This window comes from the organism of the source record quoted next, unplaced genomic scaffold, assembly GCF_019419815.1.
Source record: "Pyrus x bretschneideri cultivar Hongxiangsu unplaced genomic scaffold, Pyrus_bretschneideri_v1 Contig11, whole genome shotgun sequence".
Classification (NCBI taxonomy): domain Eukaryota; kingdom Viridiplantae; phylum Streptophyta; class Magnoliopsida; order Rosales; family Rosaceae; genus Pyrus; species Pyrus x bretschneideri.
The window spans coordinates 3,785,996-3,911,452 of record NW_025999402.1 but is presented as its reverse complement, the minus strand read 5'-3'; the positions used below and the strand labels follow the sequence as shown (position 1 = coordinate 3,911,452).

The 125,457-nt window shown below is 35.9% G+C and overlaps 5 protein-coding genes, 1 long non-coding RNA gene and 1 pseudogene across 63 annotated transcripts; 3 read left to right on the top strand and 4 right to left on the bottom strand.

Annotated features, from left to right (window-relative positions):
* Positions 1-19,597: 19,597 nt before the first annotated feature.
* Positions 19,598-26,057, bottom strand: LOC103959556 (receptor-like protein 11). Its single transcript, XM_048577299.1, has 3 exons — positions 25,558-26,057; positions 19,760-22,141; positions 19,598-19,658 (listed from the first exon to the last, which is right to left on the bottom strand). The coding sequence occupies exons 1-3, from the start codon at positions 26,055-26,057 to the stop codon at positions 19,598-19,600; spliced, it is 2,943 nt and encodes a 980-aa protein (XP_048433256.1).
* Positions 26,058-27,054: 997 nt separating this feature from the next.
* On the top strand, positions 27,055-28,905 carry LOC108868520. Its single transcript, XR_007254938.1, has 5 exons — positions 27,055-27,279; positions 27,366-27,462; positions 27,854-27,947; positions 28,039-28,317; positions 28,776-28,905. It is a non-coding gene; the product is annotated as an uncharacterized LOC108868520 (long non-coding RNA).
* A 5,152-nt stretch (positions 28,906-34,057) lies between these two features.
* On the bottom strand, positions 34,058-37,775 carry LOC103959515 (receptor-like protein 7). Its single transcript, XM_048575206.1, has 2 exons — positions 37,031-37,775; positions 34,058-36,940 (listed from the first exon to the last, which is right to left on the bottom strand). The coding sequence occupies exons 1-2, from the start codon at positions 37,399-37,401 to the stop codon at positions 34,285-34,287; spliced, it is 3,027 nt and encodes a 1,008-aa protein (XP_048431163.1). The 5' UTR covers positions 37,402-37,775; the 3' UTR covers positions 34,058-34,284.
* Positions 37,776-48,041: 10,266 nt separating this feature from the next.
* Positions 48,042-72,362, top strand: LOC103959512 (replication protein A 70 kDa DNA-binding subunit B-like). Of its 9 annotated transcripts, none has more exons than XM_048575175.1 (17): positions 48,046-48,308; positions 49,641-49,707; positions 49,850-49,918; positions 54,763-54,821; positions 56,946-57,034; positions 57,993-58,081; positions 60,937-61,013; positions 66,503-66,650; positions 67,358-67,631; positions 67,738-67,837; positions 67,930-68,054; positions 68,125-68,206; positions 68,290-68,422; positions 68,580-68,737; positions 69,490-69,939; positions 71,648-71,800; positions 71,891-72,362. In XM_048575175.1, exons 8-17 carry the CDS (start codon positions 66,507-66,509, stop codon positions 71,937-71,939), a joined length of 1,668 nt encoding a protein of 555 aa, XP_048431132.1. In that variant the 5' UTR covers positions 48,046-48,308; positions 49,641-49,707; positions 49,850-49,918; positions 54,763-54,821; positions 56,946-57,034; positions 57,993-58,081; positions 60,937-61,013; positions 66,503-66,506; the 3' UTR covers positions 71,940-72,362. The 9 variants fall into 9 exon arrangements, with proteins under 9 accessions (XP_048431154.1, XP_048431132.1, XP_048431124.1 ...); XM_048575167.1 differs by having other exon boundaries at positions 57,988-58,081; XM_048575172.1 differs by having other exon boundaries at positions 56,941-57,034.
* Positions 72,363-80,456: 8,094 nt separating this feature from the next.
* On the bottom strand, positions 80,457-96,632 carry LOC103959510 (receptor-like protein 7). Of its 50 annotated transcripts, none has more exons than XM_048575143.1 (13): positions 96,153-96,632; positions 95,351-95,437; positions 94,425-94,506; positions 94,114-94,164; positions 93,688-93,738; positions 93,238-93,327; positions 92,325-93,083; positions 90,361-92,049; positions 89,839-89,958; positions 88,860-88,942; positions 86,624-86,687; positions 81,064-86,204; positions 80,457-80,772 (listed from the first exon to the last, which is right to left on the bottom strand). In XM_048575143.1, exon 12 carries the CDS (start codon positions 84,004-84,006, stop codon positions 81,109-81,111), a length of 2,898 nt encoding a protein of 965 aa, XP_048431100.1. In that variant the 5' UTR covers positions 84,007-86,204; positions 86,624-86,687; positions 88,860-88,942; positions 89,839-89,958; positions 90,361-92,049; positions 92,325-93,083; positions 93,238-93,327; positions 93,688-93,738; positions 94,114-94,164; positions 94,425-94,506; positions 95,351-95,437; positions 96,153-96,632; the 3' UTR covers positions 80,457-80,772; positions 81,064-81,108. The 50 variants fall into 50 exon arrangements, 47 of the variants coding, with proteins under 47 accessions (XP_048431100.1, XP_048431103.1, XP_048431106.1 ...); XM_048575146.1 differs by having other exon boundaries at positions 95,351-95,433; XM_048575149.1 differs by having other exon boundaries at positions 95,351-95,428.
* A 2,056-nt stretch (positions 96,633-98,688) lies between these two features.
* Positions 98,689-101,406, top strand: LOC103959507 (annotated as a pseudogene).
* Positions 101,407-101,743: 337 nt separating this feature from the next.
* Positions 101,744-120,497, bottom strand: LOC125473887 (leucine-rich repeat receptor protein kinase EMS1-like). Its single transcript, XM_048577298.1, has 10 exons — positions 120,208-120,497; positions 119,859-120,089; positions 119,056-119,363; positions 118,646-118,989; positions 118,171-118,372; positions 117,770-118,038; positions 117,320-117,506; positions 117,113-117,199; positions 116,755-116,867; positions 101,744-102,052 (listed from the first exon to the last, which is right to left on the bottom strand). The coding sequence occupies exons 1-10, from the start codon at positions 120,495-120,497 to the stop codon at positions 101,744-101,746; spliced, it is 2,340 nt and encodes a 779-aa protein (XP_048433255.1).
* Between the last annotated feature and the right edge of the window lie 4,960 nt (positions 120,498-125,457).

Genomic DNA, 125,457 nt, shown 5'->3' with positions numbered 1-125,457 from the left:
AAGGATCATCCAACAGTTTTCCCTCCAATTGCGTGAGAGCCAAATTTTGGTCTAAAGGAAACCTGGAAGGTTTTACTCCTAGAAAGCCGACATCATTCAGTATCTCCAGTGCATATTTACGTTGGCATAGAGTGATTCCATGCTTCGATCTTGCAACTTCGATTCCCAAGAAATACTTGAGCACTCCCAAGTCTTTCAGTTTAAAATGATAGGATAGAAATTGTTTGACTTTGTTAATCGCACATAAATCATTCCCTGCCAGTATGACATCGTCAACATAAACCAGTATAACAATGAATGTACCTTGATGCCGTCTAGTGAACAGCGAGTAATCAGACAAGGATTGTTGAAACCCAGCAGCCTTGAGAGCATTGGATAATTTGATGAACCATTGTCTCGAAGCTTGCTTTAGACCGTAGAGGGATTTATGCAACTTGCACACTCTAGTCTCCCCCTTGCGTCCGAAACCAGGAGGCAAAGACATGTAAACATCCTCTTCCAAGTCACCATGTAAAAAAGCATTGTTCACATCGAGCTGATGAAGGTGCCAGCCTTGCAAGGCTGCAACACTGAGAAGGACACGAACAGTAGTCAACTTAGCCACGGGAGCAAAAGTGTCACGGTAATCAATCCCTTCGACCTGATTGTATCCTTTGGCAACAAGACGGGCTTTGTACCGTTCGATGGCGCCATCGGGTTTGAGCTTCACCTTATAGACCCATTTGCAACCAATGGGGCGTTTGTCCGAAGGAAGATGCACAAGCGTCCAGGTATGATTGGCATGGAGGGCTGCAAGTTCATGTTGCATGGCAGCACGCCAATGAGGATCCTTGACAGCCTGGGAGTAGCTAGTAGGTTCCTTATGGAGGGTAAGAAGAGCAACAAAGGTTTTATAGAGAGGTGAGAGACGAGTATAGGATAAGTGAGAAGAAAGTGGATGAGGGGTACCTGAGAACGCACGAGCCACGTTCGTGGAAGATGATGTGGGAGCCGGCCGGGAAGGGAGAGACGCTTCGACGTGAAAATCCTGCAAAAGGGAAGAAGGCTTGGTGGGACGTGTGCTGCGTCGGGGTGGAGGTGGGGGCGGGGTGGGTGTATCGGGTAAAGGTGTATCGGGAGCAGCTAAAAGAAGGGGCCGAGGGGAAGAAGGTGGTGGATTAGAGGGAGAAGGGTCATCAGAGGATGGATCATTGGTAGTGTGAGTGGTTGTGAAGGAAGGTTCCATGTCAAATGAGAGCAAGGGCGCGGAAGGTGTGGTTTGAGGGGAGGGGGTAAGTGAGGTTTCTATCTGGGAGTAAGGAAATTGATCTTCAAAGAAAATCACATCCCGGGAGAGAAAGACCTTTTGAAGTTGAAGATCAAAAAGTTTATAGCCTTTTGTGCCATAAGGGTATCCTAGAAAAAGGCAACGACGAGCACGGGGATCAAACTTGGAGGGTTTGTGTGCATGAGTAGAGGCAAAGCAAAGACACCCAAAGACCCGTAAGTGAGAATATGTGGGGGGTTTATGAAACAGTTTTTCATATGGAGTTTGCCCATGAAGAAGTGGAGTGGGGGTTCTATTAATAAGATATGCGGAAGCAAGGATGGCATCCCCCCAAAATCTTTTAGGTAAGTGAGCTTGAAAAAGCAATGCACGAGCAACATTAAGTAAATGACGGTGCTTGCGTTCAGCGACACCATTTTGCTGGGGTGTGTGGACACAACTAGTTTGGTGAATAATGCCTTGGGAAGCATAAAATGCATCAAGTTTAAATTCGAGACCATTATCACTTCGAATCATTTTAACTTTAGTGTTAAATTGTGTGGCAACCATGTGAATGAATCGAATGATGAGGTCTTTGGTATCAGATTTATGTTTCATTAAATAGATCCATGTGCACCTAGTGTGATCGTCAACAATAGTAAGAAAGTACTTTGCACCAGAAAGAGAAGAAACTTGGTAACCACCCCAAATGTCAACATGAATTAATTCAAAACAAGAAGTAGCAGACATGGAACGTAAAGGAAAAGGCAACCTTGTTTGTTTAGCCAAGGGGCAAATTAAACATGGAGTGGTATCACATGGTTTATTGGAGGAAAAGGGAAATAACATGGTAACTTTAGGTGACGGATGACCAAGGCGTTGGTGCCAAAGGTTGGGAGGAATGATTTGGATGGCATTGCATGTTCCTTTCTTCGGTGTGTCGAGATAGTAGAGTCCCTCCCGTTCAATTCCCGTCCCAATCATCTTCCCCGAGCGTAGGTCCTGAAGGACACAAAAATTGTTTAAGAAAAGAGTAACAGCAAGAGAATTATGAGCCAATTGACTAATGGAAATTAAATTTAACGTGAATATTGGAACACAAAGAACATTGTCAAGGATAAAGTCAGGGGAAAAAATGACTCGGCCAACGTGAGTGACCGTGGCAAGGGATCCATTGGGTAATTCAACAGTGTGATTTTGAACAGGCCGGGAGGATGTAAGGGACTCGGGGCTGCAAACTATGTGATCTGAGGCACCACTATCCAGGATCCAAACATTGTGCTTGCCATGACGCATGAATGAGAAGGCCTTACCTGAGAGGTCTTCGTGACTGGAAGAATTACCAACATGGTTGGCAAAAGAGGATTTGTGTTGATGCAACATCTTGAGGATTTGCTTGCAATCGTCTGGAGAGAATGGGAAGTTGGAAGTCCCCTTGTTGGTCACGGCAACTTGATTGCCTTTGGCAGAATGGCTTGGTTCGCTGTCGATGGCTGCTTTCCTTTTGCGGCAGTACTCGTACGAGTGACCCTTCCAACCACAGAAAGTACATTTAATATGTGCTCGGCAGTTTTTGGTACTATGATTCGTCTTATTGCACTTGTCGCATCGTAAACCACCATCCTCATTTTTAGGTTCTCGGCTTCCACCCTTGACAGCAAATACAGCAGCCTCGGGTTGGGCAGTGCTTCTTCCACTTGAAACTTCGACTTGCCGCTCATGACGAAGAACGAGTGAGTAAGCCTTGTTGACGGTGGGCAAAGGCTCGAGAAGGAGGGTGTTGCTACGAACGGTAGAGTAAGATTCGTTCAAACCCATGAGGAACTTCATCGTCTTCTGTGTTTCAATGTAGGAGGTGATCTCCTTCTTTGTGTCACAACCACATGTGGGGATAGAGCATAACGCATCGCGTTCGTCCCAAAGACTTTTAAGTTTGGTGAAGTAGGAGCTCACGGTCATGGTGCCTTGGATGCAGTCGTGAATCTCGTTTTCAATGTGAAACAGTTGGACAATATTCACATGAGAAAATCTTTCGTGCAGATCAAGCCACATGTGCCGTGCATCCTGGCAGTGAATGACGCTCCCAGAAATTTCCTTGGACATGGAACCGAGCAACCATGTCTTCACCAGATTGTTGCATCGATTCCATTGTTGTAATTCTTCAAATTGGTCTTCACGGGGCTGTTTGATTGTTCCATCAACAAGCCCTAACTTGTTCTTGACCGTCAAGGCCATGGTCATGGATTGAACCCATGTACCATAGTTATCTTCCGCGAGAGGTTGAGGCACAAGAACCGCACCAGGTTGATCCGAGTGATGAAGAAAGAGTGGGTGATTAGGGTTTTCCCACTTTGGATGTGAAGTCATGCCTGAAGAGGTTGACTTTTCTGATTTGTCACCCATGGCTATGGTGGCTAGGGTTTGTGTTTGTTTCTTTGCTTTTTATTTGCCCAGAAACCGTTCACTCTGGTACCATCATAAGAAGCATGAATTGTAGGAATAATATTCATGTCTTGATATCGCCAAGACTTACAGCTTTATACAAAGTCTTACATTATTTGTTTCCTATTCTATCTCCTACAAATAAGGCTAATTGATAACCTAACAGGTAAGTAAACATAATATTGACAGATCAATCTGAGATTTCTTTCTTAACAGTGTCAAATGTGAGGTTGTTCTTCAATTGTAGCAGCAAAGATTGCTGATTGCCGGGACATTGGCCGTAGACGAGAAATACGTTGATGCTTATGGAAAAGTAGTAAAAGGGTATTAAAAAAAGCCATGAAAACAGAGGAATTTTCATCGGAAGCTCTTGCTGATATATGACAGAAAATGTAGGAAAAAGCTTAGGCTCAGGGTATTAGGAATATATTCAGCAGTCGTCACGGAGGAAACATCAACGTTCGTACTCATTTGTGCATAGATTTCCTTTTTGTTTTTCGTAATTTTACTTTTTTCATTGGCCACTAATTCGCAGTTAGATTGAGACAGATATTGTGGAAGAATGAGATTGCTACTGTATTAACTTTGTGGGGAAGGTTTCTACGAGACTTGTGGCTTGCTTGACTTGTCGACGTCGAAGTCCTTCCCCAATTTCCTAGTGGGGTTTACAATCTGCAACAAGTAGGGTCCTTATTCGATGTCGACATACTATTGATTAAGGTGCTGAAACAAGTAGGCAAGCGGAGAAGAGAGGGTGACATTTCCGCCCTACATCCGGGCTAAAACTTACATGTACACCGATCCTAATTGTCGCGTGAAGAGAGAGACTGATTCAGATACACGGGGAGTACAATTCCTAGTGCAAGAATTTTGTTTCATAAATAGTTTAGATAGCATTATGTAAAGCTCTTCAACTCACTTCATAGATGCCAAAGGCTCACTGCTAATCTAGAAAGAAGTGGAGATTCAACATGCTGTAAGTCACCGAAATACGAAGAAATTTCCCTGCTTAGCTAGTATTGATGCGGTGGCGGCTTTACATTGTATCAACGACTACGAAGTCTTAATCCGGAAAAATCAAAGCTAAAACAGAGTAAACGTTCATGATAACAAACAAACAGAAGAAAACAGACAAAAGGAGGAACCACGAAAGAAAGAAAGCTAAGAACCAAAGCCAAAGAGAAAACAGAGTCGAATGAAAGCTATATTGATTCAATGTCGCTTGCGTCGCCAATTTTGTTTAATTCTGTTTTTAGGTTGTGTTTTACGTGTCAAATTCCGTACTTCGAAAATTTAATCGCAAATATTTCGATCTTGAATAGGAAGAAGTGCGGCAAATTTTTCTTTTTTTTTTTGAAAAACTTGAATGGGTGTGGTGGCTTAATTTTGAGGAACATAGCAAGACCATTATATTTACGAATTATTTGACTTAGAAGTCTCCTCCCATCTATCCTGGAAAAATGAGAAGGAAGGAAAAAGGAAGTGGGGCTGCAAAGATTGCTATTTCCATTTCGATCATTTTTTTTTTGGAAAAATTTCCATTTCGATCTTTGTTGACTAATGTCACCATTGACTGACATGAGAGCCAAGTAGTAAAAATAGGATGATCACAAGAATCTCACACCCCACGTCCATAGGATTGGATAACTCATGAATTTCGAGGCATGTTGAAGATTTAGGCACTAGAAGGAAAAAATCATTCGTCCTTGCCCTCAACATATCTTGAATATAGAGCGTTACATAATCTAATCTACCAAACGAGCTCGTTATACAATCTAATCCATGATACGAACTCGTTATAAGATTGAGTTTAACCAAAAGTCAAGAAATTGTATCAACTCAGATAATTGATTCAGTAGCTTTTTAATATCGTGGAAAAATATCTCCACCAGACTTGTGGGTTGCTTGTTCAATTGATTTTGCAATTATTTCCCAATCTGTCAAGTGCGGCAGCATTGTTGCTTTCCCAATTTTCAGTTTGTGGTGACTGTTGACTATGGACTAAACTATAAAGAATATTAAAAAAAAAAAAAAAAAATTCTCGACAGTTTATGGAGAATTTTATTAATATTAAAAAAAGAGTACGCACATAAATCTAACTCCTCATAATACATGAAAAAAATAATAAAAAAATGGAAAACTAATGAAAAAGGCTTGAAAACTTTGAGTTTTAATGATAATGACAAAATAAAGGGTAAAGTGAATAATACCAGGATTTATTTTTTAGTGTAAAAATATGATTTTTCGTTAATATGAACAGTACCGAGAGCTTTTCGTTAAAATTCTCTAAAAAAAATACATGAATAGAAAGGGGGACATAAACCTTACCCCTTTAAAAACAAAATCAACAAAGATATAGGGAAAATAAGGGGACATGAAATCTAACCCCTCCCCCCTCTAAAGCTGAACCTAAAAGTTCAAACTTGCAAAACAGAACAAGCAACATCACAAGGTTAAGGAAAAAATCAAGAAAGTAAGACGAATATGTATGTCGAGATGCACATTAATTTGAGAAGTGGTAACCAAGAAAGCTAACATAAATATAGCCTGAAAACAAGGAAAACCCATATAATTTATATAAAATATATAGCATTGTATAATATCATATATATATATATATGTATATTCACTTAACTCATTACCTTGATTACAAAAATTGCATTTTGTGGAAAAGTCCAAAAGTTTTGAATCAAAATTAATGACAATTCAATGAGGCTTATGGGAGAGATCAAATATTAGCTAATATCATCAATGTATACATTATATTATAATGATGAATTACTATTTATTATATTATAATACGTCAATTGAACGAATATATATATTTTTGAAAAAAAAAACGAATATATTTTTTATTTTGACGAAGATGGATATAACTGTTAATCGATAAGGAATTTGTAACCCGGTAGGTATGGTTATAGATAATTCCCGATGATTAATTTTTGTGATTATGGAGATAGATGTAGCATTTTTGTCGGTCAAACCGGACTGTTGCCATTCCTACACGAAATCTATTGCTATTTAGATGAGTTGTGATGATTTCATTTAACTAGTAAGTCTGTTAGAACAAAGCATTAGCTTTTTTTTTAAAAAAAAAAAAAAAAAAAAAAAAAAAAAAAAAAAAAAAAAAAAAGAGGAAGCAGTGGAATAATTCTAGTCAGTCCAGACAATACTTGGGTACTGACTATTCAGTACCCAAAATACTGACCCAATGACATGGCCTAGTAATATTAAAACACATGTCATTTAAAACTCTTCGCGAATACTTGTTATCTTGTTAACCAAACACCCAACTTTATCTTCGACCCACATCCAAACACCCATCTTCTTCCTTGCTTCCATCCCAAACCAAGGCACCCCAACCGTTTTCTGTCAATCTCATTCCCACACCTCCTTCCTCAAGCTCTCCTCCGTCCATCTGATATGCACCAAATCTCAAATCTCCAACTCAACCTGCAAGCAGCACAACAATGGCGAAAGTTATGGAAAGAGATAGAGAAGAGAAGAGATATCTATCAATATTTTTCTTGAATATATTTTTCTCCATGATTGGTTACATATATTGTTTTTCCAACACTACAAGCCAGCTGGCATAACTAATCAAAAATACTTATTTAATAACTAAACTTGTGAATAAGATAATCACAACTATAACATTGCCCTTTCCTTCAATTAAACCTTGTCCTCAAGGTTGCAGCTTATTGAATTTTGAATGTCTATGTTTGTATTGTGTGAAATTATATGAAACCAATTACAAGGGCTCATATAAATGAGCAAGGAAAAGAAACGGAAGGAGCCGAAAAACAAGGAAAGCAAAACATAAAAAAAGAAAAAAAAAAAAAACAAAGCATGAAACATGGAAGCATAAAACATGGAAGGAAACATGGAAAAGTAAACATGGAAGGAAACATGGAAAAGTAAAAGTATGCTTTCTTCCAATACTCCCCCTCAAGCTGGATCAAGGGGATTAATTGATCCAAGCTTGAACAAAAGACGTTGAAAATCAGCAGAGGGTAATCCTTTTGTGAAAATATCCGCAAGTTGATCATGACTGCGCGTGTAGTGAGTGTCGATCACCTTGGACTGAACTTGATTTCTGACGTAGTGACAATCAACTTCAATATGTTTAGTTCGCTCATGGAATACAGGATTCGATGCAATGTGCATCGCGGCCTGATTATCACAGTGTAGGGACATGGGTTGTTGATGAGGAAAACCTAAAGTCAACAGAAGGCTTTTGAGCCAAATAAGTTCACAAGCAGTGGATGCCATAGCACGATACTCTGCCTCTGCACTAGAGCGTGCAACAACACTTTGTTTCTTGCTTTTCCAGGTAACTAGGTTGCCTCCCACAAACGTACAAAACCCAGTGGTAGACTTGCGATCGAGAGAATTGCCTGCCCAGTCAGCATCGGTATAGCCTGAGATTTGAGTGTGACTATTGTTGCGCATAAGAATTCCTCTACCAATGGAACCCTTAAGATAACGTAGCACACGATGAACAATCTTCAAATGATCCATGCTTGGAGAGTGCATAAACTGGCTAACAATGCTGACAGCATATGATATATCAGGACGTGTGATAGTCAGATAAATGAGTTTGCCAACCATTCTTTGATAGTAACTTAAATTGGGATCTGGATCACCGTGAGTTTTTAGCTTCAAGTTGCTATCCAAGGGGGTACGAGCAAACTTGCAATCTGTCATTTTTGCTTCGTGAAGAAGATCCATGACATACTTGCGTTGGTTGAGGAAGAAACCCTTGTGAGAGTGTGCCATCTCGATGCCCAGAAAGTATTTGAGAGTGCCAAGATCCTTGATAGCAAACTTGTTGTTGAGATACTGTTTAAGAGCATTAATCTCTGACATATTATCACATGTCACAATTAGATCATCAACATAAATGAGCACAACTAGTTTACCCACTAAGCTGGAACGAACAAATAGGGAAGAATCCGCAATACTTCGACAAAAACCAACCCTTTCCAGAACATGACTGAGTTTGGCATACCATGCACGTGGACTTTGCTTGAGACCATAAATGGATTTATGGAGTTTGCACACCATTTCTGGATTGTTTGATTGAGGATGACCTGGGGGTAGCTTCATGTAAACCTCTTCTTCAAGTTCACCATGCAGGAAAGCATTTTTAACATCCATTTGAAAGAGAGGCCATGCATTGTTAATTGCAACCGACAACAATACTCTAATAGTGTTCATTTTTGCCACCGGAGCAAATGTCTTTTTATAATCGACGCCATAGGTTTGTGTAAAACCTTGAGCAACCAAGCGAGCCTTATTCCTTTCGATTGTGCCATCTGAATGAAACTTAGTTTTGTACACCCAACGACTCCCTACTGCCTTCTTTCCTTTTGGAAGTTTCACTATAGTCCATGTGTTATTTTCATGGAGGGCTTGAAGCTCCTCTGCCATAGCATTTCTCCACTCACTGTAAAGATTGGCTTCTTGAAAACTTTGAGGTTCTCGAGCTTCATTAATGGCACTTAGGAATGTAGCAAAAGAAGATGAGACTTTGCTATAATCAATAACATCAGTCACGGGATACCTGGCAGTGTAGGTCACATAATCATGCAACTTGGATGGAAGTTTCCTCTCTCGTGCAGGATTGCGACGAACTGTAGGAGATTGAACTACAGGTATTTGAACAACATCATGGTTGGAAGGATCACTAGAGGGTGCAGTGTGAATCTCTGATGAGGAAGGGTTTTCATCTTCAAGATGTTCCACCGAGTGAAGGTTAACATCATCCGGCACATGATCACTAGGAGTGCATGTTGCATCTTCTCCGTTTGGATATGGAAAAGGAAATAAGTCCATCAAATGCTCCCCCTGTCTAGAGTAATCCAGTGATTGTGAAAAGTAAGGAACATGTTCTTCAAATTTAACATCCCTTGAAACAACCATTTTTCTAGTTGTTGAATTATAGCACTTGTAACCTTTTTGGGTAGATGAATAACCTAGAAAGACACATTTGGCAGCCCTTGGGTCTAGCTTGTCACGATTTTGAGTTTGAATGTGAACAAAGCATGTACACCCAAAGACTCTCAAATGGGAAAAGTTGATCTTTCTATTTTTCAAGACCTCATAAGGTGATTTAAAATTCAACACTTTACTAGGCAATCTATTGATGAGATATGCCGCAGTAAGGACTCCTTGAGACCAAAACTTCTTAGGCACATTCATGTGAAACATAAGAGCTCTAGTCTTCTCAAGTAGATCTATATTCTTCCTCTCGGCCACCCCATTTTGTTGAGGTGTTCCAACACAGCTTGTTTGGTGTAATATACCATGCGTGCTCAAGTAGTGTGACATGTTATGAGACATATATTCTGTGCTGTTATCTGATCGTAAAATATGAATTTTTGAAGCAAATTGGGTGGCCACAAGTCTATGAAAATCTTGAAAAACTTCCATCACTTCACTTTTAAATTTCAAAAGATACAACCAAGTAATCCTTGTGAAATCATCCACAAAAGTTACAAAATATTTGTATCCATCAAAAGACTCTATAGTTGGTCCCCAAACATCGGAATGCACAATTTCAAAATGGTGACTAGCCCTAGACAAAGAGGAAGTAAATGGTAATCTAGTAAACTTAGAAAAATGACAAACATCACAAGGACTTGTAACTTTGCACATATTTGGGAACAAGGTGGATAGAACTTTTTCAGAAGGATGTGCTAGACGTTGGTGCCAAAGTTGTTGTTCTTGAGCTAAGCTTGAAGTGACTTGAAAAACCTTGGGAACTTGAATATGCTTGGAAAGATAGTAGAGACCATTTAAGAAAAATCCTTCACCAATCGTCTTCTTGGTGACTACATCCTGAAAGATCACATTTTTGGGAGAGAAAATGGCAAGACAATTTAATGAGTTTGTGATCTTGCTAACAGATAAAAGTTGAAAAGGGAATGAGGGAACATAAAGAGCCTTAGACTCGACATCACTTGAGATCAAATGTATTTTTCCTTTTCCCACAACCATAGCATTTTTTCCATTGGCAACTGACACTTGGGATGGAATAGAAAATTTTTCAAATTTATGCAAGTTTGTAGACTTGTTAGTCATATGATCAGTGGCTCTAGAATCTATAATCCAATAATCATGCACATTACCAATGTTGAGAGCAGTTGAGAAGGAGTGTAATATACCTGGGATGTCCCTTTGTACCATGCCTTCATTTCCAACCAGGAAGCCAGCAAGATGTCCTAGTAGTGCAGTTTGATTGTTGTCACACTGATTTAGTGGTCCTTCACTATCTCCAAGACCTTGTTTCTTGTGAAGAAACATAGCAAACTCGTTGATCAGTGCAGCTGGATTAGTGGTGAACTTCAGTGCTCCATCAGAAGAAGTTGTGGCAACATGATTTGCCTTGTAAGAAGGGTTGTACGAGCCTTTCGAGACACCTTTGTTATCCCTAGGAAACTTTGGTTTTAACTCTGGATGAAGAATCCAGCATCGGTCTCTTGAGTGCCCACCAGCATCACAATGGCTACATTTTAAGCCAGTTTTCTTTCCTTTGTAGCCTCTCTCCTCACCAAGTTTTTGGTTAGAGAAGTAAGCCCTAGCTTCTGGTATATTTGCCTTCATGTCCAAGGTCATGACTTTCCTTCGAACCTCTTCTCTTTGAATTGTGGCACACACACTTGAAAAAGAAGGCAGATCGGGATTCATGAGGATATGGCTTCGAAGATCTTCGAATTCAGGGCTCAGGCTTGCTAGGAGTTGGAATATTTTGTCTTCCTCGGCTCTTTTAGTTAGCACAGCAGCGTCGATGGTGTGTGGTCGATACACATTCAGCTCGTTCCACATAGTGGTCAGCTTTCTAAGATGTTGCACAAATGGCTTCCCTTCCTGTTGCAAACCAGCAATGTCCTTCTTTAACTGAAACACTCTAGCCGCATTGTTCTGATTTCCATACATTTCCTTGAGATTTTTCCAAAGAGTCATGGAGGATTCAGCATAGCTAAAAATTTCTGCAATCTTACGATTCATGGAATTGAGTAGCCACGACATGACCAACTGATCTTTGCATAGCCAAGCATCATACTCCGGTGAGGTAGTCTCAGGCATTGGAATAGCACCATTAACATAACCAAGCTTTGATCGTCCTCCCAGAGCAAGAGAAACTGCTCTCTCCCATGGAAGATAGTTAAACTCATTTAGCAAGACAGAACTAAGACGTTGATTTGGGTTGATATCAATATCTGAGTGTGTTGATGGTGGAGTAGCATGAAAGCCGTCTCTTTCCAAATTTACTAAGCTTTCTTCAGCCATGATTGAAGGACAAGAAGCTCACAAATCTCTCAAGAGAACACCACAGAGACAGGCCGGTTAGGGTCACTGCTCTGATACCATATTGAATTTTGAATGTCTATGTTTGTATTGTGTGAAATTATATGAAACCAATTACAAGGGCTCATATAAATGAGCAAGGAAAAGAAACGGAAGGAGCCGAAAAACAAGGAAAGCAAAACATAAAAAAAGAAAAAAAAAAAAAACAAAGCATGAAACATGGAAGCATAAAACATGGAAGGAAACATGGAAAAGTAAACATGGAAGGAAACATGGAAAAGTAAAAGTATGCTTTCTTCCAGTACAGCTAGAACTTGAATTTTGGAAATCTTGCAGTGAACTCATTATAATCCTCCCAGGTTGATTCTTCAACGTCCCCTTGTCCTTCCAGTGAATAAGCAAGTGCACCCCAACAACATTGTTCTTCTTATACACCCTCCTCTGTAGCACACTCAAAGACTCTTGAACTTGTAACCCATCATCAGTGACCAATGGTAACAATGGCACTGGGTTAACATCAGGACCAATATATTTCTTCAAGCCACTGACATGGAAAACTGGGTGTATCTTAGAGGTCTCAAGGAGTTTTAACTTGTAGGCTACCTCTCCAACTTTTTCCAACACTTCAAAATGACCATAAAACTTAGGGTGCAGCTTGTGATAGACATAAGTTGTGAGTGAGTGCAGCTGGTAGGGAATGAGCTTCAAATAAACCAAATCTCCCACCTCAAAAGTTCTCTCACTTCTGTGTTTATCTGCTTGCACTTTCATCCTATTTTGCGCGATGACCAAATTAGTTTTAAGCACTTTCAACATTCTGTCTCTAGCAATCAAGCCTTGTTCTACACTCTCCAGTTTAGCCGAACCAAGTTCATAAGATGCAATGTGTGGAGGAGGGAAACCTTACACAATTTCAAATGGAGTGAACTTGGAGGCAGTGTGAAAGTAGGTGTTATAGCTCCATTCAGCCCACGGAAGCCATTGGAGCCACTTCTTGAGTTGAAAACTAGTAAAGCACCTCAAATAGGTTTCAAGGCACCTATTGACAACTTTATCGAACTAATGTATTCTGAAACTTTATTGAACTCGGCTTCTGTCGCTCTGAAGCTCGGCTTCTCTCACTCTGAATCCTTGCGTTCTTTTTCTCACAAGCTAACAACGAACCGGTAGAAGTTTCTTGGTGAAGAACCAATCAACAATAGAATTTTCTTCTGGTTTTGAGGTTGATTCGAAGAAAATTCTACCCAGAAAAGCTCCCGTTTCCTGGTAAGATTTGCGGCTTTCTCGATCTTGGGTTTTCTGTTGTTATCAGAACAATGTTGATATCATCTGGGGGTTTTATTTTGTTTGAATTTCTTTTTTGTGATTTTGGATTTACAAATGGATTTTGTGTTCAACTTTCCTTTTTTGTGATTTTGGGGATTTTGTTTGTAGAGCGTCCATCATCGTTGAAGATGCCTCTTCTCGAGTCTTGTGCTTCATTCCGTTTCTCTAATCCAAAAAATTGATCGCTGCTTCTCAAACTCTCTCTCTCTGTGTCTCGCACCGCCACCACCAGGCGCCGCAGCCGCTCAAAGGCTGGCTCTCCAAAGGTGGCGTTTTGTAAAACCCTCCCTACGCAAGGCAAGTAATTTCATGCCCAATTTGGAATTTAAATCTATTTACATTTTTAAATTGATTTTGGGTTACTGAAATCAGCTATGGAAAATCTGCCATTGTCTGAGAAAACTCAAGATTCCAGTATTCAAGTTTTGGGTTCTCTTCAGACTTCACAATTGTGAACTGGGCAGCCAGTGCAACTGGTTACAGAGCTTCCTGTGAGTTAAAGTTTTAAAATTTTGTTTAAATATTTTTAGAGTTTTTATCATTTTCGTTATCTCTGCTGATGTTTTGGATTTTTTTATTTATGATTTTTGTGCGATGATTAGGGTTGAAGAATTTGGTGATTAGGGTTGTAAGCAATCTAATTTGACTGTTGATAGCATTCGTTTTATTTTAGAACTCAAAGCCATCAACAACTTATTGGCCCTTGCAGTTGGATTAAAGCAAAACAAAAGTGTGAACATGATTGTAAAGAAGGTACAATTGTTTCTTATCCCGTTGTTTAGTTTCTTCTATCTTTGAATTCATTGGATTTAATTTCTCATTGTTATTCAATTTTGTAGGTCTTATCAAGTGCTTCTCGACCAGTTCACTGTTCACCCAAACGACTGCTACCACGAGTTCACCCGAATCTGATGAATCGCGCTGCACCACCAATAGGTAAGCAATTTATCCTACTCTAAATTTCAAATATTTCTTTTTAGGTCTGTACATGTGTGCATATGACAATTCATCTAAATGTTATACCTAATCCTTTGCATTTAGGAACATAAAATGGAAATTAGGTGAGGGTTTTCTTCTTCAAATGGGTTGATACTTTTGGCCTGAAAGTATTAAATGCCTTCTAGGGAATCTTGAACACGGTTTGGGCAAGTGATAGTTGTCTAACACTTGGAAGGCAGCTCTCTAAAATTTAAATTATATTTCAGAGTTTTCTTTTCTTCTAATTACATAAAATTGATATTGTCATGTAGCTATTTGTTTGTGCTTTGTTCTGATATATTGATTTCTTTTTTCTCAAATTTTTTGCTTCGTTTTGTATAATGCACAGAAAGAAGGGGGAACGCCTGAACTGGAGAAAGGTACAGTTAAGGCTGTTCAAGATCTTTATGACGTTGTGCACCATGACATCCTTTCTATGGACCTGAGGTCAGTTAAACATGTGTTATATGCGTATGGGTAGAGTTTCCATTGCTTGATTCTCCTCTACTTATATCACTTTATTGGCTGCCAATTTTAGGGAAAACTATGAGACATGGAAATTTTTGTCAAATGCAAGGACGGAAGGTCGTCTATTTGCAAAGTTAAAGTGGCCCAAGGACCCTAAGTTGGTATGTTTGAGCAGATTACCTGATCTCCTTAGTTGGGTTTAGATTTAATGCTCAGTATTATGTTGTGCTTCTGCTGCTTTGTAGTTATTGAGGATATGCAGAGAGTGCAAGTGAAAAGATTGTATTCACTGTGTTGACCCATTATTTATAACGAGAGATCCAAAAGGAAGGACAGGTTCAATCTCAAGGTCTGTGAGCTTTCAATTCTCATTTTTATTATTATTAATTTTGTTTGCTCTTTGAAATTTGAATGCATCAGTCTTTTAATTTTATTGGGATTAGTTTACCTGAAATGGGTTTTGGGTAATCATCTGTTATTTTCTGATTTGGTTACATTATGCGAGTCATTGCTTCTTTAGAAAAGATTAAGGAAGGTGAGCAATTTCAGAAAAAATGCGATTATCATTTTCTAAAGATCATGGCATTGCCCTTCCTGTATTTTTTGGTGGTTGTAAAATTATGACCTGACATGGAAGTGGGTTTTGACATTATTATTAATTTTTTTTTTTTACATCTATAGTGTCATGTTGGCATTATTGCTTACGTTTAAAAGCGAGTGTATTTTACATCTATCTAATGCCTTCAATTTTAATCTCTGCATTTTCAGTGTTCAGTAATGCCTTCAATTGTCCTCTGTTTTACATCTCAGTGATGACACAAAAGCTTCATAGAAAACATGTCAGCTTTTGACTCAAATTTTGACGGTGCCCCTATCATCTCTCTGAAAACCAAAGCAACCCCAAACAATTCCGGAATCATTTTTACGTGTCCCAAAATACGGTATATATATATATATATATATATATATCTTCATCTCAAATTTATTCATCTCACAAATGTTCATATCAAGTTCATGGTTTTTCACTGTTCGAAATTCCACACTACTTAATGTTTGATAACACTTTTATTTTCCTCTGTTTACTTTTTTATTAGTGATGTTGCAGCAAACGAAATATCAGACACAACTCTTACTCCAAAGGCTCCCGCCAGAAATGTATCAGATTCCCCAGCATTTCTGAAACCATATTTATGGCTGCAAAACAGAGTATGTATACCCTTTCATTGTTCTATATTTTTTGAATTATTAACCATCTATTAAACATAATCTTTTTATCCCCTTCGCTTAAAACTCAAATAGTTCACTAGATTTCTTTATCATAGTCAATTGGAAATGATGCAGTACTTTATTCAATTCAGATTCTTCATTTCAGTTGCTTGGTATGCATCTATGAGGATGTTAATTTTTTCATCAATGAATACTGATGAATTTTGCTGCATATCCTTCATATGTCGCATGCTTAACCCATACATTGTTCAACTACTCAATGCTATTCCTTTATGAATGGTTTAACTGATACCTCCTATTTAGTTGATGAAATAATCTACCAAAAAAAATAGGGAGTTCAATTCAGAACAAAAAATTCTGTTAACATTTTAGTTCGCTTTCTACAATTTCGACCATCTATATAGATCCTCCAATCTTTCATACCACATGCCTATATTAATCTGATTGATAAGTGCACAGTTCCTTTTTTAACTTCCAGTCCATTTGAAATATTCATTTTGCCGCTTTATTTTAACAGTTGCCATTTTTTCAAATTTGTATCAACAATTTGAAAATTTGTATCAACACTTTGAAAATTTGTATCAACACTTTTCAAATTTTAACAGTCCATTAGATTTCCATACTTTCTTTTTCTCTTTTGTTTTAAATTCTATCTCATTTTTCTAAAACCAAAATGCAAAACATAAATTTTTGGGCAGTCTGTCTTTAGGCACTTTACAGTACTGGTTCTGATCTCTTGATTGAAAACGCTGTGTGTATATTTGAACAACTTGGTAGAAAAGGTTACATAGACAAAAAAAGGCACCTCAACAACCGGATGAATAAGAATGAACAACTTCTGCTGTACCATTTGGCATATCCATAAACATCTATTCATTATCTTTCAACCATCTTTTGTACGTAAATAGGACAATTTCGTAAATCTTTTGTATGTAAATATTATATACATATGCATCTAGCATTCTCTTTTGTATGTAAATAGGATTATCTACCAAATCTTTTGCACATAAAATAGTATGTACATACAGATCAAGTATTTTTGTATGTAAATAGTGCTATACACAAAATTCCATACGGTTCAATTCCACAGCATCGCGTGGGCATCTCTTACTAGTATCTTACTAAGAACAAGATCAGCTCGTCGATTTGATCAGAAGGCTTCTTATATGCTAGGTATTGGAAATTTGAAACCAGAAAAGCCAGGGCTTTGATCAAGCCAAGCATAATGGCTATTGACCTTTGATCAAGCCAAGCATAATGGATAAATCAATAGTTTGCAGTGTAGGTACCTGGAAGATCTTCTCTTGCAAATCAAGAGTTACCAACCTTGTGAAGTACAAAATCTCAATCGGAACCTTCCCCTTGAAGCCAGCATTCATCAAGTTCAGACTACTCAAACCAGTTAGCTGCCCAAACTCGGATGGATCTGAGTGTAGTTGAAGTCATTGTAAGCCAAATTTAGGTCCTCGATATACTGCAGATGGAAAAGAGCATTTGATATGTGCACCTAAAATTGACTCGCTGCTTAAGTCAAGATGAGAAACACAACCATATTTGCAGGAGACACCTTCCCAAGAACAGTAATCTGAGCCATTATTCCACTGCACAATTTTTTTAGATTGTATAGGGTCAAATTCGAGGCTGTTGTTCAATTGCAACAACAATGATTGTTGATCGCTGGGATGACATTGCCTAGAGACCACAAATGTATGGAAGCTGAGTGAGGGAAATGAGCATCAGAAAGCGGAGGAGTTTTCATCGGAAGCTCTTACTGATATGGGACAGAAAACGTAGTACAGAGCTTAGGCTTAGGGTATTAGGAATATCTTCAGCAGTTGTCACAAATGAAAAATCAACGGTACGTAGTCATTTATGCATAGAGTTCCTTTTTCATTTTCGTAATTTTACTTGTTCATTGGCTACTAATTCGCATGCATTAATGTGTATAGTTGGATCGAGACTCTGATATTGTGGACAAATGAGATTGCATTAAGGGATTGACTTGTTTATCATTGTATTCCTCTTTGAGAGGCTAAGGAAAACTTTGGTAATGGTAAGTTAATGGTGGGTTTAACTTTGTGGAGAAGGTTTCTACGAGACTTGTTGCTTCCTCGACTTGTTGACGTCGAAGAGAGGGTGACATTTCGCCCCTACAACCGGGCTAAAACTTGCACGTACACCCCTCCTAACTCTCGCGTGAGGAGACATACTGATTCCGATACACAGGAGAATACACTTATAGTGCAAGAATTTTGTTTCTTAAATAGTTTAGATAGCATTATGTGAAGCTCTTCAACTCACTTCATAGATGCCAAAGGCTCACAGCTAATCTACAAAGAAGTGGAGATTCAACATGCTGCAAGTCACCGAAAAACGAAGAAATTTCCCCGCTTAGATAGTATTGATGCGTTGGTGACCTTACGTTGGTTGTATCAAAGACTACCAAGTTTTCATCCGGAAAAATCAAAGCTAAAACAGAGTAAACGTTCATGATAACAAACAGAAGAAAACCGACAAGAGGAGAAACCACGAAAGAAAGAAAGCTAAGAACCAAAACCAAACAAGTGAAAACAGAGTCAAATGAAGCGTGATTTAAGTAAAACTATGTTGATTCAATGTCGTTTGCATTTCCAGTTTTGTTTAATTCTGTTTTTGGTTTGTGTTTTATGTGTCAAATTCCATACTCCGAAAATTTAATCGCTAATATGTCGATCTTATAGCGAGCAATGCTGATTCCTGTACTGGAAAGATGATTGAAATACAGTTTGAAAACATTGATAATCCTGGCATTCAAAAACAAGAATGAAATGCAGGCAACTCTAATCCACATTTTACTAAAAAAGTTTGCAACATCAAAATATAAAAAAGTAACAGAACAAGCTCACACTACATCTTGTAATTTATAATTATGTGACGGCAGAAGAAAATATCTTATTTCTTACAGAACACAATCATAACAAGGAGGCTAGCTGCATTGCTCCTCAATCCTCATAATAATTTCAATGTCTCGGCCCTTGAGTTATGTGAACATGTCTTCGGTGAGGACCGATTCTTTCTTCAAGCTGAGGAAATACCTTAAAGAAGATGTTCTCCACAGTTTTGTAATACCATTTCCGCCATCTCTTGCAGAACACGAGTGGCCCAATGACAGCTCCAAAGCCAAGGATACATCCAATCTCAGTACTTATAAGATCAAAATCAATCTCAGGTTGAGCATTAGAATGACCTTTTTCTAGTGGTGGTGGTGGTGGCAATTGTGAGGTGATATCAACTGTCAAAGGAGGCCCCCACAATCCTTTGTTGAATGTGAAAGAAGCTGCTGAAAAAGATTGAATCTGAGTGCCAGTTGGAATCCTCCCCTCTAGTTGATTTATTGAGAGATTCAGGAACGAGAGGAAATTAAGTTTGACAAGCTCTTGTGGAATTTGTCCGCTCAATTTGTTGTTTGAAAGGTCTAAGGACTCGAGTTGTCGTAGATTACCTAGTGATGATGGGATTGTGCCTGTGAAAGCATTACTGGACAAGTTTAGGCCATGGAGGGATTTGAGCTCTCCCACTTCCTCAGGTATTGATCCATTGAATTTGTTGCAGGAGAAGTCAATTGAGGTGAAGACTGTTAAGATCCTTACCAATTCCATCTCTAGACCTTTGGTGGTAACTGTTATAGCATCCTGATAATATAGACTGGAATACAGAACTTCAACTTGGAGGTAATTAATCTTTGCCATGGCATCATGTTCGTCAGCCATCATTGCTGACCAGGTTATCAAACATGTTCCTGATATTTCACCACTAAAATTGTTGCGAGCTATGTCAACAATTTGAAGCTTTGGCCAGGGGCCACTGGTCGTGTTACATCCAATTTGTCCATAAAAATGGTTGGATCGCAAAACAAGGACACGCAAGGAGGATATATTCTTCAACAAGCGAGGAAAGATATCTGTCAGCTGATTGCTTCCAAGGTTTACAACCTCTAGCATTGTGCAGTTGGCTAGAGATTTTGGAAATGGACCTGCTATGTGATTGCCATTGAGGTCTAGAGTTTTTACACTACAACTCCGAGGAAATTTATCAGGAACAGCTCCAGAGAATTTGTTTCTCCTTAGATTAAGTACTGCAAGGGTGCTTATTGCACTCAAGCACTGGGGAATTGTGCCACTTATAGAATTATTGGAAAAATCAAGAACCTGGAGAAATGATGCGTTGCACACTGATTCTGGAATGGCCCCACTGATGTTGTTGCTTGAAAGAGAAAAGAACATAGTGTACACGACGAAATCACCAATGTTAGCCGGAATGCTTGAGCTGAAATTATTTCTTGAATAATCCAGATAAGTGGCAAATCGTGAAAGACCTGGAATTTGTCCCTGAAGCTGGTTGGAGTGAAGGTCAAGCAGAGACAAAGTAGAACTAAGATTGATGAAAGGACCTTCTACAGTTACCAGAGAGTTGCAAGAAAGATTTAGTTGAAGAAGATTACTGAGCCTCCAAATCCGGTTGGGTATCTCACCATGAATCTGGTTTTGTGATAGGTCCAAAATGCTTAATTTTGATTGATTTCTCAAGAAACTTGGGATTCTTCTCAAGTTGCCAGCAACTAACTTCAATGTGGTGATATTTGGAAATGAAGAATGAGAGGAATTGGTGTCATTGTAATTAATAGACAAGCTATTGAATGAAAGATCAAGACTCGAAAGATTTTTTAGCTGCTGAATATCATTCAGAAGAAAAGAGCCAGTGAAGTTGTTTGAAGATAGTAAAAGAATCTTAAGCCCTCGGAATTTCAAGATAGACTTCGGAATTGGCCCTTCCAACTTGTTGCTACTCAAATCAAGTGTGTCCAGTACAGCTATAGCACCAAATTCAGGCAACTTACCAGAAAATTCATTGTCAGAAAGGTGTAGCTTCTGCAGCATGGGAAGAGAAAACACAGATGGTGGAATGGTCCCATTAAGTAGATTGTGTCGCAAGTCAAGATTCACCAGACTAGTCAGGTTTTCCCAGCGTGAGGAATTAATCTGACCCGTTAGCTGATTGTAAGAAAGATCTAGTAGGGTCAGATTCTTGGCCATACTGAAAGATGGAACTGAACCATTGAAATTGTTAGCCGACAAATCCAAATAAACCAACTGTGTAAGGTCTTCCATTGATCTCGGGATTGACCCAGTGAAATTACAAGTTCCAATATCTATTTTGGACAGCAATTTGAGGTTCCCAATAGAGTTCGGAAGCATCTGGCCTGAGAAATTTGCCCCATGGAGAACCAGCGATTGAAGAGAGCCATTCTTTGGAAATTCTGGTAAGGAACCTTTAAGCTGTGGATTACCGGATAAGTCAATAGTCTGCAGTGTCGGCACCTTGAAGATATTCTTTGGGAATGCACCATATAATCCAGAATTCATGATTCGTAAGGAATTCAAATTGTGGAATTTCGAGAAGAACTCTGGAACTTGAGTAGACAAATCGTTGTTCTCAATACGAATAACTGAGAGTGACTTAAGCTTCAGTAATGAATTATGAATAGGGCCTGAAAGGTTACAAGTGGACAAGCTCAATACCCTCAAGTTTGGCAATGAAGATGATATCGCTTGGCACCACTCAGTCCCCTGTGCTGATATATTCACACCATCGAGATAAAGTTCAACAAGCTCAGAAAAGTTCCTAAGCAGCACATCTAATCTTGGATTCTCAAGTTTCAACGAAGGAGTCCCGGGGAAATAAAAGGTAGACAAATCAAGAGTTACCAACCTCGTCAGGTGTGAAATCTCAATCGGAACCTGCCCCGCAAAGCCAGCATTCGACAAGTTCAGATTACTCAAACCGGTTAGCTGCTTGAACTCGGATGGAATCTGAGTATAGTTGAAGAAGTTGTAAGCCAAATTCAGGTACTCGATTGACTTGAGACCGAAAAGAGAACTCGAATTATCAAGTCCACCAGTAATTTCCTCGCTGCTCAAGTCCAGACTCGAAACACAACCCTTTTTGCAGGACACTCCTTCCCAAGAGCAGTGATCCGAGCCTTTGTTCCACTTGACAAGTTTCTTAGATGTTGCAGTGTCAAATGTGAGGTTGTTCTTCAATTGTAGCAGCAAAGATTGCTGATCGCCGGGACATTGGCCGTAGACGAGAAATACGTTGATGCTGATGGAAAAGTAGTAAAAGGGTATTAAAAAAAGCCATGAAAACAGAGGAATTTTCATCGGAAGCTCTTGCTGATATATGACAGAAAATGTAGGAAAGAGCTTAGGCTCAGGGTATTAGGAATATATTCAGCAGTCGTCACGGAGGAAACATCAACGTTCGTACTCATTTGTGCATAGATTTCCTTTTTGTTTTTCGTAATTTTACTTTTTTCATTGGCTACTAATTCGCATGCATTAATGTGTATAGTTAGATTGAGACAGATATTGTGGAAGAATGAGATTGCTACTGTATTAACTTTGTGGGGAAGGTTTCTACGAGACTTGTGGCTTGCTTGACTTGTCGACGTCGAAGTCCTTCCCCAATTTCCTAGTGGGGTTTACAATCTGTAACAAGTAGGGTCCTTATTCGATGTCGACATACTATTGATTTAGGTGCTGAAACAAGTAGGCAAGCGGAGAAGAGAGGGTGACATTTCCGCCCTACATCCGGGCTAAAACTTAGTAACTTACATGTACACCGATCCTAATTGTCGCGTGAAGAGAGAGACTGATTCATATACACGGGGAGTACAATTCCTAGTGCAAGAATTTTGTTTCATAAATAGTTTAGATAGCATTATGTAAAGCTCTTCAACTCACTTCATAGATGCCAAAGACTCACTGCTAATCTAGAAAGAAGTGGAGATTCAACATGCTGTAAGTCACCGAAATACGAAGAAATTTCTCTGCTTAGCTAGTATTGATGCGGTGGCGGCTTTACGTTGTATCAACGACTACGAAGTCTTAATCCGGAAAAATCAAAGCTAAAACAGAGTAAACGTTCATGATAACAAACAAACAGAAGAAAACAGACAAAAGGAGGAACCACGAAAGAAAGAAAGCTAAGAACCAAAGCCAAAGAGAAAACAGAGTCGAATGAAAGCTATATTGATTCAATGTCGCTTGCGTCGCCAATTTTGTTTAATTCTGTTTTTGGGTTGTGTTTTACGTGTCAAATTCCGTACTTCGAAAATTTAATCGCAAATATGTCGATCTTGAACAGGAAGAAGTGCAGCAAATTTTTCATTTTTTTTTTTTTTTTTGAAAAACTTGAATGGGTGTGGTGGCTTAATTTTGAGGAATATAGCAAGACCATTATATTTAAGAATTATTTGACTTAGAAGTCTCCTACCATCTATCCTGGAAAAATGAGAAGGAAGGAAAAAGGAAGTGGGGCTGCAAAGATTGCTATTTCCATTTCGATCATTTTTTTTTTTGGAAAAATTTCCATTTCGATCTTTGTTGACTAATGTCACCATTGACTGACATGAGAGCCAAGTAGTAAAAATAGGATGATCACAAGAATCTCACACCCCACGTCCAGAGGATTGGATAACTCATGAATTTCGAGGCATGTTGAAGATTTAGGCACTAGAAGGAAAAAATCATTCGTCCTTGCCCTCAACATATCTTGAATATAGAGAGTTACAAAATCTAATCTACCAAACGAGCTCGTTATACAATCTAATCCATGATACGAACTCGTTATAAGATTGAGTTTAACCAAAAGTCAAGAAATTGTATCAACTCAGATAATTGATTCAGTAGCTTTTTAATATCGTGGAAAAATATCTCCACCAGACTTGTGGGTTGCTTGTTCAATTGATTTTGCAATTATTTCCCAATCTGTCAAGTGCGGCAGCATTGTTGCTTTCCCAATTTTCAGTTTGTGGTGACTGTTGACTATGGACTAAACTATAAAGAATATTAAAAAAAAAAAAAATTCTCGACAGTTTATGGAGAATTTTATTAATATTAAAAAAAGAGTACGCACATAAATCTAACTCCTCATAATACATGAAAAAAATAATAAAAAAATAGAAAACTAATGAAAAAGGCTTGAAAACTTTGAGTTTTAATGATAATGACAAAATAAAGGGTAAAGTGAATAATACCAGGATTTACTTTTTAGTGTAAAAATATGATTTTTCGTTAATATGAACAGTACCGAGAGCTTTTCGTTAAAGTTCTCTAAAAAAAAATACATGAATAGAAAGGGGAACATAAACCTTACCCCTTTAAAAACAAAATCAACAAAGATATAGGGAAAATAAGGGGACATGAAATCTAACCCCTCCCCCCTCTAAAGCTGAACCTAAAAGTTCAAACTTGCAAAACAGAACAAGCAACATCACACGGTTAAGGAAAAAATCAAGAAAGTAAGACGAATATGTATGTCGAGATGCACATTAATTTGAGAAGTGGTAACCAAGAAAGCTAACATAAATATAGCCTGAAAACAAGGAAAACCCATATAATTTATATAAAATATATAGCACTGTATAATATCATATATATATATATATGTATATTCACTTAACTCATTACCTTGATTACAAAAATTGCATTTTGTGGAAAAGTCCAAAAGTTTTGAATCAAAATTAATGACAATTCAATGAGGCTTATGGGAGAGATCAAATATTAGCTAATATCATCAATGTATACATTATATTATAATGATGAATTACTATTTATTATATTATAATACGTCAATTGAACGAATATATATATTTTTGAAAAAAAAAAAGAATATATTTTTTATTTTGCTGATGGATATAACTGTTAACCGATAAGGAATTTGTAACCCAGTAGGTATGGTTATGGATAATTCCCGATGATTAATTTTTGTGATTATGGAGATAAATGTAGCATTTTTGTCGGTCAAACCGAACTGTTGCCATCCCTACACGAAATCTATTGCTATTTAGATGAGTTGTGATGATTTCATTTAACTAGTAAGTCTGTTAGAACAAAGCATTAGCTTTTTTTAAAAAAAAAAAAAAAAAAAAAAAAAAAAAAAAAAAGAGGAAGCAGTGGAATAATTCTAGTCAGTCCAGACAATACTTGGGTACTGACTATTCAGTACCCAAAATACTGACCCAATGACATGGCCTAGTAATATTAAAACACATGTTATTTAAAACTCTTCGCGAATACTTGTGATCTTGTTAACCAAACACCCAACTTTATCTTCGACCCACATCCAAACACCCATCTTCTTCCTTGCTTCCATCCCAAACCAAGGCACCCCAACCGCTTTCCGTCATTCTCATCCCCACACCTCCTTCCTCAAGCTCTCCTCCGTCCATCTGATATGCACCAAATCTCAGATCTCCAACTCAACCTGCAAGCAGCACAACAATGGCGAAAGTTATGGAAAGAGATAGAGAAGAGAAGAGATATCTATCAATATTTTTCTTGAATATATTTTTCTCCATGATTGGTTACATATATTGTTTTTCCAACACTACAAGCCAGCTGGCATAACTAATCAAAAATACTTATTTAATAACTAAACTTGTGAATAAGATAATCACAACTATAACATTGCCCTTTCCTTCAATTAAACCTTGTCCTCAAGGTTGCAGCTAGAACTTGAATTTTGGAAATCTTGCAGTGAACTCATTATAATCCTCCCAGGTTGATTCTTCAACGTCCTTGTCCTTCCAGTGAATAAGCAAGTGCACCCCAACAACATTGTTCTTCTTATACACCCTCCTCTGTAGCACACTCAAAGGCTCTTGAACTTGTAACCCATCATCAGTGACCAATGGTAACAATGGCACTGGGTTAACATCAGGACCAATATATTTCTTCAAGCCACTGACATGGAAAACTGGGTGTATCTTAGAGGTCTCAGGGAGTTTTAACTTGTAGGCTACCTCTCCAACTTTTTCCAACACTTCAAAATGACCATAAAACTTAGGGTGCAGCTTGTGATAGACATAAGTTGTGAGTGAGTGCAGCTGGTAGGGAATGAGCTTCAAATAAACCAAATCTCCCACCTCAAAAGTTCTCTCACTTCTGTGTTTATCTGCTTGCACTTTCATCCTATTTTGCGCGATGACCAAATTAGTTTTAAGCACTTTCAACATTCTGTCTCTAGCAATCAAGCCTTGTTCTACACTCTCCAGTTTAGCCGAACCAAGTTCATAAGATGCAATGTGTGGAGGAGGGAAACCTTACACAATTTCAAATGGAGTGAACTTGGAGGCAGTGTGAAAGTAGGTGTTATAGCTCCATTCAGCCCACGGAAGCCATTGGAGCCACTTCTTGAGTTGAAAACTAGTAAAGCACCTCAAATAGGTTTCAAGGCACCTATTGACAACTTTATCGAACTAATGTATTCTGAAACTTTATTGAACTCGGCTTCTGTCGCTCTGAAGCTCGGCTTCTCTCACTCTGAATCCTTGCGTTCTTTTTCTCACAAGCTAACAACGAACCGGTAGAAGTTTCTTGGTGAAGAACCAATCAACAATAGAATTTTCTTCTGGTTTTGAGGTTGATTCGAAGAAAATTCTACCCAGAAAAGCTCCCGTTTCCTGGTAAGATTTGCGGCTTTCTCGATCTTGGGTTTTCTGTTGTTATCAGAACAATGTTGATATCATCTGGGGGTTTTATTTTGTTTGAATTTCTTTTTTGTGATTTTGGATTTACAAATGGATTTTGTGTTCAACTTTCCTTTTTTGTGATTTTGGGGATTTTGTTTGTAGAGCGTCCATCATCGTTGAAGATGCCTCTTCTCGAGTCTTGTGCTTCATTCCGTTTCTCTAATCCAAAAAATTGATCGCTGCTTCTCAAACTCGCTCTCTCTCTGTCTCGCACCGCCACCACCAGGCGCCGCAGCCGCTCAAAGGCAAGGCAGGTAATTTCATGCCCAATTTGGAATTTAAATCTATGTACATTTTTAAATTGATTTTGGGTTACTGAAATCAGCTATGGAAAATCTGCCATTGTCTGAGAAAACTCAAGATTCCAGTATTCAAGTTTTGGGTTCTCTTCAGACTTCACAATTGTGAACTGGGCGGCCAGTGCAACTGGTTACAGAGCTTCCTGTGAGTTAAAGTTTTAAAATTTTGTTTAATTTTTTTTAGAGTTTTTATCATTTTCGTTATCTCTGCTGATGTTTTGGATTTTTTTATTTATGATTTTTGTGCGATGATTAGGGTTGAAGAATTTGGTGATTAGGGTTGTAAGCAATCTAATTTGACTGTTGATAGCATTCGTTTTATTTTAGAACTCAAAGCCATCAACAACTTATTGGCCCTTGCAGTTGGATTAAAGCAAAACAAAAGTGTGAACATGATTGTAAAGAAGGTACAATTGTTTCTTATCCTGTTGTTTAGTTTCTTCTATCTTTGAATTCATTGGATTTAATTTCTCGTTGTTATTCAATTTTGTAGGTCTTATCAAGTGCTTCTCAACCAGTTCACTGTTCACCCAAACGACTGCCACCACCAGTTCACCCGAATCTGATGAATCGCGCCGCACCACCAATAGGTAAGCAATTTATCCTACTCTAAATTTCAAATATTTCTTTTTAGGTCTGTACATGTGTGCATATGACAATTCATCTAAATGTTATACCTAATCCTTTGCATTTAGGAACATAAAACGGAAATTTGGTGAGGGTTTTCTTCTTCAAATGGGTTGATACTTTTGGCCTGAAAGTATTAAATGCCTTCTAGGGAATCTTGAACACGGTTTGGGCAAGTGATAGTTGTCTAACACTTGGAAGGCAGCTCTCTAAAATTTAAATTATATTTCAGAGTTTTCTTTTCTTCTAATTACATAAAATTGATATTGTCATATAGCTATTTGTTTGTGCTTTGTTCTGATATATTGATTTCTTTTTTCTCAAATTTTTTGCTTCGTTTTATATAATGCACAGAAAGAAGGGGGAACGCCTGAACTGGAGAAAGGTACAGTTAGGCTGTTCAAGATCTTTATGAAGTTGTCCATGACATCCTTTCTATGGACCTGAGGTCAGTTAAACATGTGTTATATGCGTATGGGTAGAGTTTCCATTGCTTGATTCTCCTCTACTTATATCATTTTATTGGCTGCCAATTTTAGGGAAAACTATGAGACATGGAAATTTTTGTCAAATGCAAGGACGGAAGGTCGTCTATTTGCATAGTTAAAGTGGCCCAAGGACCCTAAGTTGGTATGTTTGAGCAGATTACCTGATCTCCTTAGTTGGGTTTAGATTTAATGCTCAGTATTATGTTGTGCTTCTGCTGCTTTTTAGTTATTGAGGATATGCAGAGAGTGCAAGTGAAAAGATTGTATTCACTGTGTTGACGCATTATTTATAACGAGAGATCCAAAAGGAAGGACAGGTTCAATCTCAAGGTCTGTGAGCTTTCAATTCTCATTTTTATTATTATTAATTTTGTTTGCTCTTTGAAATTTGAATGCATCAGTCTTTTAATTTTATTGGGATTAGTTTTCCTGAGATGGGTTTTGGGTAATCATCTGTTATTTTCTGATTTGGTTACATTGTGCGAATCATTGCTTCTTTAGAAAAGATTAAGGGAGGTGAGCAATTTCAGACAAAATGCGATTATCATTTTCTAGAGATCATGGCATTGCCCTTCCTGTATTTTTTGGTGGTTGTAAAATTCTGACCTGGCATGGAAGTGGGTTTTGACATTATTATTATTATTATTATTATTTTTACATCTATAGTGTGCATTATTGCTTACGTATAAAAGCGAGTGTATTTAACATCTATCTAATGCCTTCAATTTTAATCTCCGCATTTTTAGTGTTCACTAATGCCTTTAATTGGCCCCTGTTTTACATCTCAGTGATGACACAAAAGCTCCATAGAAAACGTGTCAGCTTTTGACTCAAATTTTGACGGTGCCCCTATCATCTCTCCGAAAACAAAAGCAACCCCAAACAATTCCGGAATCATTTTTACGTGTCCCAAAATACGATATATATATATATATATATATATCTTCATCTCACAAATGTTCATATCAAGTTCATGATTTTTCATTGTTCGAAATTCCACACTACTTAATGTTTGATAACACTTTTATTTTCCTCTGTTTACTTTTTTATTAGTGATGTTGCAGCAAACGAAATATCAGACACAACTCTTACTCCAAAGGCTCCCGCCAGAAATTTATTAGATTCCCCAAGCATTTCTGAAACCATATTTATGGCTGCAAAACAGAGTATGTATACCCTTTCATTGTTCTATATTTTTTGAATCATTAACTATCTATTAAACATAATCTTTTTATCCCTTTTACATTGCCAAATTCAGGTACTCGATTGACTTGAGATCGAAAAGAGAACTCTAATTATCAAGTCCACCAGTAATTTCCTTGCTGCTTAAGTCCAGACTCGAAACACAACCCTTTTTGCAGGACACTCCTTCCAAGAGCAGTGATCTGAGCCATTGTTCCACGTGACAAGTTTCTTAGACGTTGCAGGGTGAAATGTGAGGCTGTTCTTCAATTGTAGCAGCAAAGATTTCTGATCGCCAGGACATTGGCCGTAGACGAGAAATACGTTGATGCTGATGGAAAAGTAGCAAAAGGGTATTAAGAAAAGCCATGAAAACAGAGGAATTTTCATTGAAATCTCTGAGACAAGGAAGCAGAGCAGGCTAGAACTTTCTCAATGGATACATGAAGGCAAAGATCCATGAAAGACCCTTTTGGGCCGTGGATTCGGGTCCTTGACCGGACGAAAATCCAGCAGAGTTAGCACGGAAGGACGAAGAATTCAGATGAAGAAAAAACATAGAGAATTGTTGGGATGGGGATTTGAAAGAAGAGAGTCCCTGAAACGCGTGTGCCCGTTTGTATAATGTTTGACTCGTTCGTTCTTCCTCTGGGCGGCCTTAGATAACTTGCGGCAAGTTGCAAACATGGAATATTCAAAGCTCCTAAATGGTGTTCGTCTCTTCGCAGATTGGTTGTTGACTTTCTTGTTTTATATATTGAAAAAATAACCTTTCCCTTTCTTGATCCAAATTTTTTAGTGGCATGCACAATGCGTTTGAAGATTTTGGATACTTTTAACTCTTTTTATTGGAAAAATAAGAAGTTTATGGAGATATTATTACAATGGTGGGGCTCTGTGTATGACGTCTTATCTCCGCGTTAGGAGAAGCTCGCTTGTAATCATGCTGGGAAAGATTGGGGAAATTAAAATTTTATTTTGCAAACTAAACGATGTGTCAATAATATGAAATAAGCATGTTGATTAACATTTATGTAATAATCCAATTATCAGCCATCGCCTCATTTAGTTTAAGATGAATCACTTGGCCACTTAGTACTACGGTCTAGTGGTATTCTTCCTCACTTGTAAGTGAGAGGTCTTAGATTTCATTCTCGATAAAAACGAATTTGAATCACATTATTATTAGTTCATTGTAAGGTTAAACTCATCTCATCTTCCTCGTATATATAATATTGTTTGTTCAAAAAAAGAAAAGAAAAATGAATCACTTTAATTGCCCCAAAATTTGATACATAAAACTGAAAGGATTGTTTTATTGATGCAGAGAAAATTTCTTAATGACAATGGACCAACACATACGCAACAAATTACATAACAATTAGGTATCAAACTCATTACAAGTTAGTCGAACCCTCATGAAATCAAGTGAAGACTACTACTATAGATCAAAAGCTAATTGATTTTTTTACTTTAAAAGTCTTTGGCTTGCATTTTAAAGTTTAAATAACTGTGGCTGTCTCTCAAATATTAATCAATTCTTGTAATCGTGGTTGTTACAAAACCAGACCGTCATCATCGTTAAATAATTAGATTTTTTAAGTTTTTTTTAACAAAAAAACAAAAAAATGAACTAGCTGATAGCTTGGCAATGTCATTCCATCGTTTTGGAGATAGGAAAGACTCATAGAAGAATTTCAGCTTTTTTCTAGCTATCAACGTGTGATTTGCCAGTATCAAGAATCGAACAAACCATATGAAATACGAGACTGAAATTCGACCCTGAGCCATCGCGCTGTGGTTATTAGATTTTTAAAGTTCAGTAGGATTCATTTGCATGTTTCAACAACAGTATTTTAGGTAGGATTCGTTTGCATGTTTCATAAAAGAATTTCAGCTTTTTTCTATCTATCATCGTGTGATTTGCCAACATCAATAATAGAACAAACCATATGAAATACGAGACTGAAATTCGATCTCGAGCCATCCTGCTGTGGTTATTAGATTTTTAAAGTTCAGTAGGATTCGTTTGCATGTTTCAACAACAGTATTTTAGGGCTAAACTAATAAAATGTAATATGCTACCCTGAACCATATTGCTGAAAAGTATATACATACGTTATTTTATGCAAAATATCTTCATTTTTTTTATGCTTTGCGCGTTAAACAATGAACGTGCGAATTTCTAATTTGGAATGCATCATTTTCTTGGTCAGAAGTGTTGATTTCGGCACCCGACGGATTAAATAATTTAGAAAGTGTGAAGTCATTGACAAGTGCGCCATGTCGAATTGGATGTCAATTCTTGGAAGAGATGGATAAATTATTTATTTGTTCTTGTAATTATGGACGATTTTGAAGCTGATTTCAGTGTCGTTGTTGGTAAAGAGCGAAAGTCATGCAATTTTGTCAGTAAACGTATGAATCTCACATTTGATTGTATAATTTGGTATTTTCAAAATCTCATAATAAGAATAGAAAAATTGTTGAGGGTATAAATCTCACACAAAAGAAATAAAGGAAAACTAATAAAAAAATATTTGAAAACTTTGAGTTTTAACGAAAATGACAAAATAAAGATTAAAGTAAATAGTACTAGGTTTGATTTTTTAGTGTAAAAATGTGGTTTTTTTGTTAAAGTGAACAGTACCGTGAGCTTTCGTTAAAACTCTCAAGAAATAATGGACCTTGTATGTGTGTTTATAAGTAATTGAGTTACTTTTTATATCACTAAATAATTTTATGGTAGAACCTTAATTTTCTTAAAAAACTATATATTGATTGAAGGGATAAAAAAAAAACCCGACTCAAGGAATTGGACAAAAAACTTAGCTCGTTATGTGGGAGGACCTATTCCTTCTTGAAGACTAATCATAGTTTGATATGTGTATACAATGCTTAAAATTTTTTTTTTTGTTAAAGTTGAAATAAATTCGGTAGAAGTTGAAGCTTCACATTCATTCAAACTTTTGTAAAAATGAAAACTTATGGAAAGACTCAAATATTTTGGTTTGAACAAGCTCACTTCACAAACATTAAGATTACATGACAATATTCGACAAATCGAGTAAGTCAGCTGCAAGCTAATATATTCTGAAACTTTATCATGTATGTATCTTACTAAGAACAAGATCAGCTCGTCGATTTGATCAGACGGCTTCTTATTTGCTAGGTATTGGAAATTTGAAACCAGAAAAGCTAGGGTTTTGATCAAGCCAAGCATAATGGCTATTGACCTTGGGATTGATCCAGTGAAATTGCAACTCGAAATATCTATCTTGAACAACATTTTGAAGTTGCCAATAGAGTTCTGAAACCCTGAAAAGTTAGCCCCGCTTAGAACCAAGAACCTGGAAGATCTTCTCTTGCAAATCAAGAGTTACCAACCTTGTCAAGTACGAAATCTCAATCGGAACCTGCCCCGCTTAGCCAGCATTCATCAAGTTCAGACTACTCGAACCAGTTAGCCGCCTATACTCGGATGGAATCTGAGTGTAGTTGAAGTCATTGTAAGCCAAATTTAGGTCCTCGATGTACTGCAGATGGAAAAGAGCACTTGATAAAGTCCACCTGAAATTGACTCGCTGCTGAAGTCTAGATGAGAAACACAACCATCTTTGCGGGAGACACCTACCCAAGAACAGTAATATGAGCCATTATTCCACTGCACAAGTTTTTTAGATTGTGCAGGGTCAAATTCGAGGCTGTTGTTCAATTGCAACAACAATGATCGTTGATCGCTGGGATGACATTGGCTAGAGACCACAAATGTATGGACGCTGAGTGAGGCATAGGAAATGAGCGTCAAGAAAAGCCATGAAAACGGAGGAGTTTTCATCGGAAGCTCTTGCTGATATGGGACAGAAAATGTAGTAGAGTGTAGGCTCGGGTATTAGGAATGTCTTCAGCAGTTGTCACAAATGAAAAATCAACGGTACATAGTCATTTATGCATAGATTTCCTTTTTCATTTTCGTAATTTTACTTGTTCATTGGCTACTAATTCGCATGCATTAATGTGTATAGTTGGATTGAGACTGTAATATTGTGGACAAATGAGATTGCGTTAAGGGATTGACTTGTTTATCATTGTATTCCTCTTTAAGAGGCTAAGAAAACTGTGGTGATGGTAAGGTATATGGTGGGTTGGGTTTAACTTTGTGGAGAAGGTTTCTACGAGACTTGTTGCTTGCTTGACTTGTCGACGTCGAAGTCTTTCCCCATTTTCCTAGTGGGATTTACAATCTGCTACAAGTAAGCTGTTTTATTCGATGTCCATAGATTATTGATTAAGGTGATGAATTACGCAGGCAGCTGGAGAAGAGAGGGTGACATTTCGCCCGTAAACCCCTTCTAACTCTGGCGTGAGGAGACAGACTGATTCTTAAATAGTTTAGATAGCTTTATGTAAAGCTCTTCAACTCACCTCATAGATGCCAAAGGCTCACAGCTAATCCAGAAAGAAGTGGAGATTCAACATGCTGTAAGTCACCGAAATATGAAGAAATTTCCCCGCTTAGCTAGTATTGATGCGGTGGCGGCCTTACATTGCATCAAAGGCTACGAAGTCTTCACCCGGAAAAATCAAAGCTAAAACAGAGTGAACGTTCATGATAACAAACAAACAGAAGAATACGAACAAGAGGAGAAACCACGAAAGAAAGAAAGCTAAGAACCAAAACCAAACAAGTGAAAACAGAGTCAAATGAAGCGCGATTTAAGTAAAACTATATTGATTCAATGTCGCTTGCATCACCAATTTTGTTCAATTCTGTTTTTGGTTTGTGTTTTATGTGTCAAATTCCATACTTTGAAAATTTAATCGCAAATATGTAGACCTTATAGCGAGCAACGTTGATTCCTGTACTGGAAGGATGATTGAAAACAGGTTGAAAACATTGATAGTCCTGGCATTCAAAAACAAGAATGAAATGCAGACAACTCTAATCCACCTTTTACAAATAAAGTTTGCAACATCAAAATATCAGAAAGTAACAGAACAAGCTCACACTACATCTCGTAATTTATAATTATGTGACAGCAGAAGCAAATATCTTATTTCTTACAGAACACAATCATAACAAGGAGGCCAGCTACATTGCTCCTCATAACAATTTCAATTTCTCGGCCTTTGAGTTATGTGAACATGTCTTCGGTGAGGATTGATTCTTTCTTCAAGCTGAGGGAATATCTTAACAAGGATTTTATACATAGCTCTGTAATACCATTTACTCCATTTCTTGCATAACACAAGTGACCCGACTGCAATTCCAAAGCCAAATACAAATCCAATTTCGACACTGATAAGATCCCAATCAATCTCATCTCCAGAATTTTGCTGACTTCCATTTAATGTTGGTGGTGGTGGTGATCCTGCTTTGTTATCCACTGTCAAAGGAGGCCCCCATAATCCTTTGTTTCCAGTGAAGGAGGCTTTGGGAAATGTCGTAAACTGAGTACTTGTTGGGATCCTGCCGACCAGTTGATTATTTGAAAGATTCAAGAACGAAAGGAAGTTGAGCTTTGCAAACTCTGGTGGAATTTGCCCGCTTAGCTTGTTCCTTGATAGGTCTAAGGACTCCAGCTTTCGCAAGTTACCCAAGGATGATGGGATTTCACCGGTGAAAGCATTACTTGACAAGTTGAGGACATACAAGGATTTGAGGTCTCCCAATTCCTTAGGTATCGATCCGCTGAATTTGTTACCGGAGAAGTCAATCAAGGTGAAGATGGTCAAAATCTTTTGCAGATCCATCTCCAAACCTTTCCCAACAACTGTTATTGCAGCATAATAATCAAATTCAACCACAGCTCTCCCTGGATCATTTGGAAATTCTAGAGCCCTAGCCTTTGATCGGGAATCATCTTTGTTAGCCATCATTGCTTGCCATGTTGTCAAAGATATTGCTGGTATTCCACCACTGAAATTGTTGTGAGCTAGGTCTATGATTTGAAGCTTTGGCCAGGTGCCATTGGTCTCTGAACAACCAATCCCTCCATATAAATTATTGGATCGCAAAAGCATAATGCGCAAGGTGGAGATGTTTTTCAAAAAGCATGGAAAAGTATCCCTCATCTGATTAATTCCAAGGTTTAGAATCTCTAGTTCTGTGCAGTTGGCTAGAGATTTTGGAACTTGACCTTCTATTTGATTTTCACCAAGGTCTAGAATCCTGAAACGACAGTATTCAAGAACTCCACCAGGAATTGTTCCGGTAAGGTTGTTTCTCCTTAAACTAAGTACTCGACTGCTCATTGCAGTCAAACATTGAGGAATCATGCCACTCAAAGAGTTATCGGACATATCAAGAAACTCCAAACTTGCATTGCATATGGAAACTGGAATGATCCCATGCAAGTTATTATTTGAAAGAGACAAGAACCTAGTCATGCTAAGGAAATTACCAATGTCAGTTGGTATATTTGAGCTGAAATGATTTCTTGAGTAATCTAGATAACCGGCATAGGGTAGGAAAACTGGGATTTGTCCCTGAAGTTGATTTGAGTGAAGGTCAAGCTCAGACACGCTGGAAGAATTAGTTAATGGCAATTCTAGAGTCACGAAGGAGTTGCAAGAAAGATTGACACTATTAAGTGAAATGAGCCCCCAAATCCAATTAGGAATTGTGCCTTGAATCTGGTTTTGTGAAAGGTCCAAAACAATTAAGCCAGTGCAATTTCTAAAGAAATCCGGGAATGTTCTCAACTTGTTAGAAGCCAAGTTCAAATTCACAATTTGAGGAAATGAGGAATATGAGGAAGTTGTACCATTGTATAAAACCAACAAGCTATTGTTCGAAAGATTAATGACCGAAAGATTACTCAACTGTTGAGGACTGTTAAAATGAAAGCCGCTGAAATTGTTTGAAGAAAGATCAAGGGTTTCAAGCCCTCGAAAATTATATACAGACAAGGGTACTAGTCCTTCCAAATTATTGAAACTTAGATCAAGGCTAACTAAGTAGGAGGAAACATCTGAAAATTCAGGGAGTTGACCGGAGAATTGATTGTGGGAAAGCAGTAGTTCCTCCAAAAAGGGTGGAGAAACAATCGAAGATGGAATACTCCCACTGAGTAAATTCGAGTCCAACACAATATTTAGCAGATTAACAAGTTTTTCCCAGTGAATAGAATCAATAGGACCACTGAACCTATTTGATGACATATACAAATGAACCAATTGTGTGAGTTTTTGAATCGACTTTGGGATTGATCCAGAGAAACTACAACCTGAAATATCTATCATCGACAACATTTTGAGATTGCCAATAGAATCTGGCAATATCCCTGAAAACTTTGTGTTGCTTAGAACCAAGGACTGAAGAGAATTATTCCTGGGAAATTCTGGAAAGGAACCATGAAGTTGTGGATTATCGGAAAGGTCAACAGTTTGTAGAGTGGGTACCTGGAAGAGCTCTTCAGGAAATGTTCCGCGCATCAAACATGAACGGAGACTCAAGGATGTCAAATTTGAGAAGTTGGAAAAGACTCCTGGAAGTGGCACAGGAAGATCATTGTCATCCAATCGAATCACCGATAATGATTGAAGTTTAGCGAGGGACTGATCAATAGGACCTGAAAGATTGCAAGCTGACAAGCTCAACACCCTCAGGTTTGGGAGTGAAGATGATATGGCTTGGCACCATTCAGTGTCCCATGCTGATACAGTTACACCATCAAGATATAACTCTCTAAGCTCCGTGAGGCTCTGAACCAGCGTGCTTAAATCCGGATTATAGAGTTTTAACTGAGTGTATCCGGGATTATAATTTCTGGAAAGATCAAGAGTAGCCAACCTTGTCAAGCGTGTAATCGCGAATGGAACTTGCCCTGTGTAGCAAGTTATAGATAAGTTTAGGTACCTCAAATTCGTGAGCTTTCCGATTGCAGGTGGAATTGGAAAGCCATTGCCTACTTGGCAATTGCGGGACAAATTGAGGCTTTGGAGATGTTTAAGGTCGAAGAGACTGCTTGAATTGTCAATCCCGCCTTCGAGAAATTCACCGCTAACGTCAAGACCGATGACATGACCGTCAGTACTGCAAGTAACACCGTCCCAAGCACAGCAGTTGGTACTTGAATTCCATGACAGAAGCTTGGGGGGAACAAAAGCTTCTGGTGGCGGGCTTATCTTCTTTAAGCGGAGCAATGCCGATAGGTCATCTGCATCACACCGGCCGTGAACTAACTTGATAATTATCAAGAACAGGAAGAAGTGCAGCAAACTTCTCATTTTTTTTTTTTTTTGTTGAAAAACTTTAATGGGTGTGGTGGCTTAATTTTGAGGAACCTAGCAAGACCATTATATTTATGAATTATCTGACTTAGAAGTCTCCTCCCATCTACTCTGGAAAAATGAGAAGGAAGGAAAGAGGAAATGGGGCTGCAAAGATTGCTATTTCCATTTAGATCTTTGTTGACTAATGTCACCATTGACTGACATGAGAGCCAACTATGAAAAATAGGATGATCACAAAAATCTCACGCCCCACGCTCATAGGATTGGATAACTCATGAATTTCGAGGCATGTTGAAGATTTAGGCACCAAACGGAAAAAATCATTCGCCCTTGCCCTCAACATATCTTTGAATGTAGTGAGTTATACAATCTAATCCGCCAACATATTTTGAATGTAGCGAGTTGTACAATCTAATCCACCAAATGAGCTCGTTATACAATTCAATCCACCAAATGAGACCAAGTTAAACCAAAAGTCAAGAAAGTGTATTAGTTCAGACGGTTGATTTAGTGGCTTTTTAATATCGTGGAAAAATACCTCCACAAGACTTGTGGGTTGCTTGTTCAATTGATTTTGCAATTATTTCCCAATCTGTCTAGTGGGGCAGCATTGTTGCTTTCCCAATCTCAGTTTGTGGTGACTGTTGACTATGGACTAAACCATAAAAAAATTTTATTTTATTTTTAATTTTAAGAAAAGCTCGACAGTACAAGGAGAATTTTATTGATATAAAAAAAAAAGTGCACACATAAATCTAACCCCTCATAATACATGAAAAAAGGATAACACAAATACATGAAAAGAAAGGGGGACATAAACCTTACTCCTTTATAAACAAAATCAACAAAGATACACATGGAAAAGAGTGGGACATGAAACCTAACCCCCCCCCCCCCCCCTCCTAAGCCAAACCTAAAGGTCTAAACCTATAAAGCAGAAAAAGCAACATCACAAGGTTAAAGAAAAAATCAAGAAAGTAAGATGAACCTATATGTCGAGATGCACATTAATTTGAGAAGCGGAAGCCAAGAAAGCTAATATAGTCTGAAAACGAAGTAGCAAGAATCGCCATTGGGGGGGGGGGGGAATCAAGTCATACCGGAGTTGGAGAAGACAAGCCCATATTAGCAAAATTGTCCATAACCATATATCCTTCGCGATATATGTGAGAGGTATAGAAAGCCATCTTCCGAGTGCGGTTCAAACAAATAGACCATTGCGCACAAAGAGGCCAAGGATGATCAAAATTAGTCGATTGGAGAGCAGAAATTCACCTTCCAAACAAATTAAGACAATGCCAACCCACTGATATGCGAACTCTACACCAATAATAACTGCTGATAATGACAGCAATTTTGCATGCAAGATAAGGACAACAATTTGTTGTTGAACAATTTGGATTACCTAAGTTCAGAGATCATATCAGACAACTGATTACATATTTAGAGAGGAGATAATATTACATAACACAAATTTCATTAGACAACCAACCTTTTAGAGAGAGGTACGCCCTCTTCCCTTCCCACTACTTTGCAATTGTATTGTTCTGGCTTGTTGCAATATTTGATGATCGAATAACTTTATACCTTTTCCTTGAAGTTATTTCGTTGTTTGTTTTCCTTTGGACGATTGTTGTGATTCGGTTGGTACCATTGAGGTCTGCCCATGTGTCAATGGGCACTGCTCATTTTTGTGAATGTGAAGCAAGCCATTGGTGATGCAATATGTCTAGGCAAGATAGAGATGCTCTTTTAAAGTTAAAGATTAGGCCGGCCCTGAGGGGGTGCAAGTGGTGCCACTGCACAGGGTTTCCGATTTTTCAAATTTGCATGTATATACGTATATATAGAAGTATGTGTAGAATATTATAAATTTGAGTCTAAGCGCAAGTGGTATTACAACTTCTCTACATTGGCCTAGGTGATGGGTTCAAAACTTGTCTCCATCTTTTTTTTTTCAGTATATTTTTGTTAAATGCATAAGCTTTCACAAAATAATATAAAAATTCCACATAATAACATGAAAATTCGAACCTTGACCCTCTAAATAGTTAAGGAAAAACAATACGCAACATTTCCACTTATTGATTTGTTAAATTTGTTTGTGCTATTAGAATTTAAAGAAACTCAAATGAAAACTAAAATTATTTAAAAAAAAAAAAAATCTTTAGTACTTTTTAGGGCCTCCAATTGACTTTCGCACATGGCCTTTAAAATCTCAAGGCCGGCCCTGTTAAAAATGGTCCACTTTCTGCAAAATATTTTTTAGCAAAATGGTTAACCATCTATTGGCTAAAACCAATTAGTGATCTCTCCATCAACCTGCACAGATTGCTATCTGGGCACCGAGCATTATGTTTGAACCAAGAGGCATAGGTGGGAGAAAAAACAAAGAGAACCCAGAAATGGTATTTGGTTGGGTATTTGAGTGTTCCGTATTATCATTGGGAGTGTTCAATCTCCTTCACTACATAAACTGCTTTTCATATCAAATGATATGAGTTAGTTTGTTCTTTTTTTTAATGTTAAGCTAATTTGTGCACCCTGATTTGTTCAAGAGCGTCTCATCATCGTGGGAAAAGAAAAAAACAGAATAAATCAGAAAATTAAAGGGGGGGGACTTGATCATGACTTTATTTGATAATTAATTCGTAACACTTTAATTTACATGAACAACTTCTACGTTTCCTGTTAAATATTTGTTGGTGTTGGGCCTCATAATACATGTAACGTGTGATGTTCTTTTTGTTTGCTAAAAAGAAAATGAATCATTGTATATGCATGGTGTGTGCCTCAGTTGGTGGATGGCTAATGGGTGAAGCTATATAGAAGAGCTTTTGTATACCCACTGCTTGATGTGGGATTTGCAGGAAAAAAAAAATGAGTCATTTGTGTTACCTTAATTTATGTTTAAATCATACAACTTTTATGATCTGAAATGTTTAAGATCGTCTTGTAAATTGTACAATGTCTCTTTACCGACATTGTTTACTCATCTATCTCTTTGTTCATTCATGATTATGTGGAATTTTTTCCAGGTTAAATGTGTCTTTTCATGTAGTTAGGACTGGTGCATTAAACTCCCATAGCAACGCGCGGACATATTACTAGTGTTTCTCTAATTTAAGGCTCAAATTCCACGCTTTGTTCACTAATTACCTTTTCTACTCAAACAAATCATATTAAAGTCAACAATATAACATAAAATAAAAGAAATACAATCCCTTTGAATTATTTATTTTGTCATATTTTTCATATTAATTTATTAATTTTATATTTGACGTTTCCGCACAACAGAACCTCGATGGTACAAGGAGATTTCTTGCAAATCAAGCTGAGAAATACAAAACAAAATATTCCAAAACCAACTAGAAGGGCATAATAGAATGAAAACCCTACACTAAAAATCACAGTTCTTATTTCATTGGGATTATTTGAGGGTTTATTTCACGTTGAATTTCAATGATTTTGAACCATTTATTCTTCCTCAAGTCTTGGTGATACTTGCTGTCAAGTTGGATATTGGCATTGACAACGTGGCAGCCGGGCTAACTCAGCAATCAAGAAAGACGAAAAATCGGAGCTAAGTTTTCATTTTTGGATATTATAGCCTTTGCGAGAAGTTCAGGGAAAGTGAAAAAATAGAGGAAAATTTCGTTTAGATTTCATTAATATTAATGATTTTATGGAATTGGAAAAGCTGAAATGTGTGGTTGGCTTGACTTATCAAGTCTTTTCTTCTCTTCTCCTCTCTGCATTAACCAGAAAATGTACGGACTAGAGAAAGGAGAGTGGGGGCAGGGCCAGCATTGCATTGTGTGTGTACGCATGGATTTTGTTGAGGGTATGAATTTTACATTGAAAAAAATAAAAGATCTTGTATATGTTATAAGTAATTGGGTTACTCTTCATATTATCAATTGATTTTATGGTAGAACTTTAATTTTCTTTATGATATCAGAACAAATTATTCTATGTGCGAAGCTCAACAGCCAACATATTCCAAATCATCTGATTTGTGTCCTCCAAGTGATTCATACTATCAATGCACCCTTCACGTGTGGTGAGTTCTCCAACTTAACATGTGGACAACACAAATCATGTGACGTGGAGCACATGTGGCAGTTGGGTTTCAAACATGTGACAATTTGCTTTGATACCATGAAATGTTATGATTCTACCATAAAGCCAATTGATAATATAGAGTCTCTTGTTTCTAAACATCTGTTAGTGATGAAAACTAGTTTGAGCCTATAGTCGCACGAAACTAGGGATGGCAGTTCAAATCATTAAACTGGATAATCGTAGATAACCGTCTGAATGGAACGGATTTGGGAATGAAAATTTGGTTATATTTCGGATATGGGGAAAAACGGACAATATTATTCAGTTATTGCTTCGGATATGATTATAGTGGTTGTCGATCCATATCCATCCCTAAATCCGTCCCGAATAATACATATTACATATATAATATAATTTGTATAAAATATATAGTATTCTATCATATATATATATATATATATATATAGAACCTTTAACAAGAGAGATCCCCATTTTTCTAAAAAAATAGGGACACCCTCTTAACCGTTAGATTAACTTTAATGAAATTGTGTGGTTGAGATTAAATCACAGGCTACACAATCTCAACCACACAATTTCATTAAAAGTCAATCTGACAATCAAGAAGGTGTTCCCATTTAAAACAGAAAAGAAAAAAGGGGATCCCTCTTATTAAAGGATTCTCATATATATATATGTATATATTAGCCAATATCATCAATGTATATATATTATATCATATTTTTTATGGAAAAAAAAAACGAATATATTTTGATATTGACGAAGATGGATATAACTGTTAATCGATAGGAAATTCTTTACTCGGTAAGTATGGTTATGGATAATTCTCAATGGTTAATTTGTGGTTATGGATATAATTAATTTTTGTAATTATGGAGATAGATGTAGTATTTTCGTCGGCCAAACCGAACCATTACCATCCCAAAACGAAACCTATTGCTGTTTAGATGAGTTGTGATGATTTCATTTAACTAGTCAATCAATTGGAACAAAGCATTAGCTTTTCTATACCAAAAAGGAAGACGTTCCTATTTTTAATTTTCTTTTCAAGGTGTCAGGCCCCATTGTGCCCTGCAGGCTGCAGCTGTTACAATCTTTATTGTCTCTATTTCTCTTCTGTTTGAGACTGAAAATTGCAGATAGACAGCTACAGCTCCAAACGACTTCTGCGTTGTTGACTTTGAAATCTTTCCACATTTTCTAGTGGGACAAGGGCTATTGATTTAAGGTACACAAAAAAGGAAGTGGGGAAGAAAGCGAGAAATTTCACCCCTACAAACACAAGCATGACCAAGTGGAAGACGAGCGTAGATGACAAGTCACATTCACACTAGTCCGTGCTCTTCGGGTTCCCAATAAATAATCTAAAGCTTTCCATGTAGTTTCGGATCATATTGTTATGAAGCTTCTGTGTAAATTGATGGATATTCATTTTATACATATTTGCATTCCATCATGCACTTGCTTAGTCCCAAAACCAGAATTTTAAAGCAGAACACAGCTTTAAGCCAAACTTCAAAGTCTTGGTCTTTTTCTCTTCTTTATTTTTTATTTTATTTTTTCTTTCTTTTTCATTTTCTTTTTATAGTGATAAGTGAATATGAAAAGGATAATTACACACCCCTTTTATCTCCTAGACACAAAGGTGGATCCATTCAGGGACATTGGTGGTCCCAGGACCCTCCGAAGGTCCAAAGAAGTAGCTGTAATGACCTTCGAGGACCACCCGAACATGGTGGAGGAGAGGTATTAGCAGCGGTTGCTCGTTGTGCTGCAGCAGATGGATAATAAAGAAGAAACTATTCTCCTTTTAAGCGAATGGGCCTAAACGACTTGTTTGGATCCAATGCATTTAAAAAAAACACGTGCCCTTCTTTTTAATAGCCACGTGATTCTCTCTTTTAAATATAATCCCCTCCCATTTTCTTTACGGACCCCCTACTCACTGCAGCTAGTCTTCCTTTAGAATTTTGGTACTTTGGTTATGCTCATTCAGTTTTTTTATCAATCGTATGTCTTGTAAGTTTTGATTCATATCTTCTCCATTTGGTTTATTATATGGGAAGCAACCTGATTTGACTTCACTAAAGATCTTTGGCACTGCAGTGTACCCGTGGTTGAGACCTTACAATGCCAATACACTGCAATCTAGGTCTTAGACGTGTGTTTTCTTGGGCTATTCTCCACGTTACAAAAAGTGTGGTGTATTTTGACAAACATTATAGAAAATGCATTATTTCCAGGCATGTGATATATGATGGGTCTGTTTTTCCTTACAAAGTTCATTTGTCAAGGTTAGCACATATAACTAGTGATTATACTGATTCTTCAAATACTTCGTTAGTGTTCATACCTATACCAGTTTCTCAACCTACAAGGGAATTTCAACCTGACATCTCAATTCATACAACAAGCACTTCAAACTCAGCTACAAGTGTGCCTCATGTTTCTACTTCTTCTACTCCAGTCAATACAAGGCATAATGTGTATAGTATTTTTACAAAGTTTTACTACTTTGTTTTGAATCAATTTGGCAAGAAGTGTTTACAAACTGATGGAGGGGGAGAGTATACCAGTAAAGCTTTTAAAAAATTTCTTACTGTCAAGGGACTTACACATATGTTATCTTGCCCCTATACTTCTCAGCAAAATGGAATTGCTGAGAGAAAGCATAAGCATATTGTGGAGACAGTTCACCACACCCACGTGCCCCACATATGGCTTGGCTTACTTCTGCAACCCGACCCGCTCCCGTGGCCCATTTGACGATCCCGACCGGTCCAAGATCGATTCAACTATCCTGGCTTTAGATTTCTAGACCGACTATTGAACCAAGGGCATTTTCACCCCGAGTTTCTACGGATTTGACTATCCCGGCTCAAAATTTTGTACACGAAGTCCACTACACTTCTACCACCTATAGAGGAACCTACCATCCAAGCTCTTCCATCCCACATGGCAAAGAAAACTTGTCCTAACAAGTCATAGAGTTGACAAGCGCCCTCGTGCTGCAGACAACCTTGGGGAATCAGGTTTTGCAGCATACCGAGATGTAGCGTGCCCCAAACGAGGTGTCTCAAAGTAGGACAAGGGTAGATGACGAACCTCTCACACTACTACAATATTAGTTTTAGGTGGCGGATGATGGTAACGGATATTAGAAAAATCTTGTCGGATAAATTATATCTAACACATCATTTAATTAGTGGCGTATATTAGAAAAATCCGTTAGTTATATCCGACATAAATTCCTGGGGGATATTTATTGGCGGATATTAGAAAAATCCTGTCGGTTATATCCAACATAAATTCCTGGCGGATATTAAAAAAAATCCTATTGGTTATAATCGTCAGAATTTTTTAATCTTTTTTTTTTATATATATTTTTGATAGATTCTGGCGGTTTTTAAGTTAATGGTGGCGGTTATAACCGACATAAATTGACTATTTTATTATTTTACTTTCTGGCGGTTATTATTTTAATATTCCGGCGGTTATAACAAACAATAATGAAAATTTTATTATTTTAAAATGTTATATTGATAAAAATAAATAAACAAATATTTTTAAATTTTTTTTTTCACTCATGACCCTATAGTCTTATAAACTCAATTCCCACGAGCCATAAATTTTCTGAGAGAATAATAACAATAGATTACAATCTGAAGCTCTATTCCAATTCCCTTTTTCCTTCTGCCGACCAAGCCACCATCACCTGCTCCGCTTCTCTCCTCTCCACCACCACCTAATTTCTTAATTTCTCCTTCTTTTTTTATAATGTCCTAATTTCTAAGTTTAAATAAATTTTTTAGTCGTAATCCAGATTAATTATATAAAATGATATGAAAATTGATGTGTATTGAAGGAAAATTTTAGATCCCTAATATATTATAATAATCAAAGATTGTAATTGATGTTGTTTTGATATTAATTTGATCATGTGTTGGTTAGTTTATATATAGACACACTTTAGTTTAATTAACTGATATAATGTTTTGTTTAATAATTGATGTGTATAAATTAGAAGTATAAATGGTATAACACGCGAAAATTGTTATCGATTAGTTTGGACAATGTTATTCCGAATAGTTCAACTCTAATTTCGGATGTTTCCAATCTGACCGAATTGTTTAACTCCAATATTGGGACCACCCAATATCAAAAGTCTGGATCCACCACTGCCTAGACATATGCATTTTTATTTGAACTCATATAATCTTTTATTACACTCAACTTACTCTTTACAAATATATTATTTTTAATTATACTATCACTGTCTTTTTTAAAATTTTCCATCATTGAATTGAATAATTCAGTAAAATCAAGTAAAAAGATCAAATAAGAGTGTAGGTAAGTCCCTTGACCAACCCCTAATCACAAATTTACAATAGCCTCTAAGGTATTACAAAGCAAGTGAAATTTGTCACATGAGAGGATACTAATGATATAATTGGATTTATCCATGACATTGTGGAATTGTGAGATTGCTTTTATGGGTTAAGTTGATTTTGAAGTCTTGATTGGTTTGTCTAAATTTATGGATTTTGATGGAGTTTAATTTCTAGATATTTTCATGTAAAATTTTGAGTGAAATTCTTCAAATCTCAGAGGAAAATGTGAGATTTGTGAATGCTTAAAAATGAACTACGAAATCTCTTCAATTCGAGGGAATTGGACACTTTGAGACTGGAGCTAGTGGCATAGATTTACTTTTCATCTTTCGAGCCCAAGCCCCTTCATTCTAATAATAATGAAGCCGGTAGGCCCAATCCGCTTATCATTTCTCAGAACAGCGGCCTACCGCTGACTGACTTTATTTCCATAGGAGATCCGGTTGCTTTCCAATACGAGTGGCAAATGCGTGCACCTCTTTCAGAGCCTCTTTGAAAGCCTTGCTTGGGCCTTCCCTGATGCCCAGAGTCTTATCTCTGATGGTCTCATTGAGGATGTCATTCTCTTGTAGAGTAATAACACCTCTTCTCGCTGCAGGTTGGTCAATACCTGCAGCGAACACAAGGAACTGTTGTCCAGAGATCCCGCGACTAATTCGTAGCGTCTTTTAAACATTCACAAATTTCACCTCTTCTCTATGATTTTGAGCGAATGCATCTAACATATTTAGACATGATACTAAGCATGTTAGAAAACCAGGTAGGCTACAGTTAAAGATGTTAGCAATGGTATTTTTTTTTTTTTTAAATGGAGATACAAATCTAGATGCGTTCTAATGATCCTAACGGATTTAGCAAAAGGGTGGATTCCATAGTTTGAAAAAGTTCATATGATTATTATTTAGATAAAAACTTGTATTCCACATTAAATTCGGTTGAATATAAATATGCAACAGCGCTTATGGCCCGCACAATAATAAATGTTTAGAAGAAACCCTGTTTTCCGCAAGTTAATCAGAATCGACAAGATCCCCTCTTATTCTTGCTGCTTGAATCTCCCTTGGTTTGCTAGAATAGATGGGTCAGTACCGCTCTTTGCTAGGAGCCAATCCCGCCTTCTCCCCGAGAACAGAGAAAAAAAACCAAATGAAAACAGAATTCTACTACATTATTTGATTTGTCTAATACACCATCTAACATGGCCTTCTAGACTATTTGCATGTAATATGTGTTCGTAACCTAAATATTCTCATATAAATTATTTTCTTCGTTTTCTATTTATTTTAGATAGAAGTGGACATCGAATTGACCAAATTGACCAAACCGACTGATTTGAACCATATTGGTCGGTTTGGTTTGGTTTGGTCGGTTTGGTTTGGTTTTGATCAAGAAAAAGGCCAAACAATTTAAAACTTGGAACCAAACCAATTTATTTTTAATTTGGCTTGACTTTGATACTTTTGAGACCGACCAAAACTAAACCGAACCAACCATGTATCTTTTAATTAGTAATTTATTATTTTACACATGTCAACTTATTATAGATTATTTAGAGGCCTTACTATACACATATTGTAAGTCTTAACATATTATAAGTTGTAATGACTACCAACATTTGGGAGATTTATATGTATTTTATACGTATGTGAGGTTTTAATTAAAAAATCATTTGCTAGTATAAACTTTTATTTAATTGAAATTACTTTAGTCTAAAGAAGCTGGCAAAATTGCACTGTAGAAATGAACAGTGTTTTGCACCACATTTCAGTTTATTTACAGGATTGTCACTCGGTTGCTTTTAACACACTTTCGTTTTATTTACACAATTGCCACTCAGGCTTAAGAACTGATTTTCAACCGTTCGCAGCTTTCGACTCGGGGAGAGAAGGGAGTGGGATGTCATGCCTGACAGATTGGAGAGAGACGATGACTCAAATTTTTCACTCGGACACAGCTGGGTGTCGCTGTGTCGAGCGGAGAGAAAGGGGGGCAGAGCGACTACAGAGCAGGGAGACACAGGGACTGCATTTCAGCTTTGACTCGGGGAGAGAGAGGAAGGGGACATCACGGCTGACGATTTTGAGAGAGACAGTGGCTCCCATTTTTGACTCGGAGACAGCTGGGTGTCGCTGTGGCGAGGGAAGAGAGGGGACAGAGCGACTAACATAGCGCCTGACAGATTGGAGACGGACGGGAGCTAGGGATTTGGACTGAGTGAGAGAAAGATTTTGCTAGCTCCTCTGCCAGGATCTATGGGATTTTCTCCCATTTTAGAGAGAGATGGACAGGGAGAGAGATACACAGCGGAAAGCATGGGTGTGTGTATTCTTTAGGGTTGACGGGTTACGCACAGAGTCGGTGAGGAGGGCATGCCTCAGGGACGAATGGTAGCATCTGGGTTTTCATTTTTCTCCCTTGATTCAAAAGGTATTGCACTGCTTTTGTTTTCATTGTTTGGTGCCTAATTGTCATTTGATTTGTTAAAATTTTCTTTTATATTTTGTTCTTTCATTCAAATTCTAACGGATGTCTATAAATTGTTCAATTGGGTGCTAGATTATGTCTCTGTTTTTGTCAATTAGGATCTTCCACTGATTTAATTTGTTTTTTTCTTGATTACTTTTTGTGTGATTGATCTTTTTCTGTTTTAGAATTGTTAGGGATATTTTGTTCCTCCATTAAAATTGTCATAGATCTTTATAGATTGTTTAGCCCACCTTAGGATTTAACTCTTTTTCAGTTTATTGTTTTTAATTGTTGTTTACTGTTTGATTAGCCATTTCATTTATTAAAATTGTCATAGATATTTTTTCTCTCATTAATGCTATCATAGATATTTTATATTGTTTGCTTAACTATTAGGGCTTGCTCTTAGTCTTTAGCAGGTTGTTTAGATCACCTCTAGGATTAGCTATATGTCCACATTTTTCCTACAACCTAATCCATTGTGCTGACAACCATAATGTAGATAAATTTGTGCTGCTCCATTGCACATACGCAGTAAGCTGTGAAGTATATCAAATATTCCATAAGATTAACCAACGTTTGACAAGTTTAAGCAGATACACCAACACAGAGAGAAAACACCTAAATTTACAGCAACATGAAAGCTTAACAAATAAAAAAAAAATTTCGTAAAACATATATAAGTTTACACAGTTTATTGTTTTCAATTTGCTGTTGACTGTTTGATTTGCCATTCCCTTTATTAAAATTGTGATAGCTCATTTTTCCTTCATTAAAGCTGTCATACATATTTTAAAGTTGTTTAGTTAAGTTTACAGCTTGCTCTTTGTCTTTGTAAATAAGGGGGCTACACTGTTAAATTGTCACGGCTAATTTTCCCTTCATTATAGTTGGTCATAGATATTTTTAATTGTTTAGCTAACTATTACAGTTTACTCTTTGTTTTTCTAAATTAGGGGACTGCAGTATGTTGATATTTGTGTTTTTCAGAAATTTTTTTTCCTTTGCTTATGTGTAAACAAAATTCAGTCTCCTTTTTAACTTTATTGTTTTTTAATTAGGGAGTTTAGACTTTTTAGCTTTCTGTCTTTATAAATAATGGGGTTACACTCTGCTCATTTGTGTGTTTCTTCATACTTTCCTACTATTTGCTTCTCACCAAATCACCTTCAGGTTCCTTTTCCACTTCACATCATTCGAATATCTCTATGTTCCTAGGTTGTTTTTCCATTTCTTGGTTGCTTCTGTATTTTTGGGATGCACTTATAAATTTTATTTTTCATATGCATGTAGATCCAGCAAAAGCATACACATCAAACCCCTCATTCACACAACAGCCACCAAAGAGACCATTACTGAGGTATTTCTCAATCCATTTAAAATTTTTTTGTTGACTTTTGTTAACTTTTATACAAACTAATTTCTAATATAATTCTCCTTACTGTGTTTGGATACAAACTCTTTTTCCCTCTACTTTTTTGCCATGTCATGTATACTTGCAGCTCAACCACCTGCAAGTTTTTGAGAAACAAAGAGCCTCATCCACAGGAATCTGTAATTCATAGCAGCAGGTATATCCTAAACCTTTCGTTATCATCTCCTTATTCATGAAAACTTTTTCCTTCTATTTTTTTGTTGATACAGTATATAGTGTCCTTTTTCTAACTTGGAGAGAATCATTTCGTATTATTTGGTAACAATGTTGTTCTTCAGCTGCAAAAATCATCCTTTTAATCCATTTCAACTTAGGCTCAACTTTACTTTCGTTTCAGCTTCATTTTCATGTTAATCATGTCCTGTTTGTGTGTGTTTTCTGTTGGCATTGGAGGGTGGTGCTTAAACTGAAAGCTCTGGGTTTATTTATTTATTTATTTTATTTTAAAACCAAGCCTACATTCTTTAAAGCCACTATTAGTATTTAACTACGATTTGAATTAATTGATCTGTGAGAGGACTGATTCCAAAATACATCTTTAACAGCTTTATCCGGCTGATAATTCAGAACATTATCAAGTCTAAATGATTGGTCGTCAGTTAAACCCTTCTGAGATATACCCTTTGTTTGTTTCACTCTCACAAATTTAATCCGTTCCACCATCACAGTTTTTTTAGCTTTTACAATTTTCCCACGGTTTCTCGAATGCTTTTTCGATCTTAATACTATCTGCTCTGTTGCTTGCTGTTATCAAATTTTAAAAATTGAAACAACGTTATAGTTCTAACCAAGATTTGTCAAGGCCAAGGATGTAACCATCTTTGGTTTCACATTGTTAATTTGAATTATGAAGTTATGAGTGAATAAATTGGGAGTCTGAAATGTGTGTTTGCCACATGGGTTGGGTTGTATTAGCAACTCTGTGTGAGTGTAGAGGTGAGTGTGGAGGTGGAGGTGGTGGGATGGTGGTTTTGTTTTTGCGCCATCCCAAGACCAAGGAGAATGCATGTGAGAAAATGTGATGAGTTTTAAACTCATCACTCACTTATTAGTCAAGTCAACCATTTTCCACTCAACTCTGATCTGCCAATTTGCCAATTGGCATATGGTTTTAATTTCAATAGGTTTAAGGACTTGGTTTGGTTGGATTTCAACCATTAGATTTCGGATTAAACGCATTAGGTTGAACGATTAGATTTGGTTGGATTTCAACCATTACATTTCCTAGATTTGAAATCTGTTTACTATCTCATTTAATTGTTGTATGTTACCTCATTTAACTCAAATTTAATGATATTTGCTCCTCCAATTTCTCGGATTTCCTAACGGATTTACTTTCTTTGGAAATTTCAGGAATCCTGATTCTAGGACGAAGAATACACTGCATTGCCATCTTTAGGTATACAATTCTGCACACTGATTACATGTTCAAAAGCCTAATTAGTTATACACCATTTTTTTTTATTACCTTTGCAAGGCTTTTGTACTTAGATTTTAAATATGTGATTAGTTTATAAAGAATAAACGAGACAACTAATCATGGGTACATACTTCTTTTTCGATTTTATCCTCTGCATTATTTCTTGAATGAAATTGGTTTCATAGATGTAGGGATACAGCAACAACTGAGGTGTGAATGAAAGGTCTAGCCGTAACGATTTTAGGGTTTACAATTGATTCAAAAATATGAGAAAATGCTGCATTCTTTGTTTTTTTATTTTTTTTATTTTTTTTATTTTTTTTATTTTTTTGCTGTAGTGATTCCAACTTAGTATATACCCATTTTTATAGTACCATGAATAAAGGATATCCAATTGCTAGGATCTCAATTTGATAATCCGATTATAAATGGATCTATATAAATCAAGGCTAATTCAGTCCAACTTGATATAGTATGACTTAATATAACATATCCTTTGATCTTTATATTACTTATGGTTTTCTGTAGTGGTAGTTTAATTAAAATCGAAAAATATAATAAGAATGAGGTTACTCATTCATTATATTTTAATATTTTCTAGGTTTTAAATTAACTTTGATCTATCCAAATATGATGTTAATCGATTCTGAATCAATAAATAAGATTTGGTGATCCAAATAGGATTCAAAACTGTTAATTCGATTTCAAATATGATGTTACATGTACTGTAGATTGGTCACAGCCTAATAAGAAGACTAACTGGAAGTGATTTAGCCCTTCATTCTCATTTTTTTTTGTTCAGTCCAGTGGCAAGAAAAAATAAGGGTGCCTGAAAATCATTTACCTAAGCATATATGTTTAACAGCTTCCTTCACTGTAGATTAATATCCAACGATTCTAACCTATATTATATCGTTTATATACTTTTGGAAGTATGTCATAATCAATTTGATTTTCTATTGGTATGTGTCAAACCAATTTGATTCAGGTTACAAGGTTGAGGGTTGCGGATAGTTAATCATGTTCAATAACCTTAGTTACAGGGGCATTCACTTAAATTTTGTTTTCAAGTTATAGAAATACGGCTTTTCATTCTTAGTTAATATAAGCTTTCATTACATCTTCAGTTTCACATCATTCATCATTGTATTTGCTAATATCAGTTTTTAGTGTGATAAGCTTACTGGTGTATTGTTAAAAGGTAGTGAAATCATCTGTGCTTGACGACTTACCTGCTCAAACAGCGCTTTTTGTGTGTTTTGTTAACTGCTAAGTAGGTTTTTAGGAACTTTGTATTTTCATGTTTTCACGAATCACACTTCAGTTTTGAAAAAATTAAAACCAGAAAGTCTTCATGGAACTACCAAGTAGAAATCTCACAAATTTGTAAAGCTAATCAAACGTAGATTAACACTATATAATTTTGTTTGAAGCTCAGGTTGGAATCTGTGCTTAATGGTTTGCATTGGTTGCTGTTTTTGCATAATGGTTTGAATCTGTCATGTTCTTTTCTGATGGTTTATAATTGTATATTTGCAAAGATGCATGGCTATTAGACCTTCAATTAGAGTTCAGCATGATTGCATTGTGATAAGACTGAAGCTATACAATTACTATTTGCTAATTATTACTTCTGTCATTTAATTGAGGTTCGTGTAGAAGATGACTCAGGCATGTTGTTAGTATAGATTTACATTTCTTATTACTTTCATGCGATTATAAGTCATGAACAAGCCAATGTTTTTCAGACTTTACAGATGCCTATGTTCACATATGAATAATTTGGCTTATGGATATTAATGTTGTAAGCAAATATGGTAATTTTTCTATGTATGGAATATCTATTTAAGGTCTCATTGGTTTAACATTATCAAAACTTTTGCATACGTCTGAAGTTTAACGAATGCTTATATATACATATATATATATATATATATGTACATATGCATACATACGTATATATATATGTATGTATGTATGCATAAATATATGTATGTATGCATATATATATATATATACGTATGTATGCATATATACATATATACGTATGTATGTATGCATATATATATATACGTATGTATGTATATATATGTACATATATATACATGTATATGCGTATATATGTATGTGTATGTATATTATATCTTTGGAAATATGTACGTACCAACCGTCAAAGCATGTATATACCGGTATCCAAGTTGAGCACAACAATAACACCCCATTCTATTCAATCTCACTTATTGATACAGCGTTTGATGATCTAATTCACCTATTTTCTCTATTCCGATTTTGTCTCCATGAGCCTTGCACTCACATGCACTTGCACACAGTTTGCAGGTCATGTCTCAACCTTAGTTTTTCTTGCCTTAATAGCTTAGTTTGAACTAAGGCAGTATCAGTGAAGTCATTACATGTGGCTCTCTGATACTCTAATAGGGTCACCGTCGGCACTGGCAAGAACAAGGTTAGCATAACCAACTCTCAACTCATCCGGCAGATCTATCACTTGGCCATAATCCAGCAAGGCAACCTAACTTGGAAGAAAGGGAACGGGTAAGGGAGGTACGAGTATGGTTTTTTGGGGCCTATTTCTAGGGACGTGGTCTGGTGTTGATCCCTTCACAGGGTGTGCAATTCTAGAACACATTTTAATAGCTTTATCCGAATGGTCGTTGAGAACATCATCAAGTATAAATGACTGGTCGTCAACTGCCAGTGAAACCCCATCACTGTACCTGCATAGAATAATTTAAAACACATAGTGGTTTGGGTTAGATGGGTATTTGTTAACCCAGAGTGCTCAACCACATAAGTTAGACCTCTTAGTTGCTTTCTTTTGCTCTAATCCTGTCAATTTTTTGGCTGACGTGTTCACTTAATTAAAGGTTTATATTTCCCACTAGGAAGTATCTGGGAAAAGAAAAGGGGAAGGAAACAAGAGCCGAAGTAAAGGCTGTTTTCTTTTCTTTTAAATTGTTTAACGTTTACGCTTTTTATTTGTCGAGTTCGTAATTTAGTTCATTTATACCGTGCTTTTGGCATGGTTAATTCTTTTAAGTGTAGGTTACCCTATAGACGTTACAATTTAGGTCCTTAGTTTGATAGAAAATTGCTTTGATTCATCGTTTCTTATCGAATAGTTTGATCGCTATGCTCTTATTTCAGATCGTAACTCATTTTGATTGCGAGTTTGTTCTGTAAATTTTTTTTTCCTCTGCTATTAATAGCTTACCAAATGTGGTAGCAGAGTGATTGCATTGGTAGCTTATGTATACAAGTGAATTCAGATGACACAATGAGTTTGATATTAAAAAAAATGTCTGTTGGTTCAGTTTTTGAATCTTTAAAAACTGTCGAATCAATTTGAATATGTAATTTCATGTTTATTGTTAGGTAAATTGCTGTTTTTTTCGCTGATAAAAAGTATAAAGTTTGGTTGTGTAAATTTGTATAGTTTTATACATTTCGCTCGGTTGACAATTTGATAATGGCTGAAGTGCATTCTTTAATCAAATGTGTTTTCTTTCCTCAATCGTAAATGTCTTTTTGGTATTTTGCAGATCGAAACAAAGTGAAAGCTTTTGACTGTGAATTTTGCAACTGCTACCTTGCTGCTTTGGTAAAGTCTCAACTTCTTGATAATATCAATTAATTTTGGTTGTAATTTTAGGGTATTGAGTTGAATGCATATGCTACATGGCATAGGTTTAACATGATTAGAACTTTAATATCATGATGTGTGATGCTAATTAAGCACAATATGAGTATTTGTACCAAGAAAGACATGAGCATCTAACGGATCTACTTTCTTTGCAATTTCAATTTGGGAATTGAATTTATTAATAAATTACGATCTTTTTAAATTTAGAAAAGAGCATGTTAAAAGACCAATTTTCTTTACAAGAACTTGAATACAAAGTAGACCATCGGTGAAAACGAACCAACAACGATCATGGTAATTTAGTAATTTAAACATAACCAGCTTTGAGAGTCATACTCACTCATTGTCGGTTTTCCTTGCGAGCATATTTCCTACCCAAAGTTTCCCAAACTGTGTTGTCAAACTGCTGCATCATCATATCTTTCCAACTTCTAATAGTGTTTGGTCCCCATACTTTCCACAATTCGTTTTGGATCTTAATAGTAGCTACTATATTGCTTGGAATTGTCAATGATTTCAGTTTTTCGTTTTCTTTTCTTTTTGGAAAGCATGAGTATGAAGTTTGATCACTGAGTTTGACAAACAAATATATTGAACCTTTCAAATAGACTTTAAATTTATCCCATAGATTTTCTCCTTTTCTTTTTCTGATTGTTGCTGCCATGCTGAGAAAAAAAATTATATTAATGGCTGTTCATTTATCTATGTAGTATTTCATACTTATTCTGATTTCCACCGGTTCTTTAAATGGTGTGGTTTTTCAATCAGTTAACAGTTTTTAAAAATTCAGAACATTATCAAGCATAAATGACTGGTCGTCAGTTAAACCCTTTTGAGATTTACCCTTTGTTTTCTTTAAAATTGTAATGGATGTTTATAGGCTGTTTAGTTGGGTGTTGGGGAGATTAGGCTGTTGAGTGCACTGTTTCGTACAATGTTAGAGTGAGGTTTCTGTCTTTAAGAAATGGAGAAACAATCTAATTTTTCTCATATAGTGGAAGGTATTAATTTAGACTAATCAATGTTATTTAAGATCCAATCTTTTTTTATCTTTTCTAAAATATTTCGCACTCCTGTCAAAATTATTTTTCCTTTGAATATCATATCAAGTGAGATAATGTAAAACATAATTCCTCATGCATGTTCTGTATTTTAATTTATTTTGGACAGATGCTGGCCAAAATTTATTTGTTGTTCTAAAATCCATAATTTCCTTATTTGTATTATGTCTGCTCAACTTCGGTTTAGCCAAAATAGTATATTTATCAATATATACCTAAGAATATGTCTAAATATATGTATAAGCATCTGCATAGCTATATGTATATGTATGCATATATACATGTGTATATACATGTGTATGTATGCATCTGTGTGTGTATGTACATACCTATATAGGTATGCATGCATAGATGTGTATATAACTATATATGCATCTGTTTTTTTACATCCATGCATATAATATGATCATTGAATCTGTTGTCAAGACATACTATATTAAGGATCTTGCAATCATGAATTTGGCTGAAATGACTATTAGTACTGATTCAAGTGTTTAATCTTTTTGATTGTGGAAGGTTTAATATTTAAAACTATTTAGTCATTATTCTTAAGATATAAAGTGAATAATGAAGGCAAGCGAATTGAGGTGTTTCTAATTTGTATCAGTTCAGGCTCTAAAAAATTAGTGTTTGTTTTCGACAATTTTTGATATTTTCTATTAGTTTAGGCTGTACATGAAGTGTAATGTGGTATGGATGCTAGGTCGTGAACCATTATTGGCTCTATTTAGCCTATTCCTTCTAAAACCAAAGTTCTCAAACTCTAACCCCTGTACTAATTCAAAACCGATTACGATACCTCATCCTTACTTTAGGCCTTTAAATTAATATGGTGACAGAAGATGCATTCCCATTATTAGCAACTTTTCTTTCGTTAAATGTGAATTTGTCGTACATTAAGTCCATTGAACTGTCCCAGTTAGAGTCCGTTGCACTGTCACAAATTGAGTTACTTTTCCTGTATCCATTTGTTTGCGCTTCAAATTCTAACTCTCAATCTCATTGATTTGTTGTAGTTTAGATCAAGGTGTTATTGCAACGTTGTGATCTGCTCTTCTTGCTGCCTTTCATCTAGGGATCCGCACCTATTGCATCTGAATCAAGGCTTTGGTATGTCACCTAAACTAAGATACATTGTTTCCCCGTGCTTTCTGGTTGAGGTAATGCAGATTTATCATGTTTCAGTCGATTGTTTGGTTTTATCAGCTTATGTCATTCGTTTGCTACCTGCTTTGTTTTCATTCTTCGTTATCTCTGTGATCTTTTGATACTTCACAAGTTCATTGGTTTCTTTGTTTTTGTTGGTTTTAACTTAGTCTCAACCATTCTATTATTGTTCAAAGGTACATTGGTGTCATCTATGATTTTGCTTTAACCGAGTGTTCCTAATTCTTAATCGAATGTTGTTAGCCATTTTATATGTTTTTTTTTGTCAATTGCTTTCTTTCTTTGTCGCGTTTTGAATCTTCCAAACCACTCTTCAAACCTTAGTTACTTTGCTTGGTTGGTGTGCTTGGTGTTTTCGTTAGGTTTTCCTAAGAGTCAACCCTCTCATCCGTGCCAAAGTACATTAATAAGTGCTGTTAATAACTACGCTCTCCGAACAAATCTAAGTTATTTCCAAAAAACTCACCGCTTCTATATTTGAGTTTTAAAACATTTTGACAACGTTATTTGAAGATCTACAAGCTAAACACATTTTTCTTTCTAAAATACACTTGAAATCGTAGTAATTCACCAAAAGAACAAGTTCCGTTGGATGAAACAGTTTAGATTTTGTTTAAAAGGTTTTTTGGTGGTATCTACACGTTTGGTTAGTGCAAGAAGATTTGAATTTTTTTGCTCTTGCTTTCCTCCACTGTAACGGCTTTTTGGGCTTTCACTGTATAAAGATGGAACAATTGTTAGATAAGATAAAGCATTACTACAAACAACTAAGGGGAAATATGAAAGATCATAGAGAAAATTCTTAGTAGTTATACAATCACAATTTAAGTTACTTTTGTTGTAATTGTTTGTTTGCACTTCAAATTATTAATCTCAGTCTCACTGCTTTTTCGCAGTTTAGATTGTGCTCACATTGTTCAATCATAATCTGCTCTTGCTACTGCCTTTAATCAAGGGGTTCCGAACCATTACGTTTCAATCAACCCTTTGGTATGCTCTGAACTTCAATACATTGTTTCCCCATGCTTTCCATTTCAGATAGTGCGATTTTATAATTTTTAACATAACTGTTAGGTTTTTTCACCTCATATTAAACGTTTGTTCTAAGCTTTGTTTCTCATTCTTCGTTATCTTTGTAACCTCTGATACTCCAAAGGGCCGATAGTTCGTTTTTTTTCGTTTAAATTTTGTCTATGCAATTCTGTTATTGTGTGAAAGTCTCTGGGTCTCTGTGATTCTTATCTAACCCAGTGTTTTTAATTGTTTATCAAATGTTCTTTGTAACCTCTGTTTCTCCATAGGTCCGATAGTTCCTTCTTTTTTTTGGTTTAAATTTTGTCTATGCAATTCTGTTATTGTGTGAAAGTCTCTTGGTGTCTCTATGATTCTTATCTAACCCAATGTTTTTAATTGTTTATCAAATGTTGTTAAGCATTTTATATGTTTTCTTTTGGTTGCTTCTTTTCTTTGTTACGTTCTCACTTTACCAAACCGTTCTTCGAAGGTTAGTTACTTTGGTTGGTTGGTCTTTTCGTTAGGTTTATCTGGTAGTCTACTGTCTCATCCTCCCCGAAGTGCTTTAATAAGTGATTTTAACAATTCCAATCTCTCAACAAACCTGACATATTTCCAAAAAAAAAAATCACAACTTCTATATTTAAATTTTTAAATTTTTTTACTGTGTTATTCTAAGACCTACAAGCTAAACAGATTTTTCTAAAAAACATAAGTATTGACACTATATTTAATTTGTGATTCAGGATAGATAAAATGGTCAAAGAGATTGATCGAAGCGAACAACAAATTCTAGGAGGAGTTTTGGTTAAAAATTTAAAGGAACTGATTGAGGCTCGAAACAATAACAAGATTCGAAGAAGGATACAGATATATAGAGAAACTCCCCCAGGACCCAGTACAAAGGAAGAAGTCAAATAGAAAAACAAGGATGGGTTTGCGTGTTTATGGTAAGGGTGCAAACCGAAACAAATTGGTCGTCCACACTATCCATTCGCCTGAAAATCGTAGTAATTCGCCGAAAGAACAACTTCCGTTGAATGAAGAAGTTTAGCATATTTTTTGGCGGGTTTTCGGTGGGATCTACAAGTTTGGTTGTTGCTACAAAATTGGAATTTTGTTGCTCTTTCTTGCCTCCACCGTAACATCCTTCTAGGTTTTCAATGTATAGAGACTTAACGGGTGTTAGATAAGATAAACGCCATGTAAACCTCTTTTGTTTGGTCATAACATCAATAATGTAAACAATTAACCCTTTTACCGTTCAAGGATGAAGTGTTGGCGTGCTAGGAATATGTTTCTCTGCTTATATATTTTTTCCATTTCTCTTTTTCTTGATAGGATCATTTGACTCATGCTTCTTTGTTGGTTATACACTAATAAAACAGTTCTTCTATTAATGTTTTGATATTATTCGTTTGTTTTTAAATTGCAAATTTAGTTGTTTTTATGAAGATTCTATTCTCATTTTTAACTTTGAAAATTTTGGTTGGTCCTTCAACAATTTTTAATTGGTTACTCCAACACATATGTTTTATGCTGTGTCAGTTCATTCTTTGCAGCCATATCTGAATTCTTGAAAACTATGGTAATTAATGTGGTTTTTCGGGTGGTTTTTCAAATGGGGAAAAAGGGGTGAGCGACGAATTTATATTATTATTCTCGGTTGGTATGTAACTATTTGAATATGGAAGGCATCATATTATGCAAACAATGCAACAATTGTAAATAGAAAAGGTCCTTGCGGTGTGCAAAGGGTGGGTTTAGAGATGGTGAGGTTTGCCTAGGTGGCAAGATTAATGCTCATGGTTTCGTAGTTGTGTTGATAACTGTGAAAACAGCCGACATTGGTCACCTCACTGTTCCTCTACAATGATTTTAATGTTTGGATCTTTAATGACTTCTCAACTTAATGGGTTTTAACTACTTCAAAGTGATTCATACAGTTGGATACGATTTTATTAGAGGGTGTCAATTTAAAAGTATGGATTAGGGGTTTACATTTTTAGGGTCTTCAGCTATGGATACAAAGTTGTTCATCACGTTAGACAGGAATTTCAAGTTGAATTATGACCGTGATAAAATGTTTCTTATGTTTACTTACCTTGGAGTGATTTCAATCCATTTTTTCCACCATCACAGATTTTTCATGATTCTTTTCAATTTTTATTTCTTATAAATAAAGTTGTTCCAGTCAACTTATCGACGTGTTGACATGTTTAAGTGGTGGTGCTTAAACTCAAAACATCCTGGAGTATTGTTGACATGTTTAAGTGGTAGTGCTTAAACTCCAAACATCCTAGAGTATATCTATCATTAATAATTTGTATCAAGCTCACCGTTTAATAAGAGTCCAACCTACAAACTTTTTGAAACAGAACAATGAAATCGCATCATAGATTTCTATGTTTCCCTAAACATATTTAATGAAAAAGTTTTCCAACGTTTACAGGATCTAACATATACTGAATGCAAGCTTTAATCTTCGAACTCTCAAATGATGCATATCCTTTAGCATCCATCACAAATGTTTCTACATATGTTGTTGATTAACTACGTGAGGTGCAACTCCGTCTTCGACTGTTAAAATATATTTATTGTTGGAAATTAAGGGCTTAGACTCTTAAATATACACTTTTCATCTTGCACTATCTATCGGTCTAAAGTGAGTCAAACCTAAATAATTTGTTTGTTTCTGTCAAATTTATAAATGCATGTCTTATATTAATGTCGTTGAGCCGTGCATTAGTTTTTATAGTTCGATGTTTGTTTTGTCTTTGGCTTCTCTTTGATTATATATGTGTTTATATTTTGTCTTCCTATTTCTCTAGGTTTTGTTTTTATCGTTGGAGTCCTGCACTGTTCTTTCGTGGCATTCATTCACAGCTACGCTTTCGTCTCTACAACGGTTAGATTTTTGTCCCTTTAAAGAGCCTTTAACTTTTTATTTTTTATTGTTACTCTTTTCTCGGTTTACATGTTCAATCGTCTATGCATGCTTTTTTGGATCATAGTAACGTCGTTATTCAATATTTATGTTGCTTTCCTTTATCACCATTTTTTTGCAATCATCGTTCACTTTAATCATTAATTTTCCACTCTGCACTGACAAACCACACTATTTAAGGAAGCAATTACAAATCAATTGTCTCTATTCTTCATTCTAATCTAAAAAATTAGGATTATGTTTTTACTATTATGTTAACAAAGTGTTTGCGATTCTGATGACCTCTTACTTGAATGGGTTTTGGTTCACCACTCATTTCATATGGTTAAGATAGTTGTTTCATCGTCACATTCCTTCTGTTAGAAAGTAAACCATTGCTGTGTGGTTTTTTCTGTTTATGTAGATTTATGTCTAGAAGAATAGGGCTATCTAGGAATGCCGCTAGAACTGAGCGTGCTGATTCGCCTACATCTATTGCAGTTGTTAATCTTGATGATATCGTATTACAAGATGTTCCCATCAGTTATGACGACGAATACAACAATACTTCAACCTCTTTACTATTTTTAAACAAAGGAAACAACCCTCCCCAAACATTTACATCAAGTTTTGAACAACATACTCCTGTTCGAGGTCTTCTTACCTCACATTCAGCAGCTGGAACAAGTTCTCATCAAATTTCTGTACCCCTTTTTCTTGCTAACCATGCCACTATGCGCCGGTTGTTAGCCAAAGATGCTCCAACTATTCATTCTGTTAAAAACCCGCTCATCACTGGCATGCCACCTATCAGAAAAAAAGAAAGAGTATGCACTCTTTCAATATAACTTTGTTTACATTTTGCTGCTGATTTCAAAATTTGGCTTATCTTCGTTAATTAACTTCTATCAATTGGTTTGATGTATGCTTCTATTATTCATTGTTTTTATAGGGATTGATCCAGAATATGTTGATTTTGGATTAAGAAATTGCCAATGTCAATATTGCAGTGCTCTATTTTGGTCTGCAGAGCAGACAAAGAACCATCCTGAGCGTACTTCTTCTATTTCTACCCCGCAGTTTACTGCGTGTTGCATGAGTCAAAAAGTTCAATTCCCACGTGCTAAACCCACACCCATTTTTTTGGATGAATTGTTAAACCCCACAAATTCTCAAAGCTTTTTACAGTTTAAAAGAAATATTAGATCGTATAATTCAATGATGGCATTAACTTCAATGGGGGCCAAAGTTGATCCATCGATCAACAAAGGTCGAGGTCCATATGTTTTTAAAATTAATGGTCAAGTGCATCATTTGATGGGTTCTTTGTTGCCTCCAGAAGGCGACAATCCTAAATTTGCACAGCTCTACATTTATGACACTCAAAATGAAGTCAGTAATCGTATCGGTTGTTTGAACAGATCAGAAGCATCTGAAAAACTCGATCAAACGGTTGTTAGTGGCCTCATTAAAATGCTAGACGAGTGTAATGAGGTTGTTCGACTTTTTAGGCAAGCCAGGGATAGAATTGATGAAAGGTCCACAAGTAATTTACGTCTACGTTTGTACGGTGCACAGAGTAACCATGATGTACAATACAATTTGCCAGCATGTGACGAGATAGGTGGCTTAATAGTTGGGGACATTGGCCAAGTTCACACCGAAAGAGATATTGTTGTGGAGCATAGGACAGATGGCCTCCAAAGAATCACAAAGTTACATCCTAAATACATGGCTCTACAATATCCTCTTCTTTTCCCATACGGTCAAGATGGGTACCGGAAAGGTCTTCCTTGGAATCCAAATTTTAGGGGCAAAAAACCAAAGACTGGGGGGGTATCAATGAGAGCATTTTTGGGTTATCAAATTCAAGATAGACCAGGACATAGTGACACCCTGTTGAAAGGCGGCACATTGTTTCAACAATACTTAGTTGATGCATATGCCACACTTGAAGAAGATAGGTTAGATTTCATTAGGGCAAATCAAGATTCTTTTAGAACAGAAGGTCTTAAAGGAATTCATGAAGCGCTCAAAGCAGGAAATGCAACCAGTTCTTCTGTTGGCAAAAGGGTCATTCTCCCAACTTTATTTACTGGCAGTGTTAGATATATGATAAATAATTATCAAGATGCCATGGCTATATGTCGCCACCTTGGAAATCCTGATTTATTTATCACTTTCACATGCAATGCTAAATGGCCTGAAATTATTGAAGATCTGCGTGATAAACCTGGTTGTAAAGCTGAAGACAGGCCAAATTTAATTTCCAGAATTTTTAAAGCAAAACTTGACCATTTGATTAAATACCTCAAATCAGGAAAACCTTTTGGCGATGTCGAATCTGGTTAGTTCTTTATTGTTGACCAATTTTTTCCTTTTATTTGTTTCTATTTTATCATTGCAAGTCCTAAGAGTCTATGGTTTTGATACTCCTGCATATTTATTATTTTTTTAAACAGTGATTTACATGGTTGAGTTCCAAAAAAGAGGTCTTCCTCATTGTCATATCTTGTTATGGGTCAATCAACATTATAAATGTCATTCTCCTTACGATGTTGATTCTATCATTTCGGCTGAGCTTCCTGATGAAGAACGTGACAAAGCTGGGTATGATGCAGTTTCGCAGTACATGATCCACGGCCCATGTGGTGTTGCGAATCAATTTTCACCTTGCATGAAAGAAAACAAATGTTCAAAAAAATTTCCTAAATCTTTCACAAGTGAAACCACTTTTTCCACAGAGGGTTTTATTGCATATAAGCGTCGAGATATACAAAATCTGTTTGTTCTAAAAAACGGAATCAAGCTAGATAATACATTTGTTGTCCCTTACAACCGTGAGCTATTGTTGAAGTATCAAGCACATATAAACGTTGAATCATGTTGTCAATCAACACTCATTAAGTATCTTTTTAAGTACATAACTAAAGGTGTTGATCGAACTAGAGCTGTTTTTGAGGATGACGAGTTTGATGAGGTTGTGGCTTACCTAAACTGTAGATACTTATGCCCATACGAAGCAGTGTGGAGATTGTTACAATTTCACATTCATTTTAGAGAACCATCGGTTGAGAGGTTGTCTGTACAACTTCCATCTGACCAAAATGTTGTTTTTAGAGAGACTGATGATCTAAACCATGTTGTTAACCACCCAAATCTTGAAAGCACTATGTTAACACAGTGGTTTCAAACCAATGTCCAAGACCCTGATGCACGTACGTTAGCTTACGTTGAGTTTCCTACCAAGTATGTTTGGAAAAATGATGAAAAACAGTGGACCCGTAGAAAAAGAGGTAGATCTCTAGGAAGGGTTGCGTATATTCACCCTGCTGCGAGTGAATTATACTATTTGAGGTTGCTATTAAATTACCAAAAAGGCAGCTTTAGTTTTAATGATTTAAGGACCGTCAAAGGCATTCTTGAACCCACATTCCAAGCTGCATGCACCTCGCTTGGATTATTAGGGGATGATAAGGAATGGAATAGTGCTATGTTAGAAGCAGTTGTCACTGCGTCATCCTTTCAATTAAGGCAATTGTTTGTCACATTGGTTCTCTTTTGTAATGTTGCTAATCCATCAACTCTATTTGAAACACATTGGAAAATGATGTGTGATGACATTTCGAAAAACATGATGAATGTTTTTGGCCTACAAGATGTCTCTAAGTACCAAGATCAACTTAGAAACTCACTTTTGTACGATTAGAGAAATTGTTTGCTGCTTCGAATAGCTCTTTGTCAAAACATCACCTACCACAACCAAACAAGTTGATGATGGATAGAATTACAAATAGGAGTTTGAGGGAAGAGTTAGATTACAATGTTGACTCACTAAAACATGAGCACTCAAACCTATTCAGGCTGTTAAATAAAGAGCAAAAATATGTTTATGACAGTGTCATACAAACAATTCACAACAACAGATCTGGCCTGTTTTTTGTACATGGTCATGGTGGAACAGGCAAAACTTTTTTGTGGACCATCATCATGGCTAGAATTAGATCCCAAAATCAAATTGTTTTAGCAGTGGCTTCATCTGGAATTGCCTCCCTCTTACTTCCTGGTGGAAGAACGGCTCACTCTAGATTTAAAATTCCAATCAACATCACAGATTGCTCGGTTTGTGAAATTAAAAAAGGGACTCATCTTGCAAAACTAATCACTGAAGCTGCTCTCATTATTTGGGATGAAGCCCCTATGAATCATAAACGATGTTTTGAAACCCTAGATAGATCCCTTCGTGATGTTCTTAAGGGGTCAAAACCAGGTTTTGACCATTTGCCGTTTGGAGGTAAGCCGATTCTTTTTGGAGGTGACTTCAGACAAATTCTTCCTGTTGTTCCAAACGGAAGTGTTGCTGACATTGTCGAAGCTTCATTGACGAGTTCATACCTTTGGCCATATTTAACAAAATTTTGTTTGAAGCAAAACATGAGGCTTTTGAAACCAAGTTTGGACGAAAGAGAAAAACAAGAACTCGCTCATTTTGCAAAGTGGATATTAGACATTGGCAACGATACTGCTACCAACTCTTTACCTTCAACTAATGAAGAAAGCTCTTGGGTTCAAATTCCAGAACAATTCCTTATCCGTTTTGATGTAGATCCTATCAAAGCTATGGTTTCAGCTGTGTATACGAATTTCAAAACTAATTTCCGAGATGTGCCATATTTGAAAGAAAGAGCTATTGTCACACCACGAAATGATACAACAACTGAAATAAACGCTTTTATGTTGGGTATGGTGCCCGGCGAAAATCGTACATATCTCAGTTTTGATTCAGTCACTTCTTCAACAGAAAATTTAGAAAATTTAGAGAAAATTTAGATGTGCTTTATCCAAATGAATTTCTAAACCAACTTGATTTACTTGGTTTACCGCACCACAAGTTAGATTTGAAAGTTGGCACCCCAGTGATGTTGCTTAGAAATTTAAACCAAAGCAGTGGATTGTGTAATGGAACACGATTGGTTGTGATGCAATTGAACGACAGAATTATACAAGCAACAATCATAACGGGAAGCAACATTGGTGAAAAAGTTTATATCCCCAGGATAATTACTGAATCATCTCAACATAAATATCCCTTTACTCTACAAAGGCGGCAATTCCCTCTTAAAGTTTGTTATGCGATGACAATCAACAAAAGCCAAGGACAATCCTTAAAAATTGTTGGCCTATATCTATCGCAAACTGTTTTTTCACATGGACAACTATATGTTGCGCTATCCATAGTCACCTCAAAAAAGGGTCTCAAAATTGTTATTGCTCACAATAGCGACATGCCTTACGGTTATACAAAAAACATAGTTTATAAAGATGTTTTAAAACATTTACAAGAAGGTGTAACTTTGTATTATTATTTTGTCCATTTGTTTATTTTTGTAAACATGACTTCACTACTTATTTGTTAAATCACGTTATTCAATTTTGAATTTAATTTGTTCCTAAATTGTTTATATATCTAGATTAATGGAGGAGCAAGCAATTCGTTTTCTGACACCATACCAGCCAGCAAACAAACTCCACATCAGGGTATGCAGAATATGGGTCACGAAAAGCATTGGAGACAATCCTCAACCTATAAGTCTTGATTGCGTCTTCGTTGATAAGGATGTAAGATTTTTACACCTTCTTACTTATCGTTGAATGCTAGCATTTTTACGTATCCAAATGTGCATGCCATGTTCTCAGTACAACAAACTTTGTAATCAAACATAGACTAAATTCCACGAAGAAACTGATTTATACACTTTGCTACCCAATTATGCATCGCTTACATAATTACCATTTGTCTGATTAATTGTTTCACTAGATATGATCTTGGGCTTAACATTAAATTTATACTGGGTTAACAAGTTCATGTAGATAAACAACAAATGAAAAACCTATTTTCTCCATATGATGGCATGGCTTTCAATAAATTTTGTTCAAAAAAAAAAAATTTCACAGTGCACCATGCACACTTTTCCTATCTTTGGATTTCACTACAAATATTATATTTTGTTTTGTTTGAGGAAGCTTTTATGACTCTAGAAACAAAACTAAGTATGAACTATCAAGTCTTCTTTTCCTTAATTTTTCTTCGTTGTTTTTTAACCTATACAAATCAAACTAAATGTCATTTTGCAAGGTTGCTTCAACTACTACCGATTTGATTCTTTGAATAATCTCCACTGTTATCTTGCATATGATCTTAAATGCTATCTAAGTAGTCACAACTAGACTATATTGCATGTTTACATGATTCTTAAACTATATGCATTAAATGTTATCCCACTCATTTAGTATTATGTCTAATCTTAAAATTCTCCTTCTAAAAGAGAGATGCGGTTCACGGAACCATCAACGGTCGAGACATCCAATTTTTTTTGGACCGTCTAAGTGTCGGCAATGCATATGAAATCAACAAATTTCGTGTCATTCACAACAAGAGATCAAGCAAGGTTGTCCCTCATGCAGCTATCATTGAATTGAATAGGAAAACCACAATCGTTCCTATTCACAAAACAAGTCAAGAACTCCCAATGCACTGGTTCAATTTAATTGAGCTTAATCAACTTCATCAGAGAATCGACAACGATGTTGAGCTTACAGGTAACAAATTTAGTTTCAAGTGCCGCTCAAACATCTAAGTTGATCATTTATATGTTTTTGTTGCCTTCAGTGTCCACTCATTCCTCCCATTAAATATTATATGTAGATGTGTTTGGTTGCCTAACGGCTGTGCAGCCAACTGAAGAAATCACTATCCAGAACACAAGAGTTGCAAAGAAGATAAATCTAAACTTGCAAAACATTAGGTAATTTCTATTTATGTTAAACTCTAAATATTATGTATATGCCACCCTATTTATGACATATACCAAACCATCATCTTTTGTATTACTTACAGAGACGAAACAGTGAGAATAACCTTATGGGGAGAGACTGCAACAGGTTTTGAGACCAGTGGAATACAAGAACTTTTGCCACCCGTATTTTGTGCTTTCACAAGCCTGAAAGTAAAACAATACCAAGGTTATACCCTGCCATACATTATCTAACTACTTAAAGTTTCAGTTTGTTAATTGTTATCTCATATTTACAGGAAAACCTGTTCTCGGAAGCACAGGATCAACCGTTTGTGTTTTCAATCCAGAGATTCCACAACTCTCTGAATACAAACACAAGTAAATCAACAACCCTTCTTTAATAACTTTTTCGTTTATATTTCTTCGATTAATTTTACTCACCCTAAACATGCACAAAACAGGTTTAAGCATAGCAGATCACCTCTTCAAATCCTGCCCACCTCAGCTGAGATGTATACGGGCCATGCAGTCAGTGCTACTACTAAGTCAAAAACAATTGACGAATTGCTTTTACTTGATCCTGCCTTGCACAAGGTTAGTTTGTCATCACCAAACTATTCACCGAAATCACCTCTTTTTACTAATAGATTTTCGTGCTGCATCTAACTTGACCGTCTCTTGCTTTGCTTCTCTATCTGTTTATACTCTATGTTTGCAAAGTTAATTTCAAAACCTCATGTTTCCATAACAGAATGCAAGTTTCGTATGCCAAGCAACTATTGTTGAATTCGATTTGACTAAGGGCTGGTGGTACAAATCATGCCCGTCTTGCCATAAAGTTGTCAAGAAAAACTCTGAATCGTTTGAGTGCAATGAACATGGGTTCATAAACAGATTACCCGAACCATGGTAATATACTTTTACCCCTATTTTACATATGATGCTTATAATACGTTGCTGAATCCTTTTTTATTATCTTGCGATTATGACAAATAAGTCGTCTCCCCAAGGATTACATAATACATAAATGATCCTTCATCCATACAAAGGATGCCCCTATGGTGTGCATCCCAGGCCTTGCTATAAAAAATTCATTCAACAATCATTTCGAAAATTCTTCTTTGGTTATCACTTTCTGCTTAACAGCTGTGATTCTAAATAGGACCATTGTCAAATATCCTTTTAAATTTGTTCCAATTAAGAATTGTAGCCTACAACAATCTATTTTCTATGTCATTGGGTTGCACTCATCCTTATTTTATGTGTTTTAGTCGTGCTTATTCATATTTACACATGTTCATTAGTTTGGAACTAAACTTCCAGTGCACAACTTTTGAACATCATATTAATTGTTAAACTATGCTTTACACTCTTTGGGAACCATCATTTCCATTTGTGCTTCTACTTTATAGAGCCAGCAGCTAAAATCAACTTATAATGTTGTTCCATGATTGATTAACTCAAAACTTTCAAACATACACTTCTCATTCTGCACAATATGTTGATGTGAGGTAAATTAATTCTAAATAATTTGTCTTTCTATCCATTTTATACATGCATACCCTGCATTACAGTGGTTCTATTGCATTTGGTACATTACCCACAAGATTGCTATTACCAGTATTGTTTTCCTAACAACCAAATATCCTCATCTTACCTAGGTTCAAAATAGATCTTATTGTGGAAGATAGCACAAATCAGCACAACTTCCTCATGATAGGAAGACATGCCGAAAAAATACTTCGTGTTTCTTGCCACACTCTGGTGATAGAAGATGGACATGAGGATCCTTTCATACTTCCACCAACTCTAAAAAATTTGGTCGGCACAACAAAACAATTTCAGCTTTCTTTTGGAAATCAAAACACTGACTTTGGAAAGACAGACTTCATAGTTCATGGACTACTCCAAGATCAACCGCTTTCGAGCCCAACAATTGCCTTAGTCATACCAAAAACACCTACTCCCTCCGTAGGAACACATATTATGACTCAAGCGACCCCCAGCCCAGTGATGCCTTCTCACCGACCAAATCAACAACCCCAGTTAGTTGCACCCACAAAGACTTCAAAAAGAGCATTGTTTCCTAATGAAGCGGACAAATCTGACAGGTAAAGTTTTCTCTTGCTTTAAAATCTCATGTGTAAATCTTCCAAACCATGCTTCTCTTAGGTATACTACAATTTTAGACTTATAGTGTTTACAATTTGATACCCCATTGACCATGGGATTCCATTTAACTCTTTTTTTTTTATTGGTTTGTTATGTTTTAAGAGCATACATGTATATATGCTTTTGATGAAGTTCTCAATTCAAGAGCATATATGTGTGTGTGTGTATATATATATATATATATTTGAATTTTTACTATTTAAATTGTGTTGAGCTTGCGTCTGACTTAGTGCTGGTGTTTGTGAGTTTCTAAATTTCTTCCAATAGCTTACTTTTAGTTGCTTTTGATTATATATTTCTCTTCAGAACAATTCTTCTACTTGCATTCTTACCAGCTATACTATTGCAAACCAAGCCAACATATTTGAGCTCTGTTTTTTCTTACTATAGGTTTCATAATGAACATCTACTTCTTCTTTGCTTTTTCAACACTTGATTCGATTGCACATGATTTTTTGTTGTTTTTGTACCTGTATCAATAATTTTAACACTGGAAGGCCGTGCTGCATTCACTGCATCAATAATTCTAACACAGCAGAAATCAACCTGATTTCCATGTTTCTTTACTTCTTGCCGCAAGGACAAACAAATATATTGAACCTTTCAAATAGACTTTAAATTTATCCCATACATTTTCTCCTTTTCTTTTTCTGATTGTTGCTGCCATGCTGAGAAAAAAAATTATATAAATGGCTATTCATTTATCTATGCAGTATTTCATACTTATTCTGATCTCCACCGGTTCTTTAAATGGTGTGGTTTTTCAATCAGTTAACAGTTTTTAAAAATTCAAACATTATAGTTCTAAGCGTAATCATTTGATTAGTCTGCCTTTTAGCATAATTCTCGGAGACCAAAGATCTAACCATGTACAAGACCCAACTATATAGTTTATTTCTATTTCCACCTGGTAGGCTTTCATTTCAGTAAAGCCTTTCATTCATTTCAGATAGGTGAAGCAGCACTCATTTGCTTTTATATATTAATTTTGCTGTGTTTTCAATTGTTTTTTTTTTTTTGGGCTTTTTTCCCATCTCAGATGTGTCTCTATATACATGCACTAATGATTGCAACGTGTTACAACGGTGTATTAACTTTGGTGTATTCTTAACTGATGTGTCCAATTTTGTTTTCACTAACTATTATAAACATTAGGGAAATTTAAAGCCAAATATCAAATTTTAAGAATTTTAACTTGCAGCCATTTTTGTTGGTTTCTGTAAAGATTCTAATGGTTTTCTGTTATAAATTTGTCTCTATTAGATTATTGTTTTTCAATTTAAATTTTACTCTTTTCCAACTCTGGGTGCTTCACTGAATAAATGATACAGATTCTTCTTGAAGTCAATTCGTTGTTTGTTTTCCTTTAGAGGATTGTTGTGCTATCTTGATCAACCTGCACTGATTGTTATCTGGCCACTGAGCATTATGTTTGGGGTGTAGGGTGCATTTTCTATGGTATGGGGTGTCCGAGAGAAACGGTTTTTGAATTAGGTCTGTTTGGATTTCAAGGATTACGTTTGGGATTTTGTTTGTAAGATTTGCAGAGAGATGGGGGTGTTTCAGTTTTTATGTTTACTTTCACTGGTCCCATTCTCCCTTCCTTAGATGTTCTCTAACCTTATAAATTTGTACCTTCATTGACAGCAAAAAACCTCGCAGCGACCAAACAGACACAACCAATTCTGCTAGAATTGCTAAAGAATTCCACAATCTGGTTGTCCCCAAAATTGAACCAGCAAACAAAGTGCCGATAGCCACACTCAAAACAAAATCTCAAACCAAAAAAACCAAAGATAGGTAAATTACAATTTGTTTTTCCAGCATACACCTACATAACAAACATCATGGTAGCATTTGTTAAACTATGATTTATATTCTTTGTTATAGTGCGGAAGATGTCCACTCTCAGAAAAAGTTAACACCACAATCTCCGTGATCGACTGCAGCAGGGCTTTCTACATCTTTTTGCCTTTCAACATTTTAGCTTAAGGACTTGACTGCTTCAACAACAACGAAACACTCTTTTTGTTTTTTGGTAACTACTGAAATAGATAACCAACCTACAAGACATATTTTGCCATCTTAAATGTAATGACAAAATATGTGTGGACAACATGTTACTCCTGTTTCTTAAGGAAACAAACATCTTGCATAGTTTTTACTTTGCGCGTTTGTGCTTCAAAACTATGATGCTAGAATAAGAACAAAACAGTTTTTATATGTTTTGTCAACTGCTCAAACATGTGCCTAACTTAAATGACATCTATTTTGCCACCTTTACTACAAGGCCAACATTTGTGTAAACTACATGTTACTTCTGCTTATTAAGGAACCAAAACGTTCAGTTTCGTTCTGTTAATTGATCAATGTCTTTTCACATCAGTTAAGTTGAATGTATATAAAAACAAAACTACATATCTTATCAACCCCATTCACTCATCTATCCCTCTTTTCATTCTTCATAGTGTTAAATTTATTCAAATAAAACATATCTTCATCATACAGCTCAACATCATGTATTCAAGTCCCGCGGCATTGCGCGAGCACATTTTCTAGTTTACTTCTATTCCACTTGATGAACTTTTTATTTTCCAAAAAAACTTAATCTTTCAATTGAATTAGAATGTGTGATATGTGTGGATGTTTATATACCATCTCTATATTTTTCAATATTTCTTGTAGATTATAGTCCTGCAAGAAACTATGGTTTGACAAAATTGATTAAAAAAAATGGTCTGATTATTACTATGTTTAGTTGCCGTCCAGATTATAGCCATACAAAAAAAAAAATTTAATGAACAATGTCAAACTATATTTATATATCATCTCTGACTGAAGGAAGCTATTTTTTAACTCCCTCAATAATTCATTATTTTTAGTTTGTTTTTTAATTTGATTGGTTAATTAAAATAAACTGCTATATTAAAATAAGATTTCCGGACATATTTTGAGTGCCACTTGTTGCTACATGAATAAGCCTCCAAATTTCTTATCATTTGGTTGAAGATTGTGGTCATTTAAAAAAATATTGAAAATTTTAAGTTTAGATTATTGGAAGAGCTAAGGGAGTGGTGTTTATGAAAAGGATGTGAGCGTAGCAAAAAAATGAAAAGAATGCGAGAAATGGTGAAAAAATAGCTTATGTATTTATAGGAAAAGAAGTTTTAAATTTTTTTTTTTTAAAATTTCGACCTGAAAAAAGAAACAAAAAAGAAAAAAGAAAAAGAGGGCCCTTCAAATGGGCTACTAGGCTGGATAAGAATGGCCAGCCCAATGGCCAAGGCCCAGCCATCCATTTAGGCTTGACAAACGGGTCATGTTTGCCGTGTTTCGTATTGTTTTCGTGTAACACCTATTATCTTAACGGGTTCTTAATAGGTCGGGTCACTTTACCAAACAGGTAAAATGACCCAATCTGTTAAGAAATTTTTTTTTTCCTTAAATTTGCATATACCACATTGCCACATAAATATTACTTCAAAACATAAAAACAAATTGGTCGTTAATTATTACATCTACACTCCAAAATGAGAGCCTAATAAAAAAAAATCAATACTCTACTAGTCTACTACAAAATATCAAATGTGCAAGAATATGCAAAATGAATGAGTTTTTCTTTTCAAGGTTGTGAAGCATTTCTCAGAAGTTAAAACATTGCCAATAAAATTCTCAGAAGTTAAAACCTTACCAATAAAACTCAAAGCTTGCATGTACCTTTTACAAAATCTTTCAATTTTCATCGATCATCATGGGGAAATTGTGTTGGAACTTTAGCTTGATCTATTGCCTTCAAGAGTTATGTTGATAATGTTTTCAGTAAGGTTTTCCATATCAAAACTCTCTTCTGCATAAACTAAGTATAGAAAAACCAAACATTATAAACCATTCAAATTATGAGAAGTTTACCAAAATAATTATGAAAAGAAATAAACAGTAATACTATACCATACAAAAATATATTACCTCATTTTTCCAAAAAGTCAATCTCGTGTACACAACAAAGCTTCAACTGAGAGCGGCTCTGAGTGTTGAAGTCTAGAGAGATCGAGAGTGAATAAGAGAAGAGGATAGTTTGGGCTCCAACCTAATGTACAATGGACGGTTAAGATTAAATCTCAGCCGATTTGATGGTCATCAAAATTCTAAATTTAATTTAATATATATAGTATTTTTTTAGAGGTATAAAATTATAGTATTTTTTGGCCTATAGCCCTATAGCCACCTCCATTGGAGATGGCCTTAGGCCATCTCTAGCCAAAGGGTCCAGAAGGCCGAAAAACGTCTGAAAACCATCTCCAACCCAGGGCTAGGTTAGAGGGCTCGTGGGCCCCATGGAATCTGAAAATACCAAAGGGTTGGCCCAATCCAGCCAGCCCTGGGCTGGCCAGAAATGTGAGCATTCCTATCGGATATCCTGTCGGTTATATTTGATAAGAATGCTCACCAAATTTTCAAATGCAATGGTTAGCTGACGTCAGCTAACCGTTATTTTTAAATTTTTTTTTTTACAATTTTATTTATTTATTTTTATTTACAAATTTTTTTTCCTATAACTTCTATTTTTAAATTCTATTTTTTTTCTATAACTTCCTACTATTTTACAAAATTTGTTTCATATTTTTTTTAAATTCTATTTTTTTTTCCTATAACTTCTATTTTACAAAATTTGTTTCATATTTTTTTTAAATTCCATTTTTTCCCTATAACTTCTATTTTACAAAATTTGTTTCATATTTTTGTGCCTATCTGCGCCCATTTTTCTTCCAATTTGGAATTGGATGAGGACCCCCATTTGGAATCCAAAGAGGATCCAAAGTGGGAATCCATTGCAAACTTAAATTGAAAGAGATTGAATTCAAAGTTATGTGAATTATAGCCCAATATCCACCCTATTTATAGCCCAAAAAAATTCAAATCCAACGGCTAGCTGACGTCAGTGTGCCGTTGGATTTGAATTTAAGTTGTAGTTTTTAAATAATAAATTATGTTTGGCCCTATGACCATTTGGCCCTCGGTTGGAGATGAAGGCAAATATGGCCATGTACTATTCTTGGAGGGCTAGAGGGCTAAAACGAGCCCTCTGGCCAGCCTTCGGTTGAAGATGGCCTTATAGAATTGGAAAAGGCTTCCATGCATGAAATGTGTGGTTGGCTTGACTTATCAAGTCTTTGTTCTCTTCCCTCTGCATTTTCCAGAAAAGAAGGGGAAAAAGGACGGACTTAGGAAAGGAGAGTGGGGGCAGGGCCAGCACTGCACTGCGTGTACGCAAGGATTTCACGAAGTAATGTAAAACAAATGACAGAATGGATCGATGAGGAGATGGACCGTAAGAAGACGAAAAGACGTAGTGAGAATTTGTCTATTTGATGTCTGAGCTATGAATTGGACCAGTGATACTTTTTTGGAAAGGAAATGAAGCCACGAGTCAAACTTGAGCTCCGATGGAATTCGGGATCGTTTCAGCCTCCAAATCAACATTTTATGTTTTGTATTAAAAATCGGACTTTTGATTTTCCATCTGATCAATGTTTAGTTAATGTTGTTTTAATTTTTGGAAGTCTTTTTGAGTTGTTCCAAACCTTTGTAAACTTCGTTTAAGTTATCTGGATGTAATCATTTGATCATTCAAGAATTAATCAATTACCAACTTTTGGGATTTCTCTAAATTTTCTGGTGGATTCCAAGGAATTACGTTCGTAACCCTTTGATCGTTTCGTGCTGCTTCACGAAGAAAGCTGTGATAATTCACCCTCACAGCTCCGTATTCATGGCTTCTGACTACAGTTGTTATTGAACTTTAGGGTTGGAAGCCCAAGATTTTAAACCAGACATCATCAGTGCCTAAGTACCAATTAAAGCTAATCCAAAATTTTGAAAGATTGACCGTTAATATAGCATATCTCACTTGGAAGAAAAACTTGTGTTACTGACGAAAATTAGTTTGAGCCTATGGTCACACAAAATCTATTGCTGTTTAGACGAGTTTAGTTGTTATGATTTCTTTAAACTAGTTTTTTTTTTTTCTCTCTTTTCAAGGTATGAGGCACGATTGTGCCCAGCAGCTGTTGATTACAATCTTCATTGTCTCTATTTCTCTTCAGTTTCTTCATTTATCTGTCTCTAATTTTGACTGAGACTGAAAACTCCGAAAGACTTGTGCGTTGTTGACTTTGAAGTCTTTCCACATCTGTCTAGTAGAGCCATTGGCCACAGAATTGGAAAAAAAGGCGTCAGGACGTGCTCTCTGGGGTTGCCATAAAGTTCCTCGGGCCATTAGAAATGTAGCGTCAGACAGGAGGTAGATGAGATAAATCACACTGTGAAATTGAAATATTGTTTGATTGGCTTAAAAGACTTTAAAGTCTTCGTCGTTTTCTTTTTTTCCTTTTTTCTTTTTGCCTAGTGGGGCTAGGGCAATTGACTGACTAATAAAGGTGCTCAAAGAAAGTGGGGAAGAGGGCGAAAGCCCTGCACACAAACACCAGCTAGCAAAGTGGAAGATGAACATAGATGATATGTCACGTTGTGGAATTGTGATATTATTGAGTTGATTTGTTGACTTATAAACTTTGAAGTCTTAATCTTTATTATTTTATTTTTTTTCTTTTTGCATTGATTATCGTATGTGAATATGAAAATCTCACATAATTTTTTTTTTTGTTGGTTGACAACGGAGCATAAGCTCAAAAAAAAAAAAGATACATAAGAATATCACGAGACAATAGAACTCCAGCTATACCTACAATTAACAATCGATCAATAGCTATATTTTATTGCATTGTGAGTGTAGGCAAGTCCATTGACCAAATCCTAGTCACAAGTTTACAAATAGCCTCCAAGTTAATACAAAGCAAGTGGAAATTCGTAACATGAGAGATACTAATTGATATGATTGGATTTATTCATAACATTGTGGAATTATGAGATTACTTTTATGGATTGACTTTGATTTTTGAAGTCTTGATTGGTTTGTCTAAAGTTATGGATTTTGGTGAGTGAAATTCTTCAAAATTTCGGGGGGAAATGTGAGATTTGTAAATGTTTAAAATACACTAAGAAATTTCTTCAAACGGGAGGAAACATTTCATTGCTAGCTACTAAGAACCTAACAGAACTCTTTTTTGAGAGAGTAAAGAGAAAAAAGCCAGAAGGTTACGAAATAATTCGAGGGAATTGGACATAATCGTAGTGTATTTAAGCATAAAAAATCTCCCCTCTCTCCTTGCGATTTTGAGCAAATTCATTTAAAATATCTATACATGTTACTAAGCTTGTTAGGAAACCAGGTAGCCTACCCTTAAATATGTTACCAATGTGTCTTTGTGAAAAATGGAGATAAATGTCTCGATGCGTTCTGATGATCCTAACGGATTTAGCCAAAAATGTAGATTTCATAAAGTAAGAAAAATTCTTTATAATTATGATTTTAATTAAAAAAAAATACTTGTATTTCACTTTAATTATGGTCACAATGTAGTAAATGTTTCAAGTATGTTTTCCTATTTTTCACAAGTTAATCGGAATCGGCAAGATCCCCTTTGGTTCTTGATGCTTGGGTCTCCCTTGGTTTGCTAGAATAGATGGGGCATTACCGCTCTTTGATAGGACTCGTTAGATGCGTCAAATTCCGCCTTCCCCCACGAGAACAGGAAAAACCAGCATACCACAAAACGTTGCAAAAATCTTTCTTAGTCTTAAGAGTTTTCTTTTTAGCTTTGTAATGTCTTTATAATTTTCTCTTATAAAAACTCTACTACATTATCTGATTTTTCTAATACAGCATCTAATATGGCCTTTTAGATTATTTCCATTTAATACGTGTTCGTACTCCAAATATTCTCATATTGGCTCATTTTTACCTACGCTCCTTGAAACTCGAATTTGATCTCATTTTACTCCATGTAACTCAAAAGTTGTCAATTTACTCATTGGAACTCAAACTTTGCTCCACTGTGCCCCCTGGAACTCGATTTTGATCATATTTTGCCCTCCTGAAACTTGAAAGTCGTGCCTATAAAACTCAAAATTCGCTCTCATTACCTTAGATCTGTTAATTTCTTATGTGGGTTTGAGTCAAGCTAATCAATTTACTTTTTATTTTTTTCATCTCTTCGATTTCTTTTAAACTTAATATTAACTGGTTATTGAATGTTAATACATAATGAAGATTGATAATCAAATTTATTGCACCATGTGGCATAGTCTTATTAGGTGTTGGGTCTCACATATGTTTGCAGAGGTGACTTATATGTTTTATGGAGAAGAGTCTACAAATCAAAGTGAAACAAATTTGAGTTTCAGGGAGTAAAGTGATGGCTTTTGAGTTAAAGAGTAAAGTGAAACCAAAACATCAGGGGGCGTAGCTAAAAGTAAGCCTAAATTATTTTCTTCTTTTTCTATTTATTTTGGAAAGGAGTGGACATCCAACCGACCGATATAAACCATATTGGTCGATTTAGTTTGGTTTTGACCAAGAAAATGGTCAAACAATTTAAAATGGGAACCAAACCGATTACTTTTAATTTGGTTCGGTTTTGATACTTTTAAAACTGAAAGAACTAACCGAACCGACCTTGTATCTTTTAATTATTAATTTATTTATTTTACGCATGTCAACTTATTATATGTTATTTAGAGACCTTACTAATTTTGATTGAGACTGAAAATTGCAGACATAAGGTACGATTGTGCGAGGTTTCTCATTTCACCGATATGAGACTCTTTTACCTCCACATCCTCGCAGGTATAAGGCACGATTGTGCCCCACAGCTGTTGATTACAATCTTTATTGTCTCTATTTCTCTAGTTTCTTCATTAATCTGTCTCTAATTTTGATTGAGACTGAAAATTGCAGACAGCAACGTACAGCTCCAGAAGACTTGGGCGTTACTTGACTTTGAAGTCTTTCTACATCTGCCGGAATAATTAAGATGCTCAAAGAAAAAAAAGGAGCGGGGAAGAGAGCGAGAAATTTCGCCCCTACAAACATCAGCACAGCCAAGTGGAAGATGTACGTAGATGACAGTCACATTCACACTACCCCCGTGCTCTTCGGGTACCCAATAAATGTCTGTGCATGTTGATTTTCCAAGGCTGGAAGAGGTAATTGTATAGCGGACATAACATGCATGGCATTAGTTTTTTCATATTTGAAGAAAAAACTACAATGAAGCTTCTGCTGAAATTGATGGATTTTCATTTTAGTGATATTTGCATTGCATCATGCACTTGCTTAGTCCCAACAAAAAGAATTTCAAAGCAGAACACAACTTTAAGCCAAACTAAGCTAGAATGTAGATTAGTTTTGCACGTAGCTTCAACTCACTTATTGCCGGAAAGATAAATAATCACAACTCCTAAGCTAAATGTAAATCCAATTTCAACACCGATAAGATCCCTACCAATCTCACGTCCGGAATTCGAGTGGCTTCCATTTGATTGTGGTGGTGGTGAGTGGTGGTGAGTGGTGACAATCCTGCTTTCTTATCGACAGACAAAGGGGCCCCCCATAGTCCTTTGTTACCTGTAAACAAGGCTTTCAGAAATGTTGAAATCTGAGTACTTGACAAGTTGATTGTTTGAGAGATTCAAGAATTCTAGGAAAGTAAGCTTTGCCAACTGCGGTGGAATTTGCCTACTCAGTTTGTTCTGTGAGAGGTCTAACGACTTGAGTTGCATGTTGGCAAATGACAATGAGATTTTGCCTATGAAAGAAACACTAGATAAGTTAAGGAAATATAGTGACTTAAACTCTCCCATTTCCTTGGGTATTGGTCCACTGAAATTGTTGCATGAGAAATCAACCAAGGCCAAGATAGTTAGAATCTTAACCATATCTGTCCTTGAACCTTTTATGGTAATTGTTATACCATCCTCAAAAGAAAACCAAATGTGTCGTCATCATCTGAAAATTCTATGAGTTTGATTTTAAATGTTGGCCTTGTCAAGTTGTTGTAATGCAATGCGTCGATAAAATTTGTTGGATCACAAAACCAGGACACTCAAAATGGATATATTCTTCAACAAACAAGGAAAGGAATCTTTAGTGTGATTGTTTCCAAGGTTTAAACCGGCATGAATTTAAAGAGTTATTGCAGGATCGACCTGGATAGCAGACCCCTCAAATTCTTTTAATTTTTAAGTGATAGAAATATTCAATGTAGTTTTGGGGTTGAGCATAGACCGTTTTATCTCCGAAACTCAACATCCTCTCATACAATAGCATGTAATTTGAAGACATTTATATATGTACACGCATTCATTTCGATGTTGGCACAGGTGCCGATCGGTTAATTTGTGGCTAGAAACCAGAAACGGTCATCAATTTAAAGGAAGCAAAAGCAAAGTCTAATTAATTCAAGTGTGACGAACAATCACCAAGGTGAACTAATTTAACAGTCATCATCTGGCATAAATTTTTAGTTTTTACACAAGCTGAAGGAAACTGTGGAGAAGCTGTCTTTCCATATCTTTCTCAATCAAAGCAAATTGAGCGATAATATATAAACAGAACTTGACCAGTGCATGAAAAACAGAGTAAACATTTAAAATCAAAGACTCCGTACAAACACACAACAGAAAAGAGCTAATTTTCTTACAAACCAAAGCCAAAACAAGGGAGAACAAACAAAAGAAGCATAAATAATTAAAATTGTTTGATTCAATACTGATTTCGTATGTGTATCCATTTCCTTGTTGACTCTTGATCTCAACTGATTTCGATATCCAAAGAAAGCAAACTAGACAGGGTAGAAACGAGGGTGCAAAACCTGTACAAAACAAAACCAACAGATATAAGATATAATGCATCACAAATTCAAGCAACATGATAACCCTTTTTCCTTGCTCATGTGTTTGAGTGTCCATCCTAGAAAAGTGTTAAAATGGAATTTGAAATGCGCGCATAAGGCATTGGTTAGTAGGCTTGTTCTTTTCAATTTTTAAGAAACCTCGACAGTACAAGGAAAATTTATTAATCATAATGCAGAAAGATACAAAATAACTTCCAAACCTAATTACAACACAAGTTATAAATCAAAATGTGATTTGTTGGATCTTACCCTACGCACAACATGGAGTCCAGCTGCTTGCTCCTCATAAACATTTCAACGTCTCCACCTCTGATTTATGTGAACAAGTCTTCGATGAGGACCAATTCTTTCTTCAAGTTGAGGGAATATTCTCACAAGGATTTTATACATAGACCTGTAATACCATTTACTCCATCTCTTGAAGAACACAAGTGACCCAATAGCAACTGCAAAGCCAAATACAAATCCAATTTCAACGCTAATAAGATCCCAATCAATCTCATTTGTAGAATTTGGATGGCTTCCATTTAATGTTGGTGGTGGTGACAGTCCTGTTTTATTATCCACCGTCAGCGGAGGCCCCCATAATCTTTTGTTCCCTGTAAATGAGTCTCTTGGAAATGTTGAAATCTGTGTACCAGCTGGGATCTTGCCGACAAGTTGATTATTGGAGAGATTTAGGAATGCAAGGAAATTAAGCTTTGCTAGCTGTTGTGGTATTTGCCCACTCAGCTTGTTCTGTGACAGGTCCAAGGACTCGAGTTGTCGCATGTTACCAAATGACGATGGGATTTCACCTGTGAAAGCATTACTTGACAAGTTGAGAAAATACAAAGATTTCAGAGCTCCCATTTCCTTGGGAATTGACCCACTGAAATTGTTGCATGAGAAGTCAATCAAGGTCAAGACAGTTATAATCTTTGCCATATCCCTCTTTAAACCTTTGGTTGTAATCGTTATAGCAGGCTCATAAGAAAATGTAAACGTTGCATGACCACGGTACGCAGGTTTATCAGGAATTAGAGCCGCTTTTGTAGAAACGAATGGATGTCCATGCCCACGAGAAGATACCTCTATATAGTTAGAATCACTAATATCTCTGTTACCCTTCATTGCTTGCCATGTTGTCAGAGAGAATCCTGGTACTTCACCATTGAAATTGTTGTAAGCTAAGTCTACGATTTGAAGAGCCGGCCAGCTGGCATTGGTCTTCACTACTGGACATCCAATGCCTCCATAGAAATTGTTGGACCGCAAAGCAAGAACGATCAAGGTGGAGATGTTCTTCAACAAGCATGGGAAGGTGTCTGTTATCTGATTCTCTCCAAGGTTTAAAATTTTTAACCTTCTGCACCTGGCTAGAGACTTTGGCAATTGACCTTCAATCTGATTTTGGCTGAGGTCTAGAACTGCTAATGACTCACAATTTTTAGGAAATTCAAGATTAGAAATCATTCCAGTAATGTTGTTTTTCCTAACATTAAGTATCAAGAGTCTGCTCATTGCAGCCAAGCACTGGGGAATCTCACCACTCAGAGAATTACTGGACAAATCAAGAGCGAGAAGACAACTAGCATAGCATATTGATACTGGAATACTAGAACTGAAATGATTGTTTGAGTAATCCAGATATTCGGCATTTGGTGGGACAATTAAAATTGGCCCCTTAAGCTGGTTTGAATGAAGGTCAAGCCTAGACAAAGGAGATGTGGGGTTGATGAAAGGACCTTCGAGACTTTCCAAGGCATTGTAAGAAACATTTAGGTAATCAAGAGAATCGAGCTTCCATATCCAATTGGGTAGCTGGCCTTGAATTTGGTTTTCCGAAAGGTCCAGATTTGTTAAATAGGTTTGATTTCTCAAGAAAACTGGGAATGTTCTCAAGCTATTGTGTGAAAGATCAATCTTCGTCAGATTTGGCAGCTGAGGACAATTAAAAGGAAAGGCACTGAAATTGTTTGAAGAAAGAGTGAGGGTTTCAAGCCCTTGAAAATTAAAGATAGAGACGGGAACTGGTCCTTCCAAATGATTGAAACTCAAATCAATGGAAGTAAGAAAACTAGAAGAGACGTTAAAAATTTCAGGGACTCGCCCAGTGAAATTATTATGGGAAAGATGTAATTCCGGTAACAAGGGAAGAGAAAACAGAGACGACGGAATGCTCCCCACCAGTTGATTGTTGTGCAATTCGAGACTTTCCAAATTAATAAGGTTCTCCCAGTGAATAGAACTAATTGGACCATTAAACATGTTTGATGACAGGTCCAAATCAACCAATTTCGTTAGGTTTACGATTGACTTTGGGATCGATCCAGTGAAATTGCATCCAGAAAGTTCTAGTGTGGACAACATGTTGAGGTTGCCAATAGAGTCGTGCAATAACCCTGAAAAGCTTGTCCAGCTTAAAATCAAGGATCGAAGAGATCCATTCTTGGGAAATTCTGGCAAGGAAACAAGAAGTTCCATATTAGAGGAAAGGTCAACAGTTTGTAGGGTAGGTACCTGAAAGATCTGCTTCGGAAATGTTCCACGTAACCCACAATCACGTAGGCTCAAGGTAGTCAACTTTGAAAAATTGGCAAAGAATCCTGGAACCGGGGCAGAGAGATTGTTTCTGTCCAAGTTCAACACCATAAGGTTTGAGAGGTTCTGCAAGAGCATGCTGAACTTCGGGCTTTCAAGTGGCTTGCGGTCCCCATTATAGTAACTTTGAGAAATATCAAGGACCTCCAACCTTGTCAAGCGTGAAATCTCAAAGGGAATTTTCCAGAAATAATTATTATTTGATAAATCTAGATACCTCAAGTTTGTCAGCTTTCTAATTGCAGATGGAAAGCGAGAGCCTTCGATAAACCAATTATAGGCCAAGTTGAGGCTTTGAAGATGCTGAAGATCGAAGAGACTGCTGGAGTTGTCAATGCCACCAGAGATTTGTTGGCTGCTAATGTCAAGACCAACAACACGCCCGTTGCTACTGCAAGTAACACCGATCCAAGAACAACAATCTGTACTTGAATCCCACGATACAAACATGGAAGAAACCGGAAAACCATGATCAACAAAAGTGAGGTTTTTCTTCAAATGGAGCAATGACAGTTGCTGGTCTTTGAGACACTGGCTGTAGACTCCATTTGTGACATTATGACAGATAGTGAAGAAGAATAGGAGGACAAAAGATTGCAAAGTTTTCATTTTTGCTAGCCGAGTAAGGAAAGTGTGTGATGAACTGAAGGATTGGTAAGTGTGTGATGAACTGAAGGATTGGTGTGATGGCCTTAAATTATTTTTGTCCCTTTGGAGTCCTTTTGACTTGCAGACTCTGAAGTCTTGGTCTTTTTCTTTTAACTGTAACCAGTAAATATTAAAACATTGCAGAAATGAATTAGACAATGATCTGCCTTTAATGTCGTGGAGAAATCTTCCACGGGAGATATTTTGTTGGCTTGACTTGCTTCCTTTGAAGTCTTTCCCCCATCTTTCTGATGGAGTAGGTGCGAACTGAGATTGGCGTAGGGCCGGGGAATACCGTGTTAGGTACGTAAGTTGTTTCCATGGTTTAGCAGGACTACAGTAGGAGATAGATTCTATCTTTCAAGCAGTTTACGTTCAAAAATATGCCCGCACTTTGCTGCAGGACTTGAATGCACAAGTCTTAACTGCATAAATAAGACACATTTAACCTGAATAAATTAAACATAATCCTCAATGAACAGAGGGATAGGTGAGTGAACGGGATCAGTAAAATAAGCAGCTTCGTTTTTATACACACCTCAAAAAATGCTTGCATCATGTTGGACACCAACTGACAGCGAAAAAACTAATCCACTTATGTACGCATTATCTTGATTTTTTGTTGTTAATGCACCTTAATTTCCTTCTACTAAGAAGCATTACATCTACAATTAATCATCTACTAATAAAAGACAATCTCAAGATACTCGATATGCAACTAAATCAGCGACAATCTCAAGATACTCGATATGCAACTAAATCAGCAAACAGTCTTTACTTATTCAGCATATCTACAAAACCAGATTGGATCACATATCAGACATCATATTGTCAAACACTATGTTCTCTCTAACCATATAAGACACTGGATTGCACATTAAGTAAATAAAGACCCCAAGTTAGAAAACACCCAACAACAATTAGTCAATTCAGCAGCTTTTTGCTCAATCTCTCGTGGAGTAAAATTCTCATCAGTACAAGTCAAGGGAATGGCTCCTTAATACACACACACTGATCAAATTAATTGGTGCACATATAAGGAGATAGAAAACATAGGGAAATATAGGGGAAACACCAATCAGACACAAATAACACACACACTGTAAAGAGATAGAAGACATAGGGAAACTTATTACAGATGACCTTAGTTTACTTAGTGCACATATAAGCTAATGTTTCTTATAAAGATATAATAATTAAAGCCAACCTACAATTGACCCTGATATCGGACTTAACTTGTTGAGCTATCTTGGTTTGTTTAATAATTTGGAAACATATCGTAACCTCCTTAACTTTATGCAACTCAAAATATAAGATTTAACCAGTTTCAGATAGTCTCCTAAGCATCTGCAAACTATTAACATTATCTCCCCAAGTTTCTTTCCCAATTTCATCGATAGCAATTTCAATGATAGCAATTTTATTGATAGTCTGCTAAGCATCTGCAAACCATTAACATTATACCCAATTAAGAGATAGCAATTACCCATTCCACCGTTATCATAGCTATACATAGTAAAAGGATGCCACAATTATATAGCCAAATCTAGTCCCCAAGCACATGAATAAGATGTAACAACAGAGTCACAAAATCACAATAAATAAATATACCTCAAAAGCCAAAGGGCCAAGTGCTCCCTCCAACGATCCAAATTTCAGAAAATTGCAAACATAGCAAATCCATTAGCACTAACTTACAGAACAGTAACGAAAATAGACTAGAAACAGTGTTGAAAAGCACCTTGAGTGAAGAAAACAAAGTGAAATATGTTTTTCATGCAAACTGTTGATGATAGCACGTTTTAACGAATCATATTCAAACGGCAGCAGCCTTTGAATAAAAACAGGGTGTATAAAATAGGCTTGCGAGAAAATCCAAATAAGGATGTCTCCATGAACAAATAACACACCGATCATTCATGTCTCTCCTTTTCAAATAACACACATAGTGATCCAAAACAGGGTATATAAAAAGGACATCCTCATACATTTCTAAATCTCTTTTTCAAAATCCAAAACAGGGTATTCTAACTCTCTTTTTCGTTCATTTCACACAAACCAATCATACATTTAAAAGAGGTCTTGAATAAAAACAGGGTATATAATTATATGCCTGAAAATGCCAAGGAACCAACTTCTCCCTCCAACAATTGAAATTCCTGAAATTCCAAAACATAGCAAATCCATTAGCAATATCGTGATGTTTCTTTGCTTTATTTAGTCTAAAGATTATGGATGTGCGTATGTATGGAGTAAAGAAGTGGTGCAACCTTTCAACCTCATTTCTAGAAAACTACCCAAGAAACAATGAGATATAGAGAACCCAGATATTTTAGATCAATTTAAGCTACGCGAAAAAAAATATTTTGAACTTGGTTCAGTGGCTGAAAAGAATTTGTGCCTCCAAATACTAATGCTTACCCATAACCTAGAATTTAAAATTACCATTTTGTGCCATTAGGATGTGAATGCTCAGGTGGCAGCAGTGGTACCAAATTACAATTCTAAATCTAGTAACAGAAACCGGTTGATAATTAACCCAGAATATAAAATCCAAAGAAGTTAGAGCAAAAATTACCTCAAATCTTTGCTAGTCTTGTACTTTGGTATAGTGGGGTTTACTTGTAAACAGTAAAGAAGTCCTGAAAACCAAAGAATGAAAAGCGTTCTTTCAGTTAACTAAAAAGCACTTGTAAACGGAGTAAGATATCTAGTAACCAAAAAATAAATATTGTAAAGCAGACATAAACAAACTTCAATCACAATTACTTTAATACATTTGGATACAAAGGAAAATTAAATTTATTCAATTTTGATATAAAGAAAATTAACTAATGCAAGAAGAACATTTGTGCCTCAATGGCGTGAGAAATACCCAAAACAAACATTGTGATGTGCAAACAGAAAATGATCATGCTCTCCAACCTATATTTAGTGACGGAAAACTTATACAGAAAATGACTCTGCTCTCCAACCTACCTGCTGGCATTCTCCTTTCTACTTCTCTATATGTGATGTGTAAATTACATTGGTTGTCCTACTAAGACATAAAGGATAAAAAAATTGGTACTTAATTAAATAAATTTTGCATGAGTTGTTAATTATAGTAGGTCTAAATCTAATTTTGAAAATCTCCACCCCAATTATAAATAATAGCAGTGGAAAATTAGGTAAATGGGGAATCATGTAGTTAAACAGATTATTAATGCCTATTAAGTTAGAGAACATCTGAAAAAATAGTAGAAAAGAATTTGTGCTTCCCCATAACTTAGAATTTGTACTCACACTCCTCATTCATCACTCAAACAGAATCAGAATAGAGTTTATTAGATTTTCAGACTCTATGTGAGTGACTCCTTGTGAGGTTTTCATTCGAGCATGCATCGACTCCACTGATATTTTATGTATATATACTTGAAAATTAGAAGAAAAATAAACACGATCTTATTTGTCAACAAACAGGAAAAAGAATATAAAGAAGCCCTGGAAAGCTTCAACGAAAAAAAAAAAAAAAAAAGGCTCAACTTGTAACCACACTTATGGAGCTAATTACACACAATAAGTAAAGTATGATTAGTTAATTGTCCGGTCCCCAAATTTAATTATTGTTACATACATGCGATCGGATTAGACCTGGGAAGTGGGAAACATGCATAATCCTTAAACACTGAGTTGATAGCAGGGCAAGCAAGCATCAAATTAGTATCACTATAAAACATCATTAATTTAACCCAATTTTAAGTGACTAAAACCTTTCCTCCATGCATCTTAATAAATTAAGTTTTATTTATTTATTTATGGTGTACTTTTATTTTCCCTCTCTTTGTTTGATTTGAGCTCTAGTAGAACATGCTTTGTTATATATTAGATAAGTCTGCTCAAAAAGAGGAGGCTAGAGCCTAGAAATGCTTATAAAGAAGATATTCCATAACGTTTCCATGTTGAGCTATGACCAAGGCAGAGTTAGACTCATATCAGTATCACTACAGGTTCTGGGAAAGGATTGCCAAAAGAATGCATGCATAACTTCTCCTACAATTACCTAAGCATCCTATTAATATAAGTGACATGGTACAGAGACTTTACAATCAAGAAAACGAAGAATGCAACAGTTGTAAGGTCTTGTTTCTTATCAAAATAGATCCCTCTTAAGAGAGGGACTTATATGCTCTAAATTTGAATACTAATTAGGAGATGTACACAAATTCCTAATCAATCAAGTTACGAAGGTCCTAAATCCTAATCCCATGACCCCATTTTCTTTCCCAAATTTTCCAGGCAACCAAATAGACCCCAACCTAACCCTAATCAGCAAATTTCTCAATCAAACACCACTCAATCACCCATCAAAAACCAAAGAAATTCAAGAAAACAAAGAATGTAACAGTTGTAAGGTCTTGTTTCTTATCAAAATAGATCCCTCTTAAGAAAGGGACTTATATGAATTAATTTGAATACTGATCAGGAGGAAAACACACAAATTCCTAATCAACCAAGTTACCAAGGTCCTAAATCCTAATTACAAAAAATCACACTGATCAAATTAAAACTCCGAATTAAAACATACCCAATTATAAAACTATCATTAAAAATGAATATTTCATCATTTTGGTATAGCAGCATAAGGCCTCATTAAAAAGAGAAAAAGAGAGAAAAAGAGAGAATGCAGAGAGAGAGAGAGAGAATACAGCAGCATAATCAATCAAGTTGATGCATATTTCAATCAAATTGATGCATCTTTCAATCGAGCCTCATTAACCACAGAAAATACAGCAGCACAAAACATAACAGAAGCTTGGAAATAGAAAAGGAACCTGCAATTAGGTTTCTTCAGAAGCAACAATGACAGAATGGAATCCAGAATCACAGAGACAGAGAGAGTGTGGAGTGAGTCAGTCTGAGTTAAAATAAAGAAAATGAGCTTTAGAAAGTAGGAAAGGATGTTGTTCAACAAACTAAACAGTCAAGAAACCATTTTTAAATTTGAGTCAGAGGACACACCAAGACTGGACTTTTCCACCAGGCAAAACAATAAACTGCTGATGAATTAAACAATCTAAAAAAATCTATGACAACTTTAATGAAGGGAAAAGAATATCTATGGCAATTTGAAGAAAGCAGATGGCAAACCAAACAGTAAACAATGAATTAAAAACAATAAACTGAAAAATAAAGCTGAATTGGTACTAAACAATGGATTAAACCAAAAAAACAAACTCAACAAACTCTCCCATACCTCCCTCAGTAACCCCTTCCTGACCGGCTAACCCCTCTCAATCGGAGGAAATCCCATAGGTCCTGGCAGAGGACCCAGCTAAATCTCACTCTCACTGAGTCGAAACCCCTAGCTCCCATCTCTCTCCAATCTGTCAGTCCCTCTGTCCTCCTCCCCCCAATGACGCTCCGACCGACACACATCCATCTCTCCTCGAGTCAAAATTCGCAGCCCTCCTCTCTCTCTCCAATCTGCAGGTCACCCTTGATCTCTGTGGGTGATTCAGTGCCCAAACCCATCCTCATCCGCCAAAAGCAATTCTAGCCAACCAAAACAAACCCCACCCGGAGCCCAAACCCACAAAGCCCATTCATTAAAGCAATGGCATGGTCGTAAATAAAATGAAATTCGGACCCCAACACTATTCATTTAAACAGTGCAATTTGAGATCCTTCTTTAGACTAAAGTATTATCTCAAATTCTTTTCATTCTCTTCCATCGCCTGATAACAAAAATCATAAATTTTCAGAAAGAGTGTTGTTCTCTATTAACAAAAATACGATATACTCAACTCTCACCATTAACTTACTCTTCAGCAAATCTGCTTCTTGAATTTTCTCCTGTATTTTATTTTCACACGATATTGCCCTTTCATATACAGCATTCTCTTCCAGCAATGTCACCTCCCTCAACTGTGCCTGTCCACAAATGCAAATGGGAACTATTAAGAAAGATTAAAACATTGCCTTTTTGATACTCCAAACTTAAACTACACAACTCCATAGCCAAAAATAGACAATCACATAAAACCCAGATAGCAAACAGAGAAAACGCATTAAATCAAGTACATCCTTGAATTTTTAAGCATAAAGAACAAATTTTAGATACAAAATATATTGCCGCAAAGCGAATACTAATAAGCTTTCAGGAGTGAAACTTATTTACCATGAACATTTCATAGAAAAACACAGCCAGGAAAAAATCAAGAGAGGAAGTAAAAATAAAGGCAAAGATCTACCAAGAGATTACAAATGAGCACAAATAAGGAAGTAAAAACTCCCTAATCCAAAAACAGAAAGATTGAGGAATCGTAAATTTACTTGAACAGGAGGAGAATCTGAGGAAGTTGAAGCGCTGCCTATGATTTTCGGAATTTCAGGTGAATCAGTGGGCTTAATCAAAAAGCAATGAAAGATATAGCTTATGATGAACATGGCCAATAGCTTCCACTTCAACCTTAAAAGAATAAGCAAGAAAATTTAACTTGACGAAGAGAGACCTCAATGATCTGGCTCTTCATCGTTTAAGAATCAGTCGAACTGTGACTCTCACTTCATCTCTAAACAAAAGTAGAAAACCAAACCAAGTTTAAGAAAAATTGTGTGTGCCCAAAGAGAACATTCAACTGTATAAGTGAACCTTAATTCATGCCATTTTAACTTTGACATTCGTGTGAGCCCAATTCGCATCATGTGTCTATGGACATTTAGTTGTAATGCTAAAACTCAAATTTCTGTCCTAAGCATTAAAAAAGTCGCAAACATACATATACATCTTGAAATGAAAATTTCACCTGGTGATCCAGCCTAGCAGCATAAAAGTAAACTTTCATTTTGCACTTTAACCGCCTCATTCTTTCTTCCTAAGTAAAATATTAGAGTATCATGGCAAGAACTAAAGAAACAGAAAAACGAACTCGACTTCATACTCCCCTAATTAGTTTAATTAAATTAAGTACTTGCCTGAAGGGGTATGAACTTATCCTAAGGAAAGTTGAATAGTGTCAATTTCTCCAAGCACTGTAATCAAAACTGTCTACATTCTAAACCAACATATAGATCTAACCCAACCCAAATTATATGCAGTTTATTTAATAATGCAATCATCTTCCAAGAATAAGGTCCAAATATGTGATCGGTTCCATCAAGCATGTCTATATTTCTATTGAACAGAACAATTTGCAACACACTTGCTCCCATTCTAAATCCTTGTAAAAGTACTGGGGAAAAAAGACAATTCCCTTGCAAGAGCAAAAACACCATGTTTGCTAGTACTTAATATAAACATTTACACCAACAACAATAAAAAATTAGCACAGAAAGCATAGGTCCGTAAAACACAAAGTATACACCACATGCAATGTAATGAACATTTCCATTTAGTTGAGTTTAATATACATACACCGAAATAAGCATTTCACTTTAGTTTAATACACATGTTGAAGAAATCAGGAAAATTAAAACCAAATCAATGCATTTTCACTTAATTATCCAAAGGGAAACGGAGAATCCTCACTTAGCAACTGCTTCCTAATTCACAAAATGCTATCATCTTTTGAACCACACAACTTTTTTATACAATCAGAAATCATCAAACCCTTTCATACCATCACATTTGGACAAAAATATAAATACTAAAAATCAGAACCCAAATTTAAAAGCCAAAATTAAAATTAGTATCCAATGTTTTGACGGTAGATGATTAGGTTATTAGGAGTATCGTAATTAGATGAAATATGTGTGGTCTCACTTAACAGGCTCAAATACACAACATTTTCCTACAACTCTTTTGCGTGAAAAATCAAGAACTCAAATCATGAGTACAGGACTGAGTAACTCCAAGAAGACAGAATGTTGGAAGACATAAAAACATGGCTAATTTCAAGCATAAACTATCTCTGAAAAATTAATACCTCAAGTTTGTTTTCCCAATCTACACCACAAATATTACTTAAAATTGAACCAGCCTTGACAACAAATTGAGGAAGCTCCTTGAAAAAATCTACGGTGCTGTAAAACACCCCAATAAGAAGAAGAAAATAAAATGCCAAGAATTCATGAGCAGCTAATTATAATCTAAAGGAAAGACGGTCTAGTGCCTAAGAACTAACAAAGTGAAACTTTGCTTGCTATATATGGATATGCATGCTAAAAGAAAGATTGATTCCCCCGTGTAGTAGGCTGTTCTCTGTAATCTTAAGCTAACCCAAGTAGACTAATTATAATGATGCAAAATATATATAAATCTGACTGTTTTTTAAACTGGGATTCGAAAGAATCAATACCTTGGCATATATCTGTCTTCAACAATTACTGCAAGATCATCTTTCTAGCTATGCAACAAATCCAAATTGAGCACCATCGCATAATCTTGGGCTTACATTATGGAAAACAGAAGCACCGCCAGTGTTTAGAACAATCAACGTTACTTGCCAATATCATTAGAGAGTGAAAAATTAGGACCATTTTTTCCGTCCAGCCATTTTAGTTGGCCTAATTCTATGTAATTGCTTCTAATAACAGAACATTCTGATTGATATGGAAGGCATAGTTCCTCTAAAAAAAGGCTGGAATCATTCATACCTGCCAAACCCAGAGTAATCTGGTTCAAGATGTGAGAGACAATTTATTTCTGTGTAACCATCAGAAATCTCACTCATCTGCCTCTCAATCCCCTCCAATCCTCCAACAGACGTATAAATGAAACTATGAAAATATATGGGAACTCAAAACTCAAGTGGCCTTTCTTCTTGAATGAAAACTCAAATTCAAAACTCAAAATTAAGTCTCATGAAAAAGTATAAAGCCATCCTTTTTTTTTTTTTAACCACATAAACAACAAATCACAGATGTAACCGTACACCCAGATAAAAAATTATTCAAATTCAGATAAAATTCGCAAATGAGTCATCCAGAATCAGAATTATATTAACATTTTTCATCCCCGGTTTACATTCCTGTTTACAACCATATTACACTTCTAAACTTTCTTGGTCATCACTTCAGAACTTCCGTCTCTTATTTTTCATGATATACATGCTTCTCTGTTACAATTTGGAAAAATAAAAGTTGTTAATGTAAATGAATAACAGTTTTAGTGAAGAGAGTGATTCTCCTAATTGCTAAAATAATTGAGTAAATTTCTGTGGTACTCAAATGCATTTAATAAGATTCATTAAAATAAAAATTGCAAGCTACCTTTTATCATCAGTCAGCAACCTTCTACAAACTTTATTTTGGTGCCAGCACGAACAGTCAAAACCTTCGTAAATAACAATTGACAAAAACCTGTCCAGATTCAAGATAAATCTTCAATGACAGTCATATGATACAATCTGCCATTCTTCTAGTAGCATTCTTGCAAGAAATAAAAAAGAAAAAGACAACCATTGAGTTGCTTTCCTTCCAAATTCAATTCATCCACCATACATAAAACAACTACATGAAGGAAATCAAAAAAATCCTAAATCATAAAATTTCCAGTGCATGCACCAAGAAGCTCCATATACGGTTATATACCACTCCCAAAATAAACTTATGCAGAAACTATACACCATAAACTTTCTCAAAGATACAATGTCCGGCCTGTATACTACTCAGAAGACGTAATCCATTGAAAATTAATCTGCAAGGATAAAGAAAATTTACCTTAACAGCGCCATTAAAAAAATGGGGATCCTGGAGATATTTTTGTTCAACCTGAATGGAAAGTCAACAGAATTTCAAATTTCAAACAGTGAGCATTTTTTCACACCCAAAATTGAATCATCACAAAACGAACGAATTCAGTGCAACCATTATGCCCAAGGGAAATTATTGTAACAAAAGTCAAACGGATAGCAATCATGTCCGTTGATACCTATGACTTTTCTTATAACAACTTGACAGGTCCAATCCCAAATTCTGTCATTTTCCTAAAGATGTTCCAATTTCTCAAGATCTTATATCCAACTACATCTCTCAATGACCAAATGGCCACATATGAGAACCAAAACAAAGCCTTGAAGGGGGGAAGAAGAAAGTAAAAAAAAAACAGAGGAAAGGTACTGTTTGGCTCCTGCAGTAATGATTTACCTTTTGTTTTGGCAAAAGTTTCCATTTTGTTGGAGGTTTAGGCACTGGCAGCTGTAGAAAGCAATAGAATATGTCATTAGGGCGGTCAGACGTTATGCTTAAGAATGCAATAGGCAACTCCTAAAAATCGATTACAGAAAAGAACCAGCAGCATCAACAATCTTTTTGCATACCCAATGAAGGAAAAGTCTGTGAGTTGTAGGAAGTTCACTACTGTTATTACACTAACATTTTAGTCAACCAATTTACATGATAAGAACAGTAAATTGGCATCACGACAAAAGGGGATCAACAAAAATCTTGACAATTACCTGAAAATACCATTCTACTTCTTTTCACTTGTGCAGCACTCTGCATGTAATTACTATCAGATGCTTATATACATGATCAAACCTGTGAAAACAACATCGTTTGACAACCATCATAAAAAATACACCCAAAATAAAACTAGTAATAAGAAACTAAAATAAAAACAAGAAAAATAAAAATTGAAATTGATAGGACTTACAAATGCCCATCTTTTCTTACTTCCAGAAGACTACTCAAGAAACAATGAGATAAAGACTTCCAAAAATAAGAAATATAAGCATTTTTCCAACTTATTGCGTCTCCTAACGAAAAAAACGAAATATTAATGTTGCATAATAGAAGAGAAAACAACATTCCACAGCATTATAACAGCATTCCACAGCATTATATTGTTATCCTGGGGCGCCCCGCTAATCCCTGCAGGCAGGTCCTGTTGCAGCCTCTTGAAGTCTCTCATCAGCCTCTTCCTTGCAGGAGTCGACGTCGCTAATGTGCTACCACCCATATATCATGAACCCAATTTAATAAACCATGTTTTAAGATTAACTATGCATTGGGCAAAAACCAATTTCTTTTTTTTTTTTTCCAATGCCTGCCAAAACATCAAAACCCACTTTTCTACACCAAACTGCACACAAAAGACATTGGGGCAACTCAATTTGTGCAACTTAAACACATAATTACCAACACAAATACTTTAAACTACGATGTAGATAGCTTCAGCTGAGCTACATATAGACAAATTCAAAGTTCAAGACTTGAAATCAGGCCTAAAAACTGGAAATTTCACTTCAATTAAGCAGAGCTTAAATATCCATGATAACAAAAAGAATCATCCTTACTTCACTAATAGGACACTAACCAAAAAACCCTAATTTATGTTATTCAGATACAGAACCTATGATGACAAACCAGTTACAGAACCTACCATTGTAAGATCAAGATCTGAAACTATCATTAGCCGAGCTTCGAACTGATCCATGACTATCCTATATCCAATGCAAACCTGCACTGACTTATATACAAAAAATAAAAACATCAGAAAAACCATTCCAAATCCAAATTGAAACATATGATTCCAACGACATGATGATGGACACACAAACACACACTACAACAAAACTTGCCAGAACAACCGAAAGTTTTACAAATTTGACATTCTGGAAGCTTAGAGTCCTTCAGTTTTGCTTTTTTCCATGAGAACGCAACCTTCGACCTTCAGTTGAGCTGGTGCATGCTGCTGCAGGCTCGGTGCTTTCCTCACGTATAACAGAAAAATTAGGGAACTCAATTTATTATTTATAGATCATCAATTATAAAATAGTAATTCATCCCTGCCTCCCTTAAGATGATCCTCAATCAAATCCAAAGTTTGAAAACTAAGAGAGAGAAAAAAACACATTTTTGTCAAATTCTTCACCCAACTAATTTCAGAAGTTCAATCCGAGTCTTTTAAACAAAACAAAAACCCAATAGCTCAAATCTCCGAGTATCCTTCCATTCACTAAATAATTTGCAACCCAATTAATAAAATTATAAACTATTATAATTATCATGAACTAATATTAACACTGTTCATAAGTGCCCTGATTGGGGGATTTTGATCTCATTCATGTATCATAGATCGGTAGTGGATATGCATTCCTTGTCCATTTTACTCTTCTTAGCAGAAAGGAAAAAAAAAAAAACCTAACCCTAAATACTGACCCAGAAGAACAAATCCCAGTTACCTCTCAGCCCGAGAGTTGCGATCTTCTTCTTCTGTGAGCTGCACAGATATCCCATACCGCTCTGCACGAGGCATCTTCTTCTCAATGGCAGTCGTTGTGTTGGTACATATAATAACGGGCCACCCCAGATTTCTTCACAAACTGCTGTTTGACCAGCGGGCCACCCCGATTCCGTGAAACCGATTTGGGATTTTACGGCTTCTTTGGATTGGGTTTGGGATAAAATTTGGGGGTTTGGAGTAGCTTCTGGAGGCGGTGGGTTCAACCCTCTGTGGCTGAGAAGAGGAGGAAGAGGAAGGGAGTGAATGTGAGGGATCTGAGAGTAATGGCGAGAGAGATAAAGAGAGGAGATTATATCAATTGTAGAAACGAGGGATTTTCATATTACAAATTTACAATAACCTAAGTTAATACAATGCAAGTGGAAATTTGTCACATGAGAGATACTAATTGATGTAATTGGATTTATTCATGACATTGTGGAATTGTGAGATTGCTTTTAATAATTCGGTTGAGTTTGATTTTTAAATATTTTCGCGTAAATGTTTTAGTGAAAAGCTTCAAAATTTCAAGAAGATATGTGAGATTTGTAAATAATTAAAATGAATTGTGAAATTTTTCCAATCCGAGGAAATTGACACAATTCATAATATATTTTAAGCTTCACAAATCTCACATTCGTTCTTGGGATTTTGAGGGAATTCATTAACACTTAAAGAAGGGAATTGTTATTGACACTCTAAATTTCTCATTCTACACTCCAAACTTTCTATATTTAGAAATAAAAATACACTTGTGAGGAGTATAGAATGAGATTTTTAGAGTGTCAATAACACTTCCCTTACAGAATTCTAATGCTTTATCTGAGTTGTCTAATACACCCCATCCAACCTCACACAGTTGGTCGACTCGTTACATTATCCGATTTTTCTAAGACACCATCTACATGGCTTTCTAGATTATTTGTATTTAGTATGTGTTCATAACGTTGTATATTTTTATGTAAATTATTTTCTTCTTTTTCTATTTATTTTGGATAGGGGTGGGCATCAACCAATCGAACGAAAAAATTGACCAACCCAAAGCATATTAGTTGGTTTGGTTTTGAACAAGAAAAAAGTCGAACGATTTAAAAGCCGAACCAAACTGATTTATTTTTGGTTCAATTTTGATATTATTGAAATCGACTAAAATCAAACCAAATAGACCATGTATTTTTGTAATTATTAATTACACATGTCCATGGACGGATCCATATAGGGACCCGGGAGGTCTCGGGACCCTCCGGAAGTCCGAAGAAACACTTGTGATCGACCTTCGGGACCCTTCAACAATTTGGGCAGGTGCAGCGGAGAGGCTTGTTGCCTCTATGGATGTGCATGCAACAATGCTTACAAAGAAGAAGAAGAGGTTTCTAATTTTTGTTTTAATCCTCCAAATCATCGTAACCTCCCAATTTTGAACTTAAGTTATCCCATCCCCCAGCACCATTTGCTGTTCCACCACCTCTAGCTGTCTAATTTTATTTCTTCCAAATTCATTTAAGTTTTTTAATCCTAAACTCTAGTCTCAACTCCCAATTGTAATATATATGTTACATTAACAAATTTCATCTTTGTAAAGTCATTAATATCGTGTTATTTTGCTGAAGAGAATTTGTTGGTTTTATTACCTTTGAGATTAATCTTGATTATTATTATTATTATTATTATTATTATTATTATTATTATTATTATTTTATTTTATTTTTTTTAAAGTGGGACAACCAGTGGTAAGCCACGGTTATCCATCCTTTCTAGGGGCCTAGAAGACTCACAACGGCATTTCAGCTTTCTCATGGCCACAGTCAAGCAGACTCACTAGCTTGGAGCCTCGAACCCGGAACCTCCCTATTTTTGTATTTTAAGAGCCGAAATTCGCGCCCTGACCACTTGGCTACTTGATGTGGTTGATTAATTTCGATTATTCAATAAACCAAATTCAATAAAAAAATAGTGCTATGCAACCAAACTAGTCTAATATTTTTTTTTTTTGAACTTTTATCTTGGGACCCCCTGATCTTGAAATCCTGGATCCGCCACTGCACATGTCAACTTATTATAGGTTATTAAGAGATCTTACAATACACATTATGAGTTACAATGACTATCAACGTTTAGGAGATTTACATGTATTATATACTTATGTAGGTTATAATTAAAAAATTGTTTGCTTGTATGAGATTTTATTTAATTGAAACTTATTTCTATTCGATGTGAAGAACTTTTTGTGTTCCAAAAAATGTAGTCTTTTAATTGAATTAGAATGCGTGAAATGTTTAGATGTTTAGAAGATTAAAACTCTTGAAATGTTAAAAGTTTTTTTTATTTTTGTATTGAGTAAGCTTAAACCGACTAAACCAAACCGAATCAAATCAATTAATTATGATTTAGTGTAGTTGGATTTCAATATTTATATTGTTCAAAATCCAATCAAACCAATCCGTTAAATATTATATGATTCGGTTATATTCTCAATGTCAAACTGAATCAAACGGGTCTACGCCCATCTTAATTTTGGATGGCCTTGAACCCGGTCTAATAATATCCTTGGAAAGGCCCTCAATCCAAACATGGAGAGTGCTCGTGAGTCGTAACTGGGATTTTGCTCGTGAGAGTCGTAACTGTTTGCTAGCCCAGTGGAAGAAGAAACCGTTGGTTTTCAGCCCTTAATTCAAACGTGCCACACAGAGTCTCCCAAAACATGGACATGGATATCGACGAAACAGCCAAAGGTACACCCTTTTCTCCAAAACGCCACGTTTAATAATTCTGGGTCGTCGTCACCTTCCATTAAAAAAACCTGTATGCACTTTTGACAGGGGAGGAAAAGCAAGGAAAGCCCGTCGTAGTAATATTGGTGGGTGGGCCCGGAAGCGGAAAGTCCACCTTCTGTGATCATCTCATGCGGTCCTCCTCCGCTCACCCCCTGGTTCGCGTTTGCGAGGTATATCTATGTGCACACCATATGTTCGATGAAATGGCTCAGTGAGCTCAAGATTAGTATTTTCAGTAATTCATATGATACTCTGGATACTCCGGATTGCTGTTCATATGGGTTATTGTTTTTTTTTATGCTGTTAGGTTCTCATTTTTTATGTTTTTGTAGGATACTATAAAAAATGGTAAAGCCGGAACGAAAGCGCAGTGTATTGAGAGTGCAATGAATGCATTGAAGGATGGGAAGAGTGTTTTTATAGATACGTGTAATCTGGAGAAAGAACAAAGGGATGGTTTTGTGAAGCTTGGTGGTAGTACCCAGGTGATGTTCATGCTGTGGTGCTTGATCTTCCTGCCAAGCTTTATACGTCACGGTCTGTGAAGAGAAGGGAAACTTGCAAGGTGGGAGAGCGGCTGCGCTTGTGAATAGAATGCTGCAGAAGAAAGAACTGCCTAAACAGAGGGAAGGGTTTGCTAGAATCACTTGTTGCCAGAGTGAGAGTGATGTTCAATCTGCCGTTGATGCATATAGTGGACTTGGTCCGTTGGATACACTTCCCAGTGGTTATTTTGGCAAGAAGAACACCGGTACGAAAGTACAACTAGGTATAATGAGGTTCTTAAAGAAAACAGATGGTCCTGCTAATACTGAATCCACTTTGAAGAGTGTACCAGATTCTAATGCTTCTCGAATTACGGAAGAAAAGGATACCTCTTCGAAGGGAACAGGTTCATTGTCTGAAAATTCTGGTAAGGAGTCAAAGGAAGGTGAAGAGCTATTTGTAGGCTCTGTTGGCAGTGATGTTTCTCTAAACGATTCTGCCTCTCCCTTCAACTTCTCCCTTGCTTAGTAGGGAAGGGGTAACCCATGTCATACATGTTGTTGGACCCAACATGAACCCACACTGACCAAATTGTCTGAACAATGACTATAGTAAAGGCTGCAAAGTTCTCCGGGAGGCTTACACTTCACTTTTCGAAGGTTTTGCAACAATTGTGAGGACCCAAGCAAAGTCACCCAAGGGAAGCATTGAGAACCTACAGGCAAAACTGCCAGAGTCACAAGAACATTCTGACGGTGCCTATAGAAATCATTTTACAAACAGCGATCAAAAGACTAAGAGAGAGGATCCTCATAAATACAAGAGGAGCAAAAGAAGTAAAGCATATCAGGATGATACTGAAGATTCTAATACTGGTAAACCAGACCTGAGCAACAAGTCCGGTGGAAGCAGGACTAAATCCTGGGGGTCATGGGCTCAGGCTCTCTACAACACTGCCATGCACCCAGTGAAGCACAAGGATGCAGTACTAGAGTTATCAGATGAGGTCGTTGTGCTGAATGATCTTTATCCAAAGGTAAATGATACCTATTTTCCATATATTGTTTATCATCCTCTTCTACTTTCTGTCTGACGAAAAAAAAACATTCAGAATTTCTCAGGCAAAAAGGCATGTTTTGGTGGTGGTGGCGCGATGTGAAGGTCTTGATCGACTGTCAGATGTTCATAAAGAACACCTTCCATTGTTAAGGACGATGCATGAAGTTGGTTTGAAGTGGGTTGAGAAATTCTTGCATGATGATTCATCTTTGGTCTTTCATCTTGGATATCACTCGGTACGCATGCTACTTTTCTTAGAGCATGCTATTATATTCGTTTTACCCAACGTTGCCTTTCGAAATCCTTTTTGCTAAAGGACTCGTGAGTAAACATTAATACATCAGACCAGATGTAAATAATAAATTGTGTTTCGGGACATCATCTCTTGCAGGATCCCTCAATGCGACAGCTGGATCTGCATGTGATCAGCCAGGATTTTGATTCAACACACTTGAAGAATAAGAAACATTGGAACTCCTTCAATACTGCTTTCTTTCGAGTCTCTCTGGATGTGGTAGAGGAAGTCAGTAGTGATGGAAAAGCAAAGCTAAAAGATGAAGATAGTCTGTTGTCTATGGAGTTGCGATGCCACCAATGTAGAAGCGCTCACCCCAACATACCCCGATTAAAATCTCACTTTACTAACCGTCAAGCCACCTTTCCAAGCACCCTGCTCCAAAATGGTCGTCTTGTTCGCGCACCAAGCAATGTCAGCATTGTCCGTAGGTGACAATCCATCGCATCTCATCGAAATTTTGTTGTATATAAACAAATGCTGTCTGGTGGCTTAAATGTTATTGCATTGAGATCCTTGGTATGGCTTTCCATGATTCTCAATTTTCACAAATTTGTGTTCTCGTAGACGTAAGTAGTAACAAAATGCATTTTCATGTACTCATTTGATTACTATTTCGTTTTTAGTTGTCTAATTTACAGTGTTTTTGAATTGTTAAAACAACAAAAGTCAACAATCTCTTAGAAAGCATTAGGGATCTAACTAAATTGTGTAATCACCCCCTTTTTTGATTTTTTCTTCAAAGTGACTTCATCTCGTGAGACAAGTTTTCGACTTGCCCTAACCTAAACTGCAGAGCCGTCTCAATACAACTTAGTCCAAAGACGAAACTGAAATGAGGTTTTCCTAATTTAGTACACTATCAGTTATCACTACCAAAAACTAAAACTTTGCTCATCACTACTTGTTCCTCTTTTTCTTGATCGTTGTTCCTGTTCACAGTCTGTGTCTTGAAGACGAGCAATCAGCACTCCTCCATTTCAAGAAGAGACTTTTGTCCAATTGAATTACGGATAGAGATTGAAGCTTAGCGAGGGACTGATCAACAGGACCTGAAAGAAGAGTGTCAGACAAGCTCAACACCCTCTCGTTTGGGTGTGAAGATGATATCGCTTGACACCACTTAATCCCCTGTGCTGATATATTCACACCATCAAGATACAGCTCTATGAGATCTGTGAGGTTGTGAAAAAGCATGCTTAAATTCGGGCTCTCAACTGGAATTTTCCGAATTCCTCGATGAGTCTGAGGATTGTAATGATCATGATTGTATTTGAACACAAGTATTGGTGTACAAGTATACAAGAAAATATAATGTGAAAGATATGATTACAGAGAATAATTAGACTTCGCTGGAAATCTGGGATTGACCAGATTTTGTCGGGCTTGCTTCTATCAAAAAGGCGTGTAGGTGGATTGACTGCGTCCTCCCGGGGGTGGGTTGCCATTAAATTCTTCAGGCCATTATAAATGTAGCGTCAGGCGGTGGAATTGTGATATTGTTGCGTTGACTGACTTATAGACTTCGAGTCTTGGTTTTTTTTTTTTTTTTTTTTTTTTTTTTTTTACAATGGAAAGATAATTACACATGATTTTTATCTCCTAGACAAATGTCTTTTTATTTGAAATCATATAATTTCTTTCTACATTCAATTTATTCTCTACACATATCTTATTTATAATTAAACTATCAATATCTTTTTAAAATTTTCCATCATTGAATTGAATAATTTCAGCAAAATGAAGGAAAAAGATCAAATAATTTCAGTAAAGTCGTTACAAAGCAAGTGGGAATTTGTCACATGAGAGGATACTAATGATATAATTGGATTTATCCATGACATTTGTGAGATCGCTTTTATGGGTTGATGTTGATTTTGAAGTCTTGATTGGTTTGTCTAAATTTATGGATTTTGAAGGGGTTTAATTTATTTTGAGTGAAATTCTTTAAAATTTCAGAGGGAAATGTGAGATTTGTGAATTCTTAAAATGCAGTACGAAACCTCTCCAATTCGAGGGACGTGGACATAATTCGTAATGTATTCTAAGCATTCACAAATCTCACTTCTTGTATTACGATTTTGAGCGAATCATCTAAAATATCTAGACATGTTACTAAACATGTTAGAAAACTAGGTAGGCTTCCCTTAAAGATGTTACCAATGGTATTTTTATAAAATATGGGATAAAAGTCTCGTGTTCTGATGATCTCAATGGATTTAGCCAAAAGTGTGGATTTCATATGGTATGAAAAGTTCTATATAATTTTAAAATTTAAAAAAAAAATTGTATTTCACTTTAGTGTAATGCTAAAAAGACTAAATTTGCAAACCAAATGATGTGTCATCAATAGAAATAGTCTTGTTTATCAATGCTTAAGTAATAATCAAATCATCAACTTCCATGTCATTTAGTTTACAAATTTAGTCTTATTAGCATTACCCTTTTATTAAAGTCCGATTCAATATGAATATGGAGCAATGCCCGTGGTCCGCACACAATAATAAATGTTTCAAGTATAGTTTTCCCTGTTTTTCTCAAGTTAAACAGAATCGGCAAGATCCTCTCTTGTTCTTGCTACTTGGGTGTCCCTTGGTTTGCTAGAATAGATGGCATTACTGTTTTTTGCTAGGACTAGTTAGATGCGCCAATCAGACCTTCCCCCACGAGGACAGAAAAAACCAACGACCACGAACACCAGCACAGATGAAAAAAAAATGCAAAAATCTTTCTTAGTCGCAAGAGTTTTCTTTATAAATTTGTAAAGTCCTTATAATTTTGTCTTTTAAGAATTCTACTACATTATCTGATTTGTCCAAAACACCATCTTCTACAATATTTGCATTTAGTACATGTTCGTACCCTAAATATTCTCATATAAATTATTTTCTTTGTTTTCTATTTATTTTGGATAGGAGTGGATATTGAACTGACCGATCTGAACCAAATTGGTTGATTTGGTTTGGTTTCAACCAAGGAAAAATGCCAAACAATTTAAAATATGAAACGAATCGATTTACTTTTAGTTTGGTTCGGTTTTGATACTTTTGAAACCGATCAAAACTAAACCGAACCGACCATGTATCTTTTAATTATTAATTTGTTATTTCACAAATGTCAACTTATTATAGGTTATTTAGAGACATTACTATACACATATTATAAGTTGTAATGACTATCAACATTTAAGAGATTTATATATATTTTATATTTATGTGAGGTTATAATAAAAATTTTGTTTGCTAGCATGAGATTTTATTTAATTGAAATTTATTTCTATTCCACTTGACGAACTTTTTATGTTCCAAGGCTGGAAGAGGTAACTGTATAGCAAACATATATAACAACTTTTCATATGTTTGAAGAAAAAAACTACATGCATGTGGCAAGTACATAATTTGAATTGAAGAGCCGTCTCAATGCAAACCTAGTCCTAAGATGAAAATGAAATGAGGTTTTCTTAAATTAGTATGTAATTTTTTTTATAAGCTAGTGAAACTAGAAAACTTTTCAATTCAATCAACCACCATCTCCACAGCAGAGTGAATTTAAGGCACATTAGATGAGATTTAGGAGAATGGTGAAAATGCAGTTGATTGGTTAGTGGGGTTTTAAATTTCCAAGTTGCCCTGATTTTGATTATTAGCTGTGTTACTTTCTGTTATGACTTACAATTCAAAATTCTAATGTAGAAATTAAATTTGTGTTACCTATTTTGTTTAGGTGTCATATTTAGGTTCGAATTTGATTTATGTTGCATGAACACTCTAAATCTTGGAAGTGTTTGAGCGTCCGACACATCAACACGCCCAGACACATGCCTGGACAAGATTTGGACACGGTCAATGTTTCGGACGAGACGCCGCCTACCAATCCCTCAGCCTTCAGGACTTAGCCCGTCGTCCACTTCCTAACCCTGATCCCTAAACTCCATGTTTTCACCTCAAACAATGGCGACTTCAAACATGTTTGCATACCTATATCGTCAATTGGGACATCTGCATGATATCTACATGCACACCCTGTCAAATTTGGATTTTGGGTGTTGAGCCATAGCAGCTGCTCGAAGAGGAAAACAGAGGAGAGAGATTGGGAAAGAGGTAGAGGACGAGAGTTTTAGTTGGTGGGTCCGAAATTTTAATATTTTATCGTGTTTTTTATTTTTTAAATTAAATATAAGGGTATATAGTAAAAAATAGAAATTGTAATTTATAACATTAACTTTTTAGTTTAATGTGCAGAATTGTGTAAGTGTATTCTACATGTCAAAAGATGAGTGGGGAAGGCACAAACCGAAAGGTAAATTGGGAAAATAGTTGGAGTAGGATTCTCTCACGTTTTTGTTCCTTTCTACTTCCCTCTCTTCCTATTTAAACAATCATGAACTCACGGTTAATGTACATCAACATTTTATATTAATTTTATGCATAAAGAAACAGAATAAATAGAGAAATTTTATATAAAAAGAAAAAGAAAAAAAATAGAAAATGTGAGAGAAGAGGAAGGAAGGGGATAGAAAGAAAAGGGGAGAGAATCCTAGTCCAAAAAAGTTAGCATTCCTCTCGTTTTAAAGATAAGTAGTATTTATCATATTTTAATCACTGTGTTCTACAAGTGTCCGTGTCTTTATTTTTTAAAATTTACCGTGTCGCGTATTACAGTATCCATGTCCGTGTTTGTGCAACTTAGGATTTGATTTATTGGTTGGATCCATTGCTTGGTGGAAATATTTTGTTAATTATCTATTTGATTATGATTTAGATTTGCTTCCAATTAGGATTATGATTCTCATTGTAACCTAAGTTCTATGCACTATAAATAGGACCTTCTGGTTAGTTTATTTTGTGTGCAAAAATGAGGGAGGACAAACAAAGGCAGAACAAAGGAGAAGAAACAAAACAATAAGTACAACTATTGCTTCAATGTTGATTTCCCATTTGATTTCGTTTCCTTGTTGACTCTTAATCTCGACAGGTTACGATGCTGAAAGCAACTCCATAGGACAAAGAAGAGGGCATAAAATTTCGCCTGTACAGAAATAATGTTCAATTTCGACACTGATAAAATCTCAATTAGTCATCATCCAAAGTAGTTGGTTTTCTATGTTTAGTGCAAAAGAACAAATAAGTCATCATCCAGAAATAACAACAATAAGAATAAGTAATCGTCCAAAAATCAAAGCAAAATAGTATGAATTCCCTTTAATATTCATAAGTTTATTTGGCATAACCAACTGTTGAATTTGTGGCTCATTTTCTTTAGACCACGTGAAAACAGATTTGAGAGTTAAACATTCTATTTGTAAATTGAGGGTTAAACTTTGATTATAATCTTTATTTTGATTATTATTGGAAATTCCTTGCTGTCTTTGAACTGGACGTAGACTTACGTTGAACAAATATAAATCTTTGTGTCATTTTAAATTATTTGTTTTGTCATATTTTTCGTATTAATTCATTGGTTTCATATGTGACACTTCCGCACAACGGAACTTCGACGGTACAAGGAAATTTATTGCAAATCAAGCTGAGAAATACAAAACAAAAATATTCTAAAACAAACTAGAAGGGCATAATTAAATTAAAACGCTACACAAAAAATCACAGTTCTTATGTTATTGGGACTATTTGTGGGGTCTATCCACGTTGAATTTCGGCGATTTTTAACAATTTATTTTTCAGAGTAAGATTCTCTATTCATTTTTTTTCCCTTTCCTTCCCTCCTTTTATATTTGAACATGATTAAAATACGTCAATATTTTATATTACTTTTTTTTATATAGTGAGAGAGGCAAAATAAAAAGTATGAAACGAGGGAAGGAAAGAAGAGGAGAATAGGAGAAGAGAGAATCCTACTCTTATTTTTTCTCAAGTATTGGTGACTCTTGCGGTCAAGTTGGATATTGGCATTAACACTGGCGGCCGGAGCTAACTCAGCAATCAAGCAAAAGAGGAAATCATTTTGGATAGCATAATCTATGTAAGAAGCTCAGGGAAAGTGAAGAGAAATGTATTGGGTAAGATGGCTTTAAATATTAATGATCTTATGGAATATTTGAAAAAGCGTCCATGGATGGTGGTTGGCTTGATTTATCAAGTCTTTTCTTCTCTTTTCCTCTCTCCATTAACCAGAAAAGAAGGGCATTATTATACAAAATGATCTCTGAGATTTGCATAATCAATAGAAATAATCTCTGAAATTGAAAATCAATAGAAATGGTCCTTAAGATTGTCCACCATCTATGATTTTGGTCATTCCGTTAAAAAAGATTTTGGGCAATTTTCAAAGCTTTATAACTCAATCGTTTCTTAACCAATTTTGACTCATAATATATCAAAATGAAGATAGGAAAGTGTAGAATAAGATTATATCTATTTCGAAGCCCAATGTTTGTCAGAGATGGCCTAAAAATAGTCTGAAAAGTGACTGGCAAGTGGGAAAACTAGAAAACTCGCCGGAAACTGGGTAAATTTTAAACATTCATAACTTCTTCAATATTCAACCAAATTGAGTGATTCAAAAACGAAAGTAATACTTCTTGATGAGACAAAGAGAATGGTACCTTTTTCTAAGGCTAAATCACCATGGTTTGGTCAGACAACGGCTCGAAAGTGGCTAACCATTTTCGAGTTAGCCACTTTCGAGCAGTTTTCCGGTAAAACCACGGGATTTAGCAAGATACCATTCTCTTCTTCTCGTCGAGAAGTATGATTTTCGTTTTCGAATCACTCGATTTCGTTGAGTATTGAAGAAGTTATGAACGTTTAAAGTTTACTCAATTTCCGGCGAGTTTTCCAGTTTTCCCACGGACCAGTCACGTTTCAGGCTATTTTCTGGCCATTTCCGGCAATCATTGGACTTCCAAATGGTATAATCTTGTTCTTCACTTTATTATCTTCATTTTGATATATTATGGGTCAAATTTGGTTAAAAATCGATTGAATTACGAAACTTTGAAAATTGCCCAAATAGTTTTTAATGGAATGACCAAAATCATGGATGGTAGACAATCTCAGGGACCATTTTTATTGATCATGCAAATCTCAAGGACCATTTTGTATAATAACCCAAAAGAAGGGGAAAAAAGGATGAACTTGGGAAAGGAGAGTGGGGACAGGGCCAGCACTGCACTGCGTGTAAGAAAGGATTTTATTGTGAGTATGAATACTGTTTCGGAGAAATAAGAAACCGTGTATGCATTATAAGTAATTTGATAACTCTCCATATTATCAATTAGTTTTATTGTATAACCTCAACTTTCTTCACGTATCAGAACAAGTTATCAAATGTGTGAAGCCTAATAACCAACGTGCTCTAGTGCCATGTCTGAGCCTATAGTCGCATGAAATCTATTGTCGTTTAGATGAGTTTAGTTGTTATGATTTCGTTTAACTGGTTAGTTTGTTAGAACAAAGCATTAGCTTTTCTATACAAAAAAGGAAGCAGTGGAATTATTATCATTACGTTAACGTCCCCTTGATAAAAAGACAACATTAGCTTTACTTAGGCATGTCGGTCTACAAGTTAATCTCTCATTTTTTATGTGTCATTTTCTTTTTTACCTAATCCTTTTGGATATTGTTTTCTGTTTTGCAACTTTTCTTTCAAGTTATTACCTTTTAGGTTTTACTTTGGAGGGGGTTTGGTCATATGTCCCTCCTCTTTTTCTTGTATTTTCTTTTTCGAGAGGGGTAATGTTTATATATGCCCTTCTCCCCCCTCTTTTTATTGTATTTTTCTTTTCAAGAAGGGTAAGGTATATTTTCCCTTTCTTTTCTTGTATTTTGTCTTTTTTAGGGGTCAAGTTTATGTTCCCTTTTGACTAGTGTAACTTTTTATTTTTCAAATCAATAAAATTCTTTGTACTGTCGAAGTTCTCTTAAAAAAAAAAAAAGAGAATAGGTATTTCTTCTTGCTGCCGACTTGACTTTGAAGTGTTATTGCAAGGCCGGCCTGGACAGCAGGCCCCTCAAATCCTTGTACTTTTTAAGGAAGATAAATATTCCATGTAGTTTTGGGGTTAAATTTTTTAAACATAAATTTCTCAACTCATTTTGAGAAGATGTTGAGGAAATCATGAAATCAACTTGAAAATATAAGAAAAAAGGAGAAGAATGTTGTCTTAGACAAGAAAGGAACATCATCACATGAAAAAATGGCAATCGTGACGGGAAGAATGGCATCTTAATCATTCTAGTATATTCTAGATTGTTTAGAATTGAGCATTAGACCTTTATATCTTCAAAAACGTACAACATTCTCTCATACAGTTGTATGTAATTTGTAAACATTTATATATAGACACACGTGCATTTAGAGGTTGGCACGAGGTGCGATCCGATTAATTTGTGGCCAAAAACCAGTAACGATCATCCATTTAGAGGAAGCAAAAGCAAAGAGCTAATTTTTTCAGAAACCAATGCTAAAACAAGGGAGAACAAACAAAAGAAGCATAGCAGAATTCCCATTGAATGTGGAGATATAAGAAATAACATGATAACCCCCTTTCACCAATTCAAACAACATGATAACCCCTTTTCCTTGGTCTTGTGTTTGAATGTCCATCCTATAAAAGTGTTAAAAAGGAATTCAAAACTCATGCACAACTGCACAAGGCATTGATTAGTAGGCTTGTTCCTTTTTTTTTTAAGAAACCTCGACATCACAAGAAAATTTATTAACCATAATGCAAAAAGATACAAAATAACTTCCAAAACTAACTACAACACAAGTTATAAATTAAAATGTGAAGCCATAAAGCATAGTTTTAGTTAAAACTAACTATATGGTTTCCATCTATTTCTCTACCTTCTTCTCCCTCTCGGAGGTGTGTGTGTGTGTGTACAACTTCTCCTTGTGATACAAGGAGCATTAAAGGTAATTAGTATCAAACTAGGAAATACAAACACGGACACACAAATATGTATAATACATATATATATATATATATATATATATAGACACACACACACAACTTCTCCTTGTGATACAAGGAGCATTAAAGGTAATTAGTATCAAACTAGGAAATACAAACACAAACACACATATGTATAATACATACATACATACACACACACACACACACACACACACACACACACACAACTTCTCCTTGTGATACGAGGAGCATTAAAGGTAATTAGTATCAAACTAGGAAATACGAACACATTCCTAACACTCCTTGTGATACAACTCATGCTAACACTCCCCCTCAACTTGTCAAGTTAGTCCTGAAACCTTCCAGCCGAGACCGCATGTGTCAAAACATACGCCAGATGATCATCTGTTTTCACAAACGGAATGCCAACCAGCCTAACATCCAATTTATCTTTTATGGAGTGATCTATCCCAACATGTTTCATTCTATCATGTTGTATTGGATTATTTGCTATCTCTCGCGCCACATGATTATCACAATACAACAACATAGGTCTTCTGGATTTAAACCCTATCTTAGCAAGCCGAATCCGAAGCCACATAAGTTCACAAATACCATGTGCCATTCCTCTGTACTCAACTTTTGTTGAAGACATTGTCACCACATTCTGCTTCTTACTTCTCCAAGTTACAAGATTACTAGCTACAAATGTAAAGTAGCTTGAAGTAGGCCGTTGATCAGTAATATTTCCAGCCCAATATGCATCCGTTTACCTTTTCACTTCCATATATTCATGCTTCTTGTTCATTAGTCTTCTCCCTGGAGTCCCCTTCAAGTAACTCAATATTTGCATTACTGCTGCCATGTGATCCTCACTGGGTGCATGCATAAACTAACTCACCACACTTACTACATAAACAATATATGGCCTTGTGAGCGATGAGTAAATCAACCGCCCTATTAACCTTTGCGATCTCTCCCCTATTTGTTGGAACTTGATCATGATAGATTATAGGATGAAGATTTTGCACAATAGGCGTATTCACTGGTTTACACCCTAGCATACCAGTTTCAGATAGAATATCCAACTCATATTTCCGTTGTGACAAGTATATTCCTTCTAGAGACCTAGCAACTTCAATCCCTAGGAGGTATTTGAGTCCTCCGAGGTCTTTCATCTCGAAATCGGAAGACAAGTATCCTTGCAACGGTTCAATTTCTATTGTCACCTGTGACGATCATATCATCCACGCTCTAGGCAATTGCTTGACACCATACAGTGCCTTCCAAAGTCTATATGCTTTCCCAATGGAATTTGCAACGCCCTATCCTAGTGGAAAATCCATATACACCTCTTCCTCTAAATCTCCATGCAGAAATGCATTTTTTACATCAAACTGTCACAAAAGGCCAGTCAAGATTAGCATCAAGAGGTAATAAAACTCCGATGGTATTCATTTTCGCAACGGGAGAAAATGTTTCCTGGTAATCTACCCCGAACCCTTTGGCGACTAACCTTAAGATGTACCTATCAATTGTTCTATCCGTCTTTTGTTTGATAGTGAATACCCATTTGCACCCCACTGATTTCTTCCCCTTGGAAAGTATAACCACGCTCCATGTTTTATTCTTTTGTAATGTTTCCATCTCAACTTGCATTGCTTTAGTCCATTTCAGATCTTTTAAGGCTTCTTCCACTCTGGTAGGTAGTCTCCATGTGCTTAACAAGTGCACATTATTTTGACGAATGTCAATGAGTAGATACATAGTTTGTAATGGGGTACTGCACCTTTCTTTTTGGAGAGTACCTGTTTGATGATTTTCCTCAATTTTGTCGAGAAGGTAACACATAAAATGGTTTAATAATATCTGAGTGCGAACCATGTTCTACTTCGCAGTTGCTACTTCTTTATCCATTTAACTATGTAGCCGTAATTATCAAACTAGGCTTACTAGGATGAACTAGGGGTGGGCACAAGCCGAGCCGAGTTGGGCCCAATTTTGAAGGGATCAGACCTGACCTGGGTTTAAAGGAAACGAGCTGGGCCGGGCCGGGGATTATATTTTCTAATATAGGAACCAGACCTTATCCGGGCCGGTTGAAATGGGCCGGTTCAGGCTGGATCCACAGGTCCTTTTTTTTTTGTTTGGAAAAAAAATAATAAAATTTTCACAGATTGCAAACTGCATAGATTGCAACTGCATAGAGTCATAGACTGCATTTATGCAGATTTTGCACAAATTCACCATTATTCACATTGTAACATCCCACATCGCCCAGGGGAGTGATCCTTATATGTATATCTCATCTCTACCTAGCGCGAGGCCTTTTGGGAACTCATTGGCTTCGGGTTCTGTAGGAACTCCGAAGTTAAGCGAGTAGCGCGCAAGAGCACTCCCAGGATGGGTGACCCATTGGGAAGTTCTCGTGTGAGTTCTCAAAAACAAAACCATGAGGGTGTGCTGGGGGCCCAAAGCGGACAATATCGTGCTACGGTGGTGGAGCGGGCCCGGGAAGTGATCCGCCCTGGGCCGGGATGTGACACACATCCAATCTAAATACAAAGTCCAACATCCAAGTTCATAGATTAACAATACATCCAAAATAACAATATTACATTGTCCAAACTCTAAAAATCAAATCAACATGCAAAATATCCGAAAGTCCAAGACATCCAAATTTCAAAGTCTAAAAATCAAATAATCCAAAACAACATAGACATGACATCCACAATAAATTCCAAATTAACATCCAAAACCACATCCAACGTCCAAGTTCCAACAACAATCCTCATTGAATCTGTAAGCAAAAATAGAATATAAACATGACATTTTTAACTTCCAACATCATATTATCCTCATTGAATCATTGAAATTAAAGTTTATTCGTTTGAGTTTAAAATATTACTGCAATTCCTTTTCCTTTATTCGTTCAAGTTGTTTGATGAGCTTCAATTTCAGGAACACTTGGGAAATTTACAATAAAACTGTATGATAAATGATATTTAGGAAATAGAGGTATTATTAATGAGAATAATATCTTTCCTTTATGTAGATAGACTTCTAGAACCTCATTAACCCCAAAAACTACAAACTATATCTTTATCAATATCCCTATTTTTCAAAACATTACATAAGCATGTTAAAGTTTAAACTTCATAGGTGAAACTGTGAAAGTGTTTATGAGATTCCTGAGAGCAAAAACACGGTTTCCAATCCATAGTTTTCATTTCTTCAGTAGTGGTCACACAGTCTGAACATTACAGCTTGAGCTCGTTTTTGTGTCTGATTTTTTTTAGCTCTGCTTTTATAGGATCATGAACCCTAGTTCGATCATCGTGCACCCTAGATCGATATTGATCACTATCTTTGCCACCAAGCCTAACATACAGAATAATAATAATATGAAATTAAAAGGGGAAAAAATTGCAAATACGAATAAATATCTGTAAATATTGTCAAACTCAGAATGGGGCTTGAAAGCTCCATGAAAAATGATTGTGATGCTGATGCAGGCCAAGATTTTGACCAGTTTTTGCATCCAACTCAACTCAAAAGGAAGAAGAAATGTATAGACTCACACTATCTAGTATTTAATTTCCTTAAGAACTTAGAAGTTAGAAGGCATCAAAGCTTGCCAAATTACTGCAAAATTAACTATAGTAACCTAGTTCGAAAACCCTAAAATCCCAAATTCCAATTTAAAAACCCTAAAATCCCTACACCCGAAATTCAAATTAATAACAAAACCCTAATTCAAAATTACCTAAATTTTAGAGGGATGATGGCTGGTACCAGTGTCCTTGACGACAGTGATGGATGGGGTGATGGCGGTCGTGACAGCAGGGGTTGCTATCGAAGATGAAAGAATCGACGGCGAGGGTGATGGCCTGGGTTCTCTAGGATGTTGTCGAGTAGGATGATGGGTGGTGCTGTTGTGTTCGCCGAGGAGAATCGACGGTTGGTGAACACTGTGAGGAGGGATGATTGGAGTCGAGAGGAGTCGAGCTGTTGAGAGATTGAGAGTTTGAGAGTGAAAGTGAGAGTTGAGACGAGAGAGAGGGATAGAGAACCTAGGGTAAAACTAAAACTAACGGTTTAGATTAGAGATGGTAGCTTATTCATCAATTTGGTTTGTCCATTTCAATTACAAACAGACCGGTCCAGGTATCCGCGGTTCCTATACTTGAGGAACCGGCTCTAACCCAAAATCTCAAAGGCTAGCCGCGGCCCGTCTTGTTTCTCTTTTTTAAAATAGGAACCGGCCCATACCCTTTCCGAACCTTAATTATCCACCTCGATCTGCGGTTCCTATATTCGTTTGCCCACCCCTAGGATGAACAATCCCAGACGTTTGGGCTCTCGGTTTAGCAGCTGTCTCCAATCCAGGCCCACTTGGGCCGACATTAATTATCCCACCAGAGAATGGTGAAAACGGTGCAGCGGCTTGATCTTCACGTGGCCCATTTGGGCCGTCACCATTAAACCTATTTAGGCTGTACTATGTGCGGCGGCTTGATCTTCACGTGGCCCATTCGGGATGTCACTATCTGGGCAGTCACATGGCCCATTGGCATGATCTACATGCGGGCCATGATTGCTAGTACGGTCTATGTCGGTCGGTGCCGCTAGGCAGCTGCCATTATCTCGGTCTTGAAGCCCATTTGGGCTTGCTTCCGCAAGAGAAATCTCTGTTATGCGAACCCACCATAGTCGTCAATAAAATAGTGGTGATATCAACGCATCTTTTTAATTTTCAACTATTGAATTGAATGAATTAAAAAAAATTAAAGAACGAAAATTAACAAGAAATGTGTGGAAAGCAAAAATGAGTGTATGGTATCACCACCCAAATTCATATATGGGTTGTATAGGAAAATGGATTCCCCCCTAAATTCTGTTGAATTTCTTGATTGGAAGTCTACCGAATCTAAAAAGGTGACTAATTTGAGAGAGTTTTAATAGATTTTACTATTTTATATAGATTTTGGTAGATTTACATGTCTTCTTATTATAGATTTTTATGGATTTATGAGGATTTCTTTCATAAATTTCTTAAGATTTCTTTCCGTACACAATCCAAAAAGAATTTATTTCAGTGCATAACTTTTTAGTGACAACATAAAACAAATTTGCATCTATTTAAATACAATCAAATGATCATTCAAAAAATAAAAAAATAAAAAAGGTACTACTAAACTCATCTCGTTTTCTTATTTTCCCACCCCATTATAATCCCGTACACTATAAAAGTTTTCTAAAAATCTAAAACTATCTTCCCTCCCACCATTTTCCCCTAACTATCCCTATTAGCTTATTCAGTTTTTTCCAGCCGACGGCAGTAAACCAGGCGCACCCCTGTCTTTCCCAGTCTATCTCAAACAAGGAAAACAGGGTATTGAGATTGTAGATCTTAAAACTTGAAATTAAGTTCATATTAATGGGTTTTTAGATTGAGTGAAGTAATTGATTGCTTATTCTACGATCTGCATCTCCGATTTTTCAAGCTTATTCTACGATCTGCATCGCCGATTCTTCGAGCTTGATTCCACAATCTATCGCAACCGTAATCGTCATTGGAAGCTAGGTATGCTAAAATTTTGGTAAATTAATTTTCAGTTTTGGTTAGGGTTCTTGGCGAACCAGTTTCGGTAATCTAGCTTTGAGTTCCGATGAAGAATCTTGGTTTTGTGGCGTTTAATTGCATGGCTGATTCAATTTTAAAGCGCAAGTCCAACTACAGTCTGAATCGCAATTGCAGTCATCATTACAAATAAGCTCAGATCAGAAAATCGCTTTTCTCTCTTTTCCTCTGTAAATATAAGATGAACTAGTATTGACTATTGACATAGCTTGAAGTTTTCAATAAACATTTCCTGATTTAATTTGTATATCGGAAATGAGAAAACATATATGTATGTATATATGTATTTTTCTTAATGCACTACTGCGTAATGTGCATGTAGGATCTTAGAACAGTCATATGGCTGTTTTGGTATTACTAGCTGAGAGATATCATTAGGAAGACAACAACATCCTCTGCAAATCGAACATGTTAGAATCTGCTCGTCCTATGCTTTGTCTATTAAATCTTGTTAAGCTATGCCACAGATTTGATACTTTCTTGTGTTGTTATAAGCTCAAATCAATGGTGGGTGTTTGTGTTTTCTGTTTCTTCTCTCCGATTTGCAATTTCATTTCATTCCTGCGAGTATGAACCAGTTGTGATTGGGTTATCTGATATTTCTTTCCTGTAAGTATGAACCAGTTGTGATTGGGTTATCTGTTTCTTCTGTCCGATGTTTATGCATGTAAGCATGCCTATCAAAAACATTTGTCACCAAGAAGGGTGATGTTTTCTTCTTGATATTGAATGAAGTAATAGTCGGTTTTTTGTTTGTGTTACTAATGATTTGAGTGATCCAAATCCCATTATTTTTAGGAAACATGAACAGCAGCCATCTTTAATTGGGCTAAACTTCAGTGATCCAATTCCTCTAAAGTTGCACCACTTCATGTTGAATTGCTCCAGCCCATCACAGCTCACGGTCCACTCGGTGATTCGTTGTGTTTCTCCAATTTGACTCAAATTCCATGCTTTGTTCACAGATTATCTTTTCTACATAACTCATATAAAACAAATTATTTCAGCAATTTAACATAAAATCAAAGCTACTTTTATAGATAAAAAGAAATACAAAATATACAACCCAACTTATCTTTTATTAGTCCTCGAGTAAAACATTGAACAAAAACAAGAAATTAACTAAAACAAAAAGCAAAAATCAAGGCTCACTTTCGCTGGCGAAACAATTACATTGAGCATGTGTAACAAGCCTTTAAACCTCTAGGTGTCCCTAGTAGGAGGAGTTGTGTTTCCTGAGGGTTTACTAGTTACGTTACCCCGAAACGCTTTATGTGAACATTCCAACTTCACCACCTCTTATTTATGTGAACGTGCCTTCTGTGAGGATCAATTCTTTCTTCAAGCTCAGGGAATATCTTAACAAGGATTTTATACATAGTCCTGTAATACCATTTACTCCATCGCTTGCACAACACAAGTGACCCAACGAACAACTGCAAAGCCAGACACAAATCCAATTTCCACACTGATAAGATCCCAATCAATCTCATCTCTAGAATTTGGATGGTTTCCATTTGCTTGTGGTGGTGACAATCCTGCATTGTTATTAATTGTCAGTGGAGGCCCCATAATCCTTTGTTACCCGTAAATGATTCTTTTGGAAATGTTGAAATTTGGGTACCAGTTGGGATCTTGCCGACAAGTTGATTATTTGAAAGATTCAAGAATGCAAGGAAATTAAGCTTTGCCAACTGTAGTGGAATTTCCCTGCTTAGTTTGTTCTATGAGAGGTCTAACGACTCGAGTTGATGCATGTTGCCGAATGACATTGGGATTTTGCCTGTGAAAGAATTACTAGACAAGTTAAGGAAATACAGTGACTTAAACTCTCCCATTTCCTTAGGTATTGGCCCATTGAAATTGTTGCCTGAGAAATCAACCAAGGTCAAGATAGTTAGAATCTTAACCATATCCATCCTTGAACCTTTTCCGGTAATTGTTATACCATCGTGAAAAGAAAAACCAACCCCCGCTCTCCCTCCTTTACCTGAAAATTCTAGGTGTCTGGCCTTGCCAAGGGAATCATCTGCATTAGCCCTCATTGCCAGCCATGTTGTCAAAGATCTTCTCGGTATTTCACCACTCAAATTGTTGTGAGCTAGGTCTATGACTTGAGGCACTGGCCAAGTGCCATTGGTTTTGGGACATGCAATGCCTCCATAAAATTTGTTGGACTGCAAATGAAGAACACGCAAAGTGGATATCTTCTTCAAAAAACAAGGAAAGGCATCTTTTATCTGATTGTTTCTAAGGTTTAAAACCTCTAATGATGTGCAGTTGGCTAGAGATTTTGGAAACTCATCCGATTTTCCCCAAGGTCTAAAGTGTGCAATTCACTTGATTCTAAAAACTCAAAATTTGAAATAGTTCTGGTGAGGTTGTTTCTCCTCAAATTAAGTACTCCCAGACTCATTTCTGTAAACAAACATTGAAGAACCTTGCCACTCAAGGAATTATTGGACAGATCAATAACGTCAAGAACTCCATTGCATATTGATTCTGGAATGATGCCATGCAAGTTATTGTTTGAAAGAGATAAAAACTTAATGTCCCAACAGAAAAGGCCTATGTCAGCTGGAATACTACTGGAGAAATGATTGCTGGAGCAATCTAGGTAATAGACATTTCCGAATGTGTAAGGGATTTCGCCTTGGAGTTGGTTTGAATGAATATCAATCTCCCCCGCAGTAGGATTATTAAAAGGAACTTCAAGAGTTACGAGGGAGTTACAAGAAAGATTTAGGGAAAAAAAATAACCAAATCCAATTGGGTATCTCATCTTGAATATGATTTTTGAAAGGTCCAAATAAGATAATTTGGATTGGTTTCTTAGGAAACCTGGTCTTTTTGTCAACTTGTTAGAAGCCAAATTCAGTGCACCAATTTGAGGAAATGAGGAGTATGAGGAATTGGTACCATTGTACAAAATCTGCAAGCTATTGTACGAAAGATCAATATTGGTCAGATTTTTTAGATGATGAGGACTATTGAAAGGAAAGGCACTGAAATTGTTTGACGACAAAGAGAGCTGCTCAAGCCCCTGAAAATTAAAGATAGACAAAGGAATTGGACCTTCCAAATTATTAAAACTCAAATCAAGGGTAACTAAGTTGGACGTGACATTAGAAAACCCACTGAGTTGACTAGAGAAATGATTACTGAAAACCACAATTTCTTGCACCAAGGGGAAAGAAAACAGAGACGACAAAATTTGACCTTCCAAATTATTATAACTCAAATCAAGGGTAACCAAGTTGGAAGAGGCGTTAGAAAACTCACTGAGTTAACCTGAGAATTGATTTTGGGAAAGTACTAATTCTTGCAACAAGGGAAGAGAAAAGAGAGATGGCGGAACACTCCCTTCAGGTAGATTGTCGGCCAAATGAAGATCTGCTAGATTAATAAGGTTTTCCCATTGTATAGAACTAATTGCACCGTTGAACAGGTTTGAAGACATGTCCAAATAAACCAATTGTGTTAGATTCTCCATTGATTTTGGAATTGATCCAGTGAAATTGCAGTTGAAAAGATCAATTCTCTCCAAATGCTTGAGGTTTCCAATAGAGCCCGGCAATAACCTTGAAAAATTTGTGGCGTGTAGTACCAAGGACTGAAGAGATCCATTGTTTGGAAATTCCGGCAAGGAGCCATGAAGTTCTTCATTAAATGAAAGGCCAATAATTTGCAGAGTAGGTACCTAAAAGATCTCTTTGGGAAATGTACCTCGCAACGAACAACCGGAGAGACTCAAGGAAGTCAACTTTGCAAAATTCACAAAGAATCCTGGAAACGGAGTAGGAACATTGTTACCATCCCAACTGAACTCCCTCAAGTTTGTAAACTTTCCAATTGCCGATGGAATGTGAGAGCCATAGCTAAATTTTTTATCCATGTGAGAGCCATAGCTAAATTTTTTATCGGCTAAATTGAGGGTTTGAAGATGCTCAAGATCAAAGAGACTGCTGGAATTGTCAATCCCATTGGAGATAGATTGGTTGCTAATGCTAAGACCAACAACATGTCCATTAGTACTGCAAGTAACACCGAACCAAGAATAACAGTCAGTACTTGAATTCCATAACATGAACTTAGGTGGGGGAGTAGCTACCAACTGGGGATCATGGAATGTAAGGGTTTTCTTGAGATTGAGCAATAACAGTTGCTGGTGTTGAATACAATGGTGGTGAACTGCAGGGGTGGTATTAGCACATGTAGTGGTGATAATGGAGATATTGAACAAGAATAGGAGGAAGAAATATTGGAGCAAAGTTTTCATTTTTCAGACACTTAATTTGCTAAGCTTAATTAGCAGAGAAAGTAATAAAAAAACAATTGGACAACTGAGAACAACGGAATTGGACCAAGGGGAAAGAAAACATAGACGATGGAATTGGACCTTCCAAATTATTATAACTCAAATAAGGGTAGCCAAGTTGGAAAAGGCGTAAGAAAACTCATCGAGTTGACCAGAGAATCGATTTTGGGAAAGTACTAATTCTTGCAACAAGGGAAGAAAAAAGAGAGACGGCGGAATACTCCCTTCAAGTAGATTGTCAGCCAAATGAAGCTCTGCTAGATTAATAACATTTTCCCATTGTATAGAAATAATTGCACCATTGAACAGGTTTGAGGACATTTCCAAATAAACAAATTGTGTTAGATCCTCCATTGATTTTGGAATTGATCCAGTGAAACTGCAATTGAAAAGATCAATTCTCTCCAAATGCTTGAGGTTTCCAATAGAGCCCGGCAATAACCTTGAAAAATTTGTGAACCTTATAACCAGGGACTGAAAAGATCCATTGTATGGAAATTGCGGCAAGGAACCATGAAATTCTTCATTACCTGAAGGTCAATAATTTTCAGAGTAGGTACCTGAAAGGTACCTGAAAGATCTCTTTGGGAAATATACCTTGCAACGAACAATAGGAGAGACTCAAGGAAGTCAACTTTGAAAAATTCGCAAAGAATCCTGGAAATGGAGCGAAGACATTGTTAGCATTCCAGCTGAACTCCCTCAGGTTTGAAAGGTTGGCAAAAAATCCTGGAATTGGACCCGAGATATGATTACCATCCAATTGAATCACGGATAGAGACTGTAGCTTGGCGAGGGACTGATCAGCAAGACCTGAAAGAAGAGTGTTAGACAAGCTCAACACCCTCATGTTTGGGAGTAACAATGATATCGCTTGACACCACTCAATCCTCTGTTCTGATATATCCACACCATCAAGATATAGCTCTGTGAGATCTGTGAGGTTGTGTGAAAGAGCATGTTTAAATTAGGGCTCTTAAGTGGCGTGCACCCTTGATTGTAAGATTGAGAAATATCAAGGATAGCCAACCTTCTCAATTGTGAAATCTCAACTGGAATTTTCCTCTCATAGTCATAATAGCTATATGATAAATTTAGGTACCTTAAGTTTGTAAGCTTTCCAATTGCAGATGGAATGCGAGAGCCATAGCTACTTATATTGCGGAAAATTCTATTTTAATCATTGTCTAAGATTACTTGTTGAATAAGACCTTGTCTAAAATTAAAAATTAATTCTAATCCTTGGTATTTAATTGTAATTTTTGAGTAGCAAATAGGTTGTAATAATTATTGAGTTTTTTGTTTGTAAGTTATACATTGATTTCCTATAAATAATAAAAATGTTATTTATCATATATTTTTTTATTGTGTGTAAATTTCTCCATACTTATGTATATGCATATTACATACATATGTATGTTTAGATACTATAATTACCCATTGATACATTTGTACCAACACAATTGTATCGATACATTCGTACCAAAAGTTATGTACTGATACAATTGTACCGAAACTTATGTACCGATACTTTTATACCTATGAGTAAAATAACATACCTAAAGTTATGTACTGATACATTCGTACCGAAACTTATGTACCGATATTTCCGTATCTATGTATAAAATAAGGTACCGAAAGTTATGTATAAATTATGTTTGTTTTGTTGTTGAATTTTTTAATAATAAGAATTTGTTTTTTTTATTAAATTTTTATCTATTAATATGATTGGAGCACAAAAAAGTACATTTGTTATGGATTGGTAAAGAATTTTGAATGGTAACAGAAATAACAAATGTGTTATAATTACTCATAGGTTTCAAAAGTCTCAGTACATAAGTTTTGGTACGAATGTATCAGTACATAACTTTAGGCACCTTATTTTACTCATATGTATAGCAGTATCGGTACGTAATTTTCGGTACAAATGTATCAGTACATAACTTTGGGTACAAATGTATCGATACAAATGTGTTGGTACAAATGTATCGATAAGTAACTACAGTAACTAAACATACAAATAGATATACAAATGTATGTAATATGCAAATACATAAAAAAAAAAAATGATAATACATGATAAATAACATTTTTATTATTTATGGGAAATCAATGTATAACCTACAAACAAAAAACTCGATAATTATTACAACCTCTTTGATATTCAAAAATTACAATTAAATGCCAAGAATTATAATTAATTTTTAATCTTAGACAAGGTTTTATTGAAAAAGTAATCTTAGACAAGGATTAAAATAGAATTTTCCGTTTTTCCAATTCGCTGGCCAATGGCCGTTCCTAAACCGTTCTCAGTTGTCCAATTGTTTTTTATTACTTTCTCTGCTAATTAAGCTTAGCAAATTAAGTGTCTAAAAAATGAAAACTTTGGTCCAATATTTCTTCCTCCTATTCTTGTTCAATATCTCCACCATGACTACTACCTGTGCTAATACCATCCCTGCCGTTCACAACCAATGTATTCAACAACAGCAACTGTTGTTGCTCAATCTCAAGAAAACCCTTACATTCTATGATCCCCAGTTGGAAGCTACTCCCCCACCCAAGTTCATATCATGGAATTCAAGTACCGATTGTCGTTCTTGGTTCGGTGTTACTTGCAATACTAATGGACATGTTGTTGGTCTTGACATTAGCAACCAATCTATCTCCGGTGGGATTGACAATTTGAGCAGCCTCTTTGATCTTCAACAGCTTCAAAGCGTCAATTTAGCCGATAAAATTTTATTTTAATCCTTGTCTAAGATTACTTTTTGAATAAAACCTTGTCTAAGATTAAAAATTAATTCTAATCCTTGGCATTTAATTGTAATTTTTGAATATCAAAGAGGTTGTAATAATTATTGAATTGTTTGTAGGTTATACATCGATTTCCCATAAATAATAAAAATGTTATTTATCATATTTTATCATATATTTTTTTGTATGTATATGCATATTGCATACATTTGTACATTTAGATACTATAATTACTTATTGATACATTTGTACCAACACATTTGTATTGATACATTCGTACCGAAAGTTATGTACTAATACATTTTGTACCGAAAATCACGTACCGATACTTCTATACCTATGAGTAAAATAAAGTACCTAAAGTTATGTGCTGATACATTCGTACCGAAACTTATGTACTGATACTTCCGAAACCTATGAGTAATTAGAACACATTTGTTATTTCTGTTACCATTCGAAATTCTTTACCCATCCATAATAAATGTACTTTTTTGTGCTCCAATCATATTAATAGATAAAAATTTAATTAAAAAAAACAAATTCTTATTATTAAAAAATTCAACAAAAAAAAAAAAAAATTTATACATAACTTTCGGTACCTTATTTTATTCATAGGTACAGTAGTATTGGTACATAAGTTTCGGTACGAATGTATCAGTACATAACTTTAGGTACGTTATTTTACTCATAGGTATAGAAGTATTGGTACGTAAGTTTCAGTACAATTGTATCAGTACATAACTTTCGATACGAATATATCAATATGATTGTGTTGGTACAAATGTATCGCTAAGTAATTATAGTATCTAAACATACATATGTATGCAATATGCATATACATAAGTATGGAGAAATTTACACACAATAAAAAAATATATGATAAATAACATTTTTATTATTTATGGGAAATCAATGTATAACCTACAAACAAAAAACTCAATAATTATTACAACCTATTTACTATTCAAAAATTACAATTAAATGCCAAGTATTAGAATTAATTTTTAATCTTTGACAACATTTTATTCAAAAAGTAATCTTAGACAAGGATTAAAATAGAATTTTCCGTTGGAAAAAAGGCCTCAGGTATTGGCGGCTTGACTATGTGCTCTCTGGGATTGGCATTAAAGTCTTCGGGCCATTATAAATGTATCATTCAGCAGGGGCTAGAGGAGATGAGCCACGTTGTGGAATTGTGATATTTTTGGGTTGACTTGTTAACTTATAGATTTCAGAGTCTTGGTTTTTTTCTCCATTTTTTTTTCTTTTCTTTTTTCAAAGATAAGTGAATATGAAAAAGATAAATACACATTTTTTATCTCCTAGACATATGCCGTTTTATTTGAACTCATATAATAATCTCTTTGTACATCTCTTTTACTCTCTACACATATTAATTTTAATTAAATTATCAATATCTTTTTAAAATTTCCTATCATAAAATTGAATATTTTCAATAAAATCAACAAAAAATATTAAATAAGAGTGTAGGTAAGTCCCTTGACAACCCCTAATCACAAATTTACAATAGCCTAGAGGCAATTACAAAGCAAGTGGAAATTTATCACTTGAGACGATACTAATGATATAATTGGATTTATCCATGACATTGTGGAATTGTGAGAATGCTTTTATGGGTTGATGACTCGATGTTGATTTTGAAGTCTTCATTGGTTTGTCTAAATTTATGGATTTTGATAGAGTTTAATTTTTAGATATTTTCATTTAAAATCTTGAGTGAAATTCTTCAAAATCTTAAAGGAATGTGAGATTTGTGAATGCTAAAAAATCCACTACGAAATATCTCTGATTTGAGGGAATTGGACTAATTTGTAACGTATTTTTAGCATTTACAAATTTCACCTCTCCCCTGTGATTTTGAGAGAATTCATCTAAAATATCTCGATCTATTACTAAGCTTGTTAGAAAGCCAGGTTGGCTACCCTTAAAGATGTAAGCAGTGGTATTTTTCTAAGAAATGGAGATAAAGTCTCGATGCATTCTAATGATCCTAAAGAATTTAGCGAAAGTATGGATTTAATATTGTTAGAAAAAGTTCAGATGATCTTATAATTTTTATAAAAACTTGTATTTCAAATTAAGTCCGGTTGAATACATATGAATATGCAGCAATGCCTATGGCTTGCACAATAATAATTGTTTCGAAGTATCCCAATTTTCCGCAGGTTAATCAGAATCGGCAAGATCCCCTCGTGTTCTTGCTGCTTGGGTCTCCCTTGGTTTGCTAGAATAGATGGGTCAATACCGCTCTTTGCTAGGACTAGTTAGATATGCCAATCCCTCCTTCCTACACGAGAACAGAAAAACCAATAGACCGTGAACACGGGCACGTACGAACCGACCTTGTATCTTTTAATTATTAATTAATTTATTTTACACATGTCAATTTATTATAGGTTATTTAGAGACCTTACTAATTTTGATTGGGACTGAAAATTGCACATATAAGGCATGATTGTGTTGGAGCAATATTAGAAAATATGAGAAATATAAAAGAATTCCAATAATAATAATCATAAAGAAATTCACAACATCACGTGTACAAAATTAATATAAACAACTAGAGAGAAAGTTAGAAAAAACTAACAAACTTGGAGATTGAGGCTTGCATAAATGCAATGTCTTAAAAACAGAATTTTGCCCCTACTCTTGTGCTTATAGTTCGGTAGGCATCCGTCTCCCAGGATTCAATAATTTATAATCTGAAGTCAAAGCACTTCAATCATCAGACTCTAACGAACTTCATATATTCCATACTCTCAAGACACGGCTCGGAATTTGACTAACCAAGAATAAAAGACCTTAGAGAAAAACACTTCTCATAATAATCTTACGACTATACTGACGTGAGTTTATATAAAACCTAAGATACTGGTTGATTAAGAGATGCAAACATTCATCTATTAGATGATACCGTTTACCAATGATTGCCTTGATCCCTTTCAAACGGTTATGCATTTTTCATTCAATATTTTGATTTAAATATTATAATTATTAATATTATAATATATAAATTTCAACAGATTGTGCAA

Bases quoted from the DNA above. Each gene is read 5' to 3' on its own strand.
- LOC103959556 (XM_048577299.1), bottom strand. From the start codon at position 26,057: ATGTTGAAAGTGCTTAAAACTAATTTGGTCATCGCGCAAAATAGGATG. The intron at 22,142-25,557 runs GTTCTAGCTGCA...CTTTTCCATCAG, and splicing joins GCAAGATTTCCAAAATTCAA to CATCAACGTATTTCTCGTCT. The intron at 19,659-19,759 runs GTCAGCAATGAT...ATGCTATAACAG, and splicing joins GGAACATGTTTGATAACCTG to TTACCACCAAAGGTCTAGAG.
- LOC103959515 (XM_048575206.1), bottom strand. From the start codon at position 37,401: ATGAGAAGTTTGCTGCACTTCTTCCTGTTCTTGATAATTATCAAGTTA. The intron at 36,941-37,030 runs GTACCTAAACTT...TGATCTTTCCAG, and splicing joins GGAAAGCTCACGAATTTGAG to AAATTATAATCCCGGATACA.
- LOC103959512 (XM_048575188.1), top strand. From the start codon at position 66,507: ATGGAGGAGCAAGCAATTCGTTTTCTGACACCATACCAGCCAGCAAAC. The intron at 66,651-67,357 runs GTAAGATTTTTA...TCCTTCTAAAAG, and splicing joins GCGTCTTCGTTGATAAGGAT to AGAGATGCGGTTCACGGAAC. The intron at 68,423-68,579 runs GTTAGTTTGTCA...TTTCCATAACAG, and splicing joins TTGATCCTGCCTTGCACAAG to AATGCAAGTTTCGTATGCCA.
- LOC103959510 (XM_048575143.1), bottom strand. From the start codon at position 84,006: ATGAAAACTTTGCAATCTTTTGTCCTCCTATTCTTCTTCACTATCTGT.
- LOC125473887 (XM_048577298.1), bottom strand. From the start codon at position 120,497: ATGAGGGTGTTGAGCTTGTCTAACACTCTTCTTTCAGGTCTTGCTGAT. The intron at 118,990-119,055 runs GTACATTTCCCA...CATTTAATGAAG, and splicing joins CTCCGGTTGTTCGTTGCGAG to AACTTCATGGCTCCTTGCCG. The intron at 117,200-117,319 runs GTAAAGGAGGGA...TTGATTTCTCAG, and splicing joins CAGACACCTAGAATTTTCAG to GCAACAATTTCAATGGGCCA.